Source organism: Malus sylvestris, chromosome 8 (genome assembly GCF_916048215.2).
Source record: "Malus sylvestris chromosome 8, drMalSylv7.2, whole genome shotgun sequence".
In the NCBI taxonomy this organism is placed as follows: Eukaryota; Viridiplantae; Streptophyta; class Magnoliopsida; order Rosales; family Rosaceae; genus Malus; species Malus sylvestris.
The window spans coordinates 5288748-5425425 of record NC_062267.1 but is presented as its reverse complement, the minus strand read 5'-3'; the positions used below and the strand labels follow the sequence as shown (position 1 = coordinate 5425425).

The following is a 136678-nucleotide window of genomic DNA, read 5'->3' as shown; positions in this document are numbered from 1 at the left end:
GCAATGCCACTTTATGAAGCTACAAAACAAATTAGGGCCGGCTAGATTTTGATTCTCTGGTCCTCCATTGGGGGGAATATCGCCAATGAAATGTAATTGGAACTTGGAACTTGGAAGGCAGGTAGGGAATCAGCATATTATATCTGGGTAGTTGCATAATTAACAACTATAATTAGCATTGAATCTGATTTTTGGATGTTGGTTTAACAATTAGGTTAAATTGCACTGGAAGTCCTTGTACTCGGATTTTCAATTTCGTCCTTGTAGTTCTTTTTGGTTGCATTTGAGTTTTGTTTTCATTTTCCGTCCAATTCGTCAACTAAGTTGATTTCCACATTTAGAGGCGGATGGACATTCAAATCAAAGTGATCCCAAGACTACGCGGAGTCTAACAAATATACATGTGAGGTCTTCTTAGGAATTTCCAAAGGTTTGGTGTGGGTTCCTTTTGTGTCTATCAAATGTTTAATGTAAAACCTGCTAGGCGTATCTCGACAATTGCATCGACAACACTCAAACAAATTCTCTCTGTATCACTCATCATATTGTTTTGGCATGTGTAGGTATCTGTTGACATGTGCACACCATACTTCACGAAATGCCTCAATGAACAAATTGATTTTTTTTTGCGTGTGCTTTGTTTCTATATCTTAAAACTTGTATTTAACATTGTGACCCACTAACATTTTCACGCAATCAATCTTCTCACTTGGACAACCCTGGAAGTTTGTCGTATTTGATAACCGGTGTAACGCTCCTAACTTAAAAAACATAAAAATAATAAAAACGACAAGGACGAAAGTGTAACAAAATAAATTAATGGGACGAAAGTAAAAGTCAGGGTGAAATGCACAGACCTTTTGTAATTCAGACGAACAATTATGCAGCTGAAAGCCTGGAAACAAAACAATTTGTTTTTAATTTTACTGTGTCAAACGGTGATAGATATGGCTAGAAAACAATGAAAGTTGGTCGGCTTTGTGGTTGAGATGAAAGGGCTTTATTCCCTACTTGCAAACGAGCACAAATTTCCAAATACTTTTGTTCTTGCTCTGAGACTGTGAGGAGACCCCGATTTAGTGTGTGTTTTAGATCCAAATCCAGCACAATTTTATTTGTTTCTTGTTGCATTTGTTTCAGAAAACCGAGGTTTGGTTTATTAGTTTATTGGATGATTGATTCCTCACTTGTCTTGGTATTAGATTAGTTGGAACAATTATTATCATTTTACGGTAGTTTGATGTTTACAATTATCTCATAATTTATAGAGTGAGAATATCTCCAATAGGAAAATATATAAATGTTTTCATTTACATATTTCTACAAAGATTAATAATTTAGGTTCCTTTATCGGGAAATTACAAAGAAAAGATGTGAAATGCCCTATTTTTCATATTATATAAGAGATGCTTAGGTTTAAACTTGAAGAACGAGAATGTAAAGGCAACACCTGATCAGCTAGCTTAATTCACGTCTACAAAACTTAAATAGATGGTAGGGCTGAGATTTTTGACCCGAAATCCGGATCCCTACCTGACTACCCTCGAACCGAACAAACCTGAAAAGAAAAATATATTTTTTATATGTTACAAAACAAAAGAGACATTGGATGAGGTAGAGACTTGATCTCAACAGTTCATGTATCCCCAAACACAATTACTCTCTCTCCTCTCTTTTTTTTTTTTTTTTTTTTGATCCTCTCTCTCCTCTCTTACTCGAATAAACTCAAACACAGAGGATAAGTCCTCAGTTTCTCGACTTGATCTCTCGCTCTCTCTAACTCTCACTCGCTAATGCCAGCGACGATGACAAAGGTTTCATCGAAACCAAGAACGATACGATTATATTCATAGTTATAAAACACAGTTAGACTGAAGAGTGGCCATGTTACTTGGATTTTGGCTAAATGGCATGAATTTGTACTACGCTTGGCAAAACGAGAAGTTGTTTTCAAGTATCAATTAGCATGTGAATCACATTGCATCATCTCAACAAGACTAACATGCAAATATTTGTACTACGTTTGACACTTTTTGTTATGGATGATTTGTTTACACGTTGATTAACATAGAAGAATAACTACTTTGAAAGCATGATTAACCAAAATTTGTACTACCTTCGACACTTTTTGTTATGAATCGATTTGTTCATAAAATATGCATTTTATGAAGCTTTCAAAATTCAAAATGTTTAATTTGATCAGTAATGTATTAATCAAGATTTTTAAAAGTATTCCTCTTATGAATCGATTTGTTTAGAAAATAAGGAGTGTTGTCTAAGATAAAAAATAAATTAAAAAAAACTATTTTTGTGTTCTTGAATCCATATTATTGTGTTGGCAAGAAAGAATAACAAATTTATCTTGGATGTGACGTCGTTATATTGATAAACATTTACGTATGATTGCCTTTTTATAATCTTAAGTTATAATATTGATAAACATCTACGTATGATATAACATAATAAATTACTACCAATCGATGTCACGTTTACCCCAAAATGGAATTGAATCCTCTTCGAGGCAAAAGCACAGTCCGTTGGATTTTAATCAAACGGTTACAATTATTATAATTTTTAGATGAACCCTCCTATTTGTAATCATTAGATCAAAATTCTAATGGTCCGTGTCGTTCGGTCAGCAAGATCTCGAGGCCTTGCCTTAGAGAGGATCCAATTCCCCCCAAAATATCTTCCACAAAAATCCTTGCAATGTGTCGTCAAATTGCACTTAACTACTCCCACATGTAAAATAGCAGCGATGTATAATTGTAGTCGTTCTACATGTTGTGTTACCATAACAGTTTTTTATTGTGCTTAAAACACGAATGGTACATCTGATTCATTAGTATTATAATGGCGAGAAAAATGATTAAGTCTTTAATACAAATATTTATATTTATATAATAACACGTAATATATTATGCGTGTTACAATTATGTTGAAAATCTCTCCTCCATCTCCACCACTCTAACGTAGATTGTGGCGGGCAAGGACAGCTATATGTGCCCTGAAAGGGCTTGTTCGTTTACGTGAAACTCTAGGCACTCATGCTGTGTTACCATTTTTTTTTTTATTGTGCTTAAAACACAGATGGTACACCTGATTCACTAGTATTATAATGATGAGAAAATTCATTAAGTCTTTAAAACAAATATTTATATTTATATAATAACATGTAATATATTATGCGTGCTACAATCATGTTGAAAATCTCTCCTCCACCGCCACCACTCCAACATAGATTGTGGTGGGCGAGGATAGCTACGTGCAATGAAAGGGCTTGTTCGTTTAAGTGAAACTCTAGGCACTGCATCTCTGCCTGTATGGGCGTGACAATTCATATCATTGTTGGAGGAAAGGGATCCTCTCCGGATCACTTTTACCAAATTCACCCCATCAATCAATTCGAACCCTTGAAATTTGATCCAACGGTTAAAAATAGGGGTTCCCTTTAAAAATTATAATAACTTTAACCGTTGAATCAAATTTAAAGGATCCGGATTGATTGATGGGGTGAATTTAGTGGAAGAGATCCGGAGAGAGTCTCTTTCCATTGTTGGACACCCAAGGTTATAATCTATCATATTTTTATTATAATTTCAATATTTGCATGGAATTCATGCACGGTATATATTTTTTCCTCTTTAAATAACTTTATTGATAAAATAAGAGATTACAATTACAGGGATAAAACTTAGGGAACTTTAAAGAAAAGCATCTGGTACTGTTCACTTTAACGAAAAACCACATTTTTACACTAAAAAGTCAATCCTGGTACTATTCACTTTACCTTTTATTTTGTCCTTATCATTAAAACTCAAAGTTTTCAAGCACTTTTCATTAGTTTTCCTTAAAACTTAATGAGATCAAATTTTTTGGACTTAAAATAAGTGTGGTTTCTCTATGACTCCAATTATAAACTGACACATATTAAGTTTTTTGTCAATAAATTAAGCAAAGTTAAGTTTATTAATATGTTATAAAAAAATTAAGCGAGTCAATGATTGGAGTCACAGATAGGCCATGCCCATTTTAGGTGTAAAAAATTTGATCTCAAACATAATACATATTATAAAAAATTAAGCGAGTTAGGCTACACACTAGGATTCGGACCGCGGCTGCTAGTCTCTTTCCCCCCACTCAAAGCAATTGGAAGACCAGGTCCCCGATAGTTATCTGCTGACATGTACACACCATGTTTAAAGAAATGCCTCCATGAACAAATTGATTTTTTTGCATGTGCTTTGTTTCTATCTTAAAACTTGTATTTAACATGACCCACTAACATTTTCACGCGATCAATCTTCTCACTTGGACAACCCTGGAAGTTTGTCGTATTTGATGACCGGTGTAACGCTCCTAACTTAAAAAACATAAAAATAATAAAAACGACAAGGACGAAAGTGTAACAAAATAAATTAATGGGACGAAAGTAAAAATCAGAGTGAAATGCACAGACCTTTTGTAATTCAGACGAACAATTCTGCAGCTGAAAGCCTGGAACCAAAACAATTTTGTGTCAAACGGTGAAAGAAATGGCTAGAAAACAATGAAAGTTGGTCGGTTTTGTGGCTGAGATGAAAGGGCGTTATTCCCTACTTCCAAACGAGCACAAATTTCCAAATAGTTTTGTTCTTGCTATGAGACTGTGAGGACCCCAATTTAGTGTGTGTTTTAGATCCAAATCCAGCACAACTTTTATTTGTTTCTTGTCGCATTTGTTTCAGAAAACCGAGGTTTGGTTTATTAGTTTATTGGATGATTGATATCTCATTTGTCTTGGTATTAGATTAGTTGGAATAATCATTATCATTTTATGGTAGTTTGATGTTTAAAATTATCATTATTTATAGAGAGTGAGAACATCTCCAATAAAAAAATGTATAAATGTTTCATTTACATCTTTCTACGAAGATGAATAATTACATTCCTTTATTGGGACATTACAAAGAAAAGATGTGAAATGCCTTAATTTGTATATTCTATAAGAGATGCCTAGGTTTAAGCATGGAAAATAAGAGCGTAAAGTCAACCAGCTAGTTTAATTCACATCTACAAAACTTAAATGGATGGTAGGGCTGAGACTTTTGGCCCGAAATCTGGATCCCTACCCGACTACCCCCGAACCGAACAAACTTGAAAAGAAAAATATATTTTTTATATGTTACAAAACAAAGGAGACATTGGATGAGGTAGAGACTGATCTCAACCGTTCATGTATTCCTAAACACAATTACTCTCTCTCTCTCCTCTTTTTTTTTATTTTTTTTATCCTCTCTCTCCTCTCTTACTCGAATGAACTCAAACATAGAGGACAATTCCTCAGTTTCTTGACTTGATCTCTCGCTCTCTAGCTATCACTCGCTGACGTCAGCGACGACGACAAAGGTTTTATTGAAACCAAGAACGATACAATTATATTCATAGTTATAAAACATAGCCAGACTGAAGAGTGGCCATGTTACTTGGATTTTGGCTAAATGGCATGAATTTGTACTACGCTTAGCAAAATGAGAAGTTGTTTTCAATTTTATCAATTAGAATGTGCGAATTTGCTTCATCTCAACAAGACTAACATGCCAATATCTGTACTACGTTTGACACTTTTTGATATGGAATGATTTGTTCACACGTTGATCAACATAGAAGAATAACTACTTTGAAAGTATGATTAACCAAAATTTGTACTGCCTTGGATACTTTTTGTTATGAATTGATTTGTTCATAAAATATGCATTTTATGAAGCTTTCAAAATTCAAAATATTTAATTTGATCAGTAATGTATTTAATCAAGATTTTTAAAATTAATCCTCTTATGAATCGATTTGTTCATAAAATATGGAGTATTGACGGGGTCTAAATGAAAAGAAAACTATTTTTGTGTCCTTGAATCCTTATTTATTGTGTTGGCTAAAATGGATAACAAAACTATCTTGGATGTGACATCCTCATATATAAACAAACAACATGATTGGCGTTTTATAATCTTATGTTATAATATTGACTAACATTTACGTATGATAACATAATAAATTAGTAACAATCGATGTCACATTTACCCCAAAATCCCACAAAAATCCTTACAGTGTCGCACTTAACTACTCCCATATGTAAAATGAATGAGGATCCTCTTCGGATCCTCTTTGTAAGGATTCTGGAGATCCTCCAATCATATTTTTCATCGTATATCGTGTAATGAGAAATCATTAATGTAAATATTTTTATTTAAAATTAAATATAAATAGTACATGACAAAAATTGGCCGCATGATATACGATGAACGAATATAATTGAAGGATTCTCGTGATCCTCACAAAGAGGATCCGGAGAAGATCCCCATTCATGTAAAATAGCCACGATATATAAATGTAGTTGTTCTACATGTTGTGTTACCAAAATAATTTTTCAGTGTGCTCGCAATACGAATGGTACACCAATGTTCTAGTGGTGAGAAAAATAGTTAATTTTTAACACAAATATTTTATATTTGTATAATGACATATGATTCATATTGAAAATCTCTCCTCCACCGCCACCATTCCTGCATATAGATTGTGGTGGGCTACGACAGCTACGTGCATTGAAAGGGCTTGTTCGTTTACGTGAAATTCTGGGCACTGCATATGGGCGTGACAATTCAAATCGTTGTTGGACACCCAAGGTTATAATCTATCATATATTTTTATTATATTTCAATATTTGCCTGGAATTCATGCACGGTATATTTTTTTTCCTCTTTAAATAACTTTATTGATAAAATAAGGGATTACAATTAACAGCGATAAAACTTAGTGAGATCAAATCTTTTGCATTTAAAATGGATGTGACATTTCTATGACCCCAATTACAAACTGACATATATTAAGTTTCTGATAATAAATTAAGCGAAGTTTAAGTTTATTAATATGTTTATCAATGATTAGAGTCATAGAGATGCCACACTCATTTTGGGTGCAGAAATTTTGATCTCAAACTCAATCTTTCTCTTAGCATTGGAGATACAATTATAGTTATAATAATGTCCAAGTTCAGCCACTGCATTCTCTGAAAATCTGCTCATAACTGTCTCTCAAGCATTGGTTCCACTATGCTGTTTTGTAATTAGGGTTTAGGTGTTAAATTTCAGAGAGATTAACCGAGATCAACACTAATCATATTGATACTGTTCCAATTTAAACACTAGTGCAATTAATAGGTGTGGAATTTTTCTGGAAATGCCTCAATACAATTAGAAGTGGAAACATTTGATATAAATTGTTATTTATTTTGTGAGATGACTGATGTAGTATGATTTTTTAACTTTATTTAACATTAGGAATAGGAACACAACTCTCTATGGATCTCGCAATGGTTCTAAGCTGTTTTCTAGTTAGGGTTTCGGGATGGGAACCCTAATTGTAGTACAATAATAGCAACAAAGTTAATCCAATCCACAATTATGTACCAGAAAACAGACGCAGTACATAAAACAACAGAATTTGTTTGTACAATAAACACACATAATCATGATTGAGGTTTTTGAACCAAATCATGCAATAAGGAGCTAGAGGGTAAGTTCAACTTAATTCAAAAGAGATAAGTGATCAAGCAATTATTGGTACTCTCTTAACATTTTAAGGGATCGAATAACTATAATATCACATTATAATACAGTTTATTATCCAGGCCTATACATAAAGAATAAAAGACATTGGAGAAAACTCTACACTTATTCTCTTGATTATTTAGAGGAGTATAATAATTGAGTTTATATAGAACTCAAGCCACCCCTTTTGAAACATTTTGACTGTTGCCCCAAGTTCCAACTAACAGATGCAACTCATGAATTTGATTTCAACTATAATACTTTACTCTTATTTTTCATTCATACAAAAATTAAATATTATAAATTAATATTATAATATATAATTTCCAACAATTCCCCACATGAATGAAAAATCAGGAAAAATTTAAGAGTACAGGTGGACAAGGGATGCATCGGGAGAGATGTATTTTGAACTTGAACCTAGCCTAATGAATACTTATTGGATTTACTTGGTGAAACAGTGGATATGGAAGATCCTAAACTATTCACCGCAATAGTAAACCGAGACAATAAGCAACACACATCACTAATCCTAATATATTACGCTTCATACGGTTATGTTCATTTTGGTCCTGAACAAATCCCGAATTCATAAAAGCTTTAGAGAATTTAGTCATCTCATACTCATAGAAGCAACCCATTTTTACTCTCACATAGATGACCACTGATTAAGAATAGTCTATTCTACTCCTCTTATTTATAAGATATCACTGTCATTAAGTATAAATATACACCCTAAAACTTCTGCAGACAACACACTTCTTCCACCATAGGAATGAGGTATGTAGTGTGTTAACTTCTTTGAATCATGCCCAACTAGTTTGCCTATTAAACTTAGACCATGGGATCTCCAATCAACTAAGTTAGGTTTCCGTCCGGCTGATTCATTGGTTATATTGCATTCATTCCCCTCAACGATCAACTGACTCTCTAGTCAATCCTTTTATAATTGGATCCACTACTAGGTTGACTATCTTTGGTGGTGTGCACAATCCATCTTATAAAATTATATATCATATGAGAGTAGTTGTTTTCCAATGTTAAGTCCTTGAAACATAGGTTAGGATGTATTCAATAATTTGCTAACACTTGGAAGTAGACTTCTCCCACATTTAAAGGTATTTGTAAGGTCTCTAACATTGCCATACCTAACATCTTGAATGTCGTTAAATTAGCAAATTACTTTTAACATACCCCAACAATTCTTTCATAATTGTAGTTTCTTTTAATGTAATCATTATGTCGATCACATTTTCCACTTTAAGAAGTAAGGAACAACTAAGATAGACTTTATCTATCTTCTTAGGCATTCACGCCTCACTAGAATCCCCGCCAAGGAATGTTAACTCCCTTCGAATATAGGCCTTAATTTGCCTATACCGTTGTAAGAAATAACTTTTTCTCTCTTTCTAGAAGCAATTCTTTTATTTTTTATTTTTTATTTTTTTCAAACTTCTTAAGTTGACATATGATCTCAAGGATAGCTAAGTCACTTCTCCACAATTCACACGCATTGTGGTTGCTTTAATGCTATTAATAACTCTTTCATCATACATCATACTTGAGAAGAAAGCAGATGAAGATAGACTTTCTATATCATATCTATCTTCACTTGTTAGGGCTCTGTCTTCACAACTTTCAAAGTTCCCATTGTTAAAGACTCATCTATAGAGTGCTTTAAGTCTTTTAAATAGACATTGCGTGACGAAATTAATTGTTTGCACGACAAAATATTTTGTCGCTCAAGGTTTTTGACTTTTTGTTTTATTATTTCTCTTATTTCAATTTAATTATATTAATTGTTTGTGCGACGAAATTTTTGGTAGCGCAAGATGTTTCGAATTTCTACTTTTTTAATTTAATTTAATTGTGTGACTTTATTTATTTTTAATTACTTTAATTTAAATTGATATATTCAAATAAAATTACATATGAAAAATAGTGATCAAATTATTCAATATATAAAATATACATATAAATTAACAAAGTACAATAATAAAATCCTAATACAAGTCTATTGTGGTGGTAGTGGCGGGAGATATGGTCCGATAGTGTTCTAATCCTCAACTTTCGCCGTCAAAGTCTCGATGATTCCCTACGAACAAAACAAACATGGCCAAATAACCAACAAACAAGATAAAATAATACCAAAAAATCGGCATAATCTCCCCTAAAATTGGCATACCCCAAACTCCACCCCACGCCAAACCCAATTAATTAACTCCAAAAACACATAGTAATGAAAAAAAATTAAAATTTGGGGAGAAAATACATTTTGGCAAGAGAGAGAGAGAGAGAGAGAGAGAGAGAGAGAGAGAGAGAGAGAGAGAAAGAGAGAGAGAAGTGAGTGTGAGAGAGTTAGATGAGATAGTGAAAGAGAGATGAGATAGTGAGTGAGAGTGAGATATAGAAGAGAGATTAAGTGAGAGGAATGAGTGTGTGAGAGAGGATCAGATTTGGGGAGAGGGAAAGAGAGGAGAGGTAAGAAAGTAGAGAAAGACATTGAGAAAATTGTGGTTTTAAAAACAGTATCACTTTGTGCGACGAATAAAATTTCACTCGGGATGCAAAGAAATATATTCTTAAAGACTTGAAGCTACAAACTCCTTGCATTTTTTATTTTCTAAAGCGCATAGCACAAGTCTGAAGCAAAGCCCTAGGCAACTAATTTATTCAGTGCTATATAATACACAGGATTTCGACAATGCCATTTGGCAAATACATATTTGTTATTTAGCACATAATCATCCATTATTCCTCTAAGTCAGTGAAATTAAGCAGCCATGCATCTAAGATCCATCGTCAGAATCCATAGCCAGATTCTCCTTCAAGTAACACCTCATTACTCATGACATCACACATCCCAAACCCAAACACATTGCTTAGCTTTGTAAAGTCAGTATCCAGAAACTCAGAGAGGCTCATCTCCCTCGTGTGGAAGTCTTCCATCAAAATATTTTCCCAGCAGCTGGAACGATCTTCTTCCCTCGACTTTGATGCTGACAGTAATGACCCACTACTTGTTTCAGACTCTTCTGCCATGATGTCAGTTAAATTACAAAGCATGGAGGACCCCAATGCAAAATTATTATTGCAACTGGGGTCATTTTCTAATTGCACTTCAACTTTTGACTGTTGTACTGTGTCTGCGATCTCAGTGGAGGCGGAGGGTCTACATGATAATATATGATCCTCATGCTGTTTCTTACATAAATTACTGTGCCAGTAATTCTCGATTTCATCTTTTGTTCGCCCTGGAATTCTCCCTGCTATTAGAGACCATCTACACCAATCACAAAGTTTAACCCTAATTAAATTAGTAAAAGGAAAGAAGAAGATTTTTTTTTTTTTGTAGAAATGGTCAATTTTTAAATTCCTATTCATGAAGTTGTCAGTTTTGTAGTATGTCTTTGATAATTAAATTTGATCAATTCAACAATTGAGATTTTTTTATTTATTTTTTGTTAATTTAACCTATTTCAAAAGAAGAAGAAAAATTGTGAGTTGAAGCAATTAGGACAAGACAAGACCTGTTGCCTAAGAGTTTGTGGAGTCTGATGATGAGGTCTTCTTCATCTTTTGTAATGTCGCCTTGCTTGATGCTTGGTCTCAGATAATTCAGCCACCGCAGCCTACAACTCTTCCCACATCTCTTCAGCCCTGCATCGTGTTTTTTATTTCAACAAAATAAATTAACGGATCATAGAAATAAAGGATTACGATCAGAATGATAATTTAGAGTCATAGCCCGGCATGGGTTCAAATCTCACAAACGGCAACAGTTGTTGATACAACATAGAAATGAAAGACATCATCGACTCGGATATTCACCTGCTTGTTTTGGAACATTGCTCCATTTTCCTTCACCGTGTGCTTGGATGTAATCTGCAAGCATTTTGTCTTCAAGAGCAGTCCATGGTCCTCTCTTCACTCCTTCCTTGGAACAACAAGGATTTCTTCCCATAACTGGGGAGCTAGCTACTATTGCTGCAACTGCTTACCCCCTCCGGTCCCTTTCTATACCAGAGTCTCTGCTTTGGCTTTGTTTTTTGCAACTCCTTTAGTCTTTAGCGACAATCACAGATTTATTTCCTATTGTGTGGGGGCAGCTGCGTCGTGTTGTGTTCTTTCTTATAGGAGAGAGTCTAAGAATTATTTTTATTAATTTGTATATCATTATTTCCAACCATATCAATATTTTACACATTGTCAGAGACCACCTGTTCAATATTTTTCAAAATTCAGCATAATTTTATGTAGAGAATTGGAATCTTAATCAGTGTCATCATGTATACTTACAGTGAAGGGTAGAGAGATCGAATGAGGCTCCTCTCCTAAGAATCATCAAATTGTGTTCATTCATTGTACATCGTGTGACCATAAATCATTTAAAATTAAATATAAATAGTACATGAGGAAAAATGACTGCACAATATACGATGAACGAATACAATTTGAAGAATCTCAAGATCCTCATAAAAAGGATCGGGAGAGGATCCTCCTGGTGAGAGATCTAAATTAAATCTCATAATGATCCACCTGTTTGTTGGAACCACATATACTAATTACCAATACCTGCTTTTAGGAAAAAAAAAATTAGCATAACTGTTATACTGTTGACATATAGTACTATGGTCTAATGGTATTCTTCTTCACTTCTAAGTAAGATGTCTTATGCTCGATTCTCGCCAAAATGCAAAGTTGAACTACATTATTATGACAAACCTATTGTAAGACTTAACTCACTTCCTCACTACATTAGTGTAGATACTACGCCAAAGGCAAAGTTGAACCACATTATTATGGCAAACGCATTGTAAGAATTAGCTCACTCTCCTACCCCATTAGTGTAGATACTATCGTTTGTTTAAAAAATACAATGTTATACTATTATATTTTAGATTTTAGACTTTTTAGCCAAGATAGTCTCTGAGAGATTGTTATAACTTCTTACTTTAATTTCTAAGATTTGAAATCAATAAAAATAGTCCTTATGTTTGTTCAGAGTCAATCATTTTGATCGTTTTATGAAATATCTTCATTAAATAAGGATAAAATAACAAAAAAAACTCAATTTTAGAAAACTTCAACCACAATACATTTAGTATATCAATAAACAAAAATTTAACGTCGATATTTTCTATAAAAAATAAAAAATTGTAGTTGAGGCTGAGGTTGCATGTGCTGTAAAGAACCAAGGAGATCCTACCTGTAATAATTATTGACCGTAGTCTGTAGAGATTAAGTGGGGGCTTTGTTTAATATTAATCATGGGTCATGTGATCATGGACAGGACAATTGATCATGTTGGATTAATATTATATTGTCTATAAAGTTTAAGACAAGGTCTTCAAATTCTTCCACATCCAAGATTCAACAACCATTCCAATTTCCAAATATTTTTTTCCTGGGCCTTTCACAAGCTAACTTTCCCAGTAGGGACTTGGAAATTTGAAAGTTTGTTGCCCTTTTCCTTCTACAATATTTATTTAGTTATTTACCTTTTCCTCTCGTGTGAAACAACAAAGGAAAAGGCACCAATAATTGAATAATTTGTCCGAGTACAACGTCCAAATCAAATATTACAATTGGGGTCAAATCTGTCCCATCACAGGCACATCCATCCCCTTTGCGGAAGAGGATCCATCCGGATTCATTTTATAAGAAACTTAGATCCTTACATTTTAACCGTTCATCGTATATCAAGCGGTCAATTTTTGTCAGATATATATATGTTTAATTTTAAATAAAAAATTTAAATGATTTCTAACCGTACGATACACGATAAATGACTAAGATGAATTCCTACAAAGTGCACGCGGATGGGATCCAATTCCTCCCCTTTCCATTGTTTTAATTTTCAATCGTCGTCATCATCAACTATGTAAAATGTATGAATTTTGTTTTTGATCAATGGAATAATAAAAATAAGATATATTTTGAGTTTCTAAAAGTTTTTTTTTTTTTAATATAACAATATTGGGTATAGAAGTTGGGATAAGTCAACTAAACAATAGGTCAACAATAATTTATTATTGAACTTGCAATTCATATGAATTAAATCTAAAACTTCACAATTACATATAGAAAAAATACTACTAGATTACTCTAACATGAATTTCTAGTTGTTTAATGAACATGGACTATAGTCTATACCTATAAGATAAATATAGGAGTCCAATTTATTGCAAAGCCAGCTCTAAAGGTGTGCAAAAGATGCCACCTTATAGGGCCTCTGATTCGGAAGGATCCCTAAGCTTTCTTTTTCAATAGTGGTAAGGAGTATGTCCCTTCCCCTCGTTCCCCCCTCACCACCTCACCCCCTCCTCCTCCTCCTTCTTGTATTTTTGGTTTTTCCTGCTTTATGAGGGGTAAGATTTATGTTCTCTCCTGATTAGACGTAACTTCTTTTTTCCATATTAATAAATTTTCATTGTACCATCGAGGTTCTCCAAATAAATAAATAAATAAAATAAAAATGTGTACGTATATTAAATGTGCAAGATAATACCAAAGTTCTCTTCCAAATTGATTTAGGCTTTCTACCATTTCGTGCATGATGACTGGGTTCAACTCGTTATGGTTATGCTTTTGCTATTTTGCACCCCTAATTCTGAGGGCCGGCTCTAATTTATTGGTCACATTAATTATTATGTTCTCATTTTTTCTACTACATTTTGATCATTGCAGTACGGCCATAATTATTTACCATGCTCCGCTACCAATCTGCATTGTTTCTGCAATTTTTTCTTTGACCGAAATGATTGCAATTCGATCGATCGATCGATTCGACCTCATTCACAATAAAAGAACGAGCTGCAGTTGTCGCTTGGCACTTAACTCTTGTAGTAAATATAGGTTCTTTCACATTTGCAGCTAGCTAATACGCATGAAACATAATAGATGGATGTAATTTGCATATGGCATACGTTACTAACTCACCATGCAAGAACCCTAAAATCACTTTGAAGTTGCAAGGGGTTCAAACGTACACAATTAATATTGGTGAATTATTTGGTCTTTGTCATCAAGTACTAACTTTTATTGATGATGGAGAAATAAGTGTGACGATTATATCGCAGTGTACACGTTAAATCTTAATTATTGTCCATCGACCATATCGGTTAATTAAGGCATGATTTTTTGCCATTACATGAAGATGGTGTAGGGTTGATGCATATTCTTCTATTTTATTGTAGGCTTAAAAGTCAAAATGTTCTATGTGTTATAGTCATATGGCCAATTTAGTCCATATACTTTCGATTTGGCTAATTTAGTCCTCGTGTTTGTCTCTGTTAGCCAATTAAGGACATTTCATTCAATCTATGTTAAAAATTCATAAGAGATACAATTACCTTTTTTCTTTACAAAAAAATGCAAACCAATAAGAAATAACACATATAAGAGATAAAACTTTCAATTTGAAAAATGATTAAGGTTGTGACCTAGAAAAGAGAGGGGATGGTGTTAGGGAGAAGGGTCAGGAGTTGGGAGGAGAATAATTTTTCTTTTTAATTTTTATTTTATTTCATATTTAAATATTTCAAATCAAATAAATAATTTTATAAATAAGTTTATAGTAGTTTATAAATTTTTTTTCACAAAAATTATATGAAAATGTCTTTAATTGGCTAACAGAAATAAACACAAGGACCAAATTAGCCAAATTGAAAATACAGAGACTAAATTAACCCAATGATTAAAACACAGGAACCATTCAACATTTAAGCCTTTATTGTAAACTATGATGCAAAATGTTCGAGCCAAAAAAATTTATGAAAAGAGTACGGTTAAAATTTTTATTTTAACTACAAAAAGTTATGAAAGGAATTAAAGGTTTCGAGCTAAAAAAAATCACACGGAGAAAAGGCTGGAGCTGCGCATGTGAAGATATCAAAAGTTGGTCTAGCATTATGGCGCCATTTGCCTCCATTATATCCTATTCTCGGTTAGAAATTGGTAGCACGGTGAACAGAGATCTGATCCAGTTCTAAGAACCCCTTCTTCTTTTTGGCAACTTGTTCTTAGATTAATCTACCAAAACACCACAATAGTAATTAATTAATATAAACATGTTTTACTGAAGAAAGTGTCCTATTACTAACTCCAAGGGTAGGTTTAGTGGAAGATGAACAAAAGTTTGGAATCCATAAATTTGGTTTCGAACTCCTTCGGATATATTTATTGGGCCGTTGGCTCTAAATTAGCGTACCATTTTATTTGGAGATTAGAAGTAAGGTTCCGTCTCATAAGTTATATGGGAGAAAAAAATTATTTTGTTATCGATGTATGGTGAGATACGTTCTATATTTGTTAAGAATGGTGTTCGTTGGGATGATGTTTTTAGGACGGAAAAATCTCGGGAGAGTAAACGGCTAAGTTTGAATCACGTCCTCCAAAGATGGTCATGAGTTGATTGATGCTAAGAAAGTGAATTGTGAAAAAAGCTCACCACCCATCCCCTGAGCTAATATATCAAATCATCTGATGGTACTTCTGTGGAGAGGATGTACTTTCTCTTATGAATTAAGTCCGTAGTCGATCAACCGCAAAGCAATAAATCTGTTGCACTGCTTCAAAAGGCTGATTGTCCATCTGAGTATGCTCCACAGATGCACAGGGATTACAATATGACGATGCCACTCTGTCCACTGCAATCTATATCTTATCGAGATTCCCTAATTACCCAACCAACATGCTCAGTTCTCTCTAGCTTTAGAACTTTGAAAATATAGCTATTTCAGAGACCACGTATTTTTATATAAAGTACCTTTTCCAACTCTTACAAAACTAACTAAAGTTGATGTTCAAAGACTAGACTGTCCTAAAACTAAAACTCTCTCTTCTCCTCTAAACTCCAGTTTTTCTCCTCTCTAAACCCCCCTCATCTTCGTTTCAATTAATGAATTTTACTATTCGAAGTCTCGAATACCTCTACCAGACTCGCACATCGCTCAATAACTACTTTATTACTTCTACGGTAGTAATCATGAAACTCGTCATAAGGTGGACCACGTTAACTGCAGGGTTTGTGCCTTTGTGGTAAGAAAAAGTGACACTCGCTGGGGCCAAGTGATTGGTGTGTTGATCTCTTGGTTTAATTGCTTTTGGGTTGAGCTAATAGAGTAGTGCAGCATGGACCCTGGTGTTTCAACAAAGGGATGAGGTTCAAAGTAAAAAAAAAGAAAAATTAGTATCCGGTCCCTAGTTTTTATTGTTCATTGACTAACACCTTATTAGTTTTCAAATTTTGATTCAAGTCCTTAGCATTAATGTGATAATGAATTTACATGTTTATTATATAATTTTTTTAATATAAAAATTAGTAATTAATTTAGGGTTTAATACTCACACCTCTATTAAACTTCTAATTAATTTTCAATTCAAACATTTCCAAAATAATAAAAAATTAAATTAAATTAAGTTTGTACCTATTAGTTTTTTTTTATATATAAAAAGATTCTCAATTTTTTAATCTTAAATGTACCCATTCATATCATTTTTCAATTTTTTTAATCTTAAATGTACCCATTCTCAAATATATCAATTTGTTATATGTAAAATGTACCCTTTTTTAATATAAAATCCATTCAAATTTTTTAATCCATGTTTAAACTTATATGGGTACATTCTTTTTCGTTGATTTGAGAATGTATCCATGTTTTTGTACAATAATTTTTTTTGTTAATTTTGGTTAATGTACCCATACATATATGTATACACACACACAATATAATAGAGAGAATAATTTAAATTTTATTATTTTTAATCCCATAAATTATGGGTTTTATTTAAAATCTCATTAATATAAACAATTAAAATTTTCAATTTTTAATTTTTAATTAAAAAAATATAGTAACTTACATTATTACATTAATATCAGGGACCTCAATCAAAAACTAAAAACTAACAAGGTTTCAATCAAAGAATATTGATAGATAGGGACCGCATCCAAAGTGTCCCTAAAAAAAATATCACAATGTTGGGTGGAAGAGAGTTTTAGTCTATGGGTAATTAAGTCTTTTGAACATTGTTTTGGTTAGTTATATAAGAACTGAAAAAAACCGGTTATATTTCAATAAGTGCTCTTTAAAATGGATATATTCCAAATTTCCCATTCCCCTGGACATCCTTACCCCCACCACCTCCACGATCACTGTATAATTTTTTGGGAGTTTTAATAAAACACTTTCGGTACTGTTCATTTTTAACGAAAAACCACATTTATAACTTTTCCTGGTACTATTCACTATACATTTAAAAATAACTTTTCATTAAAAGAGAAATTTTTTTAGACTTTTCGTTAGTTTTCTTAATTTTAAATATAACTGCAGGAACTACGCACGTGGTGGTTCTTCACAATTTCAATCAGGACAACGGCGCTCCCTCTGGTAATATGTTTAAACACTTTTCCACATCCCCATCAAAAGTTCCGAACACTTGTAATTCAAAATCCCCATGAAAATTTGTGAATTGATAGCACACTACCCCTGTCCAACTAAAAACTTCAAAGCTTTTGATAGACCGACGCCCCAAAATTTGTGAGAGAGAGGAATTGTGCCGTTGTGGGTGGTGGGGGTGGGACTTGAGGTCTACGCTGGAGATCAGGTGGAGTGGATAAAACGAGAGATTTTTTCATGTGCCGGTACATCATACTTTATTAATGGAGAGAATTTGTTTCATGTGCCGGTACACCATACCTTATTAAATTTAATTTTCTTTCATTTTTGATGAATTTGGAATTTAGTGGATCAAGTTGCGTTAATTTATTTAAAAGTTTTGGTGCCAATAAAGGCACCTTATTCGAATTCTTAATCTAATTTTTCAAAATGTACATGATCGACTAGTCTGCATGGCGGAAAGAAAAAACTTTATTGTCGAAGATAATAATTAATTGAATGCTTTAAATTCACCCCTACAAAAAAAAATTAAAATTATATTAAACCCTAGTTGGCTAAACTAATCAAATGTAAGTGGTGGGTGAGGTGGCCAGGGATCTGCTGGGACCTGAAACGAAAGAAGAAGCTAGAGCGACTGAGTTAACTTACTTAGAAGTCTCAATCAAAGTGTGAACGGATTGAAAGTTAGCTAGATGAGGAAGACAACCAATGAAACTAAGATCGTAGGAAACTCACAATTTTTTTTTTTTTTGTCAAGACAATTTTTTTATTTTCTACCAAAAAGAAAGTTATTTTCTTAATGATCTCGAGAAAGTTTTATGCGTACTAGATAGTTTGAACACATGTTACGTTTTGTATTATTTCACGTGTTATAATATATGTGAACGATATGATTGATATGTCTAATTTCTGGTGTATATTAAAAAATAACAGTATTATAATATAAATGGAATGAAAACACCATGTAACGGTGTTTCAGATTTAAAAAATTTTAAAAAAAAAAAAAAAAAAACTTAAACGTATATCTCATGATCTCATCCCAATATAAATAACTCATCAATATAGTCTGCTACTAATATGATCTTCACATCTAGCAGGTCAAAGTTAATTTATAAACTATATATAAGAATTTTGTGAGAAAATAAATTATGGAGAGTTGAAGGAATTGACAAGTTGAATATTTATTATTTTGATTTTTCAAACATAAGTTAATCTAATTTTCAAGAGCCATATTCTCCATCCTCCCCCGCGTTGAATTTCAGTTGAGTCGCAGAGGGTAACAATCAGATTGGTGTCAAAACCTCAAGTAAATGGGGCCATTTTTCTTTCGTTTTTTGGGTAGAACAACTGAGCAAGCAAATAGGTTTTCCATTTATTAGGATCCTTGCATTACATTTCCCTTACTCTTCTTCTGTCTTGAAGCTCAATTTGGTTTTGTTTTCTCCAGCATTTGCCAAATATGTACTGGGTTCAATTAGTCAGATCAAATTATTCAATAATAATAACAAGAACAACTTACGCCGAATTTTAAGGTCGAATTTTCTATTTAGATTTTCTTTGCCATAATTTGCTTGTCGGGTGCCTTATTCGATTAATTATATGTATCTCTGTTTGAGATCAATTGAGTTACTAGTTGATGTTACGAAGGATATATTTAAGCATTTAGGAAGGGCGTTAATGACTATTTGTTCTCGCGATTATCGGTCTTGTGGCCATGAGGCTGCTCTACCAAGGGACCCGGCTTCTCTGCTCTCTTATTTTTTCATACACTCTCATCTCCTCCTATTTTATGCAGTCACGGTTAAGTCACGTCAACATTTATATTGATATTTTCTTATAGAGATAATAAGACAAAAATCAATAATAATATAAAATGTTGATGTGGTTTAACCGTGACTGCACAAATAAGAGGGGATATGAGTGTATGGGAAGTAGGGCAGGGCAGAGAAGTCAGGTCCGCTGCCAAGAGTCCTGGAAATTAGTTTGGCAGAGAGGATGCCTATGTGTGCTTGATCCTATTTAATTCCATGCATTCCTCTTTGGTATTTGATACGAAAACGTGGACGAATTCATGACCTAACAATTAGAATTAGGTAAGCAGAACCCAAACGTGTTACACATTCTCTTGCTAGACTGATATGAGACCCCGTTTGTCAATATATAATTATGGTTTATGTACGACTTACATGTGCAGATTTATTACTATAATGATAAAAGAAGTTCGCATGTAAGAGATTTTGATTATCAACCTTTGTTGAAATAAGGATTTCGTAAGGGTCATTTTTTTTCATTAGATTAAGGCCTAAATTCGAACCACACCGGTAATCTTTCTTGGTGGAAGATATGTAAAAGCGAAAAAAGAAGCCAAGACCCCTCAGTAAGTCTTCAAAGAAGCTCGTGGTATGTTTCGGCCCTATAATTGGGTGACCTTCCCTTTCTCTAAACTTTCAAAAAACTCTTAAATATATATATATATATATATATATGGTTATTTAAAAAAAAAATTGAGTTTAAAGTTTCCAAGTGTCTAAAATGTACCAAAAATCAATTTTCAAGTCATCATGAATAGATTAACTTTGTAAAATCACTCAAATCAGAAATTGTTAGCCCTTTAATTATTTTAGTGAAAATTTTATTGTTATCAACAACATTGTGTGCATCTATTTATCATGTGACATTCCGATAACCAAACGACTTCTGATTTCATTGAAATTTAGCAACTGGTTACTACCATATTAAATTACTAGATGGTTAGAGTTTGGGCGTTCATATAGGGACCCAACACCATATTATAACAATACAACATTCCCTCTTTTAGCTATTCCCTCAAAGATCATCTATACCAAAATTCACCAAATTCGAAACCATTTGACCGTTAGATTAAATGCTAATAAGTAGTTTTTTTTTTTTGGAAAAATGTATTCATCTAATTTCTTCAGTACAATTAGATAAATGTCGTATCCAGTGCACAAGGCTTCCGCTTTACGCAGGGTCTGGGAGAGGTGAATGTCGGCTAGCCTTACCCCCATTTATAGAGAGGCTGCTCCCAAGTCTCGAACCCGAGACCTACTGCTCATGGGCGAAGGCACTTGCCATCGCACCAAGTGCGACATCTTTCTTCAGTACAATTAGATGTCTTAATAATTTTGAATTTGTCTATTTTTTGCAAGAATAATATATGAATGGTGTATTAAACTATAGACGGTTTAGACCGTTTGAAAAATTACAGAATGATCACCACAAGATGTTCACTCAAATAATTTTATTTGAGAATCCCTCAACAAAATGGGACTGTATCGTATGACATTATTTACAAGCTGTATACATAATTGTATATAATATAATGTAGAAATTAAATGTAAGGTGTAAACATCACAAATTAAAAAAAAAAATTTCCTCCTTACATAATCCTTAGAGCAAGTTCACCCCTCCTTTGGAGGCTGGTCCAAAGTGTAAAAAAATAGGCTGGCACCCCAAAATCCCACTCCACCCCACAAAATAGATCGGCCCAGAATGTGCTGAGTGAGGAACCGGCCTATTTGACGTCAACATGATGTCAGCCACAACTGATTCTTTTTTTGCGGTTGGCGTGTGGGATACACGGGCGCGTGGGCGCGCATTCCAGACTTTAAAACAAAAAATGTCAGAATCTCACAATGGGCCACGTGTCCACTTTTGGGTTGTTGGATTTCAACATTTTTGAAATCCAACGGTCCAGATTAATTAACTTAATAAAAAATTATAAAAAATGTTTAAAAATATAGAAAAAATTAAACGATTTATATACACCCAACCATCTTCTACAAAAAAATTGTACTTTCAAAAAATGACACATGACGTGACAAGATTGATTAAAATTTCTATCCAAAAATAAAAATAAATTTTTTTATTATATATAAAACAAATTAATAATATTTTAATATGAATTGACTAGACTTTGAACTAGCTCATTTTTTAGGGATGGAGATACACTTGGCCAATTATTGTTCAATCAAGTCAATTACTATTCATTTTGGTAGATTAAATGGACTTTGGGTCAGCTCATTTTTAGGGATTGACTTGCTCTAATGAACATGAAAGTGGTAGCTATCAACATAAAGAATAATTATCATTTTTTACTCCAGTTATATAGAGTATATAATTTTTAGTTAATCTTGATATTATTTTGCTTTCTATTTTGTTAGAACTCATTCTCTTTTGTTCACTCTTTTTTTCTTTTGGATTTAAAAGAATTAAGCGTACATGTGCACACTATAGTTGACGATGTGCTAACTAAGGGCGTGTTTACGTAGGCGTGTTTATGTATCCGTAATCGGAATGAAAATGTAGAATTGAATTCCGATTACGAAGTACAAACATTGAGGAATAAAAAAAGCAATGGGGTCCACACAAATTTTGGAATTCAATTCCTTGTACTGGTGGAATTGGGATTCCTTAGATGTAGGTGATAATCCAAATCCTGATTGCTTGGGCAATCGGAATGACACTTTTGTTCCCTTTATTCCCTCACTTACATTTTTTATTTCCAAGACTATCCTTTATAAACCCATTAACCCTAGTTTAATTATGCACAACTCCTTACTTTTTTTATTTCCATGCTCATTCACATTATGCACAACTTCATGCATATGCCAAAGAGAAGAAACTATAATTTGAGCGAGAAAATTTAAATATTAAAGTAAATACTTAAATTTATAAATAAATAAACAAAAGCATTTTAGTGTGTCTATGAAATAAAAAAACAATTTAATTTTTTTCTTCTTATTATTATATATTATATCAAATTTTATTAAAACAAAGTATATAAAATATTTGATTTGGAACAAGGGCATTTTCATAATCATACTGATTTATATTTCGATTATGCTGAATTAGTAAACAACTTTATGGAATTAGCAATGTTCTAAAAATCGGCCTAGACGCTAGGTAATGGTCAACCGCCGCGATTAACCTATAGTCGGGAGGAAAATCGGGGAAGGGAGGCGGGTGCCAAGGGAGTCTGGGCGTTTCACTTCCTTTTTCTGTTTTCAAAGTGAGGAAGGAGGAATGCAAAGCACTGCTTGTAGTATGGGTTTTAAGTTCCAGCGAAAAAGAGAAGAAAAGAGAAAATTGAGTTTCTCTCTCTTCAATTCTCACCCCACGTGACCATCCCTTTCCCACTATCAAGTCTCACTTTTTCATATTTAATATATTTTAAACTATTGTCCAATTAAAATGGGACACCTGGCATCCTATTTGCTTGTACACGTGTAAAGGAGGTGACTGCTAGCACCTTAAAAACTAAATGTTATTAATGGTGCCCCACCTCCCTCCCTTCTTCTATTCCCTCCCTTCTTCTATGCATCTTAGTTTCCCACCCTCCCTTTTTTTTTATGTAATTGTTTTAGATTGTTGATTACTTTCTTTTTTTGGTCAAATATTTTGTTTTCAAAATTAAATGATTTCTAAACATATATTTGGCACCTTTATTCCCCCTTAAATGCACCATAAATTCATATCATTTTTGAAAAATATTTCCTAAAGTACTACATATTTGTATCATTTGAACTTGTATCTTATTCCATCAAATCCATCAAAGTACCAATGATATATAGTATATTTACTTAAATCCGCCTAGTCTATCTAGGCGCTAAGCCCCATCCCAACTAGTGCCTAGCGTTTTTTAGAACCTTGAGAATTAGTATCATTTCTATTCCGATTCCAGAACATTTAAGTAAACAACTTCAACAAGAATCCAATTCTGACTTCTTCTCATTCCAGCTCCTCCTCAATTCAATTCCTCATCAATTTGATTCCTCATATTTTTATTACGGTTACCTAAACAAGCCATAAGGGGGTAAGTCCACCTATTTTAAGGGGTAAGGACAAGCGTAAGGGTAAGGCAATGAAATTGTTGTTATTATTCATTCTAGAGAGTAATTGTTTTTATGCAAGTTTACTCTTTTTGAGAAGAGGTAGAGCACTGACGATTACTATTCATAAATATATTTTTATTTTTTCTTGAACTAATCCTCAACATGTCATTATTGCCTTAGATTTGTAAGTTTGTTTAAGTGTGAACGTCTGATGAAATAAGATAAAGTCTATTTCCAATAAAATAAGGTTTTTTATATTAGCACTCCACAAAATGTTAAATGCACACCACATTAAAATTTAATATTAAATAACTTATTTACTCCACTATATAATGACAATTTTGACCTTATTAGGTTTTAAAAAAATTTTAAAAATTCTAAATACACCCCAAATCACCTTTAGCGTATTATTTCTCTTCTTCAACTATCAAAACCCATCTCACCCTCAATTATTGAATGAAACCCTAACCAATGAAACTACAGACATGTTGATTGAGAAAAATTATTTTTGATTAATGGAACACGAAATCGATATACCTTCCACATGTATTGAGAGAAGGTAATTTTGAAAGTCTAATGGAATCATTTGGTGCCAATCCCCATCAAATTTGTTGGTTCTTTTATGTTATTTGTACTAGAAATATGGAGACCTAGTTCTTTTTGACAAAAAAAAAAAAAAGATCGAGACCTAGTTCTTCAATATATGAATGACAACATATGTTTAGGAAAACCCACCTTATCATCCCCAAGAGAAAAGTTTAGCGATTAAGAAAGGCAACATTTTTTGCGGCCACCCTTGAGAAAAGGGGTAGCAACTATAGGAATCTATTTCAATTGAATGTTAGACAGCCACACACATGAAATTGAGTTGCATCTGTTCATATAGTATTAAATATCAATGGCTCTCAGATGATTTGAAATCATTCGGCAAACGAAACGTTCAAATGTTTAGATTCAGTCCATGAAAATTAAAAATGAGTGTTATAAGATTTGAGAAATGTGGGGTGTATGTAGAAAATATAAGATGTATATTGAGAATGTAAGGTGTGGGGGTATTATGGAGAAGTATGTGGGGTGTATTAAGATAATTTTTAAGTGAAAAAACAAATGTGGGGTGTATTAAGTATGTGAGGTTTATTCAACAATTTGTGGGGTGTTAATATAATAAACCTAAAATAATTCAAAACAGGGCAAAAGTATAACATTACAACAAACATAATTAATTTTAACCTAGGGGATAAAATCATTGTGGTTCGGTCCGTCTTCCATTGGAATGTATGGAATTTCCTCAACTTCAAAGGAAAGCCTTCTCCTCATGACGCAGGTTTTTTCACTTTTCCAAAAACGTTTTGAACCAAGAGACATCTTTTCGAAGCGTCGAGACATGGTATGACAATCCTTCTCCTCTTCCCTTTCTTGCCTATTTAACTCTCTTTCTCTTGCCTATGCTTCATCCTTAGCCTTGTCTTGCTCATAAAATAACCTTTCTTCCTCCATATTCAGTGCATGATGGAGAGCCATTTCATCAACTAACTTTGAATAATCATTATTCGAAGAACGCCCTCTTACAACTTTTTTCTTAGCAAACCTTCTAACTAATAGGCCTCTAGATTTCTTGAGTTTGTGCGACTGATTCAATCGGAGTCTCCAATGACGACTCTCCATTAGTTGATTCGTGAAGAGGAGTCTAGGTTCAACACAACTTATGGACCATTTGGTAGAACTTTGTACTTTAGAGTGTCCTTCACAATATTCCAACATTTGTGTCTTGTGATGATTTATAGTTGGCAAGATTGAGCACATTTGTGCTTATAGTTGTTGAAAAAAGAAATGTGAAACAACATAATAAATTACATAATCAAATTATTACTTTAGTTACCTTAATTAAATTTTAACATGACATAATAATAAAATGTTTTACCTCATTGGCTAGATTATTGTCACTTTGATAAATTCCTTCCGGTTTTAGAAGGATTTCTTACCAACCTTTCAAATCTTTATGCAGATGGATGAATCTTCTTAGCATAGATTTCTTAGTTCAGGATGTGTCGTTAATCTGCTAAACAAATTGTGCATGAATCTTCTTTCACATGTGTTGCACCCTCATCTCATTTCCTGTGATCGGATCATAAGTAACAACCACGCAAGTTTGAAGTAAAGCAACGTCTTCCACAATCAACCAATTTGCCTTTTCATTTATTTTTCTTTGTAACAAAAGGATTTGTGAATTGGAGATTGTAGAAAAAATAAATATTGAGTTGTGTTGTGGTCTGATATGCAGTGGAAATGAAAACGATGGTTGAGTATTTATAGATATTTTTTCATTTTTATTTTATTTTATACTATTGGATTAATCATGATTGTTGATTTTCAACATTATTATTGTTGGATGCTCCAAAATTTTCCACTTGGCAGCTACAGAAAAAAGTTGCAAATTTTTTTATTGTTGGAACGGTCTACAATGCGTGTGTTAGACAGCATATTGGTTAATGATCGGATTTTATAAATCTCTATTAATATTTGCACACAAGAATTAAATAATATTTTTGACCAGTCCTGACTTGGAGATAACATTATAAATTAATAATTAAAAAATTCATATAGGTCCTACGTGATATATAAATTAATAAATTCCTAATACATTAGTCTTATATTTATTTAAATAGAGTTTTTGCTTGGTTAAATGTTTATAAAATTGATTAATGTTATACCTTGAACAATGTATGAGTAGATACATAATTTTACTTGGTTTAACAAATACATAGAATTGTTAGTTCATAAAAAAAAACTAAATACAATATATAATACTTAAGAAAATAAGAATTACCTTGATAAGATTATATATAATAAGTTATTAATTAATCAGTAAATTAATAAATTACTAGCCATGCCTGTAGCAGTCTACTTTTTTACATCTTATTCTTTATTCCTTATTGTTTATTTTTATTTATATTTAGTTTGATTTTTTTAAATTAAATTATTATTTTTAATTCTTAATTAAAGAAGCGTATTTTGAGAATATTAAAAGCTTCGTCATTTTGGTGTGCTCCATTTACATGTATATATTAATTTATCGATTATTTAATATTTCGCTAAATTCATTGATTTCCTTGATATATAAGACTATTGATTTATAGATGTTTAAATATACACTTAAATATCAAAATTGTTAATGTGTTTCACTTTATAGGACAATTTGGTTCTCTTGTTTTCAATTTGGCCAAATTAGTACTCGTGTTTACCTTTGTTAGTCAATCCTAGAAAATTCGTTAAATGCCGTAAAAATTACGACAAAAATATAATCCCGCTGTAACCCCATTAAATACACGCGAGATCAGATGTTTGATGATGACATCTCAAAATATCTGCAAGACTATCTAGAGCAAAAATATTTTGAGGCCTCTTTGTTGATAATCTGATCTCGCATGCATTTAATAGGTTTACAATGGAATTACATTTTTGTCTCAATTTTAATGGGTTTTTAATGGATTGTCTAGGTTTCGGTAATTGAGGTAAACACGATAACCAATTTGGAAAAGTTAAAAACACGGGGCCCAAATTAACATTTAGAATGAAACACAAGGACCAATATGACGTTAAGCCGTAATTGTATAAAAGCATTTTCAAATTAGATGTCAAAATTGATACATAAACATGCAACTGTAAAAAATGGTAGCAAACTCTTTCCAACCGAGTCTTCAGTTTCTTACGTGACGCTGAGTCAATTGAAGGCAAACCTTCTACTGTCAAATTTATTTAATGATTTTTTAATAAACATGATTCAATAAATGTTGTTGGGTGTTCTAAGTATTTGATTAGTTATTTCAATAATTGAACCTCACAAGGAGATAAAGAATTATAAAATGACATTTTTATTTAACATATTGGTGGAGCGAAAAATTGTATAATTTTTTTTTTAATAAACGATATTATCTACATTAAAAAAATGTGGAAGTAGACTAAGCCTTATAATGAATGAACTAGTAATAATTTGGTTTGATACTTGACTAAGACATCTCTTTTGAAAATGCTCTAATCATGTATAATAATTCAAACTCACGACCATTAGTTTCAGGAGCCAATTAACTTCTATCATTAATCCAACTAGTCCCTTGGGTTTCTAAACAGATCAGATATTCTTTTCATGACTTTTGGAATTTGGGGATTAAGAATCCTAAAGTCATGAGTACCCCATTGCAAATGAAGTTGAAGGCCAGTAGATGGTAAATTAATAGGAACTTTAACAAAAAAACTTCAGGTATTATTTATTTTAATAAAAAAATTATATTTTTACATTAAAAAGTCAATCATAGTACTATTTACTTTTTCTTTTATTTTGTTCTTATCGATAAAATTCAAAGTTTTCAAACTTTTTTTTCATTAGTTTTCTTAAATTAAATTATTAGAACCTACAAGTCTACACCACATACGATGGAGAAAGGAGAGAGGGGAAGATCTGCACATCCTGAATTAAATATTGAGCAGAAATTGCATGCATAGGATTCATTTTTCTTAATTCACCAAATCAGTGGATCCATACTATTGAAATTTAATTTAACGATTAAAATTATTATAACTTTTAAAGTAAACTCATGTTTGTAGTTGTTGGATCAAATTTCAATGGCACGGATCCACTGATTTGGTGGATTAAGAGGAAGGAATCCGGAGAGAATTTATTTCCATTATTCTGTTGCTGTCTACCATTCAAAGCACAACACGTGTTGTATTTTTTTTAAGGATTAATGTATTTGAATATGTTTCTGTCTACAATTCACAGCACAACACGTCTTGTATTTTTTAAGGATTAATGTATTTGAAACTTGGTGTATCATAGAAGTAGTGAGATAATTGTGTTAAAAAATTAACAACCTAACAAATAATTTTTTTCTATTTATATACTGACACGTGGTGTATACTATGAAAAGTTTCTCATATGATTAGAGCATGTTTTTAATTTGCTCCTTAAATGAACTTTTCTTTGGTGAAACAAATTAATAAGAAAAGAGTGCATGATTACTAGTTATTTTCAATGCTAATAACATTTCTCTCACTTTAAACCACTATCCATATTATTGGCTCTAGCCATTGCGATTCTCTAGCATATAAAACGTGACTGGAGTGTAGAACTTTTGCCGAGTGCTATTAAATATCTTTCTTGTCATTTTAATTAAAAAGATAAGAGCATAAATCAGAGATGATCTTATTAGGTAAATGTTCCTTTTATACAAGGAAAAATATCTATGTTGTTGATTTTGTAAATATGAACCATATATTCTGTTAACTACATTGCAATGGTTAGGAATTGAAAGGAAAATCAAGAACAACGGATAAAGAGAATGATGAACACAAAGATATTAGATAGAGAGAGTTTAGAGAGAGAAATAGGATTTGTATTGACTAACCAAATGAAGATTACACACACTATTTTTATAAGAGAAATCCTAACAACCTTACTAACTATATTACTAACTATATTTCTAACTATATTACACTTGTACCTTTAATATATTCAAGAGTGTGCTACGTTTATCATCTATTTGTACCATTTCACTAATAGAAGTAAAACTCACAAACACATGTGAGTTCATCTTTATTAGAGAGATGATGCAAATAAATAGTAATAATATCATTTTTGTACATTCAGATAAGAATTAACATGATCAATGCTTCTGATATAGCTTGACAACGTGCACGTATATAAAAACACCATTAACACAAAATCCTTCCTCCGTCGCAAAACTACGGTTTCTTCTACAAGACTCCATCAGTTCCTTGCCTAAAGACGCTACACAGTATTTCAAACTGTCGCTTTCACTCTGATTGCCAGTCTTCATTTGTTGCGTGGGCTATAAAAGGGCACGAGTCTTCCTTTTTTTCTGTGTGTGGGTACTCTGAGAGAGAGAAAGAGAGAGAGGGGGAATTAGAAAATGGGAAGGAGTCCGTGTTGCTCCAAGGAAGGACTCAACAGAGGAGCCTGGACTGCCTTGGAAGATAAAATTTTATCATCTTACATCAAAGCTCATGGAGAAGGAAAATGGAGAAGCCTCCCTAAAAGAGCTGGTGAGAAAATTAAGCTGCTTCTCGCGTTTTTTCTCCATCACTTTTTACCTGTCTCTTGCTGTGTTTTCACTCTGTTTTACCAAAACCTTCCAACTGTTCAAAAAATAAAATAAAAATGCAGGTCTGAAGAGATGTGGTAAAAGTTGTAGACTTAGATGGTTAAACTATCTGAGACCAGACATAAAGAGAGGCAACATTTCAGGTGATGAAGAAGAACTCATTGTCAGGCTCCATAACCTTCTTGGTAACAGGTCTCTCTCTCCGTCTCTCTCTCGCTCTCTCTCTTTCTCTTACTTAAAATTTTGAGCCCGTTTGATAACCATTTCGGATTTCATTTCCTTGAAAACTGAAAATCGAAAACTTTTCAGTAACTGTTTTCAGTTTCCAAACTGCCCGTACACACTTGTTTTCAGTTTTGAGTTGGATGCTCTAATTCTGTTGATATTTTACTACAGATGGTCCTTAATAGCCGGAAGGCTACCGGGGCGAACAGACAATGAAATCAAGAATTACTGGAATACAACTTTGGGGAAGAAATCGAAAGTCGATTCGTTTTCTGGATCCTCGAAAGAAACTTCTCTAAATCCATGCAAATCCATAGCGAAAAAGAAAGATGTCCAGTCCAAAACATCAACTGCCGCTGCTCAACCTCTAGTAATAAGAACCAAGGCCACTAGGTTGACCAAAATTTTAGTCCCACAAAATATTCCTAGTGACGAAAATTATACAGCAGCTGCCGCAAACCCATTAGAGCTTCAGACCCAATCGGCGGAAAAAGGCGGAAGCACCGAAGAGTTTCCGAGGACTAATGCAGGTGACTGCAGCAACATCTTGAAGAACTTTGGCTGCGATGATGACGACATTGATGCGAAGGGAGATCAATACTGCAACGAGTTTCAGTTGCTCAACTCTATACCGTTGGATGAGGCAATTATAAATGACGGCTGCTGGACGGGAGGAAACGGTTGCGATCTGGAGGACTACGGTGCCTCGTTGGATTTAGATTCTTTGGCATTCTTGCTTGACTCTGAGGAATGGCCTTCCCAAGAAAATGTTGTAGTCTAACAACTCATATGCTGCATAGCATAAATAACGAAGTGCACATGCGTGACTTATGTAAAACCATTAAAATTTAGTGCAGGTGATCCCTAAATATGAGGAGATTAAACTAATTAAATACAAGTTTCTAAGCTTATCGGCTTACTAAATTAACTCAATTTCTTGGTTGATTAATTTGTTATCTCATGGTTGCTTAAGTTTTTATTTGTGAAACTATGAGAAAATGTCACTCTCATCACATCTTTTTCTTAGTAAACGATAGTTGAAAACTTAAAAAAAAAAAAAATTTATATGAAAACTAATGAAAATGGTTTGAAAACTTTGAGTTTTAACAATAATGACAAAATAAAGGGTAAAGTGAATAGTATCAGAATTGATTTTTTAGTGTAAAAATATGATTTTTTTTTTTGTTAAAATAAACGATACCGAAAATTTTTTGTTAAAAATTTTATTTTATTTTTTGTCGAAAAAAGTATCATTCATTAAATAAAGTAAAGCACTACTTATAGCCCAACAAACAGATGAGCAAAAAGCTCATTACAAATTGAGAAAACCAGACAGACCCCATACTTTGGTAAACACCGCATCACACTTGGCCTCGTAATTGCGGCATGTCAGTCGAGTGAGGAGCAGTGCTGGAATGATCCAAATCTGATGTCGATCGTTGGCATGAGCATCCAATATAGTAAATTGTTACGCATAGTTGAACCAGTACAACTTACACTGCTAACGAGTTTAAAATTTTGTGTAAGTGGAGCTTTGGCTCATGATAGATACTCACTAAGTATCAAGATATCCGATTACGACATTTCATAGATGCCCAAATTAATGACCATCCTTAAGGGCATGCAGTGACATGAGCACTTTTATTTAAACTTTTGGTAATTCAAAATGAGTCCTAACTTCGGTATCACGATTATAAAATGAGAAATGCTAAGGAAACTCTCAAAGTGAGACCATTCATATCATTTGACATTTTAAAATCAATTCTCATGCCAACATTATCAAAATATTATATTAAAAAAGTAGAGTGGTAAAATGTTCGACTTTTAAGAGAGTATCGTGATAAATTAGGCTTTCAATTTAAGGTTCAAGGGCTAATAGATAAAACTTTTTCTTCTTGCAAGGTACAAATTGAGTATATTCAATCCTTGTTCTCATTCAAAATTCCCACCATTCAAATAAAAAAAAGAAAAAGAAAAAACCCTCTATTCTATTTGCAACCAATAAATTGAGAGGTAGATGCCGCTTAGATTACCTGATAAGCTTTAAAATTGACATGTCCCAGTTTTGGACCATCATGTGTCAAGCAAGTTGTTAAGCCACAAACAAATATAATTCCCCAAACAAGCCTGGGCTTTTTCGATCCATGATGTTTCCAAAATTCACAAGGCCACAAACGAATCTTATTTGTTCTGATTGTGTCGTTTTTGTGTTATATTAGTTATTTTAACAAATTATATTGTGACAAACTCATTATCTTAACATTTTTTTAACAGGTAATCCAATAACGACTAAACTCGTTAATGGGTTGACTTGGAACATATTATTTTCGTATTGTTTTGTGTCGGGTTAACGGGTAATGCAAGAAATTATCGTGCCTAATGTTTAGACATGACAAACGGGTCGTGTTTGTGTCGTTTACATGTTATACATGTTATGTTAACGAATTTTAACGAGTAAACCAATAACGACCCGATATTTTAACATATTAATCCGAAACCTATTATTTTCAAGTAGAATTAATAGATCGTGTAAAAAATTGCAAGATTTATATTCCAACATCAAAGTGTGTGTGTGTGTGTGTACATATATTTTTTTCTATTTACGATAGGACATTGATAATTAGGACAAAGAGGAACACGACACTGTACATGTGATAAAAAATTTAGCATTTGACATTTTTTATTTGATGATGTAAGAAAAGGGTCCTAACAAACTGTCCTAAAGTCTCCCATCCTGTGTGCCAAATGTGCGGGGCATTTACATACGCATGAGCATTACTAATTTGTCTTCTAAGAATTATTTATTTCGTCTTCTTATGATAGCTGTTTTTCAAGCCACATGTATAGCTAGCTAGATTTCAAAGTTATTTTCTGACCTTTTTTTGAGCTTTGAATTTCTGGTAGCTACAAAGGGGTAGGTTCACCTTTTGTCATGGCTTTCTACATTTTCACTAAATGATGACATTTTTAGGCATGTAAAGAAGCATTTGTCCACGGATTAATTATGCATTTAGTTTGATTAGTGATTAATGAATCGTTATTGATTATGTCTAGAATCCGAAAACAACTTACATGGTATGAAATCACCGTGAAGCGATGTCTTGTACTAATAAAATAAGGATACGTAAACCAAAACTTATACATATTTTTATTTTAGTAACATGAGGCGGTATTATAACGGTATACTCTTACCGTATAAATTTTTCCCATACAAGGTAGAAGATGGGTTTAGTCCTTTGGAGATTTTCTTGAATGCAATCAAATCGCTAACCACTTTTTAAGGCCAAAACCATCGAATTCGTGACCAACGAATGATGGAGAATTTGGAAACCTAGAGGAGAATATTATTGCATTATTACGACAAGATTAGCAGCTTTGACATAGTTTTTTGCGGTCTTTGTGTACACTTCTGACATAGCGCAGTTTGCTGGAGACCAGGAGTTTGTTTCATCGGTGAGGGGTAGGTAAGGTTCAAACCACTGCCTCGCACTCCAACTTTGAATATATGTGTCTTTTATTAAAAAAATAAAAACAAAATTTGGGTTTTTTTTCTCTCCCAATTTTCTCCTTTTCAATATCTTCCTATTTGAACAGTCTCATTCCCATTAATTATAAGGGAGATTCTTGGTTGTCTTTCATAAGGGTGATAATTTTACTTACCGGATCTTTTCGTTCTACTTTCTTTATTCTTCTTTGTTTAATTATTCAATAAATGTTGTCAAAATTTCAATGTTTAATTGAGAAATATAGTTTGTTTATTATTGATTAACCATTAGGTGGCTAAAGTATTTCAAGTTTAGTTAGTTTTTCGACAGAGTTGATTGCTATAAATTTTCTAACTTCATATAGACAGTTTGAATCATCGTGCAATAATAAAAGATGAGAAAAAAAAAAAAAAAGTAGGTAGAACAAAAAAAATTCAAATTACAACTAGCATTCCTCCTCTTATAATATTTCTTCGGGAATGAACAGTCATCTTTTTGTATCTTTGATCACATGACCTTACCTTCTTATGACTCACATCACGTGATTGTAACTTCTATATACATTCTCTCTCTTTACATGTCTCATCATGCTACATATAAAAAAAATAAAATTAAGAATATGCCCTAGAAGCTCCTCAATTATATGGTTTGACTTCAACTATTTGGCAATATTAGTTTTAGTAACAGAAAACAGGATCTGTGTCATAAGAGTATAGTCCCACATCATCTTAAACAACTGTATATGCATTGTGTTTCTCCTGGGTACTTCATTTTTATTTAAATATAAATCCTTTTCAGGCAGATTTCACATAATTTATATAACCGCATACATATATAGTGCTTTCACGATATTGAAATAAAGAACCACACATGCTCGGAAAATACTAGTACAAGGCAGCACATACGTGCACACAAACTGAAAACGGTTCATAAAGTTTGCTCGTCATCTGCAAGATGTTTGCATGCCAACCGTTTTTAGAAGCTTCTGTTCCTCACTGCTGTATTAGTTAAAAAACATAGAGGTTAATTATTAATTAGGTCAATCTTAAGGTGTTTAGGATAGTTGTTTAGTGATGGAAACTGAATGTTTTTATGCATATACGTGAAGTAATTTCTTTTGGATCTGAGTGCTATGAGGAGCTATTTGGTGGGCAGATTGGGATAGGTCGTGACCAATTATAAATGGACTTGAGTTTGGTCCATTCTTTGTTGTGTCAAAATGTGAGATAGACATGACTGGACAAGATGAGTTGTGCATCCACAACATAGTAGGTTCTCTAACTTATTTATATACACGGGTTACAAACCCTGCCTAACCAATCCAATCATATCCCATCTCTAATGCTCAATCACATCTAGTCTACCAAAGGGGTTGTGAAGTTCCAAATAGCACGAACTCAGTTAAGTAAGAGATATACTTCAGTTCCATTATTCATGTATAACCAGTACTGCTGCCCTTTTCGAAGAGAGAAGATCTTTTACGCCACAAAAGAAAATTGTTAGGTTCACTCATTGACCAATATTAATGTTCTCATTGGGGGAGTGGCTTGAATACATAATTTTGGATGTAGAGATCAACGCTTTGGACGACTCTAACTACAGGTTTCTTGCTCGATCCATATTTGAAATTATTGTATTTATTCATGAAGTTGGTGTTGAAACTATGGAGGAGTATAATAAAGCATGTTGAAAAATTAACCTAGTTTTATCTTCGCGCCCATTTTCTTGATGAAATCAATGCATGCAATGCATTCATTGAATTTTGTCAAATTATATACCAATATGATTGAAAGTTATTAGGGAATAGGCGTGTTGAATTTGATGTAGACACTTCAATAAGTATGGTCTCTATTTCTCTTGCCTATTTTAAGAGAAGATAAATGTTAAGATGACTCTTTTACAAGTAGGGTTTTCTGTGGATTATTTGACACTCACAGTTTAATTTCAATTATCGTACCATCATTATAAAATATTGAGCAAAAAACACGAGGTGACAGAAAATGCATGGAGAGTTTCATTTTTTTTGAGAGAGATCCCTTAGCATTTTTCCTATTTTAAATAGGTTGCATTGTAACTATAATATGTTATCTTTAGTTTTAATTGCCGGCGCTCCGCGTTCTATCTAGGTTCCTCTCTTACATATGCCCCCTCCTAACAATGGAAGGTAACTTTCTATTCAAAGGGGCTCCGTATGTAAAACTTAGTAGTAAATTTATTGAATTATAATTAATCCAAGAAGAGAGTGAGTTTTCTCCTTCTTAAATCAAATGTTAGGCTTGGTCATGTTCAATGAATCCACGATTAGCGACGTCGAGCGAATTCATTGTATGTGATTAATTGATTCCCAAGTTTTATTCCCGTTTCCTTGAGACTCCCTTGGTTTTTACTGCATCAGAATTTTAAGACTCCAGGGATTAATTAGTTTTTCTCTTTCCACCTTCCACCTTCCATTCATGCATCCATCCAAATAAAAAAAAGCCAAAGGCAGCATCCAAATAAAGAAAAGAAAATAGCCAAATACCAATTTAATTTGTAGTTATAATATTAAGTTCCTTGAAACTTCATTTTCACAATAAATAAAGTTAAAGTTTCACCATAAAATCAATTGACAATATTGTTTATAAGCACATGGAAGGTCATTCTTTCCCAAGTATGTGCTTCATACTCTCAAGCTTCTCACATGTGACAAATTTTCAAGTCTAACACATAGATAATACAAATCATGTGATGTGGAACACGTGCGGCCACTAGGCTTTATATAAGGGACAACTTGCTCTGATACTATAAAGAAAGTTGAGTTTCCACTATAAAACCAATTATAAATATGAGAAAAGCCCAATTACTTATAAGCATATGCAAGGTTCGATATTTCTTTTCCCGATGTGAAATTCATACTCTCAACACACATGTCCTCAAAATATCAATTTAATTTGTAGTTATATATAATTTCTGTAAGCATGATGATGATTGATGAGCTTACACCTTAAATTGACCTCTCACTGAATTCCCATTTTCAATAATATACACACACACACACACACACAATACATATAGTTTCTCTAAATGAGGTAGAACCCTTTTCCCCTTCAACTTCCAACCAAATTAAGCTTCGAGAATGACTATAAAGTCCAGCAGGCTGCAGAGCCGCAAACATTATTTTCATTAACAGAAGTATACAAAACAATTTGGTAATGTTCTAATCAAAGGGACACAATGGCAATAAAATCAAATCAAATCAAGGGTCCTCATCAACTTAAACATCAACTTATGAATGGTTCTGGTACTATATTTGCTTTAATTAAATTATATGGCAATCGTCAATGCAGTATTCAATATTATATAATAATGGAGATATAGAATAAAAAAATTTATTATACTTTAATGTTGATTGTTACACCTTGAGCGTCTGGAAGAATATAAAAGTTATTGGGTAAAAGACTGTTTACTACCTTCATGTTTCGTGGTTTTCAACATTTAGTACATCAAGTTTTTTTCGTTCCAGAGTCATACCTAAAGTGTAAATTTTGGGACAGTCTCATACATCTGTTAGTCAAACTGTTAGTTCTCCCGTTAAGTGATGACGTGGCGCTCTGATTGGACGCCACGTGTCATTAAAAAATAAAAAATTTATTTAAATAAAAATAATATTAAAATAATATTAAAATATTAAAATAATAATAAAATATATTTTTTTTCTTCTTCTCTTCTTCTTCTTTTTTTTTTTTTTTTCTTCTTCTTCTTCTTCTGGGTTCGGTTTCTTTTTTTTTTTTTTTTTTTTTTTCCTTCTTCCTCCTCCTCCTCCTTCCTCTTCCTTCTCCTTCCTCCTCCTTCTTCTTCTCCTTCTTCTTCTTCTTCTTCTGGGTTCGGTTTCTCTCTTTTTTTTTTTTTTTTTTTTTTCTTCTTCTTCTTCTTCCTCCTCTTTCTCCTTCTTCTTCCTTCTCTTTCCTCCTCATTCTTCTTCTCCTTCTTCTTCTTCTTCTTCTGGGTTCGGTTTCTCTTCTTTTTTTTCTTCTTTTTTTCCTTCTTCCTCCTCCTTCTTCTTCCTTCTCCTTCCTCCTCCTTCTTCTTCTCCTTCTTCTTCCTTCTTCTTCCTTCTTCTTCCTCTTCTTTTCTGGGTTCGGTTTTTTTTTTCTGTTTTTTTCCTTCTCCTCCTTCCTTCTTAAGAAGGAAGAAGAAGGAGAAGAAGAATGAGGAGGAAGGAGAAGGAAGAAGAAGAAGGAGGAGGAAGGAGAAGGAAGAAGAAGGAGAAGGAGGAGGAGGAAGAAAAAAAAAAAAAAAAAGAACCGAACCCATAAGAAGAAGAAGAAGAGAAGAAGGAAAAAAAATATTTTATTATTTAAATATTTTAATATTATTTTTATTTAAATAATTTTTTTATTTTTTTAATGACACGTGGCGTCCAATCAGGGCGCCACGTCATCACTTAACGGGAGAACTAACAGTTTGACTAACAGATGTATGAGACTGTCCCAAAATTTACACTTTAGGTATGACTCTGGGACGAAAAAAACTTGATGTACTAAATGTTGAAAACCACGAAACATGAGGGTGGTAAACAGTCTTTTACCCAAAGTTATTATTAGTGGACGGTATGGAATTACTATTATCATAATTCACTTTTGGCCTTATAGCCAGAATTGTTTTTGATATTTGCATAACATATCATTTTGGTCTATGAGATTGAAAATCAATAGAAATGGTCGCTGAGATTGTCCACTATCCATTATTTTGGTCATTTAGTTAAAAACTCCGTTAAGTGTTCCGAAGCTCTTGGCCGGAAGTTTGGGCAATTTTCAAAGCTTCGTAACTCAATCGTTTCTTAACCAAATTCGATCCATAATATATCATAATGAAGATAGTAAAGTGTAGAACAAGATTATACATATTTGGAAGCCCACTGGTTGCCAGAGATAGACAGAAAATAGCCTAAAAGGTGACTGGTCCGCAGGAAAACTGGAAAACTCGCTGGAAACTGGGTAAACTTTAAACGTTCATAACTTATTCAATACTCAATGAAATCGACTGATTCAAAAATGAAAATCATACTTCTAAATGAGAAAAATAGAATGGTACCTTTATCAATGGCTAATTCGCCGTGGTTGGCTGGAAAAAGGCTCGAAAGTGGCTAACTCGAGACTAAGATAGCCACTTTCGAGCCGTTTTCGACCAAACCCGGCGAGTTAGCCATCAAGAAAGGTACAATTCTCTTCGTCTCGTCGAGAAGTATGATTTTTGTTTTAAATCACTCGATTTCGTTGAGTATTAAAGAAGTTATGAACGTTTAAAGTTTACCTAGTTTCCGGTGAGTTTTTCAGTTTTCCTGAGGACTAGTCACATTTCAGACTATTTTCCGGCTATCTCTAGCAAACATTGGGCTTCCAAATAGGTATAATCTTGTTCTACACTTTACTATCTTCATTTTGATATATTATGGGTCGAATTTGGTTAATAAACGATTGAGTTACAAAGCTTTAAAATTGTCCAAACTTTCGACCAAGAGCTCCGGGACACTTAAAGGAATGACCAAAATAATGGATGGTGGACAATTTCTCAAGGACAATTTCTATTGATTTTCAATCTCATGGACTAAAGTTATATGTTATGCAAATCTCAGAGACCATTTTGGCTAAAAAAAGCCTTCACTTTTAGGCTCCAAACCTTTATGTTTAATGATGTACCTACACCGTGGCGCTAACACTCAACGTCTGAACGACAATGAATGCAATGTTAGATTATAATTGTTAAAATTTATAAGGTTATAGTTAATAACACATAATGACATTGTCATTTATGTAACAAGATTAGATTTTATATTGTCGACATCATACCACTGTCAAACATATGATATTTTTTATCAACGTGACAAAAACATTAACTTACAATCACACGTTTATCAGAGCTCAATTAACAACAATAATTAGCAAGTAACAGTAACTTCACAAAAAAAAATGTGTTAATTTATATCATATTGATTCTCTAATACAGATGGATTTACTTGAGTCTCGTCTTGACTAGAATTATGATTAATATAGTGTTTGATAGTGGTGGTTTTGGGCATGTGCAATAAGTGCCTTTGTACAAGGCCTAAAAGATCACTTCACATCAAACTTTAACGATTTAAACCGTTTATTTTGTATGTCTCACTTCGTAGATCATCATTGCAAAAATTCAATTCAATCCTAAAATCATTTGTCCATTTAGTCACGATGAAATTTCAATGTTTCTTAGACTGTAGTGTTCGTTAATTTCTTTTAACTCAATTAGATGCCTCAAATATTTCTGATTTGGCTAATATTTTTCAAAGATGATCAATAAGGTGCAACTTGAAAAATAGATTGTTCGAACAGTGTAGCGGGGGGGGGGGGGGGGAAGGGGGTGGGGGAGGGGGGCACAAATAATCCCCATTTAAAAAAAGGAAAACTAATGAAAATGGTTTGAAAACTTTGAGTTTTAATGATAAGGACAAAATAAAGGGTAAAGTGAATAAAACCAGGTTTGACTTTTTAGTGTAAAAATGTGGTTTTTCGTTAAAGTGAACAGTACCGTGAGTTTTTCGTTAAAACTCTCTTTAAAAAAATGGGGATCTCTTCCTTTAAAAGGCTCATATCATCTACATATGGATCAACTTGGTTTGTGGCAAAAACAGCTTCACCTAGCTTGGAGAAAATTTCTAAGTTCTGCACGTGAAATAGTGAAATATGGCCTCCATATGCACAAGAGAAATCACCTTTTTAGTTTGGTTTCGACTTTGATCTAATTTTTTTTTTTCTTGATGTTTGTTGACTTGAATTATAACTCAAGCAATAATACTCTATTTAGATTCCTTATTAATACAACTGTAGACATATAAATTAGCATTGTAATAAGAATTTTATACAATGACCTATTTACTATCTTCTGCACAAGACTCTTAAAACTCAACGTCGGCCTGATATTTGATTGTTGAGACGAACATCACTATTAACCTAAAATGCCAATTACGTGATTCAATCTGGTTTTCTGGCCAAATTGGACGTTGCTGCAATTCAACCTCGGATTTGGACATGCACGCCCACGTACCGTGAAACACCACCATGTAAAGGCACGAATAATATTCTCACCGATCACCATGCATGTTAAGAAGTTGCAGTCATTGCAGATCCAAACAATATACATTTAAACGTCCAGTAGCTTTTAAATTTAATAATATTGATCACATGATGATTTTCTCGTACTATGCAAATTGCGGTCCACTCACATCTCCGTCACACTTTCCTTCGCCATTTTGGAATAGAATATAATAATTGAATAACAACTGCACTTTTGTGATTTGTTTGGTTTATAAGAGATTCTTCACTACGTAGGATGAAAAGGAAAATTGAACACTCGCAGAAGAGCACCCATATGATCACTAGCGGATCCATTAAAGGGCAAGGAGGGTCAGCTGACCTTCCAAACTTCGATAAATGTCCATAGATATCTTAGGTGTTGACCTTCCGAACTTCGATGAACATCCATAGATACCATGAGTGTTGCCCTTTTAAAGATTAGAGTTGGCATTATACTTGCCCTCCAACCGACTTCAGGCCTACCAAAACCCAATGAATGTCCATGAATACCTTGGGTGCTGCCCCTTGCATACATTAACATGTTTGTAGTATGCATTTTCAAATGATTTCAGGCCTACCAAGACTCGATGAAATGACGATATGCATGCTATTTCTGGTATAAAAAAATTTGCTCGTTGCGCGCTATTATTACTGACCTCCCTAATATTATTTCCTGTATCCACCATTTCATATGATATGTCGTTCCGTACTCTCACTTGGAGATTCTTTCTTTCTGTGATAGTACGTGAGCTAACTGTTCAAAAGTTTGGGAAGTTGAGAGCTAACTATTCAACGTCTAGTCTTCCCCATGGCCAAGGCTGTTTTTCTTGTTTGTATTATGATTTTTATATTCAACATGGTTTCTCAAATCAAGGTCAAGAACCGTCTGTAGGATCACGAGCAAATAAATGCTTGTGAGAGAATCGAAAAGCTTAAAAATTACATTCTTGGATCTCAGAAAATCTTGATTGATTTCATGCCAATTATAAAATATATATAGAGGTATTTGTCGATTCCCCCAAATTTGTAAAGAGTTGCTAACTTTCTTCCAAAATTTTAATTTAGCCGATTATTTCCATGAACTTTTATAGTTAGACAACCTCTCCCATGGCCCCCCAACTTTAGATTTTGAAAATTTCCAACACAATTTTCTATCAATTTTGGTCACATGGCAAATGTTTGATGGCAATAAAGTAATTTTGTCCTTAATGTGGACAACAAATTATTTTTTCTTTTTCTTATTCTCTTTTGATAGTTGTTTTTTTTTTTTGTTTGAATTAGTCATGGGAGTCCAATTAGTAACTGCAAAGTTGGGCTCTGCGCCCAATTTACCAAAAGAAAAGTACATTTTTGCTCTCATACAATTGCCATGTATTATTATCTACATGACCAAGATAGATGGAAAATTAGATGAAAATTTTCAAAAAATCCAAAGCTAAAGTTGGGGGGGGGGGGTGGAATTGCCTATTTATAATAAGTTAAGGTGGGTAATCAGCTAAAATTAAAGTTTAGGAGAGAAATAGGTAATTCTTTACAAATTTGAAGAATTAATCGACAAATAGGTCAATATAAATATTCAAAGACATACTAGTTTTTTCGTATATAGCAACGATACGAAATACACAAGGTTGATGAATCTACTAAAACTCACTCATTATTGTCCACAACCAAGGGTAAAATAACAGAAATTATATAGTTCGAATATGTTCATCAAGTTGGCATAACAAAGACAAACATTTATTCGTACACTTACTCATGTCTTCGGTTGTTTCCATTTCTCAATTTTTTGTTTTACAAGAAAAAGGGTCTGTTTGTTTCTATCTTCTATCTGGCAAGCAAAGAGAAAAGGGTGAAGAAATGAACTAGGTCAAATTTGGGACATTTGGTTTTGGGCTTTAGTGAAAATTACAGACCCATATGAATAATAATGTGGGCCGACTCAAAATTCAGGTCTTAAACCATTTAAAATTGTAGGCCTTCCAAGCATAAGCGGGCTTCTAAATGACCGAGGCCCGCTAGACATAGGCTGAATTTTCAAGCCCAACTCAAGAAAAAGAGTGTGTTTGTCAGGAATCTAAAAGTCTGTTTGGTACTCTACTTGAATCCAACTTTTTAAATTCAAAAACCAGTCTACTGCTGAAAGGATGAAAAATGTCACATATGGTAAAAAGTGATGCATATGAAAAAATGGCACTGAAGAAGTCACCGTCAGCCATGGCTAATCAATGCAGGCTCTCGTCGAATAATTTATTTTAAAGTAATGTTATATTTACTATTTACTTGTACCATCTTTCTAATAGAGCTAGGGTTCGCTAACGTATGCAGATCTCATCTTCATCAGAGAAGTAGTAAAAATGATGGTAAGGATAACATTCTTGTTTCTTTTAACGTTTTTCAGTTTTGTAAACTTCAAATCAAATTTTTAGAAACTTTATCTAACGAAAATTTGCTTTGGACCCTCACTTGTTTCCCTTAGGTTAACGTTTTGTTTTGGGCCTTTTTGTTAAACAAATATAAGCCCAAATCATAACCTTCGCACAAAGAAATTGAAATTTCATACAAAATCCCGTATATAACCCTCGTTCTCTCTTTCTCTCCCTCCCCACTTTTCAACTTGATGATCCGAAGACTTTGACCCCACCGACGCGACTTCTCCGCCATGGCGATCCAGTTCAAATTCAGAAGCTCCGTCAACTTCGACTCCGTCGCCATCGACGGCCGAGCCTCCATCTCCGTTCGCGATCTCAAATCCAAGGTAATTCGCCACAAGAACCTCAACCTCTGCCAAGACTCCGATCTCCTCTTCTCTGACGCCGTAACCGGTCAAGGTCTCTCTCCCGCCCTTTATCTTTGTCAATAGCGTTTTTAGCTTTCAGTTTCTTGTTTTGTGTTTGGTTGCAGAGAAAAAATCGATTGAGACGTTACAATTGGACATGAAGTATTTTGGAATCGTGTTTTTGTCCGTTTGGTTCGGAAACGCCTTAGAATTACAGTTTTTGTGTTTGGTTGCATGGAATTGGAATTAGGGTTTATGCATATTGTTAGCTAAGTTTTCATATGCCTTTCGGTTTCGGATTGATTGCAGAGTACAACGACGAGAATATTCAAATTCCGTGTGGTTCAAGCGTGATAATTAAGAGAGTTCCTGCAGGATCAGTACATGTGGATCTGTAAGAAATCTATCTATATGCTTTATAGAATCCATGCACGTTTTTTATTGGGATGCATATTAATTGGCGATGAAAGTTTGTTTATTGTCTCGGAATTTCGATTTATTTTTATGATTTTTTTACAGGCCTCACTTCAACTCGTGCCCGAATCTTCATAGCAAGGACTCTGTCGACGATAAATCACTTGTTGCAGCGGTTTGTTTCTTAAACATTGCGCTCGCATTTGAAGTTGCAGACTTGCATTTGGATGGTTCTTAGTCACATTTGAAGCTCTTGTTATATGTTTGCCCGATTGTTTATTTAATTTCTCTTATGTCTATGGTGTTTCGCAGAATGCTGAGACTGTTGACTTTGATGACTTTGGGGTTGACGTGTATCCCATTCCTAAAGAAACCGTTTTCAGTTCTGATTTGGATCCAGACAAGGATGACTTCATCTATGATTATCAACCAAATAGCGATAACTGCATCACAAGGTTTGATTGGTTCTTTTAATATGTATTCCCTAATGTTGTATGATTGTTTATTTTAAGACTTCAGATATATGAATGTTCGGTAAATATTTGGTATTTATGCTGTGCATGATTTCAATTTGTATTAGGTATTCGGAGCCCGCTGTGAGAGGATGCCTGAAACTTGAAGCAAGTGGCATTAGTGATGCTATTCCAGGAGGTATGTGCTTCGATTACAAAGCTTCAGGGGTTAGGCCTATGTTTGTTACTTGTATTAGTCTTTTCATGGGTTAGGCCGATGCTTACCATTCTGAATTATTTTATATAGGTCATGCACATAGTGGAGTTGAACAAATCATAGTGCCTACAAAATCAAAGCCTGAAGAAGATGACATGAATGTGGAAAGGTAAGACGTGCATTTGTTGTATCCGTCTTATTGTTTTTCTGGTTCTTCGGTCTCAATGGTCTGACTTGTTTTATCTCTTGTAAATGAAGGGTGGGCAGTGCGAATCCCCTAGATACAGGGCATGCTAATTTGTCAACGGAGCTGAAATGCTCTCTATGCAATGCATATTTCAAGGAGGCTGTGATGATACCATGCTGCCAGCACAGTTTTTGTGAGAAATGTAAGTCTATGGTCTGATAGGTTTCCATCTGATACTTTACCGTTGGATAGTTTTTGTGAGAGATGGGGTGTTATGTATTAGGATAGTTTTTGTGAGAGATTGTGTGTTAGGTATTAGTAATTCTGGGCTGTAATCTGAATGTGATAACTTATGCACATTTTTGTGTTCAGGCATTTCTCAAGTGTTGCGAGAAAAGTCCAGATGTCCCAAGTGTTTTTCGACCAAATGCAGAGTAGAAGATTTGCTGCCGAATGTTTCTCTTAGGCAAGCAATTGAGCATTTCCTAGAATCCCAAAATTTAATCACTGCTCCAGATAATGATTGTTGCCAATATGCTCCAGGTAGGAGTTTCACATATGTTTATTCTGACCTACCTTAGCCCCGCTATTGTGTTTAACTAGTTATTAATGTAAAAACAGATGGAGAATCTGGAATTCAAGCCAAAGATGTCTCTCGCGGCAATAATATTTTACAGAGAGAGCCAGAGGTGCCTCATTCTCCTGAAACAGGGACAGGATCTAATCATTTCTTCGCAGAATCTGCTTTTAACCCTCCTTTCAAAAAAGATGTTAAACCTGCAATCCCGAAACAAAGGCCACCTTGGGTTTCTTCAGAAGGTAGTATTTAACTTGGTCCTTTGTGACATTGCTGGAACTTTATCCGATTCTTGTTTTGGCATGTATCACCTTTTCTGACATTCTTGCTATTTACCAGGTTGTGACAAGAGCTTCTTGGAGACTGGAAAGCACAGAAAGGTATCCATTGTGAAAGTAGATGTGAAAATTCTCTTTTTTTTTTTTGTTGGAACAAACTTCTCGCAACTCATTGTCTGAGAACTTCTTTTAGGTTCCAAGTGCTAAGACAACAAATGCTATTTTTGGTTGTGACTTAAATTTTTTAATTTTTTGGTGTGCATTATTTGAATGTCTATACCTGTCTTTATGGGATCAGGGGAAACGTACCTGTTACATGTGTGGTTCTACAGACCATTTCATAAGAGACTGTCCAGTGGCTTCAAGCCCACATCCTATGCTTCATGCAGGTATGAAATAGGAGTTGCATGCATTAATTTGTAGTTGCTATGAACTGTTGCCAGTGATGCTTACTAATTTGTGGATTTCAGGAAATGCAATATTTCCAGGAGCCATGCCAGGTTATGTACCACCATATTGGAATGGAGCTCCCTCACCTCGTGCCATGCCCTTTAGAAATCCATATGGAAATCATGCGATGACGGCGTTTGGTGCAAATATGGTCCCTCCTGCTCCTTATACTATTCCTACATACATGCCATCAATGTATTACTCATTCCCTTCCTTTGGGTATGTTCATTTTCATCTTTAGCTGATTGCTGTACCTAAGAAATTCATTATTATCGGTCCTCAATCATGTGAAGTATTCTTCATCAATTGCATTATATTGACTTTGACACCAAACCATCTTGCAGTGGATACATGAGGATGAGAGGTGTTGCTCCTCTTCCAGGGACTAGCAAAGACTGCTATTTAAGTCATTCGGAATCCCTGGATCTTCATGGTGGGGAAAAGAGAAGAAAAGTTTCAAATGAGAATTTGAGGAGGTGAGTTGATATGTATCTGTGGTGATGCTGTCTTGATCTGAAATAATGTTTTGATTATAGTTAGTTAATATACCTGATTTTAATGACTAATGAGTGGTTTTGTCCTGCATCAGAGAACAATCTCATGATTGTGACGATGACGAAGACCATGATTTAAACGAGAGACATGGCTATGATGGGACAGAAAGACTACATGACCACAGATCTTGTATAAACAGGGAAAAGAGCATAAGTTACTCTGAGGAAGGCTCTACTAAAGGGTCCCAGAGGCAATATCGGCTTCATAATCACACAGATGATGACAGGCTCGCAGTTGATGGTCAGTGGAAGAGTTCGTGTTTGGTGGTTGATGGTAGAGCTCCAAAGCAGTATCATCGCACGGAAAGATCAAGCTCAGAATTAGACGATGTGCCAAGTAGCTCTGGTTTCCATGAAGAGAGAAAGAAACACCACCATAGGAGCTCCAGAAAGCACAAGGATCGAAGAGAGCAGTGTGGCAGTGATTCCAGTTGGAGTGATCATCGATATACCAAAGATGATAACAGAAAAGGGATCGAGCATGAATCCAAAAGGCAGAGTCAGAAATATCGCAGCCACTCAGGATCTGGTATGGATCAAAGTGGTTCCAGTGATAAGAAGTTGCAGAAAGAGAGCAGTCACAGTTCTAGACATTCTAAGCACAGTGGAAAGAGTAATGTCGATGGGCGGAGTCATGACAGGTGGAAGATGGTTAGTGGGTCGGATGAAGATTGTGGAGAAGGTTATCAGTATTCTAGACAGAAAAGAAAACACTAGAAAACATCCGGACTGGTTTGTGAGGTAAATTGTGTAGATGAAGTCGCATGTCTAAACTTTGATTTTCTATATGGTACTCTTTCGTTTTCAGTTAGATTGTATTAATTTTGTTAGTTTTAGCTCCATTCTTGATAAAACCTGCCTATACTTGTTGAAAGCAACATATTTAGCGCACAGTAAACTCGGACTTGTGTAGGATACTTCTTGATCTAATGCGAATTGTCTGTTGGTTTTGTTGAAACAGATCTGATTGATTCGGCTTTTGGACAGTAACTGTTTGTTAATATCTGCTAACCCACCGCTTCACATTTTAAGCTTTGATCATAGAGGGAGAGGCTAGCATACAAAAGTTTTAACAAGAGCAGCAATTGTTGATGTAGCCACAGACTTGTATGCTTTTTGCTCATACCGGAACTTACTTTCACAGACTTGTTAAAGCCGGTTGAAGGTATGTTCCCTTTCAGAGGAAAAAAAGGTACAGAAACAGAAGCCATAAAACCAGGGGGATTAGAACAAAGTGAGTTGGGTTTTGCTTTCTACACATGGATTATTGTAAATATTTTTTTCAAACTGTTTGGAGTTTTCAGTTACCTTAGAATTTTTTTGGTCCGGACTTAATGTTAAAAACTGAAGATTATACTGCACATTTTGTGAATGTGTATTGATGAGTATAGAAAGAATTTCATGTTTTAGCGTCGGTTTCTCGGCCTGGTAAAGACCAATTTGTAAAGGGAATTTACATGCCAGATTCCGTCACTAAGGTAATGCGTCGCTAATAGTAAACTGTTTTTCTTTCTGTTTTCAGGTCAGGTATTTGCTTTCCTTCCCCAGGAAGATGCAATTGGACCCAATGCAGTCGCAACCCAACAGTCCAACGCAGCAATATTTACCAACTACTGCAAAATTAAGAAGCTGCAAAGAAAGATGTTGACATGAACTGCAAGTTTGCCACAAACTTATTCGATCGATCAAGGGCTCGATCGATTAAGGGCGATGGATACCCTGGTTCCTGCAATAAGAAGTGGTCGTGGAGATTATTTCGACTGTTCTCACTTATTCATGGACAACCAAAGCTAGACGAGAGGACTCGAAAATGGTTACGTTCTAGTTGCAGTGTCTCAAACTAATCATTCGACGCCGCAACCTTGGTGTCTCCATTTCATGCAGGTCCTTACAGGGACTTGACATGCATGGACACTGAACTTGAACTGAAACCCTAAGCAATTAAAATCACGAACTTATTAACAAGAAAAATTAAAACCTCGAACTTGTTAAACTGAAAAATTATAATTACGAAACCAGTGACAAAGATTAGCAAGTGCCCCCACTGGCGGCGGAGTTCCTTCTGCCGGTCTGGGTTTCTCAACCTCATAATGCCAAATATACCTGTCCGGGTAACGCACTCCTGGCCAGGCTCCGGTCATACAATCTTCGTTCACCCCGGTCATACAATCTTTGTTTGGGAAAACATGAGACACTATTCATCGAAGGGCTGATTCCGAAGAGCTTTTGAATTGGTTAAAAATGCTTTCAGATTACCAGAAACACTTTTTAGTGCTTTTCTGACGGTATAATTTCAAGTAAATTAGGGGTGGGCACGGTTCGGTGTGTTTTTGAGTGAAATTGAAACCGAAATTTTTTGCAGTTCGGTTCGGTGTGATTTTGAAGTCAAAATCGAAATGAAACCAAACTATTTGGTTTAGTTTGTATAGTTTCAAACTGCTTCGGTTCTGTTTTTAAGAAAAAATATACAATTTAAAATATGAGATGCTCTTTACCCAAGCTTTGCATGAATGCAATCTACAACTTAAAAAAAAAAAAAAAAAAACTTATCTAAAAGAAAAGTAGTTTTTAGTAAGATCGTAAATCAAAACTTGAAATGAAAGACATCATAACATATTATTAAGCATTTCTCAAGTGCTCCTAAAGGGTACAAGTTAAACATAAGCAGTAGCTAATCGAACCATTACAAAATGTCATCCTCATTAAAAACTAGTAAAAAGTCCTCACAGTGCAATCTTATTAGCTAGCTAGCTACCAATTGCCACGCAAAAATGTTAAGGCTTGGGAAGAAGAAATGCATGAACGGTTTGCAACTTTGCATGCATATTATGTTCAGTAAATAACATGTATCAATGATCCAATATCATGGACTCAAGGTAGATGTATATTATAATTGCCCAGCAATCAGACTTGCATGGTTGCTCCCTCAAATTTATGAGGAAGCTATGCATTATTTCCCTTGCAATTTTGATTTCTCAATGTCCTTTGTGTGGAATATTTACCTGTTGATCACATATCCAGTGTAGAACAATGTATTCAAGTGCCCACCCCTACTCATGAGTGGTGATATTGTGTCAAAGAGAAAGAAAGTGATGACTGATGATATTCTAGTGTGGTTGGATTCATACTAAATGTATGAACTCTAACAAACAACTTATTAAAACATGAGATCTAATATGGACATTTAATTAAATGCTTATTAATATTTATGGTGCGGTTCGGTTTCGGTTTCAATGCGGTTTTCAAAAGCCAAAATCGAAACCAAACCGTTTCCTACTTTGTGGTTCGGTTTCAAAACCAAAACCGTTTCCAAAACTGCAAAGTTGAATCATTCGATGCGGTCCAATTTGGTTCGTGTTTCAATTTCGGTTTTTGATTTTAAGTGCCCACCCCTAAGGAAAATCATTTGAACTAAGAGAAGAAAAGGGTAGTTAAAACTGACTTTTAAAGGTTCCAGATTCTTGTTTAACTCCTCTTCTTCTAACCCCTGGCTCATTACCTTGTCAATCTTGGCTTTATATGCACAACTGAAACCTGCTTAAATTTAAGAGAATACTCAATTTGTTAGTTGAAGAAAATGGTTCAATGACAGCCTTTCTTTTAACTTGTTGGCTCTGTAGTAAAAGTTAGCTAGTCTTAAGTTCGACCATTAAAAAAAAACAAAAACAAAAACAAAAACAAAAACAAAACAAAACAAAAACTAATAAAAAGTGTTTCAAAACTTTATGTTTTAACAAAAAATCATCCTATAACTTTATTTAATGATAAGAACAAGAGAAAGAAAAAAAAAAAAAAACAAGAAAAACTTAACTAAAGGTGTGTGCAAAGAGCATCCGACCAATCTTTCAATTTTGATATAATCTAAGTATATTTTATTCCTCCAAAATTAAAATTTCAAATTGAAGTGGATTCCGTTTGATTCAGAACCAAATCTGGGGCGGTATGGTTGGGAGGGAGTCGGTCAAGTGTGGGTTGGTTGGGGGTAGGGGTGGGGCAACATCATTGATAACATCGTTGAATTCATCACCCATTTTTCTAGTAATGGTATTGAGCCATTAGCCATGCATGATTTTAACGACATGGAGGTTGACATCTATCATGTTTTTATTTATTTATTTTTAAATCTTTTTATTGCATTTTGGTGAAATAACTTGAAAATCTAGGACGACCATATGCCGTTAAGTTTCATAAACAGTATAGTATCGTTAAGTTTTATAAACAGCGTCGTACCGTTAAGTTTCATAAACAGTGTAGTACTGTTAAATTTCATAAACAGTGTAGTAAGTTTCATAAACAATTTGTGTGAGGGGCGTGCGCGTCTGCGCGTCAGTTTTTTATTTTTAAATATTAAAATTATGTCTATTTTTTGTTATTTTTAATAAAATTTAAGAGTTTTTTTATTTAATAGCATGGTTTTTATTAAAATAAACTTAGTCCAATTTCTTTGTTATAAAAGTACTAAAAAAATGGTTATATCAATTCAATTGTAAGAATAAGGCAAAAAGTTCAAGCTGTGACCTCATCATATGAACATCCTCTTTGAAGTCTATTCCTGCCATGGTAATCCTCATCTGTTATTGCTGCAAATCCAAGACCATTTATTCGTCAATTAATACAGGTTAATGGGGTAATTTGCAATCTTGAATCCAAAAATGTGAGTTTAGGCTAGTTGGATAAGCAGTGTGCCCGTCTTCTCGCACATCACCTTTTTTGTAAATTGGAGGAGTCTAGACTGTCAACATATATAGAAAAGAAAAGTGAATTAGGAGATCAACATTACTTACATATGCCACGAAGAGCTCGTTTGACATTGAGAGTAGAAATCAAAGATGGCAGTTCTTTCGAAACATTTCACATACCTTCTCAATTTTTGACTGTCAGATCGAATGAATTAAAAAAGATCCATGACAAAAAACTAGCAAAAGTGTGTAAGAAGTAAATATGAGTGTGTCAATAACACTTTTTCTGGGTCAAGTGTGAATAGCACTATCCAACTAAAAATGAAATCTACCACGGAGTGGTCTAGTGGTTGGCGATGAATTCTAGACTTGTATTTCACATGGCACATCCTGTGTTCAATTATTGGCGTTGGTGAATCACATGATGTTGGCCAGGGGAGGCTGAAATGCCTATGTTAGTCTTCCTGATCTTCGGAAAAAAAGTAGAGAAAAACTAAAAGGATAAGTAATCACGATTAAAAGTTACGATTATAAATAAGCTCTATGGTCCCAACAACAACCAGTCGTTGTAGTATAGTGGTAAGTATTCCCGCCTGTCACGCGGGTGACCCGGGTTCGATCCCCGGCAACGGCGTTTATCTTTTTTAATTCCGACAACTTTTGCTACTCCTTTTGCGTCAATACGACGTCGCACTGCGGTTTATCTTCTTCGAGTTTCATCTCTCTCCCCTCCTCGAAAGCCAAGACTCTACAGTCTTTTCTGTGTTTCTCTTCCCTTCTTCAAATCCAATTCTCAGCCTTTCACGATCCCCGTATTTGGAATCGGGATTGCATTTACTGACACTGATAGCACATGGGTTGGTACGAGGCAACTGGGTCGGGGCAGCAAACCGGCCCGAGCGGGGGAGAACCAGGTCCAAGCAGCAGCAGCAGCGACCCGGGCGCGGCACGGCGGTTCCCGCCGGCAGCTCAGCCGGAGATCATGAGAGCCGCCGAAAAGGACGACCAGTACGCCTCCTTCGTCTACGACGCTTGCCGTGACGCCGTCCGCCACCTCTTGGGTTCGTTAATTGCTTATTACGATTTCAATTAAGGTCTTAATTGAGCTAATCGGTACCAACATTCGGCGTTTTGTGTGTTGTAGGTACGAGAGTTTCTGTAGCTTACCAGAACGAGGTTGGGTTCTTTTCAAAGTTTTGAACTTTAACCCCTGGGAATTGGGATATTTACAGTTAGCCTCCAACCATGGAGTTCTTCACTCTATCTGTTTTGGGTTTTGGGTTTTGGCAGACGAAGCTTCTTGGGCAAGTGCTTTATTACGTTTTGACAACAGGGTCCGGCCAGCAAACACTTGGGGAAGAGTATTGCGACATCACTCAGGTTGATCCACTTGGCTTCTAATTATCTCACATTTGAAATTCCCTTCTTACTTGTGTAGTTGATCCGAACATGTGCTCGGATAAATGCTCTTAACCGATTGAGCTACAAGCTCCTTGTTTTATTAGTTGTGTAGGTGATTCTAACCCGACCTCGGTTGCAAGTATGAATGCTATTAACCAATTGAGCTATAAGTGCCTTGCTTTGTTACTTGTGTAGTTGACGCTTGATACTGTGTTTTCAGGTTGCAGGACCTTATGGACTGCCTCCAACCCCGGCAAGGCGGGCACTTTTCATTGTGTACCAGACAGCTCTTCCTTATATTGCAGAACGAATTAGGTTCCAACTCCCCACCCGCTTTTTACTCATCTACTTATGTTATTTAGGTGTTAGTTTTAGCAAGCTGTGACTGTGAGTGTACTCATGTCTGTTTTCGAATGCACCGTTGACAGCTCTAGAGCTGCTAACCGTGGCATAGCCCTTGCTGATTCCGAGGAGCTCTATGGCCACAGTGCTTCATTGAGCAATGATGCTCAATCTTCTTCCACTATTCATGCTTCAACTGCCTCTACATCTGGGCCATCTGTTTCAGCTTTGAGAAGATTAAAAGAGAAGTTCAACGGGTTATGGATTTCGTTAGTCCGGCGATGGCCTACGGTATACTTATCCACCTCTTATCTTTATTTATAAGTTGATTGTTGGGTGGAACTTATGCTATCTTGTTTGGCTATCTTTCTGTGTCACTGCCTTGGATTGGTGATAATATAACGTGGATTGAATGCCTTTTGTAGTTAACATATCTGTGATGATGATCCCTCCAGGTGCTTCCTATAGCTCGAGAATTTTTGCAATTGGTTATTCGTGCTAACCTCATGTTCTTTTACTTTGAAGGTGATTCCTGCATTTAGAGGGTTCATGTATTGTAGTGTAAGTTCTAATAGTGAAATTGGGGAAGCAATTGATTTTCTTGTTGTCGTTGATTCTCTGCAGGCCTTTTCTATCATATATCAAAACGAACAGCAGGTATTCGTTATGTGTTCATCGGAAAACCATCTAACCAAAGGCCCAGGTATGGAGTTCATATTCTAATGGTGTATCCTTTAGTTGCTTCTATAAGAAGTATGCACGAGAGGTTTATCATTTGTTGATGACTCCTTCCTGCCAGTATCAGCAAGTTCTTTCACCTGCACTTGCTCTCTTTTATGAGCTATATATATCATAGATTGAGCATATCTTAGCATTCTGGTGCTCGTAGTTTTCACATTGATGATTGAAAGGATTGGCAGTCATCTGATTTGATTTATAAAAGTAAAACAGATTGAGCACTTCTTAATTGTATAGCAATTCGTTATCCATAAAATTCAGACTCGTTTGATTGGATCCCATGCAGATACCAAATTTTAGGCGTATTTCTATTGATTCAGCTTTGTATCATAGCTGCTGAAGGACTGAGGCGCAGCAATTTATCCTCTATTTCAAGTTCAGCTCATCAGACTTTTGGTACACAACAAACTTCTGCAGGTCAGTATGTTCGTAACCTTTTTATATTTATCATCTTGATTCAGCCTATGAAAGTAATATTGCATATCTTAGGTAAGAGAATAAGTTGAGCCGAAATAAAAAGCGACAATGTTAACTTCAAACAATGTTTACCGTGCAGCCAATTTTTGTTAGAATACATGTCATTGAGTATCTTTGTAGCTACAACTGCAATATGTAACCTTGATTGTTTATAGGTCGAGATTTGCCTGTGTTAAATGAGGAAGGTAATTTGATATCTGCGGATGCTGCCAAGGGAAGTTGGGTCTCTGAATCTTCAGCTTCAGAGGTATACATTCCAAACTTTTTCTCTCTTTTGAGGGTGGTTGAATTCTTATTTTTTCCTTTGGTTGCCTAGGCGTGTTCTTGTATAAGATAAGCCGAGAACATAAACAAAAATACGAAGTTACACTGGAAAACAACTTGCTAAGTTGGTTCGAAAGCTGGAAATCGTAAGCATAACCATCATGAAATCTCTTTTGAATAATGTAGTTGACTTACTCGATTTTGTTGCCTCCTTCTAGTCTCAGGCCAGCGGGACCAGCAAATGCACACTCTGTTTGAGTAATCGCCAATACCCAACAGCCACACCTTGCGGTCACGTATTTTGCTGGTACTGTCAAGTTTGCATTTTCATTACTCTCTCTCTCTCTCTCTCTCTCTCTCTCTCTCTCTCTCTCTCTCTGGTTTAATAACATGCTTTATTTGCAGGAGCTGCGTTATGGAATGGTGCAACGAAAAGCCAGAATGCCCTCTCTGCCGGACTCCCATAACTCATTCGAGCCTAGTTTGCTTGTACCATTCAGACTTCTAGCGTTTGATCGTGCCATCGTAATCAACCACAGCATTCGCCATTCCGTAAACAGAAACAAAAAAACGACTTGCAGTGAAGCAACTTGTCCTTGAATTCAACGAAGGCAAGGATGTTTATGCAGTTACTGTCTTTACTAGAATATGATAAATAGGTTAGAGAATAGCATGCACCACCTATGTGCCTTGTAGAAGTTAAAATGGTGCCTATAAACTTGTAATGTCGTCGTGGTTGTCGAGCGATTGAGCGAAAGCATGTCACCTGAGAAAGTGAAATACTTCTCTCCTCTCTGTTGCTCTTAACTGCAGTGTTGATATTTGATGCGCTAGTATTTTTCATTTTTACGAATTTTATTTTATTCTAAATTAATCTAAATTGCGGTGAGGAGAATTGGACTTTGGGTGCGCTAGTGGAGCGTGTCCACTCTATCCGATGGGACCGCACCCACCTACGCAATGTAACTTGAGTACTCTTTTTTTATGTTACGAATAATATTGCTACTTTTAAGTTACACTAAAAGGTGGAGGGAGTGTTTGAATACAGAACTTATGGGTTGAAGAAGAAGACCTTATCCACCAATGGTGGATATAACTCAAGTATTATTTTTATTTTATTTTATGCTAATGATAATATTTCACTTTACCCATCCAAACTCGAGTGTTTATTTTGTTACGATGAGTGATATTTTATACTAATATATACTAAAAGGAGGATAGAAGATTGGAACCAAAATGCAGTGAGTTGAAAATTATTAGTTGTACTAATTATTTAGCCTACTAACATTATCGTTTGTCAATAACCCTATAATTTGTCAATAAAAAAGAAAGAGAAAATTGAAGAGCAATGGTCTTTTTAGCTAACTTTGTTCGAACTTTCATCCATGTTTTGCCCTTTGAACCCTTTATTTTGGATGGAAGCTCTGACGGAGTTAGCGAAAATGATAATTGTCTCATTATAATATGTTCAGGGAGCAATACTCCCGAAATTTTAGTTCAAGGACAAAACTTTAATTGGATCAAAGTTCAAGGACCATTGATGCAATTTTCTCAAAAAAAAAAATAGTTGTAGACTTGTGGTATATTCGAGAAGGAAGGAAGTGGGTACTTGTTGGGCTTGGCCTGCCTATAACTAAATCTCAACCGTCTATATCCATGATCACGAAATGGACCGTTAGATCACCCTCCAACCTCCCCCATATATATACCAAACAAAATGTGTCCACCAGCGCCTCTACCGAAGCAAATTAGGGTTTTTGCAAGCAAACGCCGACAGCGCCGAAGCTCAGTGTTTCTCTGATCTCCTCCGATTTCACCCAACAACATGGCGGCTGCTACCCAGATGAGCAAGAAGCGAAAGGTAAACCCTAACCCTAGAACTCCCCCGAACCCTAATTACCGATTTCGCAGCAATCAAATCGCAAGTGATTATACAGTCAATCAATCAGTCGTGTTTTGTTCTGTGATTTGATAGTTTGTGGCCGACGGAGTTTTCTTCGCCGAGCTGAACGAGGTTCTGACCAGAGAGCTGGCGGAGGACGGCTACTCCGGCGTCGAAGTCAGGGTCACCCCTGTCCGCACTGAGATCATCATCCGAGCCACTCGCACTCAGAACGTCCTCGGTAAATCTCACTCTTGATATGTAATTCTGTTTGTTAATCGAATTAAACTGAGATTAATTTTGATAATTACGTATTAGTTTAAATATTTATGTTATGTATATGTGGAATAGGCGAGAAGGGAAGGAGGATTAGGGAGCTGACATCTATTGTTCAGAAGAGATTCAAGTTCCCCGAGAACAGCGTCGAGCTTTATGCTGAGAAGGTGAACAACAGGGGACTATGTGCCATTGCTCAGGCCGAGTCTCTCCGATACAAGCTCCTTGGAGGCCTCGCTGTTCGCAGGTTCAATTCATTTTTCATTTCTGTTATCTCAATACAAAATTCATATAATTATGTTAGAAAGAAGTCATCTTTTCAGCGAGTAGGCTATGATGTAGTCGTTGCCGACCTCGTGTCTGAGGATGACGATAATTGCTCATTCCATCTTTATTTTGTTAGCTTAGGATTGATTAATCCATGTTCTTTCCCGGCTTTGGTTATTCGATGGAGAAATTATAATCATTGAATGGTTCCGAATCACACGTTTCACCACACATAAGGCATCAGCATTGTTTTTTATTCGTTATACTCGTAGCTCGTTGCCCATGAACCTTTGGGTTGATTTAATATCAATGCTCAAATTAAAACCTTGTTGGAGTTTGGAATATTTTCTCACATCTTTAAGAGTTCTTGAACTACTTTCCATTTACACATAATTATCCGACGATATGTTGGCATGTTGTGTTGTTACTGAGATATTTTGATGTTATAGGGCTTGCTATGGTGTGCTGAGATTCGTCATGGAGAGTGGTGCAAAGGGATGTGAGGTATCCCTTAAGTCTACTTTTCTCCTTATGAACAATTAATGTAGTCTTTTTAGTCGGGGTGTTGAAAATGGCTCCTGAAATCTAATCTTAATCTTTTCGCACAGGTTATTGTTAGTGGAAAGCTCAGGGCAGCGCGTGCCAAGTCAATGAAATTTAAGGATGGGTACATGATTTCCTCTGGTCAGCCCGTCAATGAGTACATTGATGCCGCTGTGAGGCACGTTCTTCTTAGACAGGTTAGCTTCCTCTCCAACCGATCTTTTGTTGCAACTAGCAAATGAAGTGATTCTGTGATTTTTGCTTATTTTCTTTTCAACAAGTGTAGTTAATTGTGTCTTTGCTCTGGCAACTGCAACAGGGTGTGCTCGGTATTAAGGTGAAGATCATGCTTGACTGGGATCCCAAGGGCAAGCAGGGACCAATGACTCCATTGCCTGATTTGGTGACCATCCACACCCCCAAGGAAGAACAGTATCTTCCGGTTCCACCCGCAGCAATCAACATAGAGCCAGTTCCAGTTGCAGTAGCTTAAACTGAGTTAGTTGTTTGGGTCTGTTTTTCAAACGACATTGTTATGTAGTATTATGTTAGCAAACAGGTTTTTGTTGAAATCAGGAGAGGAAGAATACTATTTTGTTATTTGATAAACTCCACGGGTTTTCGTATTTCGGTTTTGTTCACGTTACTTTTGTTTTTAAATGAGTGAAAGATGGTGGTGAATTGCCTCTCTGATATCTCTTGCTTTCAACCCACTTGTTATTAGAGAAATAAACAAGTAACATTGGACCAAATTGATTTGTTCTTATAAACTGATTTGTTCTGTGTATCGATGCATTACAAAGAGCGTCGATCATGGCCGAAAAGAAAAACCACCGGCTCCCGCAACGGCAGCGGAAACACAAACAAGATCAAAAGGCACAGTTGAGACGATGTTGATCAAAAACAAAATCCGGTGGCTGTGTTGGAGACGTACACACAACACCCCCCCCCCCAATTACTTGACCACCTTGTTTTCCAAATTCTCGAAACCTTTGCCACCAAACCCGCTGTTGGGGCCAGCATTCTTTCGAACCAATGTGCACGCGCATGGTCCTTAGTTGCCCTCTTAGATTTTGACTACGATGAGCAGCCTTTGGGTAACTATTGTAAGAAGAGGATATCGTTCACTAGGATCCAGCACAGGTCTCCGAAGTGCTACGAGAAAGATGAAGTGCGACGTGGACAATTTATGCTTCGAATGAAGTGTTTACAAGGCGTCGCGATCATGGATAAGTGGTTGAATCTTGCAGTTGAGAGTAATTTTTTTTTTTTTTTTTGTTAAACGATAGATTTTTAGATTATATGTTAGATTAGGAAGCTAACGGGTCTGGACTCACACCATGATGCAAGGGCAACTCTCATCTTTTTTTTTTTTTTGGTGAAGAACGGGGAACACAACCCAAAAAGAACTACAAACCAACAGCAAACCGAGTCCGAGGGACTCCAGCAGCATCATCAATGAGAGCTGATCTAATCCACACAGGAGGCTCATCAAAAACAAGAACACCAATATCCATGTTATAACTCCAATTAGCCAACTGATCCGCCACAATATTCTTCTCTCTATAAACGTGATTCAATTCACACCTCCTCAATTGTCTCATCATTAATCTGCAGCTATGCATAATTGTCTCCAAAGGATGGAAATTATCAACTTGGGATTGCTTCAACAACATAATAACAGCCTTGGAATCCATCTCAATATGAAGCTCAGTAGCACCCTTATCAATAGCAAGCTGTAAACCAAAGTATAAACTCCATAATTCAGCATCACAAACCTGCCCTTGTCCCAAATTCACAGCAAAGCCACCTAACCAGTTGCCATTATGATCTCTTAGAACGCCACCAGCCCCAATTCGACCAGAATTTGTCCTTCTAGACCCATCCACATTTAGCTTACACCAACCTACATCAGGATGATCCCAAGAGAGAATCCACATCTCTCTCAATGATCGCTTTTGGATACATAGGCATGACAAAATTGACATCAAAAATCTGCTTGTTTCTCCACTTCCAAATATGCCAACAAATAAAAAGGAAAAGAGTACACCAAGCACCCTCATTGGTCCCTTTTGAACTTACTTTCAGATTTGCCAGCAACCAAGCCTTAAACTCAAGATTCTGGGCATTCCTCAGTTGCCATGGAACTCCCATACTTTTCCAGATACACATAGCCCTGGAACAATCTTTAAAAATATGAGCAATGGATTCAATTGGTCCACAACAAGTCATACAAGAAGAATCAGAAGTTAATTGTCTTCTAACTCGTTGCTCATTAGAAAGCAATCTCCCTTTACTCATCAACCAAAGAAAAACTTTTAGCTTCGGTGGAACATTAACTCTCCAAATAAAATCCCAGCATGAATCAGGCAAATCCTCTTCATCAAAGAAAAGATTATAAGCTGACTTAACGGTGAAAACTCCATTAGAAGCACATCTCCAAATAAGGGCAACTCTCATCTTCACCACTGTGGTAGAAGACCATTTGCCAGTTGAGAGTAACATTAAAGAGTTAGACATCAGCCTTTGTACTTATCACAAAGCATGGAACGCCACCGGCAGATACGCCATGCCGCAGACGGTTTTCAGTACAAAATCTTTAACCGCCCTAAATTTTGGAGAGTGTAAGAATAAAGGACAAGGACATGAGTTCCACAAGTCTTCCATATCTTTGAAAACTATGCCCCTCAAATACGTGCATTTGCACGATCACACTGATATGATAAATTTTCTCGGGAATTTTATGTACCATTATATTGTTTGATTGATATACTTTTTGTTATTGTTGTTGAATGTTTAGGCTCACATCTTTCCAGAAGATGTGACAAATAGGTACCCTTCACCATTGCCTCTTCTCGAGCATCCTATTGTTGGCAATTGATGTAACTAATTCACTCTTACAAAGCCTGGCTATGTTTAAATTTGAACAAGAGGATTAAATTGGGAAGTACTTGATGTAGAACAAATGGTCCAATGGCTTGAAGAGAAAATGGACAGACAGAAGACAAGGGGACGCAGTGGGAATTTGCAAACTTAGCGTCCGAGCTATGATTTTGGCTCATGATACTTTTTCAGAAAGGGAAAGACATCACAGTTCAAACTCACACCTTTTTTTGTGACATGATGGATTTTGGCCATCCAAGACTATTAAAGCTTCCAAAACTGCATTTTAAGTTCTGTAATAAAAATCGGACTTTTCGTTTGTATCTTATTAACGTCGTTTGCTTTCGTTTTAATTACCTAAATCTTTTGAGTTGTCCTAGGGAGTTGTAATCCATTTATTTAAGCCAATGGCTGCTTCATTGTAATCATCTTTCATCAATTAATCAAATACAACCTTTGGGATTTCTCACAAAAACTTATAATCCTTAGCTTTGTGCCACGTCATTTCTCATAGGATTTATTTTCTTTTTGATGTCCCCATGGATTATTTGTTTAGGGTAAACGAATTTTTCTTCAGTGAGATCGGCTATTTCTTTCTTTACTGATGGATAATGGGTTTAGTTCTTACCAGTTAAATACAATCATGCATGTGTTGTTTTCATACGGCTGATAAATTAGACCGACAAGGATCTTCTTCGGATTCTCTTTGTGGGGATCTAGAGGATCAATCAATTGTATCTGTTCATCGTACATCGTACGGTCAGTTTTCGTTAGGTACTATTTATATTCAATTTTAAATATAAAATTTAAAATAAAATTTAACCGCACGATGTTCGACGAACGGATACGATTGATTGATCCCCGAATTCCTACAAAGAGGATCCTATTCCAAATTAGACTAGCTTAATTACAAGTCTATTATTTAATTTTCGGGATTAAACAATAAGAAAAAAGGCTAAGATAATTAGTTGACCAGGCAGGCAGGCATGAGGGAGGCCACCATTTTTCTTTTTATGCATGCATTTGATCGTTCACTTTTACCATATTTTTCTAACACTGAAATACGATGCAGGCTTCCGTCCATATCACGGAAGCCAATTTGAGTTTTGGTCCCTCTTCAGCACTAACTCTTGTGTTCTCTTTAGCAATTATACTCTCTCAACTCACAAAACATGTGTATTGTAATTGTATGATGTACGTACGATTGTTCCTCATCGATCCACTGAGATTTTGTAGTATGTTTCGCAGTGTCGTATACCTACTAGGGTTTTTACTTTTGACCGTTAGATGACTAAATCTAACGTCTAAAAATCTCAATGCAGAGGATACACCAAAGCGTAACAGAATTTTTGCCATCCACTTGAAAGAAATATAATCTTATCAGATTGACATCATTTGTAGGTCAGCTTCCAGTTCCAGCACTAAGAAACCCTAACAACACGTGTGCAAGACAATTTGACGGCACGTTACTCAAGAGCATCACACTTTTTACGACAACAATATCGTGAGCCAAAAGGGTTTTAGGTTTTTGGAGGAACAAAGCAAAGCACAAAACCCACGTTACCCAAAAGTGAGAAAAGATTGAAAATTGACAGTGGGTTTTGTCCTCAATCCCATTTTGTTTTGTGGAAATTCCAATTGGGGGGAAAGAACCTTATTATGGAATTGAGATCCTCTTGGATCTCTATGTTAAGAACTGACGGATCAGGAAATTCGGATCACTCAATTAAAATCATGCGGTTCTTATTAACTCACACATTGACCCACTTCACACAAAACCAAGCCTTAAACGGCTCGGATCTCCCTCACTTGAACAATCCGAATTTTCGGTTCATCGAATCTGAGCATAGAGATTTGGCTAGGATCTCAACTCCTTATTATGCACTATGCAGAGAGAGAGAGATTGATATTCTGGTAATAGTGGGGAGCACAAAGCACGCCTCATCACTCAAATGTAAATGCTGACGAGTCATGATATTAATTATTGGGTCAACTTTATTTCAACAGAAGTTTCTTTTATTGTGTGTATATTTTAATGTTTTCTTTTGGTGGATTTGTAGATTAATACAAATGGTGTGTCATTGTTCATTATCTTCCGAGGTTTCTTCAATTGTAGACTAAGAATATTCCCACTGCAAAGAGATTGCATAATTCCATATCTTTTATTTTGAAAAGTACGTAAGTGTTTATGTGTAATTGATGTAACGAGTGATGGAGAAGTTTTTTGCATTTTAACAACCATATTCCCATTTGTTTGACTCAATAATAAACTTCTAAAGTTCAGATCGTTGAAATTATAAAGTGAGTTTCATAAAAACGTATCAAAAATTATAAAAAAATGATGTCACATATCCGTTCCCGTATATTTATATATTTATCAATATCTATTAGGATCCTCTAAATTGACCCTTTTCCATGGAACATATATTGAACTACAGAAAAAGGTTTGACTTGGCGTGGGAACCAGTAAAGTGCCTATTAGACTGTGAAAGTTGAAGCCATTGACTTAACCCTAAACCTAAATATATATGATTGTGAGCTGCCCTTACACTTAACAAAGACCACAACGCCTTATGGTGGTGGGTTTGATGCAATATTTTTTTCTACCCTTGTTCCCCCTTAAAGAGGTTTCAACTTTAAAAAATGTTCTAAAGTGCGTTAGGCGCTAGTTGAGCGGTGGTCAGGAACCTAGTAGGATAACTTAAAACAATAAGAACTTGAGTGTCTCTAACAATAAGAGATTAAGGGTAATTCCTAATGTAGTTCCCATTTGCAATGTTATTGTTTTAAGTTACCCTACTGGTTATCTCAATTCCAAATGGGAACTCGTATGCAATTACCAAGGTTTTTAGCCTTTTGGCATAGTACGAGGGCAAATGGGTGATATGGTCATTTGAGACTTGGCATGAAAGACATCAAATAATGCATACAATAATAAACAAAGTAAAGAAGATAACGGAACATGGGATGGATGAGATGATGAGGAAGCTAATGAAAACCTAGTGTCAAGGAGTGGGTGTTCCACAAAAATAGCTTAGTGGATTCACCCCACGCTCAATTGAGGACGCCTCCCCTCCTCCAATCTATTTACCCTCTCTCCCACAATAGCAAATGTGTGGCCCATAGGCTATTTTCAAGCAATAAATTTAGTGCATTCAGAATCTTATCATGTTATTTAGAGTTATAATATTGATGAGTGGACGACAAGGTTCAGTTGATATCTAGTACTTCTATAGTATATTATTATACTTTTAAGTAGAATAAGGTCATCACATAGTGGTGTTCTGAATACACCGAAAAATTACTCATCCCGAACATGAATGTGGGGCCCATCTACTCCATAAATCCATCCCAAGCTTTTGCTTAGTGGGACATGCTTACACCCCACTACGCAGGCCAAAATCATGTTTGTGGGCAAGTAACCAGAAACAAACAAGCAAATGGATAACTCACCCACCCATCGCATGCATTCTCACAACACATTTTAGGTGCGGAAAGAAACGCATATGTAATACAAAGTTTTGCAAAGGAGGCCACAATCCCAAGTGGGTCCCACGTATGTGCTTTTGTCCTGTAAGATCACGCCAGGTGTAACTTTTGCACACTTGGCCATGCCAACTGTGCTCCTACGCGTGCGTTTCGTTTCATGGGAGGGACACTAACTTTGGTATCCAACACATTTCATAATGACTGCAAATTACTTGGCGAACCGTTTGCAATTTGTCACTATATTCTTCCTAAAACTTGCTCAGTCCAACTCGTAATCCCATTTAGCTACCACGGGGTAGCTCAGTGGTTAAGAACAAATTCCAAACTCATATTTCACACGGCACGTCCTTAGATTTTTATTATGAAGGCATGGCTTGTTGGAAAATATTAGTATTTTGGTTTATTTGAATGTTTGGTTTTCTGGGCTTAGCGATTAGGGTTCGCTTATTATAAATAGGGTGTTTTGTTATTCATTAGAGAACAAGTTAGCCACAATGTAGTCTCTTAGGGTTTTGTAACCGTTTCGTCATTCTCAGTTTGTTTAATAATATTATTATTATTTGTTAGTCTTGTTCGTTGCGCACTCTCATATTCAACTTGGTATCAGAGCAGGTTTGATCCTTCGGGATTTAATTTGCTTTGGGTTGGTATCTGTTTGTTTGTTTCCTTTGTCGTTCGTGTTCAGATTGTTAGTTGGTATTGATTGTTTGCAAGAAGAAAAAAAATTGTTTGTTTGTTTTTTGTGCCGTGGCTCTACTTCTGTACATTTAAACGCTACAGCCTACAAGAGTATCCGCAAGTCTGTATTGTTGCAAAGGAAAAAAGAGGAAAAAGTAGAATGAATGAAAAAAAGAAGGAAAAAAAGGGGAGTAAAAAAAAAAAAGGAAGAAACAAGAAAAAATTGGTTGCTTGTTTGGCCCATGTGGGCAAAGGGAAAAAAAAATTTGGTTGGATTTTTTGTTTGTTTGTTCAGAAGTTGGCATCGGCATTGGTATTGGCATCGGCATCGACATTGGCATTGATATTGGCTTCGGCATCGGCATCGGCATTGGCATTGGCATTGGAATTTGGAGGCTTGCATCCACATCTGCTTGTTGGCAAACTCATGGCGGTGAGTTTGACGGGGGTGTTGGAAAATATTAGTATTTTGGTTTATTTGAATGTTTGGTTTTCTAGGCTTAGCCCGCTAGAATTAGGTTTTGTTAGAGATTAGGGTTAGTTTATTATAAATAGGATGCTTTGTTATTCATTAGAGAACAAGTTAGCCACAATGTAGTCTCTTAGGATTTTGTAGCTGTTTCGGCATTCTCAGTTTGTTTAATAATATTCTTATTATTTATTAGTCTTGTTTGTTGCACACTCTGATATTCAACTTGGCTTACATACTAATTTTGTTTGTGGGAAGTGCAACAGAAAGTTCGTGATATTGCAAGCTAGTGACAAAATCATTACCCGTGCTCCTAATAATATACAGATTAATCTTCTGGCTTAGCAATTACCAGTGCATAGATTTGATCTTTCATTTATTTATTTGGGTGCCTTTATAGTTTATCGATTTTCCTGTGCCACTATATAAAGAAGCTAACCCCCTCTCCTTTCTGCCAACCTACACTGCAAACCCTCTCATTTCCTCTAAGTCCTAATCCAAACCCTAAAGTTCCTGTCTTGGTTTTTTCTCTAATTTTCCAAAAAAGAAAATGGGTGAGGCTGTTGAGTTTTATCATGCAAACGGAAATGGGTTCTCAAAATTCAGTGAGAAGTTTGATCCTAAAGCAGTGGTACTACTAAACGGTAGCAACCACATAGAGAGAGATATAGATAGTTCCTGGTATGAAGAAACCATTGATGACGATCTGAAATGGTCATTTGCTCTCAATGTCAACGGGTTTGTAAATTTTCACATATTCTTTTTTTAATTGCAGAGGGTTTTGAACTCTGGATATAGCCTACTTCTTGTTCATCACTTCTTGTTAGTAATATGCGTCTCCAGATCATACTGTATTTTTCTTCTTTCTTCAGGGTTTCTTTCACTTAAGTTTATGTTTGTGTGTTGGTCTTGTCTCTACAGTGTGCTGCATAAAGGAACTAGCGAGTACCAGGAGATAGCTTTATTGGACACAAAGCGTTTCGGGAAGGTTTGTGATTTTTCTCTTTTTAAGCTACGGAAGAGGTTTTAAGTTCGAGTCTCCCTTTTAAATGTTCTTTTCTGTTTAATAGTAGTAACGGGACGTTGATGCTGATATTGTGTAATTTGTTTGTGTATAACGTTTATACAGGTACTGATAATTGATGGGAAGATGCAAAGTGCAGAAGTGGATGAATTTATATATCATGAATGCTTGATACATCCTGCACTCTTATGTCACCCAAAGTCAGTCCTCCTCTAAATTAACATTCATTTAATTACTTGTTGATCACCATATAATTATATAGGTGCTCTTATTGGTGGTTAGTACTTTAGCATGTTTTTAGAATCTTTAGATTTTTTTTTCACTTAATTGTAGCAATGGTTCTTGAATTTTGTCCTTAGTTTGACTTTACTCTAAACTCTTATATTCGTATTTTTTATTCTCGAACTTAAAATGTTTTTGCACCGTTGGTCCTATTCACTAACGTTGTTTTTTTTTCTGTTAAATCTAGGGTATATTGGACCTCCAACTTAAAACTTCAAAAAAACAATAGAATAAGCTAAACAACAAATGAAAATTCATAAATTAATATCTAAAACTTAGAAAAAAAAATGAAATTTGAACTATAAAAACACATAATGACAATGGTTGGACTTTAGCAACTTGTAAATATTAGGCAATGGAATTTCAAAGTTTGTAGGAAATTGAACTTTTGTTGGACTTAAACAACTAAGAAATCACATATTGTACTACTAAAAATAATTCCTATGTATTCAATTTTCTTACACACAAAAAAAAAATTGATTTTTTAGGGTTTTTCTCATTTTTAAATTTATTTTTCACTAGTGATGTGGGATGAAATTCCTAATATATCGCTGAATTTAACAGAAAAATAGATGACGCCAGTGAAAAGGGTCAATGGTATAACACATTTTGAGGACTAAAGAAACTAATATGAGAGTTTAGGAACTAAAATAAGCTAGAGTTGATGTTGAGATACCATTGCTACAATTAAGCATTTTTATTTTAGTTTTTAATTTATTTGTTGGAATGATTTTGTTTTTAATTTATTTTTTATAATTAGTTGCGTCCACCTTCAACTAATTAATTAGTTTTAAGAAGTGCAGGCCTGAACGTATATTCATAATGGGAGGTGGGGAAGGGTCAGCTGCAAGGGAAGCACTCAAGCACAAATTACTGGACAAAGTTACCATGTGTGACATCGATCAGGTAACTAATCATAATATAGGTAAAGATTGTGGGATGATTTTAGCAATAACAACTAAGCCTTATCCTATTAAGTGAGGTCGACTATATGAATTTTAAAACGTCACTTGGTTTTGCACCAAATGAAAGACATAAAATAAATAAAATAATTTGTGGCACCTATTGCAGGAGGTGGTTGATTTCTGCCGCAGGCATTTGACAGTGAATCAGGAGGCATTTTCTCATCATAAGCTTAACCTTATTATAAATGATGCCAAGTAAGTGTACTATTAGCTCCTCCTGCAAATTGTTATAACAATCCGAAACAATCATCCTAACCTCTTATACATAACGTTGTTATTAAAGGGCGGAATTGGAGAAGAGTTGTGAAAAATTTGATATCATAGTCGGAGATTTAGCAGACCCGGTTGAAGGAGGACCTTGCTATCAACTCTACACAAAATCCTTCTATGACAAAATTCTTAAACCTAAGCTTAATCATGGTGGCATTTTTGTGACCCAGGTAAATAATGTTAACTTATGCAATGTATATGCCCCATTTAATTTTTACCATTTTGCAGTAAATAAACATAGTATTTAAAATTTACTTGCAGGCTGGTCCAGCAGGCATTTTCACCCACAAAGAGGTCTTCACCTCTATATATAACACAATTAAACAGGTCTTCAAGTGTAAGTCTCCTACATGTGTATATGTAGGGTTTTTCTCTGGTGCAGTTAACCGCACTTTTTAAATTGCAAATACGTCGTTCAAACGCTAGTCGATACTGTTGATATTATCGATACTTCTTTGACATTACAGTCGCTGATATTGATATTGATTTCGTCATCATGTTGTTTAGTCTAATTCATTTCTTGTTTGCGACTTCATTTTACATGTTTGTGCAGATGTGGTGCCATATGCAGCTCACATACCATCTTTTGCAGATACATGGGGATGGGTTATGGTATGTTAAGTATACACTCTTAGCTTAATTAATTTGATAGGATTGCATTAGTATCAGTTAATTTATTCCATGTTCTAATTAGGCCTCGGACGAGCCTTTTTTTATCAATGCTGAGAAAATGGACAGGAGGATAGAGGAAAGAATTGATGGGGAGCTAAACTACTTGAATGGTGCTCAGTTCATGTCCTCTGCAACCATGAACAAAACTGTTTCTTTATCGTAAGATCACTTCCGTTTTATCATCCTACAATGGGCCATCTAAATATTACGGGAACTGTAAACAGTACTTCAAAATAGTCATCATGCAGTCATGGCTCTTTTATTTTTTTTCCACTAAGGTGTGCGAAAATGCTCGAATCCAATTAATTTCTGTGTAACATTTCATATTTTTTAGGTTGCTGAATGAAACTCATGTCTACACTGAGGAAGATGCAAGGTTTGTCCATGGGCATGGGGTGGCTTACCGAATTTACTGAAGTCTCAAGAAACTGGTTGGGGGAATTGCTGTACAGCCAAAAAAGAAGTGAAGAAGAATGGGAGTTTTTACAGTTAGTGATTTCTTCAGGGAAAAAAAAAAGAAAAAGGCAACAATTGTTTGCAGCAATTGGTTTTACACTAGATTATTATGTTAGCTTCATTGGGTTCATAGGGTTCAAAAGTGAGACTTTCCTTAAGCTTGTTTTTATCTTGAGAAAAATGGAGCCATGGTCCTTGAATTTTGGCTTAATTGGAGCTTTAGTTCCTGAACTAAAAATCTATATTGGTCTTTGAATTTGTCATAGTATGGAGCAATAGTCATTTTTGCTAACTTTGTTAGAACTTTCATCCAAAATAAAAGGTTTAAAGGGGCAAAGATGGATGAAAGTTCTAATGGAGTTAGCCAAAATGACCATTGCTCCACATTATTACAAGTTCAGGGATCCAATAATCACAAATTTTTAGTTCACGACCAAAGCTCCAATTAAGTCAAAGTTGAGGGACTATTGCTTCAATTATCTTTTTTATCTTTCAATGAATGAAGAAAAATGAGGCATTCCTCCTTTCCATCCTAAGATTTATTGGTGTTTGAAGCTAGGGAGATATGAATTGAAAACACAAACGGAATGATACTAAACAAACAATAAGCCGTTCTATTTTTGCGGTTTGTTTTGTGTTCATCCCGTTCTATTTTTGCGTATTTCCCATGATAATTGTTATGAACCAATGTATTAAAAGCGTGAGGTGTGGGCGATACATATATTATATTAAAAAAAGATTATTAATTAATAATCACCCTGAGCACACACATACATTATAAATATATACACATATATATATATATACATATATTATATTATATATATATATATATATAAATAAAATAGAGGATGAAAAGTACAATGAGCACACATGTAACAATACAGCACACACATCCATTATATAAAAAAATAAAAAAAATAAAAAAAAGCATAGAGACGATAGTGCAAGGAAGAGGTATGAGGTAGTTAAAACCCTACCCAAAATTTGGGTTTGGGAGTAATAAAAAATTAAAAAAAAACATGAGGCGCGCCTAGGCGGCTCCGGCAACGCCTTCCGCCCACTCCCTCAAAACAGAGGCAGCAACCCTCACGCCCAGCCTCAAAGAACGAATAGGCGCGCCCTGAGGTGACCCTTTTAAAACATTGTTATGAACAATAAAAAACCAATTCACTTGAAAGAAAAGCACATTTCATATAATCATCCAGAGTTGCACAGTACGCAGAATTAACCAAGAACAGTTTATGAATAACAGGAAATAGACATAAAAATTTAATTCATGAAAAAGTTTCGGTCTTCAATTTCTTAGGCTCTCTTAACTGGGTCAAAGTTGGAAACCCCAACAACAGCACCAATGATCGCTACAAGCACAACTCCACCAGCAGCAATGCTGAGCAAGAAGTTGTTCAAAGACGGCGTAAGCCAGGAAGACCCCGCAGCCTCAGCCACCTCAGGAATCACCATGGAGGCTGTCAATGCCGCCGCTGCTAGGCCTGTCGCCGCCTTTTCTTTCAAAGAGGCCTCCACCTTGAACATGCCCTTGGGCTTTAGGTTCACAAAACCAGCTTTCTTTGATGGCTTCAATGGGATTGATCTGAAAAGTGCTTCTGTGTTTTGGGTGGCAGACATTAGTGGCATGGCCATTGAAGCAGAAGCCATTTCTTGGGTCTAAATTTTGCTTGGTACAAACTGTAGGTGGTGTTATTTCTGAAGAGTTGGGATAGGTAGCTTTAGATATTGGATGAGAAAATGGAGGCAAATGAAATGGTGGGTGGAAATTAGAGATTTGAAAAGCTGATGTGTCTCTGTTGAGATATCCTATGTGGCAAATTCTCTGCCTGGGAATGGAGGATAAGGTTATCCCCTAGATTTGATCTGCTAGAAACTGATTCCTTTCCAAACTTGAATTCAGGATTGCATTTGAGAAAGCATACATGGCACTCAGCACATCACGTATGGTATGGAATTTGGACCATCCACGTCGTTAGGCAGTCTGACCGAAGATTTTCCTCTTGGCTACAGACTTTTGAAGGGAGACAATTTCCGCATACACATTTTCTCGTTCTAGCACCCAATTCACTTTTAGTTCATGATTGTCTTTTAATTTATTCAGTTCAAAGGCCAAAATGCACGAAGAGAAAGGAGTGCATAAGCATCACCTTACATGATTTGAGCCTTCAAAATTTGAAGACATACCAGAAGAAATATTTTGGTTATTGATCCAGATAAATTTAGTGCCTTGTTCAAATGAAGAATTCTAGTCACCAGTTACCACAAAAAAAAAAAAAAAAAAATGCAGAAATCTCAATTAGCTACTGAAACTAATTGTACTTGGTAAAAAATCCTACCGGAAAAGAGAACAAAATCATCAAAGTTCTTCCTTCTAATCCGCTATAACTCATTTGTTGGCAACAGCTGCATCTGATTTAGTTTGAGTGAGTTGAACTTCTTGGGGCGGCAGATTGTACTTGATTTGGAGCTCTTCCAACATTTTCTTCAGTTCGATGACTAGTTCAGTTCTCCGCGTATTCTTTTCTCCGAAGTCTTGAAAGTTCATCGTGTGAGTGACATACAGGCCCATCTTTAACTTGTTGAGATTTTCGATTTCAATCACTACCACTTTGTGGTTAGGATGCCAATGCTGCGAGTTCCTCTCCAAATGCCTGAACAAGCAAAATGAAATCGCAGAAGAGTAAGCGTAAAGGAGCAGTACAAATTGATGCTAGACTGTTAATTAAAACTGTTTACTCAAGTGAAATCGTGTGTGAATGCGCGGTTTGTACGATATAACAATTGTGATTAATCTCGTAGCGTAACATATCAGTTTATTTGACAGGAATTTTAACACATATATATATGTTTCTTGACCCGTGCTAGCCCGTACGTAAACAAGTAAAAGATTTGATCAACTCACTTCTTTATTTTCTCTTTCAGCAGGCCTATCCTCTCCACTGTTGTCGAAAAAGCAATTTGGAATTCGACAACGTCACCCATGTCTGGACTTCTGAAGTAATTGCTGATGGGTTTCGTGGACAAAACTGAATTCGGATAGTATACCTTCTCCATATTGAGTTTCAAGAAGACTGTATTTAAGATGTTCATCTCCTCAACCATCAGCTGTCAGGTTTCCAGGTATTAGAAATTTGATCAAGGAAAACGAATGTAATGAAACAAGAGTTGTGAAAGTTACCGGAACACCATCAACAACACAGCGGTCACCAACATCAAATGGATGCATTACAAACACAAAAATTATAGCTTCAAATATATTCTTGCAAGTGTTTCCAAACATAAAAGCTGCAACTACGAGCTGTGACGAGAGGAGGACAAGTACTTTTGTGGTCGCAATTTCCATCAATAGAAGCCACACTACAATGGTAATAACAACCAGGATGCCAGTCACAAGTTTGTTCAACTGCCTTACAGCTGTTTTGGTGTCGTTTAAAGAATGAGCCAATGCTTTGCGACCATTGTAGACCTTTACCTGCAAAACCCGAAAGGCAAAAAATGTTTCACCTCTTTATCTGAACGAATTTTGTAAGGCAGACCACCAACAGCTCAATTACATACATGATTAAGGAATGCTGCTGTTTTCTCATCTATCCTTGCGGTTCAACATTAAACAAAATTGACTCCAAGTGCAGACGCTGATGAGTAATGATGAAGGAAAACAATGAAAACAGAAACAGACTAAAGTTACCACATTCCCTTTCTCCATCCCCCGCTATATGTTTTAGATTGTAAGATGTGCATGATTTCATAATAAGGCATGTAAATGTATAATCAAGACATAAAACTCCATGACTACAGAATCGATAAGTACAATTAAATGCGGAAGTCCAGACACATGAAAATAAAAGGTCTTACCACCCAATCTGTTAGAGATTTTCTGTCAATACGTCTGGTCTCTGCTCCATCAAACAGCGGAAACACATAATCCACCTCTTCCTTAATCATGAACCTCATGAGGTCCTCCTCCTCAATGTACCTACTCAGATGTAAGATATGTAAGAAAACACATGGAAAAGGCACCAGACTATCACAAATCACAACTAAACAGTAAGGTTGGTTTTCTCACGTGGAACCCTGTGGTGCGACGTTCAAAAAAATGTGATAGGCAGCGGCAGTTGCTTGCATCTCATTAGTAATCTCCGTATCCATCTGTTCAGCTCCTTCCCCTTCCATCTCATCCAATGTATGGGAGATGGTGGACAGCCCTGAACTCGAAACTGCATCCACCAATACCTTCATGGTCCAAGCTGAAACCTTCTCTTGCTTAATCTTCTGAAGCTTTGCCATATCAATCACCCCTTTCTCCTTCCCAGCTTTAGCCTTCTTTGTTGTCCTGAAACTCAGATGCCCAGTGCTCGGACATATCCCAACCCTCTCAGCCTCCTCTATAAGTGCCGGCCCTGAAAGTGTCTGAAGAACATACTGATGGAATATCGATTCTTGGATTCTATCGAAAAAGGTGTTGACATGGAAGGTAGATGCTAAAATCTTAAGGAACAAAGTTTTTAACAACCACAAAATAGCCCCAACAAGAATGGAAACAAGAGTCCATGTGACATAATTCAAAATCTTGGTGGAAGTCTCTGATCGCTTAACCCCACGATTGAACACCAGTAGCCATGTGAGAAGAACCAGAGCCAACCAAATCGAAACCTGAACGCTCTTTTTCATGCCATGAACAAAATACAAAACCTTCTTCCTAAGCAAAAAATTCCTCTCGATCACAAACACTATGAAATGCATAAACCAATTCGTAACCAACATTCCACAGAAAATCACCATCACAAGCACACACCATTTCCATATTTCCAAGCCCCAAAGCATATAATTCTCCAATTTCTCGACAGTCAAGCTAGACACTAAACAAGCCAGAAGTACCAGAAAAGCAACCCACTCAAGCAAGACCACAGTTTTCATTTTCAATTTCCTATTATTATCTCTACTCAATTTAACCTTCTTGTAAATCTCTTCATCCTCCTGCTCTTTAATCCTGCCTGGAGAAGGCGGTATCCTCCCACTCCCTGCGATTGAAACACTCCTAATACCTGATTTATCAATTGGGGAAGCCCTATTGAATGAAACCCTATAAGGGGAATTTGCACCAACTTGATCTTCTTCAAACATATTGTGATCAATGCCTACTGATGGTTCACCAAATCTTGACTTTGGTTTCGAGTACATTGACCTATTTAGTGACTTTCTCCTAGCAAGACTCTCATTGCGGTTGGGAATCTTGGGAGGCTTACCGGGACTGGCTCTCGAAAATTCAGGCGAAGCGTAACTCACTGGGACTGACTTAGAGAACCCACTGCTGGACTCAGCGGATGCTTTGGCAGGTGAGCCAATTTTGCTTTGCCTGGGAGCTGAATATTCTGAGCCTTCTGAGGGAGATCCTTTTGCTGCATTGCTCTCCTCGCTTCGAACTTCCAGTACAACTTCACCTCCATGGGAAGAAAGCTTCTCCGACATGCTTACTTCCCCAGCTTTCAAAAGCTTTTCTCTCTCTATGGCCTTCATTGAAACCCTACCCCATCAAACACCCCAAAAATCTTGCATTAAAACCCAACTAAAATAAACCACAAAACACCAAAATCGGAATGACATTAAAAATTGTGAACTTTTCAAACCCTTTTGGTAGATACATCCCAAGTTCCCCCTTTTCTTTCAGGATTAATCAAATCTTTACTTTTCTAACAACACAATAATTAACTACTTCTGATCAAACCCTACAGCATTAAGCATCCCAAAAAGCTCTCACCAAACCCCCGAATAAAAAAATCAAGAGACACCAGAAACAAAACCACACTTAAAATTTGAACTTTTCAAACCCCTTTGGCAGATATATCCAATCTTCATTGTTTTAATTAAAGTTTGAAACTTTACAAGAATGGTAATCTGCTTCTGTTAAAGTAACTAGTTCTGATTAAACCCTACAGCATTAAGCATCACAAAAAGCTTTCACCAAACCCCCAAATAAAAAAATCAAGAGACACCAGAAACAAAACCACATTTAAAATTTGAACTTTTCAAACCCTTTTGGCAGATATATCCAATCTTCATTGTTTTAATTAAAGTTTGAAACTTTACAAGAATGGTAATCTGCTTCTGTTAAAGTAACTGGAAAATATGTTACTTGGCGCCAAAAGATAAATCAAACACTAATAAATGTCTAAAACATTTAGAAATAGAATGCTTATCCATCTAAATATGCAAAAAATCACTCACCAGAGCTATTAACAGAGCAGAGGACAGCACCCCACCAAGGAACGATGGGAGATCATTTGCTGGATGCTGATTCTTCGATTCAGCAGTGGAAAGCAAGTGCTCAACTGGGTTGGAAAATTAACTTTCAGACCCCAAAGCATGAAAAAAAAATCTATAAAAGTGTGAAAGTGAATGAGTAGAGGGGGAAGCGTTGGCTGCAGAGAAGTCAGAGAGGGACAGAGAGTTCAAATTTTTAGGAAATGCAGATTCCTAAGAACGCCTATAATATTCTTAACCACGTGGATATAAATAAACATGTTGGAAATTTAATTTGTAGGTTAAGTGATTAGGAAAACTAAAATTTTTTAAACTAAATTTGCGAGATCAAATTTTTTTGGAGAATTTTATCGAAAAACTTTTGGTATTTTTTATTTTAACTAAAAATCATATTTTTACACTAAAAAGTTATGATGCTATTCACTTTATGCTTTATTTTGTCGTTATCGTTAAAACTCAAAATTTTTAAGCCATTTTTATTAATTTTCTTAATTTTTAAATCAAATTCACAAAATTAAGTGATGCGATTATAGATGATTGAATTATTAATTCAATACCGATTAACGTGCTTTTTTCATTGGTGACACATCATTTAGTTTGTAAATTTAATTTAAAATTTGATCTCCCTAACATTATTCAAGTAATTAATGTCATTTAATTTTATGTTTAGATTTTTATGTTTATATTCTTGTCTCGTAATATTGCTTGTATTAAAATTAAGAACAATTTTAATTGAAGTGAACGAATAACATTATTCAAGTTATAATTACTAACTTTAGTTTTTGAGATTTAAAATCAATATAAGTAGTTCCTAAAATTATCTATCGTCAATTAGTTGGGACAATCTTACGAACCACTTTTATCTGTTTTAAATCTTACGCATCAAAATAAAAAATTATGTCAATCTTAAAGTTCGATTAGATTAAAAAATCTTATAATACGGCTTTACAGCTGCAGATTGCAGGTGCAGGGTGTTCACTTCTGACCAACCACAAAGAAACAAGTACTTCCTCCTAATACAATTAACAACAGTGATCGTCAGAGTGAGTTGGTGAAGGTATCTTTCCATTATTTATTTGTTCTTGTTTTTTTGTGCTAATTATCTTCATTGTTTAATTTAATATTTTAATTAATTAAACATTCATGGTTTATCTACGTGAATCAATTAAGTAAATCTCTGTTTAATGCAGATAGATGAATGAACTGACAGAGACGATGGTGTGAACTGGGAGGCCCACCGAAATAACAAACTGGGCCCAAATATCTGGAAAGATCTTAAAAGAAGAGATCATCCGGATTTCTTCCATTAAGACCATCGGATCAAGTGATCCGGACTTTTAAAATTTCATCCAATGGCACATATATTTGGACCCTATAAAAGTTATAATAACTTTTTACCGTTTGATAAAATTTCAAAAGCCCGGATCACTTGATTCGGTGACCTTGTTGGAAGAGATTCGGATATGATCTCTCCTCCTTCATAGTATTAATTTCTCGATGAGTGGGGATCCTTACCAGATTCTATTTGTGAGAATTCCGGAGATTCTCAAATCACATCCGTTTATCGTACATCGTAAGATCAGAAATCATTGTAAATTTTTTTATTTAAAATTAAATAGAAATAGTACCTGATGAAAATTGACCGTATAATGTATGATTAACGAATACGATTAATAAATCTCCAAGATCCTTACAAAAAGAATCGTCAGAGGATCCCCTCTTTTTTCAGTACAATACCTGGTGGATCGTATGTCTGCCATTATCACCACCTTTGGTCCAACAATAAACAGAATATTCTCCTTTTTTCTTTGTCTGAATGAAGATATATGCCTGACAAAAAAAATTTAACATATGCTCTCTATTTTTTCTTAAGAAAGAGATCCACTAGTGATTTTTGCAACGGAAGTTTACTTTTTCGGAAGGCAGAGAAACTTTGAACCATGTATCGTGCTGTTTTCATTTCTTAAAAAAAAAAGGTTAATAAAAGTCATCATTTCAAGAAATGATCAAAATGATTGATGGTGAACAAACTCAGTGATCACTTCCATCAGTTTCAAATCTCATGAACCAAAATAAGGAGTTATGTCATTCTCAGAGACAATTTTGGCTAAAATGCCAAAACAATCCTTAAAACCACAAATTAATATATTGGATTAAGATACAATACTTACATGTATTAACATAATCATCATCTCAACAGTCAAATAATAATTATATTAAATACATTTATTCACTTGAATATTTATAACCGTATTGCATTAAATGCATATAAATATTTGGAAAATTTTATTTGAATCCATCTAACATATTTCTACACTCAGCTTACTGTTTACACCCATATTGTTTTCAATTAAACTATCAATATCTCTTTAAACTCAAATTTACTACCTCAATTACCCTCACAAACCCCAATTCAATATGTAAATTCATTTTTATACCCATTTGAAAAATAAAAAACCAAAATCAAAGCATTCTTTCATTTGCCGTTCTCTCCTTCCAACTGTTGCTTTTGATGGCCACTTAGTACTACGGTCTAGTGGTATTCCTTTTCACTTGTAAGTGAGAGGTTTTAGGTTCGATTCTTGCCACGGACGAATTTGAACCACATTATTGCTAGTTCATTGTGAGGCTAAGCTCACTCTCTCCCCTTAGTGTAGATAATATTGTTTGTTAAAAAAAATTAAAAAAATAAAAAACTAGTTGCTTTTGATGGAGTCTCCATCACCCACTACAGCGTTGCTCTCGTTAAATCTTAAGTTGCTTTGCACGACCATGTCAAACAAGCCGTCCCCTCTAGACTACCCTCGGGCATGTATTTTGGCTTCTCCAACATACTCGCTAGCATGTGCCTATATTTGAGTTGGAGTTCACTGTGTTTGTACTAAAAGGCCTCATTGAATTTGAGTTTTAACCAACTGTTATAACGTTCTTGATGAGCCGCAGAAACAACACTAATGAACTTAAAAAACTTTCTAATATCTTTTCTTTTTATCAATCTGCATAGATTTTATATGAATTATATGTAAGTTGTAATTTTCAAGAGAAACTTGAAAGATTAGAAAGACGAAGAAACGAGAACTATTGTGATGTCAAAGAAAGAAGTATTAAAAATGATGAACAAGTACACAAATGTAAAGTGAAAAACCACATTTTCTTGGTTATGAACACCATATTAAGTTCAACCAAAAAAAACCTACGATATCATGTGATTTCTAACTAATCAAGGAATTGTCTACACGAAATTCAACCTCGTCAGATAATTAAAAGCATGTGACTATAATGTACTTGGTTTAAAATCATAACTGACGGGTCTAATCTCAAAACTCATCCAGGGAACAAAGTGTTAATTAAATTAAAGAGGTATTAGCCAATTTATTGAGTTTTGTCATAATATAACGTAAAAGAAAAATTACATGATGATTAGGATTCGATTATTGGATGTGGGTTTATTAATAAATCTAATTTTTATTGTTAATTTCATCTTGTACTTGTTGGTAATTATGTAATAGGTTAATAAAGACATTTCACATTTAAAATTTAAGTTGGATGTAGAAAGAATTTATATGAGTTCAAATAAAATTTCTCTAAATATTATAGTCAATCTCATAATATATTACTATCATATTAGCATCCAGGCACCAAAAGTGAGATGACCAAAAAATATCTGCTAGCTATATATATGCATGATTTTGAAATCTCGGAACTTCTATAATTGCAGGTCGATCAATAATATAAAAGGTGGGATATATAAAGCTTGGCTTGATCAATCATGGAAACGACTAGATAAAATGTTAGAGTGAAACGACTTGCAAGTTGTAGAAGTTTTTTTTTTTTTCATTTTTTCTTTACCTTTTGTGTGATTAACAATGACTCGTGAGTTGTGTGGGAGGATTTGCAGTTAAAAAGTCGCTTTGGTCTGCATCAACTTTATTTTTTAAGGGATGATTCCAAAGTTAAGACAGTGGAAATGAACTTGATTACATTTTCTGTGAGTTGTTTCTTCATAAACTAATCGTTGTATACTCATCTACTTGACGACGGGGTCTTTCTAAAGTAATTGTCCCCTCTTAGGACAGATGTGTTTTGCACTCTACATCAACTATTGTTGAAAAGCTAACCTCACTTAATCATCTTATATTTAACTACTTCATAATTTTTTTAAGGAAAAATTAGTATTCGGTCCCTAGTTCGTACTGTTTATTGATTAAGACCTTATTAGTTCTCAAATTTTGATTCAAGTCCCTATCATTAATGTGATAATGAATTTACATGTTTATTATATAATTTTTAATATAAAAATTAGTAATTAATTTAGGGTTTAATACTCACACCTCTATTAAACTTCTAATTAATTTTCAATTCAAACATTTCTAAAATAATAAAAAATTAAATTAAATTAAGTTTGTACCTATTAGTTTTTTTATATATATAAAAAGATTCTCAATTTTTTAATCTTAAATGTACCCATTCATATAATTTTTCAATTTTTTAAATCTTAAATGTACCCATTCTCAAATATATCAATTTGTTATATGTAAAATGTACCCTTTTTTTAATATAAAATCCATTCAAATTTTTTAATCCATGTTTAAACTTATATGGGTACATTCTTTTTCGTTGATTTGAGAATGTATCCATGTTTTGGTACAATACCTTTTTTTGTTAATTTTGGTTAATGTACCCATACATATATGTACACACACACAATATAATAGAGAGTATAATTTATATTTTATTATTTTTAATCCCATAAATTATGGGTTTTATTTAAAATCTCATTAATATAAACAATTACAAATTTCAATTTTTAATTTTTAATTTAAAAATATAGTAACTTACATTATTATATTAATGTCAGGAACCTCAATCCAAAACTAAAAACTAACAAGGTTTCAATCAAAGAATATTGATAGTTAGGGACCGCATCCAAATTGTCCATTTTTTTAATCTAAACTAACTTATAATTGTTTACCCTAGCTTTGCTGGCCTTTATAATATCTTTTCTTTTCAAATGTATGCAAGATCGAAGTAGCAAAAGATATAGCGCTATAAAGTTGGAGCTCGAAAATCTATAGATATATAATATTCTAATTGCTTAAAAGAACGTCCAGACTGATTAGATTAGCATTAACATTAATCAAATATTTTGTTTTGAAGAGCCTTTAGACTGCTTGTAATGGTGGAAATGGATGGTCTCACTGAAGCATCTGCATCCCATGAAAGGCAAATTAGGTCAATTAGCTCCCCAAGTTGCCCATCATGATCATCAGCCAGTTTTGGCCTAAGGTTGTCCTCCACAACTTCCATCGCAATCTACAGTAATAATCACCAGTCAATTAGTATTATTTCCCACATAATTAATTCGATTATTATTTTGCATTTACTTATTGTTCATGCCATGTTGGCTTAAAGATTTTATCTGGGTTAGTCATAGATAATAGATATTTCATCGTTAATGAATTGTAAGTTTCACGTAATGCATCGACGATTAATAACAGTCATTTGATTAATTGTAGCATTCTTATAGCTCAAAACCAAATCTACAATAGTGTCTTTTTATCTTTGAAAATCAAGTGATACTAAAAGGAAATCTTGTGTCAGACATTTTAAACCCTAAACCATAGAAGGCTAGAACACCTACTTTCCTATCATGCCAGTGGTGCTGCACGGTTGTGTTGCACCGAAAAATCCCTCCGTACAACTTTACATCATGTGTGTTTTTTTTTTTACTTGAGACACGGTGAGTAGTTTCTTACCTTAGTGGGACTATAATCTGTCTCAATGTAAGGATAATTTCCAGTCATAAGTTCATTCAGTAAAATTCCAAAACTGTATACATCACAATTTTCATTATATGGCTCGCATTGGATCACTTATGGTGTCATGTACGCATACGTTCCTGCAAATAATTTCAAAACCAAAAGATTAAGACATAAAGTCACTTAATTAACACATGTATGAATACAATAACAATTAATTAACACACAAATCCTCACCCGTTTTGCCGGTGAGTGCCTTCTCTTCATCACTCAAGAACCAAGCATAACCGAAGTCCGCAACTCGTACATGCATAGCATCATCTAAAAATATGTTGCTAGGTTTGAGGTCACTATGAATCACCTTAGGCTTTTGTCCATGCAAATACTGCATGGCTTGAGAACAATGCCCTAGCGACCCTCTCTTTGAATGGATGAAGTGGTATCATTCTCTCTTTTCGCCTATTTCCAGGGCCGTGAAGTGTTCATGAACTCCGTCACCACCCAAGCGTAGTTAGGAGGATCGAGGCATGCACCCATTAGCTGAAGTATGTATTGATGTCTCTGCCTACCTAAGGTCTCCAGCTCTTGAGCGAAAAATGAGATACCGTTGTCGTTGGTTTCAAAGAAATCAGGGTACAAGCATTTCACTGCCACTTCAAGTCCATGCCATGTTCCTTTGTATATGTGAGCCGTACTCCCCTGCCCTATTTTTTCTTCAAACTCAATCTGATCGAATTTTCACCATACATGAGTAGATGCGTTACTAGGGTTTCAGACAATTTGGCAGGTTACATTGATCAAGACCCTAACCAGAATCACACATTCAGATACTAATTTTTACTTGATTAACAATTTTTGTTGACAATCAGAAGAAATAACATGTTAAACCCTACGAAACGTAATGTACAATATAAAATTTGGGTCACAGACCTACCTCTTCTGGATGGATGTACCATCCATTTAGCTGGGCTTGATCAATAACAGCAGCTAGATCAGAAGAATGGTGTTGTTGAGTTGTTGAAAACTGTGGGCTGGCATTTGGAGTGACAACATTGGACGAGGGAGGGCATGGTTGTGGGCCAGTATCTTTGTAGTTGTGAATGAGGTTCAAGAATCCATTATCTTGGGCTACTTGTAGGCAGTACCTCAGATAATCTTGTGTTCTTTCCAACCTCTTCTTGTACATTATGCGTAGCTGTTTCTCTTTTAGGACTTTCTGTTCCAGCTTTGCCACCCAAAAACCCAAAATATAACACTCTTCAATTCAACAAAAAAAAGGCGTTTGATGTTTTCAGTTTCCTAGTTGCGTGGCAAAAATACACGTATTATGATTGCATGTCAGTTAAGATCCGCAAAGAATCGTTATTGTAATAACAACTTGTAAAAAATCGACAAAAATAAAGAATTAAAATCGAATTATTTTCTTCACATTTAAATTGTTACAAAGGCCACCTAAATTTACAGGCCGAAATGTGGATTCCACGTTTGGGTTCCTATTAAAACCCTAATACCAACTTCTTAACACTAAAATGCCCATCTACCATTCATGATTCATCGCACTACGAACTTTGAATTTGTAATGATTAATCCAACATTCCAATCATTTAAAAGTCAGCACTGGAAAAGTTGTAGAGATAGGGTTCTTTCCTTTTCTTTTTTTCGAATGTAGAGATACGCATGTTTGATCCTAATTATAAAAAAAAATCAGTATAACAGTTACATTACCATATATTATTATCAATTCATGTATATCTCAATAGTCAAATCCCAGCCAATATGAGCATGCATCTAGCTAGTGCGATAGTCAAATCCCACCCAGCTAGTTGGACCACATTTATAAATTTGACAAAATTCAAAGCTAGGCTGTGGTCCAAACAATATAGTACCTGCTGCTCCAATTTATAGATCGTTGGATGCTGGCTCATAGGAACAACGTTAACTGACTCCGAACTTGAGCAGCCATTAATCCCTAGGCAACATCCAGTTGATGTGGCAGGGGCGGTGGCGGTGGTGGTGTTAGTAGCTACTATTTGATTTGCACTACTGGAATTGGTTTTTCCCGACTGGAGAGACCCAAATATGGAGCCCATTTTCTTGCGATAGTTCATGCTGTTCTATTCTTCTATATGCTAATTATGATTAATTAGTAAGAAGATGCAAAGAGGGGAAGCTTAATAACGGTTTAATGGTGATTATAAGGTGTCGTAATCTTTGTTGATTAGTTCATGCAATAAACAATTTGGGCGGATTTGTGATGTCAATTGTTTGTTTTTGTTTGGATTATGTGGATGAGGCGATAGAATCTATGATAACTTCAGATTATATATATGAATATATGATGGATGCCAAAATTTTACACTCTAGCCGGAATTTACTATAATTAAAGGATAATGCTAGAAAGATCAATTTTTAAATTAAATTTTCAAATCATGTATGTGTACTAATAGGAAATAAGCACGTTAATTAACATTTAAGTAATGATTGAATCACAACAACCACATCATATGGTTTACAAAATTTAGTTTAAATAAATTGTTTATCTAGGATAACCCATAATAAAAAGGCACAAGGGTTAAAATTTGGACCACCATTAATTAGTGGCTCCTTCTAGTAGTAGCTATGAATATACTTGAAGCACATAAACTTTACTATAAACCTAAAAGTAATATGAAGGCATAAAAATTGATTCGAAATAAAGAGTGTGTTAGCGTCAGTCGTTTTTGGGAGATGTGTTACTATAATTCATACATTGATAATTGTAAGATTAGGGTTTACATCTTGGAGTTTAGAGTTTAGATCTGATTGACGCGAGTGAAATCTATATATCAATAGATGAGCTAGCAGCGTACTGCTCAAATTGAGGGTTTAGGTTTATGTCAGATTGACGCTAGCGAAACCCTTCGACATAATTGGAGTCGATGAAGTGTCCAATGAATAGGTTAGATTGTTAGTGCTATATGTTTAATTGCATGCAAATATATGGGGATAGAGACGAAGATGAAACCCTAACGGTTACTACAAGTAAGTGGCCCTACGAGAACAACTCTCACATTCACAGATCATCACTTTTGTAGGTGAAAGGAGATGACGATGGTGCTAACAACTAAGCTTATGGAATTTTCACCTCGGGATCGACAATCGCTTATTAGCTTTCGTGACTTTGTTATCTTTTACTCTTTCACTACCCAAACAGCCAAAAAATAAAAGTAGTGGAACCTAATCTAGTGACGACTGAGGAGGAGGAGACTGTGGACCATTCAACGATCGTAATCTTATTGAGAGCAGCTGGCCCTCCTACAGGGCGCAGGGCTCAGCCTGTCAGTCTGGCGGTCCTCGCCCTTTTCCCCACCTCCACTTGGTTTTGTTCAATACATTTCACAGTTGATAAACAAATCATGCATTTCGGTTAGAAATTAAAATACACAGGTAGGGATAGAACACTAGTAGTAATAATGTATTTATGATATACGAAATCTTATATATTTCACTGCATTTGTTTATCTTTTCCTTTTGATATCATAAAACATGGTAGCTGTTAAGAAAGGATTCATGTGTAAATGTGTATAATGTTTTGTATGCAGATAATCTTAAGAATTTAGTTCTCTCATACATTCTGGTGGGTGGCTTTTGTTTCTTTGTTACATATTATATTGTTGTTTCCCTAACAGAAAGAATATTATAATTTGCAGTATTTGGTAATCTATATTATATATATATATGTATGTATGCATGTATGTATGTATGTATGTATGTATATTGAATTTCGTCAAGAGTTTGTTGAATTCGTTATTGATTGCAGGCCGAAAAGTCCTTTGGTTGCAGGTAGCGACTAGTTTATATCACTGAAATGTCGAGGCCCCATAGCTAAGAGTTACTTGATGAACTTTCTTAGGGCTGGAGGATTGTAAATGGAAGGTGGCCAGAATTAGATTCCTTTTTCTTTTTCCCACCATTGACGAATTAACTTGAGGATGTTAAATAGCTAATTATATTTATAGGGTAGAGTTTTGCAGGCTTGATTTGACTTATGAACTTCAACTTCAACTTAAGATATGCCACAAAAATATCCAGAAAACAGCAAAAAAGTTCAGGATGCTCAGTTTCTGAATTTAACAATGCTACCGATAGTGATTTTTCTTGGTGAACAATAAAGGAGCATATTAAAATCTAAAGAAAAGGATCACATAATTACTTGCATTAATATTCTATTTGAACATCATCATTTGACTTAATAACACTACTCAATCTGTACTTTGAAAAAATCGTGAGTTCAAACCTAAGAGACGATAGTTGACGATTATTAAACATTGTTCATATTGCACACCATAAATTTTGGTCTAGCGATGCCCACATGTTTACTTCGTTAAAGAGATCATACTGAGTTCAAATATGTTATTGATAAAAGCAAAGGCGATGTCAATAAGCATATACACTAGTATCATTTATTTGTCATGACTTTTGCTTTTGTGGGATGATCAAGTTTGTTCTCGATCATGATTTTAAATACATTAAATTTGGTGTTAAAAAAACCAAAATCGAGCAATTGGTTAGGAGGGGGGGGGGGGGAATATCATGAACATGATCAGGGATTTGTAAACCTAGAAGCTAGAAACTTAGGATGGTCAAAAAGTGGTAAACGACTATAAGCAGTTAGGTGGTTTGTTTATCAATTGTATCAATTCTCCTTCTTCATCCAACCACACATTATTCTTCTAATTATTGCTGGCAACTTCCCCCCCCCCCCCCCTTCACCTACTAAATTACCCTAAAATAACCAATATTGAATTCATTCATCAACATTGTTAATCAACTTGCTTAATCTTGTTAATTTACTGACAAATTTCAACCCTTGGAAACCTATAGTTTTGTATCTGATTGAGAAAGCATAATTAGTTGTGTGGTAGGATTCCATGGAGGACAATACCTCCCTTATTTCTGAAAAGGAGGAAAGTCTTCATTCCCTACTAATGTGACATTATTTCCACAATAAGAATAATCACATCGTTCAATCTCTTTACCATTACTTAATTATTATATTCAAAATTAGAAACCGTGTAGACATTCATATGTGTCTGTTGACCCTAAAAACTACCAAGCTTACGTGGCGTGCAGGCCAAGTACTTAATAAGCTAATTACGTCATTCAGTTATGTGCGGGGTATGCTAACTCGTCGGCTGAGCTCGGCCGGTGAGTAAAATGTGTTGATGTTGCGTTGAGCGCGTTGCTGACTTCTCAATCTTGCGACTGCGGCCGAGGAAGAAACACGTCTCGACCTTCAGGGTTCTAGAGCCTGAAGACAAGGTTGCTAGTCTTGCAAAGTTCATGGATCGTTGGCACCGGGTTCAGTCACGGTGATTGTATTCGTAAGAGTATAAGCACGCCGAACTGGCACCAAATTATACGGACACAAGTACTTAAAAGAGATGTATGTCTTGATGGTGAATGTGGTTTGACCGTCAGAATGTCGAACTCTAAAACTTACTTGTGAATATCCAATCATAAAACAACTCGGCGTTCAGTGCACTGAGCCCAGTAATCTGTAACACCTCACTTCTCAGTAGGCCGAGAAGCAGTGTTGTTTATCCAAACTGAAAGTGCTCCTTGATCAACTGATTCTACGGCTCTAGTGCTATTTATCCAAACTGAAGATGTCACCGGTTGCCTTCACAATGCTGTTTATCCAAATTGAAAATGTGTCGGCGGGAAAAAGAAAATAAAAATCTCAAGGTTGTTGAGACGTTTCGAGCAAAGCGAGAGTTTGCGCATGACAGTTTGTATGTTGAATTGGAGGGAACTGAAAGATGCACTCCCTCCTCTATTTATAGCACCGAGAACCCCTATGGCCGAACTAGAAACATATTAGGATTGGAACTCCTCAAACTAATCTGATTAAACTTCAACCAATCCTAATCTTCATTGGACTCTGAACCAAACCTTCAAACAAACCAGGTTCATCTCCTAATCCCAAGTACTTTAGCTTTAAGACTCCTTAATATACCAGGATTTGACTACTCCACCTTTATCCGAAACAATCCTCTTCGTAGCAAGATTCGGCCAACCTTAATAGGGCAGGCCCACAACAAGATTCTAAATAAACACCATTGGGTCGATAATATTTGAGCTCAACTAAAAATAACATTTTGGGCCCAAACAGTGTCAAACAAAATAGTTATGATAACAAGTGATGAACCGTTGATTCCTTTAATTCATATGAATAACTAAACAATCTTTAATTTAAAAGGATATTTTTAGAAAAAATATATTAACTAGATAAAGAAAACTTCAATGAATAGAGTTGAGTTTCTTAATCTTGTTTTTAGTTAGTTAATCGTACGATGAAGCTGATTTTGACTTAGAGAGAGCGAGAGAGAGAGAGAGAGAGAGAGATTCCTTCTCAAGTCACAATTCTTCGCATTAAGAATTTGAGACGGCGCGAAGTTGCATCTGCATGCTCATCACGTACTACTAATCTTATATATTAACAGGCCATTATTAGGTCTACTAATTAACAATGAGCCCTCCAACTCTCTCTAGGGTTTTCTTTAATTCCAATGTTGATTACAAGAATCAAAGCATATTTGAATTTAATCGTGTTCAATCGGTTTCTTAGTCGCTACAGCAAATCATCAGCTCTACAACTTGTCCTCGTGTCCCCTCATTTCCGGAGTACTTGATATAATAATACAAATGTACTACATGCATTGGCACTTCTTCGAGAAATTTTTCAGTGTGTTGAGTACACGACTCGGTATACTAAGTGTTATAACGCAATTAGTTGAATTTTTTTTTCAAGTTTCTAACCAATGACATTATTACACTTAATATACCAGACAGTTTTCCTAACACACTAAAAAAATCTTCACAGTTCTTCGCAATAAAAAAGATTATAATTAGATATAAGTATCAATGGTTGGCAGCTGCACATGCAAGGAATATGCGTATGAATGTAGCACGTAACCACAAGGTCACGTATGTGTGACATTAATTCCTCTCAATCATATTAGAAAAATCAGTACGCAGATACCAACTGCCCACCCCCAATCTCTTATCTGCTCCTCGGTTCGTTTTGGGAAGAAATACCCAAATTATGTACGACAAATAGAAGAGCATGTGTTGGTTAGTTAAAAGCATTTACAAGTATTTGAAATGTAAGTGGTTAGGAATCATGTGCATTAGTATTATCTGCATTTCCTAAGAGTTGCTGTCATACTTAAGATCGTGTGTTCGATTGTCGTCAACTTCTCTATCATTGATAATTCATAATCTTCAATAAAAAGTGAAAACTAGGTGCCACGAAACCAAAGTATGATTTGTAATTTGCAAGCACTTGGAAAGATAAAATTGTAAGAAAGGGAAAAAGCACAGTTGGAAATTTGAAGGGGATGGAGAATCCATGAACCCAAAGACCCAAGTAGGGTTCAGTACGAGTGTCTTTATGTTTTCTTGGGATGATGAGATGGGGATGCCAACGCAACGTTTAACTGACAAGGGTGCCAAATTCCCAAAAATCCAAAATACATTTACAAAAATACAATTCCAGAGAAAGAAAGAAGAAGCAAAAGCAAATGCTTTAGGACTTCACTTTCTCTATTCCCATGGGCGAAGATCTGCCTTTGCCTTTGCCATCACACCCCATCTTTCTTTCATAAATTTCATTTCATTTCATCATATTACGATCAAAGAATGCATGGTCACTCCCTGTTAGATTTAATACCAAATGTGGAGAATATATGCACATGATTTAAATTTTTTTATCTCGAATATCAAATCTAACAGTTGATAACTATGTATCATTGATCACCAGGTTACCAAGAAAACGGAACTTGCCATCTCATATCATTTCTCAGTTTCTTGCTTTGGTTGCTTGCTTGTGATCAGCATCATCGAATCTTTCATTTTTCTCTTGCTCTTTTTCTTTCTTCCCCTTCCCTTTTTCCCGTTCCCATCAAGCACTGCACTCTGTCAGTATCCATCTGAGTGTTTGATCATGATCCAGAATGTAACGCATCCCCATTCCCCTTCTCTCTTTCTTTTCAGAAAATCAAACTCTATGTTCCCTCACTTTTTCCCTTTTTTACATCCCCAGATTGCCACCTTATTAATCATTCAAGTTTCAAGCTTTCTTTTTCCCAACACAAAAACAAATTAGCTGCAATATTGTGCACCACTCATCAAAATCTACCATGTCGAATAGAATTTATAACTTACATGGGGGTTAAGTCAGTTAGCAAATACAGTGTGTCGGCCCTTTTTATCTAAGGTTGATCATCTACTCCATAAATTATAAATTAGAGTAGTTTAGAATATCATCTGGTCCTGTTTCATGAAGAGCCACATTTTGTATCCCCTCGTAAAACCAATTCCATTAATTAGTAAAACAAAAAGAGAAAACTAATCAAGAACAAATCTAGTTCTATACTTGTATATGCTGTAATCAAACTTAGAAGAGTGAAAAAAAATGAAAAAAAAACTACATTGTTAACTACATTATTAAGCCATTAGCAATGGCGCGATTTGTACGAACGTGAGTGGTTTCGTACACCGGAAGCTCTTCCAGATATCTTTCTTTTCCGATCACTGCAAGGTGATCAAGCTCGAAAAGATCCGAACTCGAACAACTAGCAGCATCATCGTCATCACCATCATGGCGGTCACGATAATCTCTGTTCACTAATTCACTCTTAACTTGGTTCCGATGGCTATCTCTCAAAACCTCTCTGCCCGCTTCCTTAACTCTTCTGCTTTTCTCCAACGCTTGAAGCTTAAGCTCCTCCTCCGCTTTTCTCCCCGGAGATCGACCAATTTTCCATGCGGTCGGAACAGTGACCGGCATTAGGGTTTGATCCTCCCCTTCGTACAAGCGTTTCTGCCCACATGGCCTGCAATCTTCGTCCACGATCACACTCACCGGATAGAAATGAACCGATCTTTTAACCCCGTTTCGCAGTTTTTCTCGAGTAGATGGAGAGTTCTTACTCAAACATGATCTTGAAAATGAAGAGGCCGAAGAACACGTCGAGTCTTGCCCTGATTTCAGTTTCCTCTCCACACTCGCTTCCTCGTATCCTCCAATTGATGAAGTGCTCTTTGTTTTCTTGGTCTGCCCTGCGGTGAAGATTGAATTGAGGAAATTTGCAACCCGACCGCCCGGCGAAAGCGGCTGTTTCACCTTCCTTAGATTGTTGTAAATCTTCAGCGCCCTCGATTTCGACTTAATTATGCCTTCGTCGAGCTTCGGAGTCGGCTCCGAGGAGCAACTGTAATGATAGTCATCAAACATGTGCACTTCCCTCTGTTTCCTCTCTGTTTTTTCCTCTGTTTTCACCGACCGGGACGAGACGCTGGTGCGAATCGCCTTCGGCCACGGCGGGGCAAAACAAGAGGATCTCGACTTAGACCCCAACATGGACTCAGCGTCCGAGGAGGAGAATCCGCCGGAGCTCGAATCCGAGGAGCTGGAAGTGGAGCTGAAAAACAAAGCATCAAGATCACGGTCGTGATCACGGTCTAATTTTCGGTCCAATTCACCCAAATGCTGTCTTCTTTGTACTCCGACCTTCTGACTGACCTTCTTTTCCATCCATTTCTCGATCAAACAAGCTCGGCGGAGGCTCGCCATCTCGTCTTCTTCGACTGCTCTGCTGCTTTTCACGCCGCTTCTGCTCTGTTTCTTGGGCATTGCATCATTGTAAAACATCGAGTCCTCGCGGTTTCTCGGAGAACCCTCGTCGATCGAACGGTAAATTTTGTCAAGGAGAGAGGATGAGAAAGAAGGGTTTTTCTTTTCGTGCCTGTATCTGTCTTCTCTCAGTGTATTTTCCCACCTCGACATTATTGTTTGTTGAGAAATGGAAATGTATAATTTGAGGTTTTTAGCTACAGAAATCTGTAGCTTTTGTGACTTTTTTGTGTCGGCTGAGAGAGGATCAAAAGCTGTAGCGCAATTGGAGGGTGAGCAAATGTATGAGCGAGAAAATTAGGGAGAGAGAGAGAGAGAGAGAGAGAACGGGCAATGTTTGAGCTGAGCGACCAAATTAGTAATCCGACAACTCAGTCTTGATGTGTAGTTCTGCTCGCCTAATCGTCGATAATGGCGTTAAAAAAGTGTGAGAATTTCTGAGTTTTTGGGAATGAAGAGAAGGACGCATGAAAAAACGAAGCAAGTGATGATTGTCTTGTTGTTTAGAGAGAGAGAGAGTAGAGAGAGAAAGGAGAGAGAGGGCAATGAGAGCGAAATGGCACGCCTTGGAGATGGAGTGAAGAACAGGGAAGAGAGGGAGTAGGGTTTATAAAGCTCGACACGCGCGTGCATGTCCACCTTATCAGAGCCAATGCCAGATTGGCATCCGATGACGTGGCTTGAAAATTGCCTTTTGATGTGCCTAAATTACCCCTTCCTTTGACGAGGAAATGACGGTCTGACCCTTTTGATTGATCAACCTTCCAATTCGAATTTGAAGCCGTTGATCGTGTTTCGAGGAGGGCAATGCCTGTTATGTTACATACAAAGCATTTGTACAGGACAGTTGCTGTAACCCTAGTAATAATTGGCGGGCCCACATCTTGTTGTGAGTAAAGTATAAAATATTGATGATATCGGAAATATCGGAAGTCCAAAAATACGGAAATTTCGATGAAAATATCGGGATATTATTGATATCGATAGTACAAAAACATCGATGATATCGGAAATATATAATGAATTAGTACAATATATAATGAATTAGTACAATATTTTACACTTTATACATTTCGATGGAAATATCGGGATATTATGGATATTTTAGACCATGGTTGTGAGGTAAAGTTTTTTATTTTTTTACTTTTTTTGTTTAGAGTGAGGTAAAGTTTTATATTTTTTTTAAGAGTAATGCTAAAGAAAATAAATTTTTTAAACCAAATGATGTCTCATCAATAAGGAATAAGCACGGTAATCAATACTTAATTAATAAACCATTCATCTACAACCACATTATTTAGTTTTAAAAAATTTGGTTTTCCTGTCAGTACTCTTTTTAAACAAACAATATTGTCTACACTAAAGAGAAATTGGTGGCTTAGCCTCACAATTGGCTAACAATAATGTGGTTCAAATTCGTTTTTTTTTTCAAGAGACGATAGCGTTTTATTCATATATGAGAACGGTTACAATTTTTCATAAGGACATTCCGGATAATATCTAGAGCCTCATCAAACTAATGGCTTGTGAAACTAGAAACTAAAGCCAATTTGGCTAATCTACGGACCGCACCATCGGTGGTTCTAAAAACATGTCACACTTTTGAAGAGGTGAAATTAGAAAGATCGGAGTTATATCCTCTATAATGAGATCAAAATCAAAGTTATAAAGTTTAAGTGGAAGCAATTTAGGGTAAATCACACAATGTACTAATAAAATTAATTAGTATTGAATTTGATATTGACGAAAGTCAAACTTAAAACTCCTACTAATAAGTGAAGAATAATATCCTTAAATCGTAATATTAGTGTTTGGATTATTGCAATCTCTAAAGCCTAATATTTTTCAAAAGTTAAAACGCTTTATATAAATAAGCTAATTTAATTGAACACGAGGGAAAATTTAAATTGTTATTGTTGTGATCATGTTTGGTAGTCTAGATGAATATGATCCAATATTTTGGGTGGTAAATTAACAAGGTTCCAACTGAAGGCCGTATTCCATTCAAAACTATTAATTTCATCAGCGGTTGTGATAATTATTAATCAAGATTCGGTATTTCGTGGAATGTTTTATAAAAATGGTATATTTGAATTATTTATTTAAAAAGAAGGAAGGTGTGAAGGTGGTGGTGCGTTATATATTTAGGTTTGGCATTGAGCTGGCATGAGTGCATAATTGATTAATGTTTAGGCAGCAATCGTAATATACCAATAAGATGAGAAGGAGGTAACAAAATTACAAAATATGATCCTTTTATTTATTTATTTGTTTGTTTGTACCTCATTTTTGGTAGTTTTGTTTCTTTTTAATATACTTAATCGTATTTTTATGGATTTTTTTTAAGCTAAACATAGGTACAAACAAATCCCATAAAGATAAAGTCATATTGCATGGAGTCTAATATCTTAGTGGACAGAATGTTCAGTTTATACCATGTGTCATTGGTTTGAAACTTTCTCTCATGAGTTTTTGTAATAGTTTCGAATCTCCTCGTTTCCTTTAATAATAATATATTTTTTTAAATCCCATAAAGTCGTATTACACCATTTAGGTGGAACCAAAATGTTAATTAATTAAATTGTTTACCAAACAAATATGTTACTTAAATTATTAAACCGTGAACGTGAACGTTTGCATGCATTAAAAAATGGATTAGAGAGAGTTTAGTAAGAAAACCAAAGAGAAACAGATTGATTTACCAACAAAAGATACTGGTGGAAATAACTAATGAATCATATAAGAGTTGGGGGACCCCATTTTGCTTTCTTAATGTTATGATTATATTTTGAATTTGAAAGTTGTTAAGCTCTATTACCCAAAATAAAATGGAAATGACAAGGTAAAAAAGCGTAGAGAAGGCCTTTCTAATCGTGGGAAATTAACCTTTAACCGCGGTTGATTTATTGGAGGAGCCTGTAAAAATTGGCTTTAATTTAATCATGAAAACGGCTATCTGGAGCCTTAATGAAGTTAATTAAAAAAATCAACGGGTTGACTTTTTCTACAAGTTAAAACTGATTCCATTTCATGATGTTTTCATATCTCGTTGCCAGTTTACCATGTATATTGAGATTAGAAGTTATGGGATCAAGCAGGTGATGAGATGATTGTGGGAGAAAGATATGCTTTGTTCTAATGTAGATTGCGCTCATCTGCACTCAAATTCAAATTATTTTTATTTTTATTTTTATTTTTGTAGTAAAGAGATGGAGGAAGTTCTAGGAAGATTTGAAAAGAGACTATAAGAAAGATATGGAATACTTGTAGCTAACAGAATACTTGGCGCAAAATTGAGCGCAGTAGTGTTCTAAGATTTATAAAATCAACCGCACTTAGTGAAATAAGGCTTGGTTGTTGTTGTTTGTAAGATTGATTTACAGTAGACTATCAATTGTAGCATACTACATGATGAGAGAAGTTTTTGAGCTTGACAGTCACATTATCATCATTGTATTACTAATTCACATGTTGTAATGAGATGAATAAATGACATTGTTGATATTTTATGCGCTTAAATTATAATATTAATGATTGACGTAATGAAAGCAAACAATATGGTATTAAATTTTTTTTACATATATGTATGGTAACGTGAGTTAAGCGTTACATGACAGGTTGACGGTTACACTAAAAAATCACTGATTATTGGTGCATTTAATGGATTAAATCCTACCCAGAAACCATTGACAATAACCAATACCAAATAACCATGTCCACATTGTATGAACCAGGAAGTAAGCAGTTAACTAAGCTAGCTTGGGTTATCATATGCAAGTGTATATACGACTTATATTCTTCCTTGCTAGTTTGATAAAACAAACAAACCATTAACTAAGCTGAAAAGGATGGCTTTGGAGTTACATATCCAGATATAAACAAACCCCACCAAATGCCTTGTACTGCATGTGAAATGAAGGATCTGCCCCCGAAACCCTAGCCAGGATCACATGTTTTTGCCATTTTTGTTTATTCATGTTCATCCATCCAGTGACATATGCTATGATGCCTGCAACATCCATACCCCTTTATGCACCCTAACCGTATGATATAAATTAGTGTGACACAGAAAGGTCTTTGATTTGGTCTCTTAATCGGGTTTCAAACAGTATCCCAGCCATTTGGGTTAGGGTTTATAATATGATACATTGTAAGCTGGCTTCCACCCAACAATTAGACAATGATCTTATGTACTTTCACGATCTGATGGTCATGGATCTTGAAGAGAATATTTACACACACATTTGAATATAAAAATGGTGATCCCAAACCAACAAAATTATCTGTTTTGTGAGGATCGGAGTAACGTCTACGGTGACAGAATGAGAGATTTGGGTTATACCACAAAATAAACCATCTATAATAATTTATAAATTGAACTCGTCATCCACAGACATCAAACTTAAAATGTTTACTTGTAAGTAGATGAAAATACTACTAAATTGTTGTGCTAGAGAAATTAAATACGTAGGCCCTATGTTTGAAACTTTGGTCAAACGACTTGAACCAACGCATTAAGCTGGGAAAAATATGTCTATCGGGGCACCGTCCCTGAACTTGATTGAATGTGTCTTTAAAGTGAGACCTACAACTTTAATTCTTTTGCATAATTTCCAAGCTGTTTCTTTGTTATGCATAATTTCCAAGTTTGTATTCAATTGAATCAATTCATGTACTGATTCTCGCCCACCCAATAAGCTCATTTGAGTTAGATTTACGATGATGAGTTTCATGCCCGTATTCCACACGGAATGTCCTTAGTTTGATTTCTAGTACTAGTGAATTACAAGATAGTGGCTATAAAAAGGCTGAAATGCCTTTGTGAGTGTTCTCCATCCCCAAATGATGAACTACCATGACGAAACTAACAACTGATTCCTTTAAAAAAAAAGTTGTTTCTTCTTGAAATTGTGAATATATAATTTTAAAATCAATTAACATTCCCAACCGTTACATGTATGTGGATTAGTGGGCGCGATCCATCAAATAATGGTACAAAGCATATATTATGTGCATTAATATCTAGAGTAACGTTCTATTATCATATTTTAATTTGTAATTCATATGCACATCTGTGTTTACGTTACGATACTAAATTAAATTAGGTATTTGAGCAAAAAATTACCCACAATACTGTACAAACTTTGCCGTTTTGCCAACATAAAGAGAGCAATAAAACATTTTCTATTTTTAGTATGCATGTTTGTTTTCACCTTGTTCTTCTGATGTTGTTTTACTGTTTCTTTTCCTTCTTTACGGGGGGAGCAAAACGCAGAGTTAAAATCAGCGTACAGCTACGCAGTACGGACTGTGATACCATTGGTTGGGCCACTGACGTTCCAGTTTTCCGACGTAAATTTACACGGTCGCCAATAATGGACGGTCAGATTTGAGCATCACGCGTAACTCGTGTGGACCTGACCCTACTCATTGGGTGTGTGTGGGGACCATTTTATATGCTCTCGCCCTTTTACACGTGCGAACATGGGGGACTCTTATTTTGATAAACACATGGAGCACTCTTTTGTCTTTGAGTTTCTTCACATGCATACGTCATGCACGCTAGTGTAGTTTCTTTGATTGGGAGAAAAAAAAAATTGTGCTTGTAATATGGGTGGTTTACCACGAGTTACTATATAAGTGATCAGAAGTTTTATTTTTTAAGTTGTTAATTTGATATGCGATTATGCATAGCATTATACTTTTATGTGTTTACGGTTGTGTGAAACTTCTAAGTGCTCTGATGTGATATGATAATAATGAGATTTTATTTCCAATACTTGTGTCCCCAAGTGGAGAGGTTGATTAGGAGACTTTGTAGCAGCTATTATTTTAATATAAATGAAGGTTTTTGGTTCAAATTCTCTCACATCATAATTATCTTACATTGGCTTTGTTATTTTTTTTAAGAGAAACGATATTTATTGAAAAAAAGAATGATAGAAATAAATTTTAAGATATATAATGAGTATAAAGAAAATATGAGGCCTAATTTTAAAGTGAGGCTCAAAGCGCATGTCTTGTTTACCTTGTCTCTCTGACCATACGTGTATAAACATTTTACCCAAATCCCTAGTCCAACGTTTTGTGAATAGAATTGGATTGCATTATGTTCACTTTGGAATGGAGAAGATAATTAAATATCCTAATTAGATCTTTGGTATCAGTCTCGATCTAGGGTTTTACATTACGAGTTTAAGCAGTGGGATTGTGAATACATGTTTATTTTAAGATTTCGTTATATTTCAGATGAAAAATAAACATACTAGTCGTATATGTGTATATCTGCTAAATTTGGTTCTTAATACATTATGAACTTGGCATGCACCGACAATCAAGATCAGCTCGTGCGCGGGCGCATGAGCCTAGCACATCGATAAGTTTATTAGGAGCTGTAGTGAAAAATATCAGGGCTACGGAACACAGGCAGGTAGCCCAGCTTCTGAATCCAGCTTTTGTCTGCTGTGACGTTAGAGCTATTGCAAGCGTAATGTACACGTTGGTGGTAAACATTAATAGGGTTTTGGGACCCAAACATGCATCTTTGGAGCCGTAGAACCACGTGAGAAAGCATGGGCACGAACCTGATCATTACATCTCATTTCTGTACGGTACTATGAACAGTGTTATGACAATATGTTTGTGTGTTCGCGTGTATGTGTGTGTGTGTGTGTCACAATGCGGGTCCATCTCTGGTCGCTGTAGGATATATGAGATGCCCTTATTGATATGGTCAGATGATCTCAATCTAACATCCATCCAAAGGTAGGGAGTGGAGTGTTTTGTGTTTGTCTAGGTTGGCAAGCGCCGAATTCTTATTTGATCTGTGTTTGCATAAAATACAAAATCATATTGTAGGATAATGTCATTGTATTGAAACGCATTGCAGTTCAGTTGTGGTTACATAACCCTAGCCAATCTATCATAAACTAGCACTCTTTGCAGGGACGGAGCTAGAAATTTCTTCTAGTGGGGGGCAATCTCAAAAACAACTAAGAAAACTTTATCGTAGTCTAGCTTATATCCAATATGATAACAGTGATGATTTCAAATGATGATGTATCACAATTCTAATATTACAAAAATAGTGGAAAGTGGCAAAGTGACGAGAAAAATATTAATACATGAGAGGCGGGAGAGGGGTTTTCGGTTTGGATGAGAAAACAAAAGCACTTTTGCTTCTATAAGAGCAAGTCTAGCGGGAGGGCTTAGGCCGGCTCCCAACACCCTTTTTGGCCCGGCACCCAGCTGATTCACTCTAGCCCAATCCAATAAGCCAGCTGACAGCCCAAGCCAATCTTCAGGCCAGCCTAAAATGTGCTGAGCTATGGGACGGCCCATCTAACGTCAGGCTTGCGTCAACTTGACATCAAAGGCCACTGAAATTTTCCACTTTGCAGGCACAATATGGGGTTTCCGGCATAGGGACATGTGGCTCATCTATGTCCGTTGGATTTCCAACGATAAAAAAATTTTGAATCCAGATTTTTCTGCCAAAAAAATATAAAAAAATAAAATAAACTGTCAGAAATTATTAATATTTTTTATAAAGTCAGAAATTAAAAATAAAATTTATTATTATTTTATAATAAATAATAATAATATTTTAATAAAATTGACTAGGCTATTTTTTTAGAGATGGAGATGCTTTTGGCCTATCACTGTTCATTGGGGTATATTACTGTTCACTGAGTGGATTAAATGGGCTAGGTGTTGGCGCATTTTTTTAAGGGGTGGACTTGCTCTAATATTGGATAGGGAATAAAGTATATCAATGAATGTTTAATATTGACTACATATATTTTCTTCAAAGATAACACGTGTATATATATAAATACCGGTCTACAGCTTAACAAACGAAGTACTTTACAAGGGGCATCTGCCCCCCCAGTGGGCATTCGTTGACTCCGTCCACGCCTTTTCCCGATGGGTAGTTTTAAGTTCTCACATAAGTTGAGTTCAATTTGTAATTTACTCTTGATAGATTATGAACACAATATCTTTGCAACATGACAGATGAGGCAATGCTAGAAGTTTGTAGCTCGGACGGTTAATTAAGTGCATTTACACTTGAAGTCATCAGTTCGATTCTCTCTGTATTCAATGTTATCGCTTTGAAAAGCGCTTCTACGAACAATGAAGAAGTGACTTTATTCTTATTTTGGGCAAGTATTTATGCTTTTGTTTTCTGGTCTGATAATTTGGATAAAATGGAAGGGACTTTATCCCGATCACGCCAAACATGCACTGATATTGGGAAAGAGATGATGTGCAGCAGTTGAGGGGAGATCTCGAAGAGGAAGTGAATAATGAACAAAGAGAGAAACTTTGCTCTTTGTTTTCTCTCCCTTCCCAACAAAACATGCAGGGCAGCATATTTTACTGTCCTTGCTACTGCCTAGGGTTTTGTTTTGTTTTCCTCTCCGAGTTTCCTGACCAGGCAAGTTTCTGTCTCTCTTTCTCTATTCTCTCTCAGATTTATCATTTATGTCTGGGTGAGGAGAGAGAGTGGATGAGTGATGACTAGGGCTGACGCAGTGCACCCACTTGCTCTTTGTCTAACGTGCCTGCTTTCTTGGAGGACTTAGACAAATCGGAGACGCTAGGGTAACGGTGTTATAAACCAATTATATATGTAAAGATAATGAGAAAATTAAAATATATGACGACACACTATAGGGTTTATCACACTACCACCTTGACGTATCCATATCCGGATCAAGTTTCATATGAGGATCTTTTAGAGAATGTTTTTGTAAGAGTAAGAGTTAAAAATGTAATTTGTAAACTAAAAGCACTACTGACTTTGTTCGTTAAAAGTGTTTTTAGGTCGTATAGCGCAAACTAACCTATTAGGTCATTTTGTGATTGCTTCTCTAGAAAACATTTATTCTCAATGTTCTCATAGGCGTTTTTGAAAATGTTAAAAAGATAGTTTCCATAGCATTTTCCGAGCATAAATATTGCTAGGGCTAGGTTCGGCTGGCAAACCGTGCCAAATTCCTTGTGCCACCTACCAGCCACATATACATAATTACCGAAAATCAATTACCGCTAGCCAACCGTCTTCTTGCGGTTGCCAAAAATCGGTTCAGCCACAATTATTAGCTGGTTCGGTTGGTAAATGGCACAACCGGTGGTTTCCACTTCTTCCTCTCTATCTTCCAATTCCAAGGGCTCATTTTGATTTTCAGATTGGGGTGCTTGTTCGGCTGCATTGTGTGGTTCATTTTGGGTTAATCCATGTTGTGCACTAGCGGTTAATTGGCTAGACTCCATCATCCCAAACATAAGCAACACATATACATTCAAAATCATATATATGTACCTGTATATATAGTATCAGTAATCATCATGCTATCAATTTTGTTAACAATATGTTCTATATTTATTATGGCATGAATCATATACATATACATATATTTTTTAAACCCTAAAACTAAGGAGTCAACAGTCAAACATGTAAAAAATACCTAAAAATCTAAATAGAAAAAAAAAAAAAAAAAAATATATATATATATATATATATATATATATATATATATATTGATAGGTATGGCATACCACGGGCATACAAAATCAATTATCAAAGTCATGTCATTAATTGTCGGTTCGGTAAAATACCAACTGATTATGAAAAAATACCAAAATTATACCATACCATTATGAGCCAACCGGTATGATTCAGTCGGTAAATTTTTTTATGGCAAAATTTTCCATCCCTAAATATTTCTTACAAAAGCAATTAAAGGAGTCGCTCTCGCTTTCTTGTTCTCTCTGTCTTCACGTGCAATTCCAGGGCCCAATACTTTAGTAGAGGCCCTACAGTCCTCCTCCTTCCAATATTCTAACAGGACATCTCAGTTTGCCATGTCGCTGAAAATCTCGACTCCCCTGCCCTTCAACCAGACACAAAGAAGACATCAGTTTAAAGCTTCGACATGAAAATTCTTCTGTGCCGCCTTTGTCGTATCTCTTTTACAAGACTGCGATGGATGATGGAATTCTTTCTTATACCGTAAACGCTATTGTATAATTGCAAGAGGGGACCATACTGCATCATATTGTATCAACTAGCTCTTGTTCTCGTAATACTTATCTTGACAATGTTGGAAGAAATCCATCGGTCCAACAATGGATGTAGAATGTATCGGCCTTGGCCCAATCCAACCGATTTTTCGCAATCCTACAGCATCAAGCCCACAGACATCTTAATGAGTTTTCCAACTCTGGTTCACACCAATCTGAAACTGAGATTTGATAAACTCCAGTCTGGTTTAAGTTCACAACATGCATTGTCAAGGGTTCGCTTCCCCTTGTTACTAAATACACACAATAATGCCGGTTTTCGATAATAACAACAGGCTCTCGTTATTTGTAATAAGAAACGCAATTTGTCGCTGACACTTTCCTTCCTTGAGGCATAAGAGGGATCTTCTACCCATTTGCAATCATTGAGAATCTAACCTCTGAACATCTACCAATTGGTAAAGATCGCCTCGTCTTTGCTTCAGTAAGGGAAGGTTTGTCCTGAATAATTCAAAACAGAGCTGTTTTAATAATAAAGTACCGGGAAATATTTGATCGGTAAACTATAAACATTCGTGCACAGGAAAAAGAAGAATATAGGTTGGAAACCACATCACCTTCTAAGCTCAAGAATTGAATAATCAATCTCTGCTATGATTATTGCCTCTTCATGTTCTGTTGTCGCCAGTACTTCTCCAAACTACCACATTTGATTCTTTTAGTCAGATTCATAAAAAAGATTCATCTACAAATTACTTGCCGTCCAAAAAACTTAAACAGGCACGAAAATGCAGATGCAGACACTTGTTCTATTACTAAAAAGTAGAAAGGGGGGAACTTTAAACAAGTAAATGGAGTATAGGAGATGTGCAGTATGCGTCAACTTTCTGGTGAATGGCTCATAAAGCTAAATTTACGTATCCACTTACTGGTCCAACAAGGGTGGAGTGTCCCCATGCCACATAACCGGCTCCAGCATCCCGAGCAGGGGAACAAGTTGCTACATACAGCTGACAACCCACAGAAAATCACCCATGAGAAGTCATTAGAGTTAATATGGAGGATCATCAAGGCATAATTGTCACAAAGTGAAAGTAGTGACTTGACTCTGGTTCTTGTCATCTAATCTATCAAAAATTCCTATCATTGTACTAACTCCAAGTTTTATTAGCAAACGTAACCCATGATGTGCATCTCATATAGCCATATAGGAAATATGTTACCGCACCTGGTTATCTGTAGCCCTGCACAGGATATAGCAAGGCAAATCTCAGTGAGAATGACAACATAAAAAACTACAAATTGATTTTAACATATCGTAAAAAAAAAAAAAAAAAATTCTAAAGAATATGAATTAGGGAAAAATGTAACTAATACCTTGCCCTCTGCAATAATTCCCAGTGCAACGGTCCAGTAGTCATGTTAAAAGCCCCAGGATAGCATATCAAGTGAGCACCTGATGCCAACAATGTATTACTGTTATCATTCGGTATTTCCAATCAGTCCTTCACTTGGAAGGGATTAAACAAAGGAGATATAATTCCATTCCTTTTTAACAACAAGCAGAATAATTGAACTGCAAAGAAGAATCCTGTGGCAGATTTCATGTTCTTGAATTTTATTAAATCTCAAAGGATTAGGTGTACCGACTACAGAAAGAGTAGCCCTTAATTTTATCAGCTTAGCAATACCCAGAAAGTGGAAACAAATTTCACGTTCATGGAAAGAAAAAGAAACGGCTAACCTCTTGCTCCATAAATCATTGCTAGTTCCGGAAACCGAATGTCATAACAGATACCAATGCCAATACGCCCAACTTCTGCAAAAACCAATTGATGGTTACCATCCCATCAATAATGAATGAACTAACTTCTTTCACCAAAGGAATAGGTGTTTGTGTAAAAGAAAGAACCAATGAACAAAACTACTGCAAAGAATGAACATCAAACCTGTATCCACAATGGTAGGGGTCTGCCCTGCTGTGAGGGTCTTTGATTCAATGAAGGTAATCTTCCCCGGGATGTCGATATCAAATAGGTGTATCTGTGACCATATGCCATGATTTTTGTTACTAAAACAGTAAGAAACAAAGACTAAGACACACAATTTCCCTTGAAAGGTAATCATTATATGTTCAAAAACATCAAGTCTATACATTTCTAAAGCAAATGGAAGGAGCAATTTTTCATATAGACATATAACCATACGAAAACAATATCTTGCATAACAAGACTTGAACTTGATATTATAAGTTCCCCCTTCATGTTAAAGCTTAGAACATTGCCTTCCTGTGTTTAGCTAACAGCTTTCCATCGGTGCCAAAGACACAAGAAGTATTGTACAACCGATCCCCAGAACGCTCCGCTATAGATCCACCAACAATGGTGATCTTCAAACGTTGAGCAACTTCAGACAGCATGGCTGTTGAAGGAGATGCATCGCCGCCTGCATCAATTTCCTCAGCATAAACCGGGAAGCTGTCATTTGAATATGGACCATTCCAAATTTCCTGACATACAAAGCATCAAACACAACTTAATGCCAAAAATCTTAACATTTCTTAAAATCTGAGCTTATAGCCATCTGGTCTTATGTGACATAAATTTGTTCCGATACAACCCCCCACTTTGATGGTAAATCTATACTTAGCAGGTGAAAGTGAACAAACCCAATAAAGCACCAACCTTTTGGTTACTCGAAAGAACTATGCAGACTCAAACTACACTATTCTTATGGGCATCTAACATTCTATTAGCTGAGGAATGCAGTTTCCAAATTTCCGATTCCGAACATATATTGTTAAACTTAACAAAAATTAGGAGCCTAATAAACCAATAATTAACTTGAACCAGCAAGCTTAAACAGCATACCAACATGAATGTCCCAAAAAGTAAAACTGTTAAACTCACAGGTAGAAGAACAAGCTGGGCACCCTTTGCGGCGGCGTCCTCGATGGCCTTGCGAGCATGGGCAATGTTCCTCTCCTTATCCGGCGTCACAGACAACTGACACAGCCCAATCTTAAACTGCACAAAAGACCCAATTCAAGTTCAACCTCAAAACTCCAAAAATTCACAACGAAATCACCGGATACACACAGAGATTAAAGAGAAAGACTGCCTTGGTGACGGGAGGAGTGGGCAGGGGAAGGGCAGGCGGGACCCTGGCTTCTTCGGGCTTGTAAACCGACGCCATTACCGACGAGAAATTTGCAGAGCGGGTCTGGGACTTGCGGATGTTGGTGGTGAGGGCTTTGGAGGGTGCGATTGGAGAGAGGAAATACGGCGGAGGGGAGAGAGGCTTCGGGCGGAGGCAAATGGAGCGGCAGAGAGAGGAGGAGGAGGAGGAGTGAGGGTTGAGATTCTTGGAGCTGATTAGTGTTGATAGTGCTGCTTTCATTTTCTCTCAAAGCACCAAATTTCTACGGACTTGGATTTTTTGGCTTTTGGGGATTAAAACGTTGTTTTCCTTCCCTTTTCACCCTTTTGTTACTAATTAACATTGTTGTTCTCTCACGTACTATTTTCGATCGCTGGATTGAATGAATTAAAAGATTAAAAGATAAAAATTAACAAATAATATGTAAGAAGTAAAAATAAATATGGGGATGTATTTTTCAAATTAAAGAACATCTAGACCTATTTTCGAAATTCATTGATCAATTTATTGGAACGAAGAAATCTCTTAGCGAACATTTATTTATCAAAGTTAGTGACTAATTAATTTTTGGTCTAGTGTTGGTGATATATATTACAATGTTGAATTTAAGATCTAAATTCCGTTCTCCCGTTGATTCAATGAATGTCAATTTTATTCACATATCACTTATCTTTTTTGACAGTATGATATTTTAAAGGGTAATGCTAAGGAGACTAAATTTAAAGAAAAATTTTGGAAACTAAAGGACATTGAAGTTGATGATTGGTTTATTATTTAAACGTTGATAAACGTGTTCATTCCCACACATTATTTAGTTTGCAAATTTTGTTTCCAAATTTAGTCTCTCTAGCATTATCTTATTTTAAATTATTCATAATATACGTAAAATGAAAATACAAACTCAAATTTAAACGGGCGTTTTATTGCAATGACAGAAAATAATGATGATTGTGCATTCTAATGCAGGTTCGATTCGAAAAAAAACAACAGAAAAGTCAAATATTAATAGAATAAAAATAATAAATCATCGCAAAAATGGTTACCGTGTGATATCGCGAATTGCACTGGAAATCCTTTAGGAAAAAAAAAACAAAAGGAATAAGATCCTTACGATGGAACACACAGCACAGGATGATAGCCTCAAAACCTTTAAAAAATCCCAACAGACTCTTGTCCAAACGGTAATTAACCGTCACTCGCGCCTTGTTCCTCTATTTCTTTGCACCCTCTCAAAACTTTCACTTCCAATTCAAAAAAAGACCTGTTCCCATTTCTCTCGAGCACCAAAATTTGGTGCTCGAGACCCTCCAATTCGCTTTCGGTCTAGGCAAAACTTGCAAAATCAAACAAAAAACCGAAGAATCAAAAGAAACATTTCGACGTGAAACTTCAGATAATTGTATAGTTTCTGTAGATAGATACAATTTTTTTATGCATGGCAGATCCTAGGGCTGTTGTACCGTACCATGACCCGTACGAAAATGGCCTGTGTTCCGATATTATTAACTTTCTATATGATTCCGAACATCCGATCCTCGATGAGAACGTACCGTTACCGCCTTTGGACGATGAGGGACTCACTTGCCCTACTAATCCAATTTCTCTGTTTGATGAGGGAATCCAAGACTTGGACGACCCTTTGTTGGATCAAGCAACATGGGATTTCCTCAATCAGTGTACTAATGGCGGAGGGAACGTTGATTCGCAAGCCGGTCCCTCGCATATTATCGGAGAATCGAGTGGTACTAGTCCTCCCAGAGGGGACAACGATGAGCAGAATCAGGGTTTTGGTGATCCCGTGCCGCTTTCGGTTTGGCCTGCGATACCGGTTCCATTTAACTGCAGTTGTTGCCAACTGCTTAGGGAAATCATACACTCCAATGGTAAGTTTTAAGTTTATTTTTCGTGTAAATTAGTGTCGGTTTAGTGGGTACTATTCGGTTTATGTGTTGATTATGGTATTGATTTCATCTGGTGTGGAAAGGCAATCATGTCATGAAATTTGACATTCATGGAAGGTTCGGTATGATCAGTCATGCAATTCTCCACAGTTTCGATATGAAATCTTCCGACAATCATCAGTATCAAATGTTTGAGTAAGTTTTTTCGATCCTGTTTGTTTCGTTCCATCTCATTCGCAAAGGGTGTGATCCGTTTAAACATGAACAAAAAGACTAAATACATTTTTTTCGTTTTGGAATTTAGTTTTTGCAAGAAAAGCATAGAGGAGGTGAAGCAATTTCTGATGCAGTACTGCCTAGAGAGAAAGCTAGAGGGATACATTATGCAGCGAGATCCAATGGCAATCTTCTACGAGGCTCTCTGCGTTGGACTCGAGTGGGATGACATTCTAAACACCAATGACTTCACTTTCCCACCATCTCCTCTAAATTCAGGTTCATGTGTTTGATTTTCCCCGCGAACTTCTGTCATTCTGAAAATTTAATCGCCATATACTGTTGATTACTTGAGTATTTTTTTTTGTCAATTTCAGGAAGAGCCGGTGAAGTGGAACAACAACAGCGCGCTGCTGATCAACCAGAGGCGGCTGAGGATGAGAACGAGAGGATTTCCCTTGCAGCGCAGGTTGTTGTTAACCTTTCTCTCAATCCAAAAGCTCTCAAATTATGTCATTTATCTTAATTTGTGTCACTAATTTACTTCTCTAAGTACATTTACATTTTTTTGACATGTTTGTTTGTGTAATGCTGTGGAAGTAGTGCAGAGGGAGAGAACAGCAAACATGACGTTGGACGATCTTCGTGGTTACTTCCATCTTCCGATTCAAAAAGCTGCTAGGAGATTGAAGGTTTGCCCAACTGTTGTGAAAAGGATATGCCGCCGAAACGGATTAAACAGATGGCCCTCTAGAAAGGTTTGTCCTCCTCTATAAACTACTTCATAGAATTATTTCTTATTTACGTGTTTATTTTTCCTTACCCTTTCATTTTTTCGATCAAACACGCAGATTCGAAGCATCAACAGGCAGATTTCTAGGTTGACACCGAGTTTAGAGTCCGACGACGCAAACACGAGGGTTCATGCTGAAGCTGAAATCTCTAGGCTTGAAAGAGAAATAGCTGAACTTGTCCCATAATGTGAATAAAGTACATATCTTCTCACCCCAAATTTCGGTCATCCTGGAGTTAGATGAGATTAAAATACAGAGAGTTTGACTTTTTTTTTGTGAGGGGTGCCTCACGGATGACCTAGTTCATATGTCGCCACCCAATTTTGCATTCGAGAGTAGTCCAATCAATTATTTCCGTTGTTTTCTAGATAGCGTTTTTGTAATTATTTTTTATCGAGGGAATGTGACTAATATCTTGAGAAATTGAAAGTAACATGTACAAGAAATGATCATACATTTGCAGATGTTTGACTTTAATTACGGATTATTATACTAAATTTTGTGTTTGCTCTTAATTTATGGGTTCCTAATTAAAATTTTCACATAAAATCCCATGTAAAATTGGAGAAATTTTTCATTGTGACAGGAACATAAGTGGTACATCACGTGTTTTAATAAAAGTGGTGGGAAATTTTATTTTTTAAGTTATTAACTTTTTAACACACATATCTCATCATTTGTATAGTAACACATGGTGTACCACCTGTGTACCGGTCATACTGAAAAATCTGCCAGCGGGATTTCTAGATAGCATCACTATATAATAATATAAATACGCCCTCAGAAGGATGACAATGTTCCTCACCGAGAGTACGGCGAAGTAACCGAAAATTAACGTTGGAGTGTTCGAACACGGATGGAGATTCCTAAGATCTCCACGAACTATGTCTTCGTCGAATTCGATCGATAAGATAATGGGAAGCAGCTTCTGCACTCTGAAGAGGAAAAATATGGCAGCTGTTGCAACGACGCTGGTTTGCGTGAAGCAAGTGAAGCAAGAGGCGTCGGAAGAGTGGGACGAGAGCATGCCATTGCCCGGGGACATCATTGAAGGGGTTTATAACTCCGAGAGCCGTGACAATATTGGTGACGAGCTTTTCGTGCCTACGAAAGCCAAGGCAGAGCTTACGTCGCTGCTCGCTAAGTTCAGCAATGTGGATGTCATTTGGGTGAAGGTGAGGAGGGGTGATAGCACTCTCAAGCTCCGGACGGGCGTTGTGGCTGAGAGGCTTTCGATGCTTCACAAAAAGTATACGATCAAAGCGGCTACGGATGATAGACATGTTGCAGTTTTGGGGGACTTGACCTCGGATCAATTCACTGAGCTGCAAGGTACGTTTTTCTTCGCCGGTTTCCAGTCCATGTTGGTACTGTATTTAGTGACGATCTCTTATAAGATATCTGACGTGTTATGTTGTCTTGCCGTTGATTAGCGATTATTATCAAGTCTCATAAAACATGTCACGCTGTCATACTATGAACCAGGACTGCATATTATGTTTTCATTCCACATTGTTTGAATAAAGATCGTACATTCATTCACGAGTTACGAAAATTTTGATCCAACGACCTTCGTTCATTGCTGTTTATGTGATTTTGCAGACATGAGCAGGAGTTTGGTGAATGTGGAATACAGGGGATACAACAAAAAGGGAGTTAAATATGACTGGAAGATGAAGGTCGACAGCCACTTGCCCGACCAACGGTGCACGATCGTTAGCTCCATTCTGTTCATGCCGCTGCCAGGCGAGTACTGCACGGAGGCCACAACTGCCCGGTGCATGGCTTGGTTTTCTGCTGCAGTTGCTTCTGGAGCCCCGCTTATTTTTGTTAACATCCAAACAGAACAGATTGTGTCCTCGGTATAATCTCAGTCTCTTCTAACTCAAGCTGAATTTCTAGCTAGTAACCAGTTATTAAGGGGTTCGATTAATTTCCCTTATTACGTGAAGGATAAAAATAATTTAATAGGAAAGGAAATGAATTGGAACAAGCAACAACAAAACCACACAACGACGGTCCAAATCGCGCAGGGCATAAGGCTTTGGTTTATGCCCGGAGTTGCAGAACTGTTGATCGAATTGATACCTGAACCCGGTGAAGCACGGTTTGGATTGGACATCAAACGAACCGAAGAGGTAAGGAGAAATTCTGCCCTACGAACACATGTGACATACGTACATGTTTAATGCACAGGTACTGGTTCTCAAATTTTATGCTCTAAAAATAAATGTAGGGCTTGATTTGCATACACTCGGTAGCAAAAGGTTCGCCCGCAGATCGATCAGGGCTTAGAAGCCTTCATGAGGAAGCATATGCAAGTGGTTACCAGCTTGTGATATCCAGGTTAGAAGGCAAGAGCTTGATGCCTTCATATGTCAGCTCCGCCGGGCTCATACATTGCTGTGATCACACCGAAATTAAAGAGACTCTTCACTCGGCGATCGATCAGATGGACAGAGTTCAGTTCCACCTCATGGCCTGGTCTAACCATTTGCTTCGAGTTGCTCCGAAATCTGTTGGTGTCGCTACGCTCCGGCCGCCGAGCGGATGCTGTCCCCCAAGAACAATGTGATCGTGTGAGTTTGCTAGTTGCAGCTACTGACATCAAATCGCCACAAAAAGGAAGGCTTTGCACTAGTGAGTATGAATGTGATCACCAACATCATAAAATGTAACATGTGGAGCATCGCTGGGTTTGAACCCAAAGAATGCTAAACGTTTGTGTTTTTCAATATCTTTAGTTGATTGAGTTTGTATAAAATAAAATAAAATTAAAAAAATTAAAAAAAACAACGATGTGCTCTTTCACTTGAATTTGAATTTTTTTTTTCTTTATAAATTGAAGCAATTTAGAATATTTGCTTTATCAAAAATTTAAGAACGCAACGGTGTGTTTTGAAAGTACTTTTATAGAATGAAATTCATAAGTTTTGTAAAAGTCAAATATTATCTATTCTAAAATTGAGGAGGGATTTGACTGTAGCTTAGCTACAGTCAAAATTTCCCCCCTTGATTTTGCCTTATTTACATCACAGCCACCAAATCTGTGTCTGGGTTGGAGAGTAATTATTAAAAGTTAAGAGGGTAATTGTGTCCGTAGGTTTGAGTCGAATTTCACTTTATTTACAAAATTACCACTGCCTTTTCTTCCCCCCCCCCCTCTCTCCCGACTCGCTCTCTCATCTCTCACTCTTCCTGTTTCTGTCCTTCTCAAACCCTAGCGGCCACAACTCCCATCTCTTCCGTTTCTCTCATCCTAGAACGGAAGAAAAATGGAAAATCAGGGCTCTTCCATTTGCTTCCACAGATTTCTCGGGCTCCGGATCGCTAGCATCCGTATGAAGGTTCGTCTCTCTCTCACTCTCAGTTTTTTCTTTTTTCTTTTCCAATTCGTGATCGAATTTTCTTTCCAAGTATGTTAGATCTGTTGCCTTCGGGAAGAAATTTTTAACCTAGAAAAGCTTGGTTTTCAGGAAATCGTCAATCCTGTAAGTTTTTCGAGTATCTTGGGGGTTTTGTTTTGCTCAAATATGGGGTTTTATGATTTTGGATTTACAAATAGATTGAAATTTCCTTTTTTTTTTAATTTATTTCACCTCCCACTCAGAACCTGATGCTCGGTGACCTTTAGGGCAGCTTCATTCTCTCTTCTTCTCCAACCATGGTTCCAGATCCACTGGGCATCAAGGTGAGTTTGATATTGGCCATATTTTTTAGCTTTGTTAGTGCATCTAATTTATTTTTTTGGATGGGTGGTTTTCAATTTAGGGATGAATATTGTGTTTAAATTTTGCTTTTGTAAGTTTGGGGGTTGTGTTTAAATTTTGCCTTTCTAATTTTGTGGGTTTTCTGTGTGCTTTTGGATTATCTGATTTGATTTAGTTTTCAATTGAAATAAAGTAGGATGTTTTTAATGATTTGAAGAACTCAGCTGCACTGCATGAACATCTGCTGATAATGTATGACCTTCTTTTGATGCTTTCCAGTTCAATCAAAGCTAATTACACAGAATCATGAATTAATTAAATGTGGTGTCTTCCTTTCTCCTCTGTTTCTTTTGTTGTTGGGTGAAAGTGAGCATGGGTTTATGATAAAGCTATTTAAAAGGATAGCTAGAGAGAGAGCGGGGGGGGGGGGGGGGTTATATAGTAGGTGTATATAGTGACTCAAAAGTTAAGGCATACTGACAGAAAAATGCACAGATTGGTATGGTAAAAATGAAAAAAAAAAAGAAAAAAAAAATTAAACCCAATAGAATATAGAAAATGAAGTGTTTAGGTGAGTTGATATCAATTTCAGATATGTAATCGTTTTGTAATCAATTTGAATACAGCATGTGGAACATTTTGAATTCAGGTTGTCTTTTTCTCCCCTTTTTTCTTTCTGTTTATTTAACTTTGGATTGGCTGCTTTATTTGTTTTTCTAGATTATATATTTTGATCTTCTCTAAAAAACTTCTGTATCGTCCACAGTCACCTGCTTCTGCTCCTCAACTTGCTTGATTTTTAGTTTTCAAACTCTGATTTTTTACATGTGTCAGCAATTGATTGCCTTCTTTTGGAAAAATGCTAAATGGAAAACTGAATTTGGGTTGTCTGATTAATGGTTTTTGTTCTTCATTTTACTAACATTTTTGTCCATTTTCTCCAACTTTCTCTTGCAGCAAAATCACCGCCACCACCCAACAAACCCATTATCTGGAATTTCAATTACTGTGCATGGAGGGAGGTAAAGTTATCTTTCTCTACAAAGTGTAGATTCTTTATTTTGGGTTTCATCTGTTTGTGTTTTGTTTTCTTCGTTGGGAATATTGGTTTTTTTTGTTAATTGTTGAATTGGAGTATTGGGTAACTTGAATTTTGCTTCAAATTGTAGTAATTACTGTGCAAATTTACATTTTTGTGTGAAATTAGAGAGAGTTTCGGTTTTGAAAGTTATATTTGCAAATATAAAAAGAGATTATGTAAAAAACATGGAGGAACTAAATGCGTGTTTAATTGTCATTAAACGCTACCTTTTAGCTATGTAAATCAAGAGGATGGCTCTGCAAAAGGAAGTGTTTTCTCTCTATTTTTTCTCCGACTTCTTTTTTATTTATTAATATCGGTTTTTCCCCGTTTCTAAATGATTCTCATCATTTTTTTTGCAGTTTTCTGTGGAGGTTTAGTTGAACATGGAGACAATATCCAGTTGCTTGAAGGCAGGAATGTCTGGTATTGCTCACCTGGTATGTTTAATTTTCATTGAATTATGAGATATATCTAATTTAATTAGCAATTTAAGTTGACCAATACTTTCTGGAAGAGTCCTGTTAAACTGGGATGAGACTTGATATTGAACTGGGAAGAGTCCTGTAAAATGGCTTGAAAGATTATTAAACCCCAACGATAATGACTTTATTCTCTCCGAACTACAAATAGACAAACTCTCAAACATAACGGATATATCTTTATTTAAATTGTCGTTTGACATATCAAGATCCTTCAACTTCGCCTCACTAATCCCAATTTTCAGTAGGATTTCCACCTCTATGATTGGAATTTCAACAACAGTAATACTTGGTTGGGTGGTAAGATAAATCCTTTTTGCTCCATTTGAATCATCTTAATTACTTGGATTTGAATTACAACAATTTTCAAGGATTGCAGGTTCTCCAACAACCCATTTAGGTGGAGATTTGATTCCATATTGTTTACACATCTATCTTAAATGCTGTCTTGCAGAATCTGTAGTTAATTCCAAGTTTACTATCTGATGTGCTATTAGATGCTATTTTTTGAAGATTTTTCTTTACAATTTAGTAATTGTATTGCTCCTTTAGCTGTATGAACTCGGTAAAAGTATCAGGTTGTGGACTCTGAACTGTTGATTCTCTACGGTTTCTTCTGCTTTGTCCAATTGTTATCATTATTCCAATTGGGTAATTTTGGGTTTTTAACAATGTTTATTTGTTTATTGATAAATTAGGGGGTCTAGACTCTTAATTGCAGGTGAGAAAAATAGAGAGCCAGCAAAGCTTCGTTGAGAGGATGCACGAGTTTTCTGGGATGGTATTATTCCTTCTAGGTCCCAGGTTCGAAACCTGGTGTGTGTGTTTGTGTTTGTGTGGGTGGTGGAGGGTACCAAAAAAAAAAAAAAAAAAAAAAACCCAAAAATGTAAATTTGTCTTCCAGTTCTTCTAAATGTAATTTTTCATATTTCTTATGTGTTTTGATTTATTCAATTTGTTGAATTTTGAAATCACTTGATGAAATAAAATTTACGAACCATGTTAAGAGTACTTTTACGCGTCCGATTTGAGTTTAAAAACAACATTTACATTCATAGTGTCTCTTTTGTTCAATGGATAAACAAGTGTAGATGAGCTCGATTATGTCAAATTGAATGCTTAGTGCCCACTACCTGTTTGATAAAAATGCTTCCCACGCACACGGTTTTATAAGTAATTTTACTTTGTTCTGCGTTTTTGTGTTTATAGATTTGGAATTATATGGTGAAACATTGATAGATTTGGAATTTTATGGGTGAAACATTGAAGGATCATACGTTATTACTTTTTACTGCAAAAATTTTGCATATTTTATTCTTCAATTTGACCAGAGTTAATTTCAAATGCCAACTTTCCTTTTTCCTTTTTCTAGGTAATTGATCGTTATGCGGTTTGTAAGTTGGGTTTTTCTAACTGGTGGATTATCGAATTGATAAAATTGGTCAAATTGGTAGAGCATGAGTTATGGCAGCAGGAACAGAAGGGGTTAATTGGTATTCTACCCGTTCAAGATGCTGCTGAGGCAGCAACAGTAGACTCTGTGTTGTTTATCCTTTTTGTTTGTTCATGATTATGTTGAATGTTTTTCAGGTTAAATGTGTCTTTTTCATGTATTTAAGGCTGATGTATTCAAGTCCCGCAGCATCGCGCGGGCATATTACTAGTTTGAGACTAAAACGATGGTAATATTGAGTAAAACTGCAATTTATGTATGTAAGAGTGTGTTTAAAAGTACGTCTATACTAATTACTATATGAAATTGATTTTTTGTCAAAATTATATCACTTATTATATTAACACCCCACTAATTGTTGAATAAATCCTACATATTTAATATACCCCACATTTGCTTTTTCACTTAAAAATTATCTTAATACACCCCACATACTTTCCCATAATACCCCACACCCCACATTCTCAATATACACCTTATATTTTATACATCCACCTCACATTTTTTATACATCCCACATTTCTCAAATCTTATAACACTCATTTTTAAATTTCAGGAATTGAATCTAACCATTTGAATGTTTAGTTTGCCAAAAGATTTCAAATCATCTGAACGTTTAGTTTGCCGAATGATTTCAAAATGATGATTTGAAATCATCTTAGTATAGTTTGCATCGACTGATGTTTACCTTCGTTAAGTAGGGTAACATCAGCAATGGCTTCATTGTGAAGGTTCCACGAGAGATGGGTTGATGAAAACTTCCTTCAATAGAAATCCCCGTAAATTGTTACTCTTAGAAATTTAATTGTTGAAAATGACCTTGTGAAGCCAACCAGGGCTCATTTTTAAAGACATAATTGAAGCCTGTATCATACAGTATGTATGTATGTATGTACCTTTGTTTTTGCAGCTAGACAATATATGACAGGTACATCTGATTGCTTGTGATGCTTAGGATACGCCACTTGCCCAGACAGATCATACCTGTCAATAGCTTGAGGTACGGTTGTAAGAACAGCCAAGCTACTATTTGACATTTGTTTCAATGTCATCTCTGTTGCCAAGTATTAGTGTCTGCATAAGCAAGGAAGAAAATATCGGTAATATCGGAAATATCGGTAGTCCGAAAACACGGAAATATCGATGGAAATATCGGGATAATATCGATATCGATAAAAATTACATGGAAACCACGGAAATTGTAAGAAAAACTTGGAAATTTTTAATGAAACTTTGTAGGATGTTTATTTAGTCAATTATCTATTAGTTTATCACAAAAAATTGGAAGGAAATGCATTGCACGATGGATTTAACTGATTTAAGTTGATTATATAGCGAGCTGGCAAACATTGTGAGTGTAGAAAATATGTAGTAATTAATGAAAGAAGTTTAAACACACCATAATCATTTATATATAATTAATTAGTACAATATTTGGAGGTTTTATTTAGGATATTAAAAAAAAAAGGGAAGTGAATAAAATGATGAAGAATAATGTGCCGAATTTGACACTTTAAATTTCTTACACATAAGAATAAGACTAAACTTTAATTTGGATACCGATTATGTTTTTTCAAGTTTATATAAAGTAAAAGAATTGAATTTTAGAAGCCAGGAGTGTGTCAATTGAATTTTGGCCGGCGTGCAAGGTATCAATCTCTTCGTCTCGTCGAGTAGTACAACTTTCCTTTTTGTTTCACTCAATTTCGTTGAGTATTGAAAAAGTTATACTCATTTGAATCTTACCCAGTTTCCGGCGACCTCAGTGGCTTTCGAGACAATTTCCGGCCAAACCACAACGATTCAGACATCGTGTGAGGTACCATTCTCTTCGTCTCTTCGAGGGCTACAACTTTTCTTTTTGTTTCACTCAATTTCGTTGCGTATTGAAAAAGTTATACTCATTTGAATCTTACCCAATTTCCGGCGACCTCAGTGGCTTTCGAGGAAATTTCCGGCCAAACCACGGTGAGTTGGCCGGCGTGAAAGGCATCAATCTCTTCGTCTCGTCGAGTAGTACAACTTTCCTTTTTGTTTCACTCAATTTCGTTGAGTATTAAAAAAGTTATACTCATTTGAATCTTACCCAGTTTCCGGCGATCTCAGTGACTTTCGAGGCATTTTTCGGCCAAACCACGACGATTCAGACGTCGTGTGAGGTACCATTCTCTTTGTCGCTTCGAGGGCTACAACTTTCGTTTTTGTCTTGCTTGATTTCGTTGAGTGTTGACAAAGTTATGGCCGTTTAAAGTGGGTGTAAATTTTCGGCCGAAATTCTGATTTTCTCCTATTGGGAGAGTCCCACATCACCCATGCTTGCTCACTGCCCTCGCAATTTGTCCTATAAAACCCACATTCCCCTGCTCAGTAAACCATATCTTGTTCGCCCTTTGGGCTATAATCAAGTGAAGTATGTGTTGAGTTTTTTCAACATATTTAAGTATTTCTAGTATTATGTGGCGATATTATCGATAATTTTAAAAATATCGCGATATTATCGATAATATCTCGATATTTTGACGAAAATCATTTGGATAGTTAAAAAAATATTGGATCTCCAAAAAAACGATAATATCGGTGATATTTCGCCGATATTATCGATTTTTTTTTCCATGTGCATAAGCAACCAATGTAACCCAATATTAGTGTCCGGTATAAGAATATCGGAGATCAAAGTATGAGCTGTACCAAGTTGGCTAGTTCTTGAAAAGCTTGGCATTTACCGCGCTAAAAGTGATATGGTCAAAATTATTATTGCAAAGTGGGGTAAATAAGTTATTTAATATTAAATTTTAATGTTGAGTGCATTCAACATTTTGTGAGATGCTAATATAAAAAGCCAATTATATTCCAAATCAACTATTTGAGTTGATCACAATACAAAACATACTTAATACGAACACCTGTTAACATCATCGCTTTGGCTCTTAAAAATTAACACACCTTCTATTGGTCTAAAATTGCTATGTTTTTAAAAAAAAAAATTGTTCTCTCCTTCGTGAGAGTTCTCCTTTCCTTCGTGAAAGTTCTTCTCACCGCCTGCGTGTGAGTGCATCTCCAACTTCTGTTCTCCTCCTCCCTACCACTGATCTTAGCTATAACTAGGGTTGGTGGTAGCCCCTTGCTCCTCTTGTTTTCATTTTCTTTCCTTTTGTCCCTGTTGGTTTTTTCCTCTATTGCTGCTTCTGGTTTCCCTTCCTCAACTCCCCTTTCTTCCTTTCCTTTTCCCTCCACCTACTTTGTTTTCATCACTCCACACCCTACCCTTTCCACTTGGCTCACTCCTTCAGTGCTCTCATCCTCTAGATCGGCTTTCACTAATCCACACCGTGAACGCGAATCCTCGCGATTCCCATTTAGGAGAGAGATGTGTAGAGCTTCGGATTTTTTCGATGCTCGGATGTTCTCACCACCTTCTTGCCTCGACTTGGCCTTCTTGCCTCTATTGCTCGTGGGTTGTTTCCTGCGAGCTTCCTTTGATTTGTGGTGCCGATCTTCAATGTGCTCTTTGGCTGTTGTTGAAGCCTTCTTTTTAGCCACTTTGAGGGCTCGATTTGGCTTGCTTTCTAGCAACTGGTTCGAGTCTGGAGGTCTTTCGGATGGCAGCAACGACGGAGAATGCTACGGTAGAGGCGGAGGAAGCTGTGGCAGAGGATGCAAGCTATTCGATTTTTTTCCTGTTTTCTGTTGTACTTTGGTCCATACTTTTGTTTTTGTGTTTGTGTTGTATGTAGGTCTCTTTCTTGTAACTGTGTGTTGTTGGTAATAAAAAAAAACAAATTGCTATGTTTATATATATCGTTTTTGGCTTCTTGAAAAGTGCGTATGTCAAATTAGAAACACACCAAGTCACCGTCTTCTTCTGCTGGAAGAAGGGTCCTCGGAAAATCAATGGCCACGCCACCAAGAACCCTAATCAAGCCATCTCACACATCTCCAAATTTCTCTCTCTTAACCTCCATAACCTACGTTCTGCAAACCCTAAATCCCCAAAAACCCAACCCCTCCAATGTCAGCTCAGCCCCTCTTAACCAGTTTTCACCTCACCTGAACCCAAGACTTGTTACCCAAGTCATCAAATCTCAGACCAATCCTTACCATGCCCTCTTCTTCTTCAACTGGGCCTCAATTCCCAACCCTAATCCCAACAAATACTCCCACACTCACAATTGCTACTTGGCCATCACCGACCTCCTCCTCTCCCACTCTCTCTTCTCCACCGCCGCCTCACTACTTGTAGAATCCAACAGACTCTATGATTTCTTGCTCGGCAGGTTCATCACCGCTCACGGTGGATTGGGTGATATCCGAGCCGCCATGGATTGGTTTCACAGGGCAAAGATGATTGAGAGTGGGAAATGCTTGTTTTCGTACAATGCTATTTTGGGTGTGCTTGTTAGGGCTAACAGGATGAGTTTAGCTAAGGCAATTTATGATCAGATTGTGAAGGAAGGTTTGGTGAAGCCGGATGTTTCGACTTGTACGATAATGATCAGGGGGTTCTGCAAAAGGGGTGAAATTGAGAATGCCCGGAAGGTGTTTGATGAAATGACTTGTGAGCCGAATGTGATTACTTACAATACTATAATTCACGGGTTTTGTAAGACGGGTGATTTCAATAGTGCGGTGCGAGTTTTGGGCCGGATGAGGGAGAGTAAGGATTGCTTGCCTGGTACGGTAACTTATACAACTTTGATTGATGGGTATTGTAAGAAAGGCGAGTTGGAGGAGGCGATGAAGTGTATGAGTGAAATGGAGAAGCAGGGTTGTGAGCCTAATCTATTTACTTACAATGCTTTAATTCATGGTTTGTGTTTGAGTGGGAATGTTGGTGAGGCAAAGAGGATGGTGACAAAGATGAGGTTAAATGGTGTGAAGGACGATATAGCAACACATACGGCTATCTTGAAAGGGCTTTGCATTGCGGGGAGGCCTGACGACGCTGCTAAACATCTTAAAGATATAGTGAGCCTTGGGATGAAACCGGATGTGGCAGCATACGGGATCGTTTTTAATGAGTACTGTAAGATGAGAAAACCGGATGGAGCTGTTTCCTTTTTGAGGGAAATGAGGATGAGAGGCCTAGAGCCAGGTGTTTCAAACTTCAATAGACTGCTAACCGTTCTTGTGGAAAACGGGGACCTGGAAAGAGCTATTGTTCTTCTGAAGCAGATGCCACAGATGGGCTGCTCCCCAAATTTCTTTTCGTATAACACAGTGATAAGTAGTCTTTGTGATATGAGAGGTAGAATGGGGGTAGTTGAGGAGCTTGTTCATGACATGCTTCAGAATGGTCATGAGCTTGATACCGCCCTCTACAGTCGCGTGATTAAGGGTTATTGTGAGGATGGCAATGTGAAAATGGCAATGCAGGCTTTCTGTGCAGCACTGGATGCTAAATACATTATTAGTTTGGAGAGCTTTTCGGTTGTTGTTGAGGAGTTATGTGCGAAAGGGATGGTCGTTGAGGCTGAGAGGGTATTTGACGATATGCATAAGAGATGCACCGTGGCTGATGTGGATAATTACAGAAGGGTGCTAGATGAGCATTTTAGGGAGATAACTGAGGATACTTGGTAGTAAAACAACCAGTAATCAAGGGTTCAAGGTTCTAATTGGCATTTTGGCTATGATGAATTAGATGGAGGCATAAGCCATGTACAAGTACACTCTTTCAGAATAAAAAACATCGATTTGACACGCTTTTATGTGCCTCGGATCAGACCACCACGGCTCCTCTCTCCATTTCATACATCCCTTATCAGACAACTATCTCTCGACCGCAGGTTTAGGTATTTTTCCTTCAACGTGAAGCTCAGACCTGCTTCTGCTTTCCGTAGACACCCTCGTGGCGGCGATTGACCACATCGATGGAGTTCAACTCCACCCCATGGCCTGGTCGAACGCTTTACTTCAAATTGCTCCCCAAGCTGTTGGTGTCGCTACACTCCGGCGGCCTAGTGGATGTTGTCCCCCAATGTGCACCAAAGTGCACTATTTTGGTTTATGGATTAGAGGTCTTTAAAATATGCACTAAACACGCTTACATCACATGTGCTAGGCACGACTTACAAACTTCATGCTTCAGATTTCCGTTGGACATAAATTTAACTGTGGTTTTTCTCTTGTCACATTACAATCACATAAAGAATATCCTTAAGAAATTACAATTTTCCAAGTTAATGAACAAAGAAAGAAGCAAAAATTGTATGATTCAATTTCCTGTCACCAAATCCATGTGTAACAGAAAAGCAAGAAGTAGGTGGGGAGAGAGAGTTGGTGTCTCTATACACTACGTAAATATTGTTTGGTGGAAGCAAGGGTAAAATAGGAAAAATATAGGCATGATTGGCATTTTAAAGAAGGGGTGTGCTATCCACACACCCCAAATTACTTCTCACACACCCTTGTTAATTTCTATCCGTTGATCTTCTTCAATTCATCATATCCGACGGTCAAAAATTAGAAGGGTGTGTGAGAAGTAAAATGGGGTGTGTGGATATCACACCCCTTAAAGAAAGAGGTCTTCTTCTCTTGGAAAAATTGTACCAATGGTCTTTCAACTTTAATTTAATTGGAAAAATTGTCTTCCAACTAAAAGTTCATGACCGTTGGTCCTTAGCTCATCAAAATGTGTCGCTATAGTCAATTTCATCAACTCTGTCAAAATGAGTTATGGTTAAAAAACCATTGCTACAATTAGGTTAAAATTGAAGAATCATTGTTCTAATTGAGTTAAAGTTGAGAGACTATTTCTCCAATTGAGTTAAAGTTGAGGAACTATTGTCACAATTTTTCTCATTTGGTTTTCCATATTACCCCTTGATTCACCTTCACGTACCACACATGTCACTTATTTTGACGGAAGTTCTAACGGAGTTGACGAAAAAGATCATAGTTACACGTTTTGATGAGTTAAGGGTCAAATACCATAGATTTTTAGTTGAGGGGCTATTACTTCAATTGGATTAAAGTTGAAAGATTATTGTTACAATTTCCTTATTCTTTTAATAATACTGATTCAGAAATGCCAAAAGTGAAGTGAATTATATGTTATCCCCAAATTGGAGACAATGTGGAAATCAATGGCTACACCAACAAGAACCCTAAGATCATCTCCAAATAAGATGTCAAAGTTTAAACATAAAATTTAAATTTGAAGGCTTATGTGGCACATTACTTTTTTATAAACTTTGTTTTCCAACCGATATGTCAAATTTAAACCATTATTTATTACATTATTTACTTTTTATAGTTGTAATTAATATTTTAAAACAAAAGATAAATATCTCTATTAATTAATGAAACCTTTTTTGTCAACTAAAAGATGGTAAAAAGACTACTTAGTCTTCTATCATACAAAAAAAATGATGGGCAATAATGTAATTTCACATGTCCAAATTTTACTATTTTTTATTGAAGCCTCATCTACATGTGATGTTAAAATACCTCTAATATTAAAAAACAAAAACCTTCCACTCCCCCATGTTCTCTCCCTCCCTCTCTCCTTCTCATTTTCTAAAAAAATGTGTTCATACACACAAAGTATGTAGGCAAATGATAGTAAAAATTATGAAAAAACTTTTATTAATTACTAAAAATAGATTTGAAACTGTTGTCAAATTTGACACCAAATTCCTTTGCCGCATTTCTATGTCATGTCATATAAGAATTGACATTTCGATTGGAAAAGACTAGGGATATTTTAGGGATATTATTTATTATTGTTAGGGGTGTGCTATCCACACACCCCTTTTTACTTCTCACACACCCTTGTTGATTTTTGTCCTTTAATCTTCTTCAATTCATCCCGATCTGACGGCCGAAAATTAAAAAAGTATGTAAGAAGTAAAAAGGGGTGTGTGGATTTCACACCCCTATTGTTATTGATGATGAGAAGTTTTTTACATCTCTAAAGCCGTCTCTAACATCTATAAATCGATCTGAGGAAATCCGCATAAACTCCCTTCTGCGAACCGAAAATCCCTCAGGCCCTCTTAACCGGTTCTCGCCGCTTCTGAAACCAAGCCTGCCGCTTCTGAAACCAAGCCTTGTAATCAACGTGGTCAAAGCTCAGGCCAACCCTCACCATGCGCTCTTCTTCTTCAACTGGGCCTCAAACCCTAACCCTAATCCCAACTACTATTCCCACACTCGCCATTGCTACTTGGCCATCACTGACCTCCTCTCCCACTCTCTCTTCTCTATCGCTGCCTCTCTCCTTCAAGAATCCAATAGACTCGATGATTTCTTGCTCAGCAGGTTTATCGCGGTTCATGGCAAACGAGGGGAGATCCGAGCGCCATGGATTGGTTTCACAAGGCGAAGTTGATCGAGAATGGGAAATGCTTGTTTTTGTACAATGCGATTTTGGATGCGCTGATTAGGGCTGACAGGTTGAGTTTGGCTAAGGAAATACATGATCACCTTGTGAAGGAAGCTCTGGTGAAGCCGGATGTTTTTACCTGTACGATAATGATCAGAGGGTTTTGCAAAATGGGTGAAATGGAGAATGCACATAAGGTGTTTGATGAAATGACCTGTGAGCCTAATCTAACTTACAGTGCTTTGATTCACGGGTTTTGTAACAAGGGTGATAATATGAATGCCCAGAAGGTGTTTGATGAAATGACTTGCAAGCCGAATCTTATTACTTACAATACTATGATTCATGGATTTTGTTAGAAGTGTGATGTTAAGAATGCGCGGAAGGTGTTTGATGAAATGACTTGCTAAGCGGGATATGGTTACTTACAACACTTGGATTAATGGGTTTTGTAAGAAGGGTGATTTGGATACTGCAAGGCGAGTTTTGGATCAAATGAAGGATAGAAAGGATTGCTTGCCCAGTACGGTAACTTATACAACTTTGATTGATGGGTACTATAAGAAAGGCGAGTTGGAAGAGGCGATGAAGTGCATGAGTGAAATGAAGAAGCAGGGTTGTTTGCCTGGTTTGTTACAATGCTCTGATTCGTGGGTCTTTTAACAAGGGTGATACTAAGAATGCTCAGAAGGTGTTTGATGAAATGACTTGCGAGTGGGATATAATTACTTGCAATACTATGATTCATGGGTTTTGTAAGAATGGCGATGTTAACGATGCGCAGAAGGTGTTTGATGAAATGACTTGCAACCGGAATATGATTACTTATAATACCATGATTCATGGGTTGTGTAAGAAGGGCGATTTGGATACTGTGAGGCGAGTTTTGGATCGAATGAAGGATAGTAAGGACTGCTTGCCCGATACAGTAACTTTACAACTTTGATTTATGGGTAGTGTAAGAGAGGCGAGTTGGAAGAGGCGATGAAGTGCATGAGTGAAAAGAAAAGCAGGATTGTGAGCCTAAGATGTTTACTTACAATGCTCTGATTCATGGGTTTTTCAACAACGGTGACACTAAGAGTGCCCAGAAGGTGTTTGATGAAATGACTTGCAAGCGTGATATAATTACTTACAATACTATGATTCATGGGTTTTGTAAGACTAGTGATTTTGATAGTGCGAGGCAAGTTTTGGGTCGTATGAGGGAAAATAAGGATTGTTTGCCTGATACGGTAATTTATACAACTTTGATTGATGGGTATTATAAGAAAGGCAAGTTGGAGGAGGCGATGAAGTGCATGAGTGAGACAGAGAAGCAGGGTAGTGAGCCTAATCAGATTAGCTACAGTATTTTGATTCATTGTTTGTGTAAGAAGGGTGATGTTAAGAATGCCCAGAAGATGTTTAATGAAATGATTTGTGAGCCAAATGTGATTACTTATAATACCATGATTCATGGGTTTTTTAAGATGGGTGATTTTGATAGTGCTAGGAGAGTTTTGGTTCAGATGACAGAGAGTAGGGATTGCTTGCCTGATAGGATAACTTGTACAATATTGATTGATGGGTATTGTAAGAAAGGCAAGTCAGAGGAGGCGATGAAGTGTATGTATGAAATGGAGAAGCATGGTTGTGAGCCAGATGTGATCACTTATAGTACCATGATTCATGGGTTATGTAGGAAGGGTGATTTTGATAGTGCATGGAGAGTTTTGGGTCAGATGAGGGAGAGTAAGGATTGCTTGCCTGATTCGGTAACTTATACAACTTTGATTGATGGGTATTGCAAGAAAGGCAAGTTGGAGAAGGCGATGAAGTGCATGAGTGAAATGGAGAAACTGGGTTGTGAGCCTAATCTGTTCAGTTACAATGCTCTGATTCATGGTTTGTGTTTGAGTGGGCATATTGGTGAGGTGAAGGAGATGGTGACAAAGATGAGATTACATTGTGTGAAGGATGATATAGTAGCACACATGACTATCTTGAAAGGGCTTTGCATTGAGGGGAGGGCAGACACCGCCACTAAACATCTTAAAGATATAGTGAGCCTTGGGATGAAACCTGAAGTGGCATATGTGGTGATTATTAATGAGTACCGTAAGTTGAGAAAACCAGATGGAGCGATTTCGCTTTTGAAGGAAATAAATATGAGAGGCCTAGAGCTGAGTGTTTCATGCTTTAATAGACTACTCAGAGTTCTTGTTGAAAGTGGGGAACCTGAAAGAGCTATTTTTCCTCCAAAGGAAATGCATCAAATGGGTTGCTCTCCGAATTTCTTTTCGTATAACACAGTGATATGCAGTCTTTGTGATATGAGAGGTAGAATGGGGGAAGTTGAAGAGCTTGTTCGTGACATGCTTGGGAATGGTCACGAGCTTCGTACCAACCTCTACGGTTGCATAATTAAGGGTTATTGCGAAGATGGCAACGTGAATATGGCAGTGCAGACTTTCTGGATAACAATAACATTTTCAGTTTGGAGAGATTTTCGATTTTGATCAAGGAATTGTGCGCAAAAGGGATGGTGGTTGAATCTGAGAGGATATTTGATTACATGAGTAAGAAATGCACTGTGGTTGATGTAGATAGTTACAGAAGAGTGGTAGATGAACATTTATGTTTGTCTGGGAGAAGGAAGGAGGCACTTGACAGTGAAGCAAATTAGTAATGCAGCTTGAGGGTTCTAACTGGCAACTAGCTTTTTACGAACACGATGGATTCATGAAAAAGTAAGCTCTAGAGGATCAAGAACAGCGATTTCTCATGCTTTTATATCATCTGCGGTCTGCCTGATGCTTTCCATCTACATGAAGCTCGAGCATGCTTTCCATCTACACGATGGATTCATGACAAACTAAATGTTTTCGGTCTGCCTTTATTAATTAAAATTCTAGGTGACACAACCTGTTCATGTGGGAAATGGAGAGAGAGAGAGTATATATTCTTTGTTCGAACCAAGGTTGAAGATAGCAGATCCATTGTGGCCTTCTTTGTGTTCTACTTTGTCTGAAATTATATTTTTCTTCTTAATTCAAAACTTCTATTACACAACATTTGCACAACCATGATAGTCTTCTCTCTTTCACCACCTGTCTAGATCGTTGGATGGTTCTCGGAAATATTTTGGGTAGTCCCTGAACCACTCGGATCGAAGAATGGATCCGCCATATATTTTGTGAAATTGCATCTTAAAAAGTTTTGGAACAAAATTGAACGAAAAATTTTCTTTCCAAAAAATTGTGGTTTGGAATTGAAATCCTCTTCATTAGCGTGAGAGATAAAAGACTGAAGTAATGGAAAAACCAATTAAAATAAAGAAAACTAATAAAAATAGTTTGAAAATTTTGAGTTTTAATGATAATGACAAAATAAAGGGTGAAGTGAACAGTACCAAAATTAACTTTTTAGTGTAAAAATGTGGTTTTTCGTTAAAATAACAATACCGGGAGCTTTTCATTAAAGTTCCTTTAAAATAATGGAAAACTAATGAAAAAGGTTTAAAAACTTTGAGTCTAATGATAATGATAAAATAAAGGGTTAAGTAAATAGTATCATAATTGATTTTTTTAATTTAAAAATATGATTTTTCGTTAATTTTTTTTAAAATAATAAAAAATTAAGAGTAATGTTATTCATACCATGTTTTTGTATCACATTTTCATACCACCTTAGGTGGCATTTGATGTGGATAGCCATATCATTTGAATTAATCAGATTTTTAATTTAGTTCATTATTTAATAAAATAATAATTAAAAAAACTAGTTAATTAAATCATGATTGTGGTATACGAGGAGTCTTTCTCATTCATTTCCTTGGGTTTTGCAAATTTTTCAAATGATGTGACTGTCCTCATCAAATGACATCTAAAATGGAATGAAAATGTGATTAAAAAACATGGTATGAATAACATTACTCAAAAATTAAATTTCAGTTGATATTGATCTAAATTAAATATCGCTGACATATTAAAGACATATTAACGAATTAAAACATTACGGGACTGTAAATTTGTTTTACGTAAGTTTCTCGATTCATTCACCAAGAATTTGTTGAAATCTTTAAAGCCACGTCAAGTTGTTGTCTGTGGGGGACCCACAACCATCCCAATCATGGTCATACCAACAGTAATCGACCAATGCCAGCGTGGCAAAGATCTTGATTCGAAAGACTAATAAATCGCGCTGGGGTTTTTTTATTTTATTTTTTCAAAATAATTTGAGCCGATCAGTTATTGTCAGCCTCACGGACTCTTCCCATTTATCAAATCCCCTTTATTAATCCGTTTCGTCCCGATTCAAATCCGCCCCATCTCTCTCTGTCTCTCTCTACACGCCCACTCTCTCTCTCTCTTCCCAAACTCTCAGAGTAAGAGGTCAAATATTTCCCAACCTTTCCCTCCCATTTTTTCCCACTTACTCTCTCTCTCTCTCTCTCTCTCTCTCTCTCTCCGCAATTGTGAACACATGGACGGCGGTGCTCCGTACAACCCGCGCACGGTGGAGGAGGTCTTCAGAGACTTCAAAGGGCGGAGGGCCGGCATGATTAAAGCTCTCACCACCGGTAACTTTTTCGCTCCAATTTTCTTCGTCAACTTTCCGCTATTACTCCAAAAGCTATGGAAATTCGATGAAGGATTAAATTTTCTTCCTTTTTTTTGTGGTTGCAGAGGTAGAAGACTTTTTTCAGCAGTGCGACCCTGGTCAGCGTTTTTCCTTAATTTTATTTCTGTTTAATTTTTTTAATTGTTTGATTTAGTGCAGGCGGTATTTGGTTGTATGCGAGGTATTAAATATCGATGATATCGGAAATATTGGTAGTCTAAAAACACGGAAATTTCGATGGAAATATTAAGATATTATCGATATCGATAAAAATTGAATAAAAACCACGGAAATTAAAAGAAAAACTTAGAAATTTTTATTGAAACTTTGCAAGATGTTTATTTAGTCAATTATCTATTAGTTTATCACAAAAATTTGGAAGGAAATGATCTGCATGATAGATATAACTGATTTAAGTTGATTATATAGCGAGTTGACAAACATTGTGAGTGTAGAAAATATGTAGTAATTAAGGAAAGAAGTTTAAACACACCATAATCATTTATATATAATGAATTATTACAATATTTTACACTTTATACATTGCATGGAAAGATACATGAGTGACTTAGCAAGGTCTAAAATATCGATGATATCGGTAGTTCAAAAAAATATCGGTAATCCAAAAACACGGAAATTTTGATGGAAATATCGAGATATTATAGATATTTTAGACCATGGTTGTATGACAGAATGTGTTTTTTTCGAAATAACTGAGTTAGGGTTTTCTGGTTTTAATAATTCCTGGTATTTAAGACATGTGTGTGAAATATATATGCTTTTTTAGTAGAGGGCGACCTAAGTCAAGGCTCTCCGCTTTGTGAGAGTTGGAACATCTATCGTGCGCATCAATGCCAAAACAGGTTGTTTTTACGGCTCGTACCCGTAATTTTTAGGTAGCAACCTTTTCTTTGCATCAAGGCGCGCCCTGATATACGCTTTTTGAGTAATTCATGAAAATAATCATATAAATAATCCATTTTCAACTTGTTTTTTAGTGGTAAATTAATTATTTACTATCTTGGAATATATGTGAAGAAATTTTATTATTATTAGTTTTCAATAGTGCACTATCAGTTGAGTGTATACAAACTTAGAAAGTATATATTCTTTGTCGAAAATTATTAGAGTTAAAGGGCGACCCTAGGCCAACAAGGCTCCCACTCTATCGTATTCAACCTTAACCATATTTTGCAAAGAGTAATGAGTTTAATTGTTAGAGTAATGAGTTTAGTTGTGTTTTCATGTCTGATTAAAGTTTTGAAAGTTGAATTGAATTGTTGCGGTTTGATCGGTTATTGAAGGAAGTTTTTTTATTACCACCTCAAAGACATAAATAAATGTTTTTCAAGGCGATCAGCTGTGGTTTGGGTTCTTTTGTTAAAAAAATTGAAATTTTGATTATCCTTGTGTTATACATTTTGATGAAAAATGAGAATGCAGCTGTTTAAAGCTGTTGTAATGGTTAATTCTAAGCGTGTTTCTATCTCATACCTTGATTGCTTCCTTAGTTTTCGGAGAGCATGTAACGTTACCTTAAACATCTTTCGTGACAGAGAAGGAAAATCTTTGCCTTTATGGATTCCCAAGTGAGCAGTGGGAAGTTAATTTGCCTGCGGAGGAAGTTCCTCCAGAGCTTCCAGAGCCAGCACTTGGTATCAACTTTGCGAGAGATGGGATGCAAGAAAAGGATTGGTTATCCTTGGTTGCTGTCCATAGTGACGCATGGTTACTTGCAGTGGCATTTTATTTCGGTGCGAGGTTTGGATTTGATAAGGCTGATAGGTATTCTTCTTTGTACCATATGATAAATGCGTGGTTTGATTCTGTATGATTCAATGGATTCAAATTGTGGGTTCAAGTTGACGTTATCACTTAATTTTAGGTCAGGCCAACAGTTCTGCATATGGCATGCAAAATGCTTTCTTTATTCCCATGAAGTCAAGTCAGGGCATAATCATCGTCCTGATGTTATAGTTTCCTGTCGTTGTGTGTTTTTAAACTTTTTATGTTCCAATGTCTATGCACACGCACCTTGTATGTTTGCTGTGTAATTCCTCTGTTCACGATTGAGCTATAGTAAAGTTGATGCTTTGTAGTCTACTTGCTTTACGACTGTTCACAGCTGTTTTAAATGATTGATTATGTTCTTTTTTGGAAGATTTAGAAGGTGATCGTGCTATAGTTGTGTTACTTTCTTCTGACATCTTTATTAGGAATGTAGTTGAAGGTGTTTGGATTTTGGATTCTTTTTTTCGGTTGCAGTTTTTGGAGTCTTTTATTTAAATTTCTGATGTACAAGGAAGTAATGTGGCCTATTTCTGTAAAGTTAGTTCTGTTTGCAAATGAAAATTAAATAAAGAGCATCGCCAAAAACTGTAATGTGGCCTATCTATTTCTGTGAATTTCCGTACTGATATTGTACTTATCCAGCATTGCCTTCATTTGGCGGCTTGCAGTGCTAACTACAATCCAAATCTCATTTTCTTGTGACCTCTTCTGGTTTCGTGTTGCAACACCTCCGTATTATTGATCTTGAATTCACTTACCAATATGATGTTGGTATCTACATTGCAGGAAACGCCTTTTTAATATGATAAATGAACTTCCAACAATATTCGAGGTTGTGACAGGGACAGCCAAGAAACAAGTGAAGGAGAAGTCATCAAATTCAAATCATGGCAGCAACAGATCTAAGTCAAACTCTAAGGTCTGGAAAAAATTGATTGCCAGTTTCTGAATTACTTGTTTGATGTTTCTACTTCTATTTTTTTAAAGTATAGATGTGCCCGTGAGGAAACTTTGCTATATTCATAAAATATTTTTAACGGAAAATAACAACTCTGAAATTTCTGTGAATCTTGTGATGTCATTCCAACATCAGACAAGAAGATGAATCATTAGTTTTAGGTTTCTGAACAACCTGGCCAGATTGTATCTTATTCATATTCGGTTGGCAAATGCAGCGAGGTTCTGAGCCTCAACCCAGGTATTCAAAGGCATTGCAGTCAAAGGACGCGGAGGAGAACGAGGAAGAAGGTTTGGAAGATGAAGACGAGGATGAGCATGGCGAGACACTGTGTGGGGCTTGTGGAGAAAACTACGCATCTGATGAATTTTGGATTTGCTGTGACATTTGCGAGAAGTGGTTCCACGGTAAGTGTGTCAAGATCACCCCAGCAAGAGCCGAGCATATCAAGCAGTACAAATGCCCATCTTGCAGCAACAAGAGAGCCAAACATTGATGGTTTTTCTGAGGAGGCGACTTGCGTATTCTCGTGGTTGACTGCTAATTGTCTAGGTCAGGTTTTCTCTCGGTCTCAAAGCTTGTAACTTTAGGAAATTTTATCTTGGATCTTGACTTGTTGCGTAGTTTGCAAGTCTGCTGTCTATTTCAATTAAATTAGGGTATTTATGTTCAGGTCGGAAACGATTTCCCCCCTGTGAGTGTGGAACTTGTCATTTATCTGCGTGAATGTAGCTCAGTGTTTATAAAATTATAGTCTCTATTTCACAATTGGATTTTCATCAACCTTATAGCATCTTCTGTCTTGTTTGTCTTTGAACTTCAATCTCGGGAGGTGTCAAACGTTTCGGTGAGGGGTGTAAAAATTTCATCCTGAAAATTTTGAAGGTGTATTTTTGCTTCATTCCCCTTGTGCTTTGAAATGGAAGATGATCCCCCTCTAGGATTTTCGGGTGAAAATTTGTGAGGATCAATCAAAGCACTTCTATTAGAAGCCCTTTTTTGAATCGGGCCCTAAGGTCCAGTCTCGGTATAGCTAATGAATTGGCCCTGCCCAAGCCCAAAATAGTGTTTGGTTTCAAACACAGTAAAGCGTGTGTGCTAAATACTTGGTCTTTTTTTGTTGATGGCCTCCATGTCTTTGGTGTTTGATTTCAAAATGGTGTAACAATGTTCGTTAACGGTTCAGACTGTGTTCGTGTGTCATGTATTTATATGACATAAAACGCGAGCTATTCATATGAAACGTGTACACTCTAATTGTAGTATGTCGAGCCAATAATGTAATATTAGTAGTGTTTGAAATTTTTTGGATACTGTTGATATCGGAAAAATCAAGAAAAATATGAAAACTGGGTGAAGTCATATTGGATAAACTTAGATTTCGGCTAAATTCAACAGATTTCGTCAATATTTTCATCATATCAGATAAATATGCACAAAATGCCTTATGATATTTCTAAAGATTCATTTTATGTTTTGACCCTTTAAGCAATTTTTTATCATTTTCATCGAACCGTGGCAACCAACTCAAAGAGCCACAATATCGTTATACTTGTGCTATACAAGTCATTTCAACGAACATTTCAGGGAGGTTCAGACAATGTCACATTGAGGATAAGGCAATAAGCTGTGAGAGAGGATAAATTTTTAAGTGTAACGGGAACATGAGATGTACATCCCGTGTTTTTACGTAAATGGTAGAAAAATTTATTTTTTAAGTTATTAACTTTTTGACACACAAATTCTACAATTTTTATAATGACACGTGATTTACCAACGCGTGTGCCGATCACACTGAAAAATATGGGGAAAAAGAAAGAGAAACTGAGGACAAAGCTCGTGAGACCCAATGTTTTCAGTGGCGTCTTTGGATTGATGGTCCATAGAGATTGAAGAAAATGTCCAAGGTCTGATGGTCCACAGTTATTTGCATCGCACCGGATTAGCCCCTGGTATTGGAGTCTGGGTCCCATTGAAATACAAAAAGGTCCTTCCGCACGCATATGGTGTGTTTGATGGACGTTTCACCTCTCGAGTGTTTGATCAGATTCTTCAGCAGCCCGCCGACCATGCCAACTGCCACCTCCTCCTCTTGTTTTGTTCAACTTCAACATGTATAGTTGTTCAATTTACTGGTGAAAATTTGACATCACGTCTAGTTCAGATGCACATTGTTCATTGTTAGGAGAGAATATATTATGTCAACGGTGTTGGAACCCCAGTGTCCCACATTGGCCAGGAGGGAAGAAAGAAAGCATTTTAAATAGAAATACCTTACTCTAACAACATCGAAGCATTTTGTGATAAAATCCCACACCTGATGATTGTGCAGGTGGTTAAGTGGGGACAGTATTAGTCTTGTTAGAGTTGCCACGTGATTGGGTGGGTCCCCATTGGCAGACATTTTGTGATAAAACCCCACACCTGAGGATTGTGCATGTGGTTAAGTGAGGACAGTATCGGTGTTGTTAGAGTGGGTCCTCAACCCGTCGACCTGAAAAAAAATTCCACAAACGAGATGAGATTATATCTTCTTGTATTCAATGTATCATGGTGTCTCTAAATTATTCATTGCGCGACTTGATAAAGCGATTGTTGAGTTTGAAATGAAGTCCACATATTCATTAAACATGCTTGGCCAATTAGACGAGACATTAAACGAAAGGATATGTATCCTCTTATATTCAAATCACTTGTCACGTAATGTAAACGGAGCGTCTGTTGAGCAAAAAATCCATGTGGCATCAAGAAAGCTTTGCCAATTGGCAATGTGACAATCAAATCAAATCCCAACCACTCATAACCGCTCATCACGTGACGTGATGAAATTTTCGTCGTGCCTAAAATTCATTTATTTATTAAGTACGCTCAACCAATTGACAGTGTGACATACTGAAAATTTCCTAACTAATAGCGGCTAAAGTATTCAATGTAGCCTTTAAAAAGATGCATGCCAATTCTAGGGCTTTCAAGATAGTTTATTAAAGGTTAATAATTGGGAACATTCATGAATGTAGAGAGGAGGCCAAATGAAACAAACTTGCCTTTAACTTAAGAGGGGCCAGAGCCAAACCACCCACCCAACTCCACTCATCAAGTTGTGCACTAGGTTTCTGACTAACATTTGTTATTTCTGGATGGTGGGCTTCCCACAATATTAAGGCGGTTTCAAAGTATAAGGTCTAATATCTTAATAGATAGGCGGTTGGCTTTCCATCTATGTATTTAGAGTTTGAAACTCCTCCCTTCCCTCGCCTGAAGTATTGTAAAAGCTTAGAATCCTTCTCCTTAAAGGTCGTACCCAGTGCACAAGGCTCCCGCTTTACGCAGGGTCTGGGAGAGATGAATGTCGGCTAACCTTACCCCCATTTATGGAGAGGCTGCTCCTAAGTCTCGAACCAGAGACCTACCGCTCATGGACGAAGGCACTTGCCATCGCACCAAGTGCGACCTCTAGAATCCTTCTCCTTAATAATAAAAAATAGGAAAAAAAAAAGTAGTTTCAAAAGTTTCTTACATCAACATATTCATTCGAGCAACATGACAAAGAGATCCCAATAGATAATTGCAAGCGTACAATCCAAAACTTAGCTTAATCATAAATAAAAACTCCAATTCTTTCCCGTTCACTTGTTCATCATCTTCATTAAATTCGAGCAAACGATCTGACACACGGTGTTACCAATCTACTAATGTCATTCCATCAAAACGGAACGGAAATTCTTGCACAAAGGGGCAAATCAAATGAAAGAAAACTACTAGACTATGTACAAATTTACATGATCAATATGGCAATAGGCATGCCGTTATAGCCAAATCCAGGCAAGAAGGATTTGAAATGTGCATGGAAATAAAAACCACTTCTTTCTGCGCAGCTCTATTGATTCTTGGCAGACATTCTTTTGAGAAACTCATAGGTAGTAACCATGGTTGTGGAAGACATTGCCATTGAAGCCCACCTAGGCCCTAGCCCTCTGTAACAAGCAGCAAACCCTCCTTCCCTCACCAGATTTCTCACCGTCTGCATTATTGTCAGCGGTCTTCTATGCCCGTTTTCTTCCGCATCCAGAACTTGCAACCGCGTCTTGACAGTATCCAGCGGCATGGTAATCAGAGCAGAAACCCCACTTGCCATGCCTGCACTCAACGCCTGCACTGCCAGCATTGCTTTGCAATCGGGGCGCAAATTAGACCCATTGCCTGAGCCACTCTCATCTTTCTTACACATATAGCCACCAAAACTACTCCAAATGAGTCTGTGTGCAACAGAGTAAGAAGTCCACCAAACCGCATTTGAAGGCGCATAAGTCAGTGACGAAATCCCAAATCCCCTGTACAATCCTCTCAATCCATCGGCATGAACAATTTTCGTAAAAGCATCAAGGCCATTTCTATACTTATAAGAACTCACATTGGGGAGGATGTGTTTGGTACTACTGGTGCAGCCCTGAACCATGAGTCTCTGGCTCACAACATCGACCGGGGTCCAAACTAATTGGGCCGCCATGGCTGAGCTCAACCCCGCAGCAGCATTCGCTATCGCCATTGCTGTAGTATCCGAAAATCCTAATCTAACCGTCACAGTTCCAACATTGCTCTTGGTGACTTCAAGCGCCGCCATGTAAAGCGCTCGAGCCGGAATTGTTCCCGTCAGAGAGGTCCCAAAACCTCTGTAAAACCCTTTAGGACCTTCGTGGCGCATGATTGCACAAGACATCTTCAAGCAAGAAATCTGAGTGGGTGAAACTTGTTGGCGGGTTTTTAACACTATAATTGGATACAAAGCACCTGAAACACCAGAAAACAAAGCAGCACCCAGAAAGAAAAACTTGGACTTGTCAAGCATATGCCAATCTATATCAGCCGGGATGTGAATTTCCGAAGCCGAATCGTCCTCGGCCGCGCTCAAGCTCATCTTCGCCACCTTTAAAACCCGATTCAAGATCCAGAATACAAACCACTCTTCCCCACCTAAATATTTTCCAAATCCTCCCAACCACCTAAAGATTTCATCAAATTTTCGAGCACTACTAGCTACTTCACTAAGCCGAGCTCAGCAAACACTCAAACCCGATAATAATCAGCAGAGCAAAAAGAGTAATTTAGATTCTGAAAAGAAGTAAAAATACAATCTGGGAACTTTACAAAACGAACGATTACTAAGAAATGAACTGTTACTAAGAAAAATAAGAACTTTTAAGGTGTGATTTGAGAGCTAGGAGATTAATTGGGATGTGGGTTTTGTAGGATTTTTAGGGTTCTTTTTCCTCTTGCGCAACCAGATTAGGGAACGCATGTGGATCGCCATAAATGGGTCGAACATTTCTTCATGTGAAAACCCCAATCAGTATTGATGGTTCTTACCAGCAGAGGAAGAAGATCATGAGGGCTCATCATCATCGTCTTCAGAACTCCATCTCTGCAAAATCGACGGTGGAGATTGATGGAATCCCAGCTGCAAATATCTAGAGAGAGAGTGATGAGTAAACACAGAAAGCGAAGTGGATTGAGCGAAAGGATTGAGGAGAGAGAGAGTGTGAAAGAGAAGGGAGGACAAGATTTATGGAGTGTAGCGAGGGTTTTTCGGATCGTGAAAGCGGACACGTGTCAGTTATCACCTCGAGGTCTTTCCAATGTATTAATCGGCTTAAGGTTGGATCTGATTGACTGTGATCTATGCAATTATGGGTTCAACTTTGGGATTGTGGACTGATATATGTTGGTCTTGTGGTGGTCACGATACTACAGTCTGTTGGCCGCACGTTGAGTTCTTTTTCGTGTATCAATGGTAGGTTTGGAGTTTTCGTCTTGTATTAGAGAGCAACTTGTATAAAACATATGTTGGGCTTGTGGTGGTCACGATGTTACAGTCACTTGGCCACATATTGAGTTCCTTTTCGTGTATCAATGGTAGGCTTGGAGTTTTCGTCTAGTATTAGAGAGCAACTTGTATAAAATAAGTTTATTGTCATTTAAGTTTCATGATTTAACAGTACAAGATAACTGCTAAGGAGACTCTTTTAAAAGTAGAAGCGGAAAAAAATATCGAAAATTCCAAATCGAACCGAAAAATCCCGAAAATTTTGGTACCCAATCCCGAACTGATCCCGAAATTTTGGTATGGGAATCGATCTCACATTTTCATTAGTTTGGTAATCTCGAACCGAACCAAATATATATATATATATATATATATTATTTAATTTTAAATATATTTTTGGAATTGTAACAGCCATCAGATCTAGTTGAGATTAATCTCAACCATTGAATCCAAATAAAACCCTCACTCAATCACTCTCTCTCGACCTCACCTCACCCTGTTATTTCATTGCCGATTTTTCTCGATCTCTCTCTTCCTTCTTATTTTCCATATTCGAATCCAGCCACATCACATAAGTGACTCACCTTTCTCTCTCGACTGGCCTCCTTAATCTCTTTCTCAACTCCTCATCCCTCACTGAAAAACACTTTGCAGGAATGGCAGCAGCTCAGGTGATAGCATCGTCGATCCTCACTAAGAGTTTGGCTTTGTTTGAAGGACTCAAACCTTCAAGCCTTAAGTTCACTAAGTCTTAGACTCTCTTTGTCTCTTTGATTATCCTTCTCGAATTCGAAGCTCAGCAGCCACCTACCCTCTCACAATCTGACTTCGACGAACTCTCTCCACTCTGACCACCACCACACCTCATGGCTTCATCCCTCATCACCGATTCTTTCCAGTCTTTGTGTGTGTGGGTTTTCAAATTAAGGTTAGGGTTTCGAATTAGGGCTTAAGGTTTCAAATTAGGGCTTAGGGTTTCAAATTGGGGGCTCGGGTCAGGAGGAGGACGCGGGTCCGTCTGACTATCTATTCACTTTGTCTCTCTCTCGACCACCGATTCACTGTCAATCTCTATGATTTCAATTTGGGTTTTTAATGTAGGTTCAGATGATTTCAATTTCAATCTAGATGATTTGGATTTTGATGCATGTTCACTTTCGGGAAATCTTGAAATACAGAAAACATTTTGGGAATCCTGAAATTCGGCTAGGGATCGGTCGTCGGATTCTCGAAAATTTTCGGTTCGGAATTTGGTATGCCATTTTCGGTTCGGTATCCCATACCAAACTAGCCCTACTTAAAAGTGAGACTCTCCATGGACTATCTCCCACCTCATTTTTTTGGCACAATGTTTTATAATATTGGCACACACAGGAATTGTGCCAAAAACATGGAGTAACAGAGAGTTCTTGAAGAAGTCCAACTTTAATAGAATCTCCTTATCATTTTTCAACAACAATACAATATCAAGCTATAAAACATATTGTGACCATAAATCCGTTTTGTGCAAGATTATAGCCTAAAAGCATTCCACACCAACCAAAAAAATATCCATCAAATAATAATGGAATGAGAATTAAAGGTTAATGAAATGATATAAAAAAAAAAGATTTTAATTAATTACCTATTACATATTAGGGAGCTTTATATATAGAGACAAAAACTTTTACTATATTTCAAGGAACTCTACTAGTTTTTAAACATGTTAAAGAGAGACAAAAACATAAAAACAACTAAACCCTAACCCAAAAACATGGAAACAATGTTTTAAAATACCAGTCGTACCCCTAAGGTTTTAGGCTGTTAATAAAACTTAGCCCTCACAACTCTAATAAAATTAATATGTGCTAAAAGCTCAACCCATCTTCGACTATTTTTGCAGAATCAATTCAACTCTTCTTAATTTTTGCAGAATCAATTC

The 136678-nt window shown here is 36.1% G+C and overlaps 15 protein-coding genes, 1 long non-coding RNA gene, 1 other non-coding gene and 2 pseudogenes across 27 annotated transcripts; 12 read left to right on the top strand and 7 right to left on the bottom strand.

Annotated features, from left to right (window-relative positions):
* Nucleotides 1–9889: 9889 nt before the first annotated feature.
* Nucleotides 9890–31118, top strand: LOC126631893 (transcription factor MYB1-like). Its single transcript, XM_050302089.1, has 4 exons — nucleotides 9890–9929; nucleotides 29756–29901; nucleotides 30023–30152; nucleotides 30357–31118. Exons 2-4 carry the CDS (start codon nucleotides 29769–29771, stop codon nucleotides 30964–30966), a joined length of 873 nt encoding a protein of 290 aa, XP_050158046.1. The 5' UTR covers nucleotides 9890–9929; nucleotides 29756–29768; the 3' UTR covers nucleotides 30967–31118.
* On the bottom strand, nucleotides 10152–11688 carry LOC126631896 (transcription factor MYB1-like). Its single transcript, XM_050302093.1, has 3 exons — nucleotides 11418–11688; nucleotides 11117–11246; nucleotides 10152–10869 (listed from the first exon to the last, which is right to left on the bottom strand). Exons 1-3 carry the CDS (start codon nucleotides 11548–11550, stop codon nucleotides 10389–10391), a joined length of 744 nt encoding a protein of 247 aa, XP_050158050.1. The 5' UTR covers nucleotides 11551–11688; the 3' UTR covers nucleotides 10152–10388.
* Nucleotides 31119–43351: 12233 nt separating the features above from the next.
* Nucleotides 43352–48698, top strand: LOC126631881 (E3 ubiquitin ligase PARAQUAT TOLERANCE 3-like). Of its 4 annotated transcripts, none has more exons than XR_007626486.1 (16): nucleotides 43352–43586; nucleotides 43844–43928; nucleotides 44054–44123; nucleotides 44261–44403; nucleotides 44529–44599; nucleotides 44708–44786; nucleotides 44876–45006; nucleotides 45177–45347; nucleotides 45426–45623; nucleotides 45721–45761; nucleotides 45958–46048; nucleotides 46130–46304; nucleotides 46454–46585; nucleotides 46699–47404; nucleotides 47625–47897; nucleotides 48186–48698. XR_007626486.1 is itself a non-coding variant. In XM_050302077.1 (15 exons), the coding sequence occupies exons 1-14, from the start codon at nucleotides 43418–43420 to the stop codon at nucleotides 47378–47380; spliced, it is 2262 nt and encodes a 753-aa protein (XP_050158034.1). In that variant the 5' UTR covers nucleotides 43353–43417; the 3' UTR covers nucleotides 47381–47404; nucleotides 47625–48072. The 4 variants fall into 4 exon arrangements, 1 of the variants encoding a protein (XP_050158034.1); XR_007626485.1 differs by having other exon boundaries at nucleotides 43353–43586; nucleotides 46130–46328; nucleotides 47625–47828; XR_007626484.1 differs by having other exon boundaries at nucleotides 43353–43586; nucleotides 46130–46328.
* Nucleotides 48699–51904: 3206 nt separating this feature from the next.
* TRNAD-GUC (transfer RNA aspartic acid (anticodon GUC)) lies at nucleotides 51905–51976 on the top strand. Its single transcript has one exon. It is a non-coding gene; the product is annotated as a tRNA-Asp (tRNA).
* Nucleotides 51977–52008: 32 nt separating this feature from the next.
* LOC126631887 (peroxisome biogenesis factor 10-like) lies at nucleotides 52009–55407 on the top strand. Its single transcript, XM_050302082.1, has 11 exons — nucleotides 52009–52403; nucleotides 52487–52518; nucleotides 52633–52722; nucleotides 52964–53058; nucleotides 53172–53376; nucleotides 53541–53610; nucleotides 53710–53788; nucleotides 54110–54240; nucleotides 54456–54547; nucleotides 54783–54871; nucleotides 54970–55407. Exons 1-11 carry the CDS (start codon nucleotides 52196–52198, stop codon nucleotides 55070–55072), a joined length of 1194 nt encoding a protein of 397 aa, XP_050158039.1. The 5' UTR covers nucleotides 52009–52195; the 3' UTR covers nucleotides 55073–55407.
* An 864-nt stretch (nucleotides 55408–56271) lies between these two features.
* Nucleotides 56272–58225, top strand: LOC126631897 (40S ribosomal protein S3-3). The gene is made up of 6 exons (XM_050302094.1): nucleotides 56272–56425; nucleotides 56540–56687; nucleotides 56798–56969; nucleotides 57439–57493; nucleotides 57598–57729; nucleotides 57852–58225. Exons 1-6 carry the CDS (start codon nucleotides 56390–56392, stop codon nucleotides 58023–58025), a joined length of 717 nt encoding a protein of 238 aa, XP_050158051.1. The 5' UTR covers nucleotides 56272–56389; the 3' UTR covers nucleotides 58026–58225.
* Nucleotides 58226–65496: 7271 nt separating this feature from the next.
* LOC126631891 (thermospermine synthase ACAULIS5-like) lies at nucleotides 65497–69256 on the top strand. Its single transcript, XM_050302087.1, has 10 exons — nucleotides 65497–65789; nucleotides 65973–66039; nucleotides 66181–66275; nucleotides 67161–67263; nucleotides 67429–67517; nucleotides 67606–67762; nucleotides 67854–67929; nucleotides 68146–68204; nucleotides 68287–68423; nucleotides 68599–69256. Exons 1-10 carry the CDS (start codon nucleotides 65602–65604, stop codon nucleotides 68678–68680), a joined length of 1053 nt encoding a protein of 350 aa, XP_050158044.1. The 5' UTR covers nucleotides 65497–65601; the 3' UTR covers nucleotides 68681–69256.
* Nucleotides 69257–69894: 638 nt separating this feature from the next.
* Nucleotides 69895–70770, bottom strand: LOC126631902 (uncharacterized). The gene has a single exon (XM_050302099.1). It carries the CDS (start codon nucleotides 70377–70379, stop codon nucleotides 70026–70028), a length of 354 nt encoding a protein of 117 aa, XP_050158056.1. The 5' UTR covers nucleotides 70380–70770; the 3' UTR covers nucleotides 69895–70025.
* Nucleotides 70771–70913: 143 nt separating this feature from the next.
* Nucleotides 70914–75214, bottom strand: LOC126631880 (mechanosensitive ion channel protein 10-like). Its single transcript, XM_050302076.1, has 6 exons — nucleotides 74958–75214; nucleotides 72799–74256; nucleotides 72588–72708; nucleotides 71911–72204; nucleotides 71635–71837; nucleotides 70914–71383 (listed from the first exon to the last, which is right to left on the bottom strand). The coding sequence occupies exons 2-6, from the start codon at nucleotides 74247–74249 to the stop codon at nucleotides 71119–71121; spliced, it is 2334 nt and encodes a 777-aa protein (XP_050158033.1). The 5' UTR covers nucleotides 74250–74256; nucleotides 74958–75214; the 3' UTR covers nucleotides 70914–71118.
* A 4912-nt stretch (nucleotides 75215–80126) lies between these two features.
* LOC126632635 (serine/threonine-protein kinase STY46-like) lies at nucleotides 80127–82842 on the bottom strand (annotated as a pseudogene).
* A 6246-nt stretch (nucleotides 82843–89088) lies between these two features.
* On the bottom strand, nucleotides 89089–90999 carry LOC126631886 (protein BIG GRAIN 1-like A). Its single transcript, XM_050302081.1, has one exon. It carries the CDS (start codon nucleotides 90582–90584, stop codon nucleotides 89235–89237), a length of 1350 nt encoding a protein of 449 aa, XP_050158038.1. The 5' UTR covers nucleotides 90585–90999; the 3' UTR covers nucleotides 89089–89234.
* A 9665-nt stretch (nucleotides 91000–100664) lies between these two features.
* LOC126631889 (omega-amidase, chloroplastic-like) lies at nucleotides 100665–103910 on the bottom strand. The gene is made up of 10 exons (XM_050302085.1): nucleotides 103581–103910; nucleotides 103370–103486; nucleotides 102745–102969; nucleotides 102410–102503; nucleotides 102205–102279; nucleotides 101838–101916; nucleotides 101689–101704; nucleotides 101390–101470; nucleotides 101078–101160; nucleotides 100665–100961 (listed from the first exon to the last, which is right to left on the bottom strand). The coding sequence occupies exons 1-10, from the start codon at nucleotides 103857–103859 to the stop codon at nucleotides 100883–100885; spliced, it is 1128 nt and encodes a 375-aa protein (XP_050158042.1). The 5' UTR covers nucleotides 103860–103910; the 3' UTR covers nucleotides 100665–100882.
* A 1020-nt stretch (nucleotides 103911–104930) lies between these two features.
* LOC126631890 (uncharacterized) lies at nucleotides 104931–106838 on the top strand. Its single transcript, XM_050302086.1, has 6 exons — nucleotides 104931–105502; nucleotides 105604–105715; nucleotides 105825–106015; nucleotides 106114–106205; nucleotides 106345–106494; nucleotides 106588–106838. The coding sequence occupies exons 1-6, from the start codon at nucleotides 105055–105057 to the stop codon at nucleotides 106714–106716; spliced, it is 1122 nt and encodes a 373-aa protein (XP_050158043.1). The 5' UTR covers nucleotides 104931–105054; the 3' UTR covers nucleotides 106717–106838.
* Nucleotides 106839–107414: 576 nt separating this feature from the next.
* Nucleotides 107415–109105, top strand: LOC126631888 (uncharacterized). The gene is made up of 4 exons (XM_050302084.1): nucleotides 107415–107862; nucleotides 108133–108392; nucleotides 108483–108668; nucleotides 108767–109105. Exons 1-4 carry the CDS (start codon nucleotides 107415–107417, stop codon nucleotides 109103–109105), a joined length of 1233 nt encoding a protein of 410 aa, XP_050158041.1.
* Nucleotides 109106–109558: 453 nt separating this feature from the next.
* On the top strand, nucleotides 109559–112599 carry LOC126631903 (uncharacterized). 8 transcript variants are annotated; one of them, XR_007626488.1, is made up of 6 exons: nucleotides 109711–109877; nucleotides 109956–110021; nucleotides 110165–110221; nucleotides 111198–111262; nucleotides 111684–111761; nucleotides 112502–112599. XR_007626488.1 is itself a non-coding variant. In XM_050302102.1 (5 exons), the coding sequence occupies exons 1-5, from the start codon at nucleotides 109806–109808 to the stop codon at nucleotides 110693–110695; spliced, it is 288 nt and encodes a 95-aa protein (XP_050158059.1). In that variant the 5' UTR covers nucleotides 109559–109805; the 3' UTR covers nucleotides 110696–111256. The 8 variants fall into 8 exon arrangements, 4 of the variants coding, with proteins under 4 accessions (XP_050158059.1, XP_050158057.1, XP_050158058.1 ...); XR_007626487.1 differs by having other exon boundaries at nucleotides 112049–112599; XM_050302102.1 differs by lacking the exons at nucleotides 111684–111761; nucleotides 112502–112599 and adding an exon at nucleotides 110437–110492 and having other exon boundaries at nucleotides 109559–109877; nucleotides 110007–110021; nucleotides 110608–111256.
* An 84-nt stretch (nucleotides 112600–112683) lies between these two features.
* Nucleotides 112684–113405, top strand: LOC126631906 (uncharacterized). The gene is made up of 2 exons (XR_007626493.1): nucleotides 112684–112718; nucleotides 113176–113405. It is a non-coding gene; the product is annotated as an uncharacterized LOC126631906 (long non-coding RNA).
* A 3646-nt stretch (nucleotides 113406–117051) lies between these two features.
* Nucleotides 117052–124638, top strand: LOC126632634 (pentatricopeptide repeat-containing protein At5g39710-like; annotated as a pseudogene).
* A 1219-nt stretch (nucleotides 124639–125857) lies between these two features.
* LOC126631895 (PHD finger protein ALFIN-LIKE 4-like) lies at nucleotides 125858–129704 on the top strand. The gene is made up of 5 exons (XM_050302092.1): nucleotides 125858–126146; nucleotides 126253–126285; nucleotides 127744–127972; nucleotides 128765–128897; nucleotides 129154–129704. Exons 1-5 carry the CDS (start codon nucleotides 126050–126052, stop codon nucleotides 129430–129432), a joined length of 771 nt encoding a protein of 256 aa, XP_050158049.1. The 5' UTR covers nucleotides 125858–126049; the 3' UTR covers nucleotides 129433–129704.
* A 2847-nt stretch (nucleotides 129705–132551) lies between these two features.
* Nucleotides 132552–134492, bottom strand: LOC126631892 (uncharacterized). The gene has a single exon (XM_050302088.1). The coding sequence runs from the start codon at nucleotides 133849–133851 to the stop codon at nucleotides 132814–132816; it is 1038 nt and encodes a 345-aa protein (XP_050158045.1). The 5' UTR covers nucleotides 133852–134492; the 3' UTR covers nucleotides 132552–132813.
* Between the last annotated feature and the right edge of the window lie 2186 nt (nucleotides 134493–136678).

Coding starts and splice junctions, on each gene's coding strand:
- LOC126631896 (XM_050302093.1), bottom strand. CDS start 11,550: ATGGGAAGAAATCCTTGTTGTTCCAAGGAAGGAGTGAAGAGAGGACCA. Junction 11,247..11,417: donor CAATGTTCCAAAACAAGCAG/GTGAATATCCGA, acceptor AACACGATGCAG/GGCTGAAGAGATGTGGGAAG. Junction 10,870..11,116: donor CACAAACTCTTAGGCAACAG/GTCTTGTCTTGT, acceptor TGATTGGTGTAG/ATGGTCTCTAATAGCAGGGA.
- LOC126631880 (XM_050302076.1), bottom strand. CDS start 74,249: ATGAAGGCCATAGAGAGAGAAAAGCTTTTGAAAGCTGGGGAAGTAAGC. Junction 72,709..72,798: donor GTCGCACCACAGGGTTCCAC/GTGAGAAAACCA, acceptor ACATCTGAGTAG/GTACATTGAGGAGGAGGACC. Junction 71,838..71,910: donor GTGTTGTTGATGGTGTTCCG/GTAACTTTCACA, acceptor GAAACCTGACAG/CTGATGGTTGAGGAGATGAA.
- LOC126631892 (XM_050302088.1), bottom strand. CDS start 133,851: ATGAGCTTGAGCGCGGCCGAGGACGATTCGGCTTCGGAAATTCACATC.
- LOC126631887 (XM_050302082.1), top strand. CDS start 52,196: ATGGGTTGGTACGAGGCAACTGGGTCGGGGCAGCAAACCGGCCCGAGC. Junction 53,059..53,171: donor TATATTGCAGAACGAATTAG/GTTCCAACTCCC, acceptor CACCGTTGACAG/CTCTAGAGCTGCTAACCGTG. Junction 53,377..53,540: donor TAGTCCGGCGATGGCCTACG/GTATACTTATCC, acceptor TGATCCCTCCAG/GTGCTTCCTATAGCTCGAGA.
- LOC126631903 (XM_050302100.1), top strand. CDS start 109,806: ATGGAAAATCAGGGCTCTTCCATTTGCTTCCACAGATTTCTCGGGCTC. Junction 110,222..110,436: donor CAGATCCACTGGGCATCAAG/GTGAGTTTGATA, acceptor GAAATAAAGTAG/GATGTTTTTAATGATTTGAA. Junction 110,493..110,607: donor CATGAACATCTGCTGATAAT/GTATGACCTTCT, acceptor GTTGGGTGAAAG/TGAGCATGGGTTTATGATAA.
- LOC126631895 (XM_050302092.1), top strand. CDS start 126,050: ATGGACGGCGGTGCTCCGTACAACCCGCGCACGGTGGAGGAGGTCTTC. Junction 126,286..127,743: donor TTTTCAGCAGTGCGACCCTG/GTCAGCGTTTTT, acceptor CTTTCGTGACAG/AGAAGGAAAATCTTTGCCTT. Junction 128,898..129,153: donor GATCTAAGTCAAACTCTAAG/GTCTGGAAAAAA, acceptor TGGCAAATGCAG/CGAGGTTCTGAGCCTCAACC.
- LOC126631893 (XM_050302089.1), top strand. CDS start 29,769: ATGGGAAGGAGTCCGTGTTGCTCCAAGGAAGGACTCAACAGAGGAGCC. Junction 29,902..30,022: donor AAGCCTCCCTAAAAGAGCTG/GTGAGAAAATTA, acceptor ATAAAAATGCAG/GTCTGAAGAGATGTGGTAAA. Junction 30,153..30,356: donor CATAACCTTCTTGGTAACAG/GTCTCTCTCTCC, acceptor ATTTTACTACAG/ATGGTCCTTAATAGCCGGAA.
- LOC126631881 (XM_050302077.1), top strand. CDS start 43,418: ATGGCGATCCAGTTCAAATTCAGAAGCTCCGTCAACTTCGACTCCGTC. Junction 44,600..44,707: donor TAGTGATGCTATTCCAGGAG/GTATGTGCTTCG, acceptor TATTTTATATAG/GTCATGCACATAGTGGAGTT. Junction 45,762..45,957: donor AGACTGGAAAGCACAGAAAG/GTATCCATTGTG, acceptor TTATGGGATCAG/GGGAAACGTACCTGTTACAT.
- LOC126631886 (XM_050302081.1), bottom strand. CDS start 90,584: ATGTCGAGGTGGGAAAATACACTGAGAGAAGACAGATACAGGCACGAA.
- LOC126631889 (XM_050302085.1), bottom strand. CDS start 103,859: ATGAAAGCAGCACTATCAACACTAATCAGCTCCAAGAATCTCAACCCT. Junction 102,970..103,369: donor CCCAGCTTGTTCTTCTACCT/GTGAGTTTAACA, acceptor TTTGTATGTCAG/GAAATTTGGAATGGTCCATA. Junction 102,504..102,744: donor TGTTAGCTAAACACAGGAAG/GCAATGTTCTAA, acceptor ATATGGTCACAG/ATACACCTATTTGATATCGA.
- LOC126631890 (XM_050302086.1), top strand. CDS start 105,055: ATGGCAGATCCTAGGGCTGTTGTACCGTACCATGACCCGTACGAAAAT. Junction 105,503..105,603: donor GGAAATCATACACTCCAATG/GTAAGTTTTAAG, acceptor TGGTGTGGAAAG/GCAATCATGTCATGAAATTT. Junction 106,206..106,344: donor GGATTTCCCTTGCAGCGCAG/GTTGTTGTTAAC, acceptor GAAGTAGTGCAG/AGGGAGAGAACAGCAAACAT.
- LOC126631891 (XM_050302087.1), top strand. CDS start 65,602: ATGGGTGAGGCTGTTGAGTTTTATCATGCAAACGGAAATGGGTTCTCA. Junction 66,276..67,160: donor GCACTCTTATGTCACCCAAA/GTCAGTCCTCCT, acceptor TAAGAAGTGCAG/GCCTGAACGTATATTCATAA. Junction 67,518..67,605: donor CTTATTATAAATGATGCCAA/GTAAGTGTACTA, acceptor TTGTTATTAAAG/GGCGGAATTGGAGAAGAGTT.
- LOC126631888 (XM_050302084.1), top strand. CDS start 107,415: ATGTCTTCGTCGAATTCGATCGATAAGATAATGGGAAGCAGCTTCTGC. Junction 107,863..108,132: donor TCAATTCACTGAGCTGCAAG/GTACGTTTTTCT, acceptor GTGATTTTGCAG/ACATGAGCAGGAGTTTGGTG. Junction 108,669..108,766: donor ACATCAAACGAACCGAAGAG/GTAAGGAGAAAT, acceptor AAATAAATGTAG/GGCTTGATTTGCATACACTC.
- LOC126631902 (XM_050302099.1), bottom strand. CDS start 70,379: ATGGCTTCTGCTTCAATGGCCATGCCACTAATGTCTGCCACCCAAAAC.
- LOC126631897 (XM_050302094.1), top strand. CDS start 56,390: ATGGCGGCTGCTACCCAGATGAGCAAGAAGCGAAAG. Junction 56,426..56,539: donor AGATGAGCAAGAAGCGAAAG/GTAAACCCTAAC, acceptor GTGATTTGATAG/TTTGTGGCCGACGGAGTTTT. Junction 56,688..56,797: donor TCGCACTCAGAACGTCCTCG/GTAAATCTCACT, acceptor TATGTGGAATAG/GCGAGAAGGGAAGGAGGATT.